Raw genomic sequence first — 144,179 nt, forward strand, 5'->3', positions numbered from 1 at the left:
TTTATTTTGGCTGTAAAACAAAACACTGGGAATACCTCAGCTTAAAAAATAAAGTGCGTTGACCAAGTCGATCATTGGAGACACTAGGATGGGTGACGGGTGGGTAGGCGGTAATTTTTATTTAAAGTAAAAGGGATCTGCTCGCCTTCAAAATGATTAGGAAATGGAATGGCCTCTGCACCATGTTGCTGTTATCATGTTAAATGTGCAGGAGTTACTATTTGTGCTTTCAAAACAATCCTATAGTCTTGCTCTATTTTAGTGACGGGAAGTGAAGCGTGGGTAGGGACTGCAGGCAAGCCAGGCAATAATGATCTTCTTTGCTCCAATGATAACAGTACAGATAGGCTAATATATCAAAAAAATGACGGGTTAAGTGTGGGCAGGTCACTGCATTTCCTGTGTAAACTTCACTATCTCCCAATTGCTCCATTGGTCTTACCCAAAAGTCAGAAATTTAGAGGAAGTGCATTCTAGTCCTGCTGAAAGTTTTGTTAGTTTAGGCTCTGATTAGGGGTGTGTGTTTCATGTATTGTCAACAGGGACTAGGATTGTGAATGTGTGCGTGTGGTCAGATTTCCCTTTGAGTGGGCCAAACCTCGAATATTCTATGGGTATTTTGAAGTAATGGATGACACGGGAGGCTGATTGGTGCTTGGGTTGATGCCTTTCCATGGGCTATTTTTCAGCACCTGCTAACTCTGCTCTTGGCCCCGAACCAAATCCAGATAATGTCACAGAGGATGTGTCCTTTTCGTAATATTTTGCTTGATGCTTGAAACTTAAATTCAAATAAAAATATTTTGCCTTAATTGATATGTTGGTGGATATGCTATTGGACCATAATACGTAAAAATGTTTTGCTCTGGAAGTGCTGCTTATGAGTGGGAAAGAAATGACTTCACAATGTAAGTTCATGGTTTTATAGTGCATTCAATAATGTGAGCCTTGGTAGCACTCCTGCCTCTGAGTCAGAATTCCCACTGCAGAGACTTGAACACATAAGCAAGGCAGAAACTGAATTGGACCAGCCACATAAATGCTGTGACTACAAGAGCACGTCAGAGGCTTGGAATTCTGCAGCAAGTAACTCATCTCCTGTCTCCCCAAAGCCTGTTCACCATCTACAAGGCACAAGTCAGCAGTGCGATGGAATACTCTCCACTTGCCTGGATGAGTGCAACTCCAACAACACTCAAGAAGCTTGACACCATCCAGGACAAAGAAGCCTACTTGATTGGCACCCCATCCACCACCTTCAACATTCACTCCCTCCACCACCAATGCACAGCAGCAGCAGTGAGTACCTTATACAAGATGCACTGCAGCAACTCACCAAGGTTCCTTCAACAGCATCTTCCAAACCCGTGACCTCTACCACCTAGAAGGACATGGGCAGCAGATGCATGGGAACTCCACCACCTGCAAAGTACCCCTCCAAGCCACACACCATCCTGACTTGGAACTATATGTCTTGAAACTTCACTGTCGCTGGGTCAAAATCCTGGAACTCCCTTCCTAACAGCACTGCGGTTCAAGAAGGAGCTCACCACCACCTTCTCAAGGGCAATTACAGATGGGCAATAAATGCTGGCCAGCCAGCAATGCCCACATCCCATGAATGAATTAAAAAACTCAGTGAAGCACAGAAGGACTGCTGCACCGTTGGATGTTTCTTAGTTCGGATGACACATTAATCTGAGGTACCGTCTCATTCAAGATCCCTTGGCACTATTGAAAGAAGAGCAAGGGTGAATCTCTTGGTCTATATTTTTTTTTAATATTTCCAAAATATACTTTATTCATAAAAATCTGTAAAAATTACATTACCAAACAGTTTCAAACAGCAACAAAAAATACAAACAGTGCAAAGGAGGTCCGTTTGCTTCATTACAATCATGAGTTGCCTCACAACCCTTCCATTTCACATTCATCATGCCAATTACATTTTTACATTTTACAGCAAATGAAAATTTTCCGGATACAGTTCGAGGGGTTTCCCATGGATCCAGCCCCTTGGTTCAGCTTGGTGGGGGGACCTTACACTGTGGTATTTCCCCATTGAGCCTTTGCTGCGGCTGCCCCAAGCTTTAGTGCGTCCCTCAGCACGTAGTCCTGGACCTTGGAATGTGCCAGTCTGCAACATTCGGTCGTGGACAACTCTTTGCGCTGGAAGACCAGCAAGTTTCGGGCAGACCAAAGGGCGTCTTTCACTGAGTTGATAGTCCTCCAGCAGCAGTTGATGTTTGTCTCGGTGTGTGTCCCTGGGAACAGCCCGTAGAGCACAGTCTCCTGTGTTACAGAGCTGCTTGGGATGAACCTCGACAAAAACCACTGCATCTCTTTCCATACCTGCTTTGCAAAGACACATTCCAGGAGGAGGTGGGCAAACTTGGTCTATATTAATCCCTTAGCCAACAACACAAAAATTATTAAACTGGTCATTTATCTTCTTGTCCTTCGTGGGATCTTTTTAAATTGGCTGTCACATTTCCCTTACATTACGCAAGTGACTACACTTCAAAAAGTGTTTAGTTGGCTGTGGAGCACTTTGGGACAACCAATGGTTTAGAGATGCAAGTCCATCCATAATATTATCCCAAAGGAGTCCTGGAACCCTAATCTCCACTTAGATTTCAAGCTACTGATCCGGGCTGTTACGAATAAATTTGGCAGAGAATAATTTATCAATACTACTAAGTCAATTATCAATACCCATAATAATGTCCTTAAATGCTGAGCTAAAATGTTATGTATGTTTTCAGTACTGTCATCATATTGAAGAAACTTACCAACTATAGCAAGCTACAGTGTAATTTTGTACTTATCAAGTTTAGGCCTCCAAGCACCAGCATTCCTTCCTCATTTACCACCCAGTATCAGCAGTCAGCTGCTCTCCTCACTTCCTCACAAAAATAATTGACTTAGCAGTAATTCTAAATTGGAGTCAAATCTGTAATGGGTCCTTTTTTCACTGCGGCAGACCTGTAAATGCTAATTATGCGCTAGTTAGTGCTGAATCACATTCACTGGTGGTTTTCACCATGTATCTGTTAGACTACTAATTTTGGGATTCAGTCGATACAAGCTTATTGGAGGGAATAGGGTGGAAAATAATTCTGGCAAAACACATAATTGCATGTTTTGAGTCATTATTACCAAACATAAGCACAACATATTACCAAGCTATTATGTCCTCTTCAGAGAGGGTCAGTGCAGAGCAGGATAAATTCAGAGCAAAATGCAGAACAAAAATCACAGAAAAAGGCAATGCAATGAAAGTTACTAATTTGACCCTCAGAAGTGTAGAAATTTCTATTTCCCACTCTCCTATCACTTTACCCACCTGTAATGCCAAGTGCAAAGAGTTTGTAGTTAACCATTATATACCTGACCAGGGTGAGGGAAGTGAGGAGAGCAGCTGAATGCTGGTATTGGGTGGTAAATGAGGAAGGAATGCTGGAGCTTGGAGGCCTAAACTTGATAAGTACACAATTACACTGTAGCTTGCTATAGTTGGTAAGTTTGTTCAATATGATGACAGTACTGATAACATACACAACATTTAGCCCAGCATTTAAGGACATTATTATGGGTATTGATAGGATGAATATGACAACAACTTATAATTAGTTAGCACCTTTAACATAATAACATTTCCCACGGAGCGTCACAGAAACATTATGAAACAAAATATGGCAATGAGGCACATAAGGCGATAATAGGGCAGATGACAAAAAGCTTGGTCAAAGAGGTAGGTTTCAAGGAGTGTCTTAAAGGAGGAAAGTGTGGTAGAGAGGCGGAGAGGCAGAGGGAGGGAATTTCAGAGCTAATGGCCTAGGCAACTGAAGGCACAGCCACCAATGATTCAGCCATTAAAATCGGGGATGCTCAAGAGGCCAGGATTAAAGGCGCGCAAATATCTTGAAGGGTTGTGGGGCTGGAGGAGATTACAGAGATAGGGAGGGGCGAGGCCATGAAGGGATTTGAAAACAAGGATGAGAATCTTAAAATCAAGATGTTGCTTGACAGGGAGCCGATATAGGTCAGTGAGCACAGGGGTGATAGGGGAATGGGACTTGGCGCGAGTTAAGGCACGAACAGCAGAGTTTTGGATAATCTCAAGTTTACTGAGGGGAGAATGCGGGTGATCAGCTAGCAGTGCATTATAATAGTCAAGTCTAGAGGTAATGAAGGCATAAATGACGGTTTCAGCAGCTGATGAGATGAGACGGCGGCGAAGTTGGGCGATGTGACGGAGGTGGAAATAGGCTGTCTTACTGATGGCGCACATATGAGGTTGGAAGCTCATCTCGGGGTCAAATGTGACACCAAGATTGCAAACAGATTGGCTTAATCTCAGACCATTGCCAGGGAGGGGGATGCAGTCAGTAGCTAGGAAACAGTGTTTGGAGCAGGGACTGAAAACAATAGCTTCAGTCTTCCTGATTTTTAATTGAAGGGAATTTCTGCTCATCCAGTACTGGATATCAGATAAGCAGTCTGATAAATTAGCAACAGTGGAGGAGTTGAGAGAGGTGGTGAAGAGATAGAGCTGGGTGTCGTCAGCATGCATGTGGAAACTAGCGCTGTGCTTTTGTATAATGTCAGATGATGTGAAATAAGAGGGGGCCAATGACAGGTCCTTGGGGACACCAGAGGTAATGGTCCAGGAGCAGGAAGAGAAGCCATTGCAAGAGATACTTTGGCTCCGATTAGATAGCTAAGAATGGAACCAGGTGAGAGCAGCCCCACTCAGCTAGATGACAGTGGAGAGGTGTTGGAGGAGGATGGTGCTTTCAACCATGTCAAAGGCTGCAGAGAGGTTGAGAAGGATGAGGAGGGAAAGTTTACCTTCGTCACAGTCACATATTAGGATGTCATTTTTGACTTTGATAAGAGCTGTTTTGGCACTATGGCAGGGGCAAAAGCCTGATTGGAAGGATTTAACAAGGAGTTTGGGGAAAGATGGAAATGGATTTGAGAGGCGCCAACACTTTCAAGGAAATTGGAGAGGAAAGGGAGGTTGGCGATGAGACAGTATTTTCCAAGGATGGTGGGGTCAAGTGTTAAGATGAGGGGAGGTCATTAAGTTAACATAATCCCTAAGAGTGAAGAGAGACGTTAAGAGAAATGTTTTCACATTAAGCATTGTTAAAGCAAGGATTGCTTTGTCACAGGGAGTATTCAGGATAGAGAACGTTACGTGTTTTAAGGGAAGAATGGATAAACAGTTGAAGGAGGGAAGATGCAGGGCTATGGGGAGAGCAAGGCAGTGGGATCTGTTTTTGATTGCTCCTTCAAAATGCCGGCAGGGATACAATGGGCTAAATGACTTCTTTCTCCACTGTAAACTTGTATGGTTACATTTTAGATGGGAATAATCCTATAACTGTGGATCACATTGCAAAGGTATGACTTTATAATTGATCTCAACCATTAGACAACATTAAGGGGTAGAAATTCTGATGGGGTTATTGCATTGGAATGGAACTTCTGCACCCACCCACCCACCCCCCCAGCCCGCCCGACTTTGACTTCTCTGTGATTTCGTCCCAAAATCTGGAAATGGGGTCATGACTATATTGAGAGTGGTGCCTATGATGGTGGTAGACTTACTAGGGCGGCTGCATGCTTGGATATTGCTGTGGCTCTTTGCCATTCCAGCAGAACTCCAACAGGCTACTATGGCCACAGAATTCAGAGTGCCATACTTCCTCAGGAAGCTCCAAGGAGTAATAAAACATTACTGGAATGGCAATCAATCCCTCTGGGTTCAATTGCTGTTGGAGATCTTCTTTGTGGGATTATGGCCTCTATGCCAACTTTTTGCAGGTGTGTCAGAGGCGTATCTGGCTGAACTCTCAGGATAGCCTTGGAACAATCACAGTAATGCCCCAACAACAAAAACAAGAAATGCTGGATTCACTCAGCAGGTCTGGCAGCATCTGTGGAAAGAGAAGCAGAGTTAACGTTTCGGGTCAGTGACCCTTCTTCGGAACCCACAGTAATGCCCCAAACTGGTATTAGAAGGCACTGCAGAAAAACACTCCTTCCCTTCTCTGCATCTACCCCTCACCACACTGTGCCCCCATCCCAGCCTCATCATTTGTGAAAACAATGAGTGGCTTTTGATTTTCATCACAAATTCTGGTGCCTCCACTTCTATTTTAGTTGAATTCTGTCCACAAGAAAGAACAGAATTTCATTACTCAATTGCACCAAGTGGGCAAAATTTTTTTTTTTAGATTTCGAGATACAGCACTGAAACAGGCCCTTCGGCCCACCGAGTCTGTGCCGACCATCAACCACCCACCCATACTAATCCTACACCAATCCCATATTCCCACCACATCCCCACCTGTCCCTATATTTCCCTACCACCTACCTATACTAGGGGCAATTTATAATGGCCAATTTACCTACCAACCTGCAAGTCTTTTGGCTTGTGGGAGGAAACCGGAGCACCCGGAGAAAATCCACGCAGACACAGGGAGAACTTGCAAACTCCACACAGGCAGTACCCAGAATTGAACCCGGGTTGCTGGAGCTGTGAGGCTGTGGTGCTAACCTCATTTTATTGCAAGGAAAGCGACTTAACCAGGAAAGTGTCCGCTTTGATTGCTCTGGGTGTTGATGGTAATTACTGATCTTTGCTCCCAGAAATGTTTGATTTCAAGGTAAAGGAGAGAGAGAGAGAGAGAGAGAGAACGTGAACTGCCATGTGAACCACGTAATGTTATCACTGGTAAATCATAGTAAGTTGTGCTAAGAATTTTGCCTATCTGTAGCTATCACAATGTGATGTTACTGTGAATTTACATTGTGGATAACACAATGAAACTCTAAGCAGAGTGGAATCTAATTATGTTTCAATGATTTCTCAGCATTGCTGTTCTTTTGCATCTAAAACATTCAGCTGATTAAAAGTACCTACATGAAGGATTGTTCCTGCCTTTATAGTGCTGCCATGGCATTTATGTAATCTGTCTCCAAATCATTATTTTTTTAAGAAGGAGTCCATAATAGTAAAACAATTAAATGTTGCAGACTTGCCAGTGAAACAGTAGAATCCTGCTCTGAGTGGTAGCAATGGAGCATGACGATGGCACCCAGGTACAAAAGGGGAGGAATGAAGATTGCTTGTCACATTCCTAAAGGGCCACAAGCCCGGAATGACCTCCTTTGAAAACAGTGCTACTTGGCAGCATTGCTGAAACCCGCGCCAAAGAATCCTTCTACATTTTCAAATTTCTGCTTTGTGTTAACTCATTCTCCCCAAAAGTCTGTGAATTTACATCATTAGTGACATGCTGCTTTCTGCCCCTCTTGTTTTCATCCGCTTTGATTTTGCATACTTTAAACAGAGTCCGTTACCATTTGTGATAGCATTAAACTCAGATGGTATTGATCTAAATTAAATCGAACCTACCTTCTGTTTAGATTACATTATTTTTTCCTTTGTAGCAGGGCATGTGACAAGAGAGCATTAAAGGATGAATCCTTTGACCAGTGTATGTGCCATCATACAGTCCAAGCCTCTGGATTACTAGTCCAGTAACTTAACCCCCACACGACTGCACCTCATCCAAGTATAAAATTGACATCAGATGACATCAGGTCATCACTTGTGTTCTTGATGGGTAATAAAGATACCCATTTAGTTCTGGGACAATTTCATAAGCTGGGAAAAAATGCCTATCCTTTCCTTGCCAGCTTAGTCTTCCTATCTTGATCACTGCACAAAGGGATCAGCTGACGAACCATTTTGAAAAAAAAAGAGAAGCAAACTGTAAGAAATAGTGCATCTTTGAAAGAACAATGTGTGTGTAAATGCTCTTGTTAGATTTATATATGTGAAGAACTTTGTTAAAAAAATTCTCACTCGGGTTTCTATTATCACATCACTCTGGAGTAAAAATTAAATGCAATGATAAAGAGTCAGAGGTGCAGTTTACAGCTACAAAATGTATTTCTTTAGATCATAAATCTGAGAACAACTCAAACTGAGTGTTCAACCTGTAGCCTAACATTGTCTTCTTAAAACTAATCAGAGAATACTGTTGAAAGGTAGCCTGACAAAGTTTTATCTTAGTTAGTTATCCTGAACAGGTAAGACTTTACTAAAAGGAAAAGTGTCTTGTGACATAATTCATGAGACCAGAGTGCATGACTTACACGCAGCTGCCTTGTCTTTAAATGCAGAAAAACCCTTTGAGAGATTTTAATGGCCTTACCTTCATCAAAGGGATTAGTGACCTTTTATAGTGAGTCTTTGATGGTGGTTAAAAGAAATGGTTTGATATCAAAGTCATTTATATTATTTAGAGGTACACACAGGGCTTGGCCTCTTTAATATAATCCCAGAGCTTCTGGCAGCAGCTTTTTGTGTTCACAAGGACACTGAGGGACTTGTAATTGGTCTTCACATACATACACTGGCACAGTGTGTGGAGCACAGTCTTTTGTATATAAATAATCATTGGCATCTCTCCTGCCCTGCTTGGATCTGATTGAATTATTTTCAGCCCTGTTGGGGCACAAGATTAATTGGGAGAATGTCAGGACTTATGCCACTGTTCTTTTTTTACTGTGAGAAACCCTTGTACAACACTTTGTTAGGTATGCAATGGTTTTACATGTTTGACATTTGTATTGTACCTCAGTCTTTGAATAAACTGTTATAATACTGCAGGTGTGGGCGGGGTAGGGAATTCAAGCAAGCAGGGAGGTTATACAGGGACACTTGGGAAACTCAGGGAGCCTGGGAAGGATAGGATTCCATTTTCCAACTTTGATCTAAATAAGTATTCACGGAAGAAAACACGGAAATGCTGGCTTAAGGCGATCTGGCAGAGGGAAATATCAAAAAATACAAAAGCTTAGAGATGCAATGAGGCAGATTGGTCTGAACCTAAGAATGGAGAACCATTATTGCCATGAAAGGGATGGTAACTTTGCTGCTTTAGGGAAAAATATTAGTTCAATAGAATGAAAAGGGAAGCATTTTATCCATTTATAATGGGTTGATTTTTGTGATACCAGGCTCCATTTTCCGATTTGGCAGGATTTCTGCCAGAAGTGGCTTTGGACGGGACTGCTGTGGAATCAGCCTCTGAAGGGGGAGGTGGTGAAGGGGGCACATACTAACAGGAAATCCATTGTTGCTGGCATATTTTACTATCTGCAGTAGCTTAAAGGGACAGGCCGCAATCTAGGGGCAAGCACAAAGAATTGTTTCACCTGTGTTGGAACAGCAGTGCACATTACCTTTAAGTTTTCAGATTCTTGGATGAGGTGTTATTATCTAAAGTAAGAGAAAATAAAAACAATTATCTGGGAATGAGCAAATTAATTCATAAATGGTGCATCCAGTACCACCTCCATGAACCCCAGCATAACAATTCAATGCTGGGAGAGGATCAATGGTATCACCAGGGCACCAGGGTAAGGGAAGGCAGCCATTGTAACAATGTAATTTTGCAAGTATCTTCTACATTTCCAGCCACCTTGCTCTGACCACATTCAACACCACCTCTCACTGTCAATGTGGAAATGGTACCACAATACCTTTCACACCCACTCCCTTTTACTGCAAAGGGTCTCTGCACTCTTCGAATTCTAGCCTCTTGTGCACCTCCAATTTCCATCGCTTCACCTTCGGTGACAGTACGTTTAGCTGCCTGGTCCCTAAGTTTTGAAATTCCCTTCCTAAACCTCTCCACCACTCTACATTTATCTCCTCTTTTAAGTCGCTCTGTAAAACCTACCTCTTTGACTAAGCTTTTGGTGACCTGTCTTTGTATCTCTTTATGTGGCTCAATATCATATTTTATCTGATAATGCTCCTGTGAAGCAACTTAGAAAATGTTACTATGTTAAAGGTGCTATATAAATGCAAGTTCTTGTGTTGTTGCAAATGTTACTTCACTCACAATCCAATGTGAAAGAAAGCAGTGAAAGCCCCACATAATCTCTATGTTCTCTTTTCATGCCCCTGATATCTTCTCCTATAAGGTTTATGTACTGACACCTGGGTGGATTCCTGGCAAAAAGAGGGTCTCATACTGTCAACTTAAAGAAGAAAGTGGCTCATAACAAATAGTGTTAAGTAAATAGGTGGTGCACCTCCCCTGATTTCTGATCTTCTGCTCCATAGAAGGAGGAAACCCTGGAACTCTTGGCAAAGCATATAGGAGAAGGAGTGAATGATAAGGAAGTTGAGGAGGACATGTCACTTGCAGTTGGTCATGCAATTCATCTTCCCATACCTCTTCAACTCTAACAGCTCATAGAATTTGTCATCACAATATATAATGAGCTCATCCCTTGTACTGAAAGTGTAATGGTCACTTTGTTGTTCATCTACCATGCTTCACCTCTCTTCTTTTTGTGCTCTCCTAGGTGCGATGCAGTAACAAGCAGAGGAAGAGCAGCAAGTGGAAGGCAAGGGAAGCAGATGTTGTCTCAAGGGTCAGGAGATGCCTGCTCTTGGCTGAGAAGCTCCAGGGCCCAGATATTTAGGGTTCTGCTTTTAAAGGAAAGGTGCTTGCAGAGCATCAAACATATATAAAGGGCACTGAGAATAGTATCTGAGAATTTCTGCAGATTTTGGCTCATTTGAAGCAGTTCACTACCTGCATCCATGTTACCATGATGTGCATCACTGCAATAAACCCTGATGCATATGACACCTCCAGACTGTTGGGTGGGCAAAGGACCTCCCCCAACCAAGGAATCAAGGACAGTCACTGCTTTTGACACATAGACACCCTTGGGCACCAGAGTGGAGAAGCCTATCTGTTCTGGTTTTCAAATGATTGCGGTAGAAATCTCACAGGACAACATAAGAACATTAGAACTCGGAGCAGGAGTAGACCATATGGCCCCTCAAGCCTACTACGTTATTTAATAGGAACATAGCTGATCTTTTGCCTCAACTCCACTTTTCTCCCTACTCCTCGTATCCCTTGATTCCCTGAGTGGTCAAAAATCTATCCATCCCAGCCTTGAATATACTCAATGGCGGAGTATCCAGAACCTCTGGGGTAGAGAATTCCAAATATTCACAACACTCTGAGTGAAGAAATTTCTCCTCATCTCAGTCCTAAATGATTGACTCTCAGGGCATCAACAATCTGTTTGGTGATATCTGGGCACCTTTTCCACTGACCAGCAGTCAACCTGGGCCAATGCCCAATATTGGTGATGTGGCAGGTATGTGTTCACATAATGACACTGTTCCTCAGGACAGTGCCATGTGTTTGTTTGCCCTTCTACCAGCCTCCACAGATGCTTCTTTTATCCAGGAATTGGGTGGGACAAGATACAAACATAAGGAAATCCAATCTTTGATGTCAAAACATGCCTTGTGTATAATTATATTAAGCCTGCTGGTATTTGGGTGGATGTTTCCAGTCTCTGCCATCACATTTGGCTGAAAATCATTATCAGTGCTCTAATGGTCAGGGATGCAGTGTAAGGCGATCTTTACTCAATTTCTTGCATGTACTGGCCCCAGAGCTATCCATAATTATGGAATAAAATATTAGTAGATCTAGCCTTTAATTTGTTCAGCTAAGTTAATTTGCCAAAGATCTCTTTTCTTTATGTATAATGTCTGCTCCTTCAGCCTCAGCCCTCAGGAACTCCCTCCCTCAGAATCCCCACCTTGTCACTCTCTCCCTGCCTTCTAAAGCCACCTTCTCTTTGACTGTATTTTACATTTTCTTGATGTTCTTACCTCTCTCTTCATGTCCTCTCGTTACCTAGTGGCCTATAAAGCACACAGTGAAACACCACTCTAGAAGTAATTAGAGTTTTATATGATGTACAGTTCCAGGATGTATTTTTAACTTGGTCCTGGATGAATGAATGCCCCCACAAGGATATTCCTTCAAAGCTTTTCTAATGGAGGCTTAAGCATAATTGTCCAAAGTCCTTTGTAATGTAAAATTGCACCATAGATGAATGGAAATGCTTGCTATCCGCCTGACTTTGACTAAAAGAACAAATATGTACCATTCGGAATGAAACAGTTGAGGAGTGGCTGCCCTTGGTGATTGGTGTCTCCAATTGTGAATGTGTTTGATGCCAATCAAGATTTCGGCATCTGTTTGAGGTAATAAGAAAATCTTTCTTTCACTTCATACGAAGTGGATTGAAACAAGCAGATGACTTATTAAAATGTTTCCTGAACTAGTTGGAATGTTTGCCCTCTCAGACTTAATGTTTAATGAAAGGTGCCACCCACTGCCTCATTTGTATTTGATTTACACCTGCTTATTTCATATGATTATTTGATGTATCATGGACTGAATAGTACCTTATTAGAAACATTCGCTTGGAACACCCTAAGGAGGGGGAAATTGCTTCCCGTTGAGCCTGTTTTTTGGGCACATTGGTGGAGGGTGGGGGGGATCCAATTTCCGGGTGCAATGTGCTGTGCCTAATGCTCCACCCACTCACCCCACGCCCCACACACCCTCGGAGTGTGAAGCCTGACGGTTTCTGAGAGCTCAGAGCACTCATGCTGGAACTGAAATATTTGTTAGATATTTGAATTACACAACGATAACTACAACATTGGTTAGATAAGGGACGGGGGTTGGTGCAGGTGGGCGGATGTGGATAGGGATGAAGCAAAGATACAAATGAAGACTTTTTTTAAAAAGGTCAGCATCACACCAGCAGCAGAGTAATAATACAGCAACTGTAGGAAACTTAAGGGTAAAAATTCTGCTTCCGATTTGCCAGAGCATACTGAGAGCACATGTTTGCAAAATTGATGGATAGAAAAGCATGAGCTGAGAGTTGTGCAATCCCATACTAAGTGCTCCTGCTACATTCTCAGAGTGCAGAAGCTGCGATCAACCTATCCTCTTAAAGCAAAGTAATTGAAGAGGCCTCAAAATTTGACACCTGCCTAGCAACCCATACTATGCATTCCTGCATTGAAAAGAAATGGTAGACATTTTCAATAAGTTATCACATTGAAGGGAATATCTGCCATACCAAAAAATTAAAGGTCGCATTGAGTCACTCTCCGATGTGGCAACGGTTGACTCTGACTAGCAGAGCCACTCCATATGAAGTGTACAATCCAATTTCGAAAAGGTAGGATGGATGCAGAACATTTCAAAGAAATTGAGTAAATGGGAAAAATATTCATTTTAAACACTGATTCTATCCAAAAAGGGAAAGAGGAAAGGATCCCATCTATCATTGTCTTCAAGAATTATCCAAAGTATGGTGGAGACTTTGTTTGGTATCAGTGGTTCAGATTAGGACTAATGTGCACCATCAAATAGTGAAGCCCCGAGCCAAGCCGAGGAAATGAAAGAGAATCCTGAACCATCCTGAAACTTTACTTTGGGCAGTGACTTCTAGTTTGACATAATCGATCTTGTAGCTTGACACAAATCCATGATGTTGAATACGCTTTCACACAAGGAGAGGAGAGCTGAGGTTAAGAACATTGGCCCCAATGATGCAGTGATGTTTTATGCTTGCCCACAATTCAAATCTCTTGAAAGTCTATTGTGGCACAAATGCCACCAGCCATTGGTTTAACAGACAGGACAAAAGTTAAGGACAATAGAAAACCCATCTGCCAAGTGCCTTAGAACAATTCAGAAGGTATCATCCCAGTGGAGACCATTGATGGAGCAAGTGTATATATAAACATTGGATAAAGGTTTCCACTTATTCCAAATTCTCTAGAACCCTTCACAAGAAAGGCCAAATTATTCTCTTAAAGCATCTAAAAAGAGGCTTGGTCCATCACATGTTGTCTGAGAATCATAGAATAGTACAGCACAGAAGGAGGCCATTCGGCACATCAAGTCCTGCACTGGCTCTTTTGAAGAGCAATCCAGTTAGTCCCACTCCCCCACTTTTTGCCATTATCCCTGCAATTTTTCTCCTTCAATTATGTATCCAATTCCCCTTTGAAAGCTACTATTGAATCTGTTTCCACTACCCTATAAGACAGTGCATTCCAAATCCAAACTGCTCGCCGTTTAAAAAGGTTTCTCCTGTCGCCTCTGACTCTTTTGCAGTGGAACATAGAATGTTGAAAAGCCAGTGGACATTAACATAACAATCCATCCCTTAATTAGAGCTTTTTAAAAAATACTTACCTAAATTTGTCTTATTCAGCTACCTTAGAAAGACAGTTGTGTATCTATATTTTTAAAGTCCAGGAATATTGCTGATTATATTCTGCTAAATAAGTTTAAATAACACTAGCTGCACTCTCACGCGCCATAGACTTCTGAAGAAGGCACTAATGATTTTGCAAAGTTGACTAGTTAAGATTTCATTTCTTCCTCCAGTATCAGGTAGAACACTGCAAGTTGATACTTATTGAAATTCAGTTGTATTTGGGACCTCTACAATATGAGTGAACCCTTCATTAAGTGCCATTAAACGTCATGTGCACTGTGAATAGAAAAGGATTGATGTGCTAGCTATGACAATGAAGATTTTGAATGCTAGTGTTTTTCCCCTTTGTTAGTTGCGAAACGTTATTGCCTCAACGTGCTTTAATCGGTATCTTGGAGGGTCATCGGCTGCTGAAATATTCATGCACCAAGATAGGGAGGACTTTGTTTATATCTCTCTGATTGTGTAACTACATTGCTGAAGTACAGTGTGAATAAATCCTTTGATGGCGGAAAGTGCTAATCTATCTGCTGCTGGTTTATCTTTGTCATAAAAATGCATTTGATTTATGTTCATAACCTGGTTGTAATCTCTTCACTGTTTCACTTTTCCTTTGGTAGTTAATTCTTTTGTTGTAGATATACTTTAATTCATATTTTTTGTCTAGAAATATGAAAAAAAAGGATTTCAATTGCAAAATAGCTAACTACTGTAAGAAAGTACATCAATGGAAATATTGGGGATGACATGAACTAATGTTAGTGTTCTTATTTAGAACTACCAGATCTTGATGGAACAGCAGACACAGTAGCAAGGCATCTAGTAGTAACCCCTGGCACCGAAACAGCTTGCATTTTTATCGTGCTTTCCACAATCTCAGGATACCCCAAAGCACTTCACAGCCTATAAAGTACAGTCACTGCTGTAATGTAGGGAAATATGGTAGGCAGTTGGTGCACAGCAAAATCCCATAAACAGCAATGAGAAACATGACTAGATAATCTGTTTTAGTGATGTTGGTTGAGGAATAAATGTTGGCTAGGGCACCAAAAGAACTCAACTGCTCTTCAAATCACATCATGGGATCTTTTACATCAATCCAAGAGGGCAGGTAAAACCTCAGTTTAACATCTCATCTGGAAGTCAGTGCCTCCAACAGAGCAGCACTCCCCTGCTACTGCACTGGAGTGCTAGCCTAGATTATGTGCAAATATCTCTGGAGTAGGGTTTGAACCAATACCCTTCTGATTCAGATATAAGAGTGCTACCAATGAGTCAAGACTGACACTGGTCTATTAATTCTGTATACAATACAACACCTGACATAACAATAATTGGAAGTACAGCATATTCTCAATTTGGAGTCTATGATTTTGCATTCCCTAAAGGGTTTTACTTAGATTAGTTTGGCTCTTTTGGGGCAGTTTATGTAATTCTTGACTCTTAGTGAACACAGTATGAATCAGAAGATGTTTCATTTGCTCTGGTGATTACCAGTTGGGTGCTGCTTGGTCAGAGAAATCACCTCAAATGCATTATTATCCAAATGTGAACAACTGGACCTGCTTTGGATTTTACCCCATTTTCTCGCTGTAAGTCATTTTATCTCACAGCATATTGGAGCAACATATGTATACCACAGCATTTTAGGCAGTATTCTGGCCATGTAAACTATGCCATATGCTAAGGTATAAAAAAACAGATTAGTGTTGCCCTCTTGTTTGTGATCTGGATCCAAGTCCAGGCTAGACTGATGTGTTGAAGTTTCTGTTCTCTGTAATTTTCCATTTTAAATGACTTTGGGGCAGTTTTAATCTGTTCATAAGCAGTGCAAATGGAGAAGGCAACAAAACTGCCCACAGATTGTCTCTAAATTAGGTTAGAAATTGGTTAGTGTGGAAAATGGCAAAAATTACACTGGTGTAACATGGGGTGCACTCCTGTGGTTGTGCTTAAGATGCATTAATAGAAGGTGCTTTAACATGCTTTTGGTTTATGATGCACTTGATCTGGGAATACTTGAATGGCACTTGGATGCATAAAATGGAAAAGTGCTCCTTATCTGGTACTCACAGCCATTGCTTTGATGAGCACAAAGATTGATATTCAAATTTAACGAAAGGAACTATCCTGACTGTATTCAGTACACAGCATAGTTACATTTTCTTGGCACTACCACATTGTCCCCTTATCAAGTTATCATGGGATGAACAATTTCATCCTTTCTCTGCATCTTCTGGGATACTCATTACTGTTCTCTGACTCATGGATTAACATCAAAGAGTTCAGTGAGCTGTCTGGTACAGGGTGAACTTTGGGCTGTGTTTTAAAAGCCCGCTGCTGAAATAGGCAGCGCGCATACAAATTTGCAGACCACACGCACTGGGCCCATGTCGCGGAGCTGCCGTGATTCCAAACGTGGCGGCAAATTACCATGTCCGGGGTGGCTGCCCCACGCCGATGACATGGAGGGGGAGGGCGAGCCATCCCTGGCAACAGCATCCATTGCCAAAGCACAGGCACTGGTGCCATTTTTAAAGGATATACAGCCCTCAATGAGCATTTAAATTTTAAAGATACAGAGACTATTATGTTTTTAAAAATGAATATAAGCTTTCCATGCCCTCTCATTCCCCCCCCGCCCTTCCCCCACAATAGCATTGCACATCATTCCTGCTCTTTTCACCCCCGGATGTCCTACCCTGAAAAATTGACCTTTACCTCACCCTGCCAAAGTTTGGAACTTTTGTCCTTTACCCCTTCCCATCACCACCACCACCACCCACCCCCCCCGACCAATCTGAAGCGTTTTAACCCCGCTCTCAACCTCCCGCACAGAGAAAATCACCTCCTCCCTCCTCCCCACAGGTGTCGGCCTCGTTTCACCGAACAGGGATTTGAAGGCGTGGCATTGCTGGCTGCCCGAATGAAGATTGGTGTGGCGAATAAGGAGGTGACGGGACCTTCATTAAGTCAGTTAAGTAAATTAATTTAAATATGGAAATCGTGGTCCCGTTGCTGAGCGGCGGGGCGGCCACCACAAGGCCTTGCCGCTGAGATCGGTTCAGGGCCTGCCGGCGTCAGGGTTGGTGGCGGACCTCCTCCGTTGCTATCTTCCTTCCACACCCCCACACCACTCCCCCCACCCCCCGTCACCGTTCCTGGCGTCGGAGAGCCTTTAAAATCCAGTCCAGTCAGGTATATATATATATGTATTATATATACCATATATAGAGAAGTCCTCGAGGCGGCCAACATCCCCAGCTTATACACACCACTGAGTCAGCGGCGCCTGAGATGGCTTGGCCATGTGAGCCGCATGGAAGATGGCAAGATCCCCAAAGACACATTGTACAGCGAGCTCGCCACTGGTATCAGACCCACCGGCCATCCATGTCTCCGCTTTAAAGACGTCTGCAAACGCGACATGAAATCGTGTGACATTGATCACAAGTCGTGGGAGTCAGTTGCCAGCGTTCGCCAGAGCTGGCGGGCAGCCATAAAGGCGGGGCTAAAGTGTGGCGAGTCGAAGAGACTTAGTAGTTGGCAGGAAAAACGACAGAGGCGCAAGGGGAGAGCCAACTGTGTAACAGCCCCAACAAACAAATTTTTCTGCAGCACCTGTGGAAGAGCCTGTCACTCTAGAATTGGCCTATATAGCCACTCCAGGCGCTGCTCCACACACCACTGACCACCTCCAGGCGCTTACCCATTGTCTCTCGAGATAAGGAGGCAAAAGAACAAAGAAGATATATACTATATATTATATATACTTGTCCAAAAATGCAAGATGCCAGTTCATTAAGATTGTCCTTTTTTACACTAAGCAGTAATGGTCTGGCTGTGGATTTGCAAGAAAAGAGCGTGCATTTGAGTTAAAAAATAACACAACACATCCCAAAACGATCCTCTTTGGAACACTGATAGATTTTTTAAAAGAAATGATCTTGTGCATTTAGAACTTCCTTAAAAATAATAGAGATACAGAAAACATATATAACAATGGCCACATTTCAGAATGAGAAAGAGATAAAGTACAGGAGGGAACCGACAAAAACTGGTGAGTTTAAGTGTCTGAGAGAATGACGTTACGGACTACTTGTTACCAGTTTTATCGTTTACAATATAGCATCATTCATCTTTTTACCCAGTAGCAGTTTTTTTCTGTTCTGTCCTGTTTATTTGTCACATTAGCAGAAGCTGGCTGGAGAAAATGGCAAGATTTATCATAAAAATCCAACTGGTTCACTAATGCCCTTCATGGAAGAGAACCTGCCAGCCCTAAACATGACTCCAGTCCTACATTACTTTGTTGAACATTAATACACCTGAATACCCAGTGATAGCAAACCACACAGTTGTAAAATCAATCGCCATGAAGAAACATATTGGACTGCACTGCTGAACACCACAAGGACTGCAGTGGTTCGAGAAGAAGGCTCACCATCATCTTCTCAGGACAACTAGGGAAGAGCAAAAAATGTGGCTTAGCCAGAATCAGCACATGCCAAGAACAAATAAGAACTTGCTTTACGCCTGCGCTCTCGGTCTGATGTGAACATACACCTATAACATACCTCGTCACCTCATAAAGGTCCAATGGGGGTAATAGTGGATCAGCCGCCCTCTATACATCTCTTGCTGTTTTCATTCCCATTTGAAGTCAATCAAAATGAAAATGGAGAGAGATGTAAAACAGACTGCCAATTTTATATTGCCTGTTTTACACTATCGTCCAAAGCACCCCCAGTGTATGTAGCACGTAGCCAGAAAATGTCACATTTATCTTTATCCCATGGCGTAACTCCCCAAATTCGTTATGGTTCTTCTGTGAAGCTTCCAAGCTTTTGGTGGAGCTCATTACCAAGTAAGGGTGGAAAGAATGAATGAAAATGGTGAGCTTTTCTTTAAATTTAATTCTTAACATATCAGCAAGGCCCAGTACTTTAGATAAGCCAAACTGTCTTGAAAAGATAAATCAGTTGATGGAAAAAACTGTGGCATTTTCAGCGACAATTCATAGTGTGAGGACAAAGTGAAATTCCCAATGGGAATATGGAGTGCTCCATGAAATGCATTGTGCTTGAGGGGTATGACCTGCACCACAGAATATTTCATATGTACCAGAGCAGAGCTTGAAGCAGTAACACAAAGTCATTGGTCCAGTTTCAGTTCATGATCACAGTAATGACATAATAGAACCTGTAGCCATTCTGTCTCCATCTTCCTGCTCATGTTAATCAGTACCAATACCCCTTGCCAGTTGTGAAGATGCTAGCACATCCAGATCACGACAGCCCATACTGCTGTATTAACTTCATTTAGGGAAATGCAGCAGCCAATTTGCACACATCAAGAACACAACAGCTATGGGGAATAATAAATCTTATAATCATAGAATTACATGGCACAGAAAGAGGCCATTCAGCCCATCGTCCCTCTCTGAAAGAGCAATCCAGTTAATCGCAGTCCACTGCTCTTTCTTCTTAGCCCTACAAATTTCCCCATTCAAATACTTAGCCAATTGCCTTTAAAAAGCTATTATTGAATCTGCTTCCATCACATTTTCAGGCAGTGCATTCCAGCTCACAATAAGAAGCTGCATAAAACTGATGTTTCCCCATGTCACCTCGGGTTCTTTTGCCAATTACCATAAATTTGTATCCTCTCGTTACTGGTCCTTCCGCCACTGGAAACAGTGGTCTGGATTTTACCTTAGACGTAAAAGTTGGTGGCGAACCCACTTCTGCCTAGGCCGGGGATCCGTCCCGCATTTTACGCGTCCCTGGGCTTTAATTGTCCTGAGTCGGGACTTCCACCTGCTTGAGGGAGGAAGTCCCGCTTCAGTGAGCTGCCAGCCAATCAGCGGGCCGGCAGCTCTTGGTCCCAGCAGCGCCACTGGGAGCGGTGGCCACTGCTGGGACTGTAGCCCAGCCGACGACATAGAACCAGGAGTGAAGGTAAGTTGGGCGTGCTTCACCAGGGGGATTGGTCATGCCCTGGTGAGGCTCGGGTGGTTGTTTGGGGGGTGGGGGGGGCGTCTTTGGTTCCGGGGGTGGGTTGGGAGGTGGGGGCGGCCCTCAATTGTGCCCGACTGCCATGGCACCCCCCCCCCCCCCCCCGGCACACGGAAAGGCCAGCAGCTATCGCTGGGCAACCTTTCACGTCCCCAGCACGCCCGCTTGCCACGGGTAAAATACATAGCCGTTAAATTGCTACTTAAAGGCCTTGATTGGCCTCGGGTGGCGGGCTGTTTTCCCCCCACCCGACCGCCGTAAAGTGGCCGCAGGTGGGGGCAGGGTGGTAAGGCCTCCCAGAACCTCCCGCTCAATTTTACGCTGCCCCCATTTACCCCCGTCGCCACCATCTGACCCGCTGGAACGGCGTAAAATTCAGCCTAGTTTCTTTTTATTTATTCTATCAAACTCCTTCATGATTTTGAACACCTCTATCTGTTTTAGTGATGTTGGTTAAAGGAGTCAATCGTATTGGAGTACTCCAGGAGCTTCTATGCATCTAAATTTCAAACTCCAGTTGTTGAGTAAATGCATCATCCAAGTGGTGTAAATGATGGTACAACTGTAAACTGTACATAACATGCAACAACCACAGAATGATACAAACAAAAAAATAACTGGAAATAGCTGGCACACACAAATACTAAAAGGCAAAAATACCGCTTATCATGTGGCAGCCAAAATCATTTGACAAGATACTTTCCTTTCCGTCAACCTGAAAGATTAGCTGGTTACAAATGGAACTCAGTATAAGACACTGAGCAATCACACCATGTCAGCAAGGCACAACCAGGGAATAGTGATCGACCCAAGCCTCGCATATCTCAATTAATCCAGTACAGAGTACATATTATCATTCATAATGTCATCTACCTTAGACAACCAGTGGCTCATTGATGCCACACTCAGTCAAATGTGGTCTTGATGTCAAAGGCAGTCACTCTCGCCTCACCTCTGGAATTCAGCTCTTTTATCTATGTTTGGATCAAGGCTATAATGAAGTCTGGAGCTGAGGGGTCCTGGCAGAATCAAACTGAGCATTGGTAAAAGCTGCTTCACTTTGCTGATGATTGAAAGTAGAATGATTGACAGGTAATTAGTTGGATTGGATTTATCCTGCTTTTTGTGAACAGGCCCAACCTAGGCAATTTTTCACATTGTCGGGTAGATGCCAATGTTTCAGTTGTACTGGAACAGCTTGGCTGGGGTGCGGTTAGTTCTGGAAAGCAAGTCTTCAGCACTGCAGCTGGGATGTTGTTGGGTCCCACAGCTTTTGCTGCGTTCAGTGTTCTGAGCCATTTCTTGATATCACGTGGTGTGAATCAAATTGGCTAAGGACTGGTTCCTCTGATGGTGGGGACTTCAGGAGGAGGTCGAGATGGATCATCTATTCGGCACTTCTGGTTGAAGTTGGTTGCAAATGCTTCAGCCTTGTCTGACCACGAATGGAGTTTAATTACTTTACTTGTAATGATAGAACTTTAAATGATCCACAAGAGTTTGATATGTCACTGAAGTAACATTAGGTTACAGCATGCTCTGAATACTATGAGAAAGGCTTTGCAAGTTGTCAGTGATTTATATATTTCAGGGACTGAATTATTTGTTCTTGGTTTAAAAAAAAAGTGCTGAATCTTACTTCTGTCTGTCTAGCTGCATTGAGGAATGCTGATAACATTTTTCATCATGAACCAGGACATCATGAATTCTGTGCTGAACCACAGCTTGGTGCCTGACTATGCAGCAATCTTAGAACTTATATTAAAGTACGAATATTTCATTGACTGTGCAACACTCTGGTATGTCCTGAGGTGGTGAAAGCATTCTATAAATGCAAATTTCCTTCTTTTTCTTTCATTTTTCTTTTTTTTTTGCATTTCTTTTCTTTCCTTCCTATAATTCTGTGCGCTATTTTTGCATTACACATCAGGATATTTACTTTCTAGTCTGCATAACATTGGTACATATTTTATAAAGGAGATACAGGTAGACAGGTACGTTATGATGGGCCTTTGTTTGTTTGGATTGTCTTTTAACAGTCATTTGAAAGGTATAAGTTGGCTACTGTTTACATTATACTCAACTATAAGGTGTTATGCCTGGGGCTTATTCTAGTCCCACTTTTCCACAAGTCAAAACATATATTTAAATTTTCCCACTGACTGATACGATCAGTCATATACTCTATTTTTCCCAGAATAAAACACACGATCCAGGTATCATTAACAAACAACAAAATTATTGGTTTATTATAAAACAAGTCTTAACCAGTAATGAAGTAAAGCATAAACACACAGATTGAAATATCAAAGTTCCCTTTTTACCTGATTCCCTCACACTCACACACACACACTCATATACACCAGTTAACTGGAAAAATAAAGGGTTTCGTGTTTTAGAACTCTTTTTTAAAAAAAAGACAAAAAAAAAAACACTTGGGCTGAATACTTGCTCATTCTTGAAGAAACAGCAGATGTTGTGTTCCAAAACTAACATACAGGCTGGCCTCCGAGTATATGTAGATGGGTCACTGGAATCTTTCAGAACAGTTCTTTTCAGACTGCATTGAGAATTAATTTAGCAGGCTTTTCTTCAAAGACAGGAGATGAGATGAGTTGACATGGTGGACATCTCAAGGTTTTTATAAAGGTGTTGGAAAGCTGAGCTGGGTTGTGGTCTTCTCTCATTCCTTGGGAATTCTCTCCTTGGAAGTTCTTTTCTTTTTTTTCTTTCTTCTCTTCTTCTCCTTGAAAGTTCTCTTCCCCAACTCCAAAACAATTCAAAAGTGAAACTGGAAACAGAAAATCCACCTTCTGACCTGTCACTTCTCTGCACACATCTTCCCCAGTTACCAGGGTTGCTGTTCTGTTTTTAAATTGAGTCATGTGACAACCAATAAATGTGGTTGTTAAACAAATCCTTTCAGTGCTCTCTTGATGACCCTCTTGAAAAAACTGGTTCAACATTTCTTCAGTTTGACTATGAATTCCTCAAAAAATATATTTAACAAAAACAGAAGCACTTTCATAACAAAGGACAAGTGCTTTTCAAATTAAATGCACCTATGGATAACAGATGACTGGAAAGAATATATGCATTTAATATCCACTGAGATAGTGGCACTCTTTGAATTCTGACCTCCTGAGCATCCCTGATTTCAATCGCTCCACCATTGGCGGATGTGCCTTCAGCTGTCAAGGCCCTAAGCTCTGTAATTCCCTCCCTAAACCTCTGCACCTCTCTACTTCTTTCTCCTCCTTTAAGAGGCTCCTTAAAACTTACCTCTTTGATCAAACTTTGGGTCATCTGTTCTTATGTGGTTTAGTGTTAAATATTGTCTGACAATGAAGCACCTTGGGATGTTTTACTGTGTTGAAGATGCTGTTATAAATACAAGATGGTGGTGTTGTTATATATCTTGCCTGTTTAAAAAGAAAAGAAAATCTTATTCAGCAGTGTAATTTTACTCAGAACATATTAACAGTATATGATATCCAACAATGTAACATCATTACCAAACATGATATGAATATTCAGATCAAATTCTTATTTTTCTCTGTTCCGTTTAACTCACTAAACATATATTGATTTTTCCATTCAGTTCTAAATTTGAATTGTTTTAACTCCAGTGCTGCTCAGAGATCTTGGGGGTGAAATTAGTCATGAAAGGCAGTGCTGAATGGATGATAGAAAATTGAAGCCAATCGGAAAAGTAAATTGGGCTAGGTGTGAAATGGGTTGCTGATGTGCCATCATCCATTTTGATCTCCTATCTAACGATTTCACCCCCATGTTTTCCTCATGTCTATTCATGCCATGAAATATCTTGGAAGATTCTTCATGTTAAAAGTGCTATTAAATGCAAGCTGTTAATAATCAATAAAACCACTCTCACACATTTGGAAACTATCTGCTTTTGGCTAAGAGTCAGGCAGTAGAGAGTAGTGGTGAATGGACATATGTAGTGGGGTCTCCCATGGGTGGTCATTGCAACCATTGAACTTTTTGATATATATCAATGACCTGGACTTGGTAAACAGGGCATAATTTCAAAGTTTGCGATGACACAAAGCTTGAAAATGTAGTAAATAGCGAGGAGGATAGTAAGAGACCTTAGGAGCTCGGACTGGTGAAATGAGCAGATGAAACTGGAAGGGAAATGAGAAGAAGTAATATAAATTAAATTGTACAATTTTAAAGGGGTTGCAGGAACAGAGAAACCTGGGGTTTACATATACAAATCTTTGAAAGTGACAGGACAAGTTGATAAGGCTGTTAAAATGCACATGGGACCCTTGGCTTTATAAATTGAGGCATACAGTACAAAAACCAGAGAGTTATGATACACCTATATAAGTCACTGGCTAGCCTCAGCTAGAAGACTGTGTCCTCTTTCTGTGCTATATGATTCTATGATGACAGCTTTATGTGGGTAAGTGATAATGTGGAATTGTCTTTGAACGATTACATTGAATGGGGAACTACAGGAAGCAGCTTAATATTATTTGACATTTGACAGCTGACACATAGTGAAGCTATTTCAATAGCACACTTGCAGGCAGTAGGAGCATAGATCAAATTGTAAAGAATCTTAGATATCACCAGGACACCTGGAAGGTGGATCTATTGGATGTGGCCAAATATAGATAAAGTGGCCTTGACTTCACCCAGACCTGTTTCTTTTTCTTCCAGCTTTTCAGGTGGTTCATGTGTCTATGTCTCTAAAGGTTGGAGGTGAGATGCACTCATACTAGTTTGAGAATTTACCATCAGAAAATAAAAGTTGTTTATACAACACGATTGCTTTGCAATTCGAGTCTCCAGGCAATTATCTGAAGAGAAGCGATCAGGAATTCCTTTTCATACAGTGCAATGCGATGCAATGCCAGCAGCAGTGGTGGGAGTCATTTAACAAACAATTCCCTTGCACATAGTTGACATATTTTATAAGTAACCTTTTTGTACACAGGTAATTGAAAGACAGGCAAATAATGTAATAGGAAAAGGGCTGGGACTCAGGAATCCAATGGAAAGGCTGAGTACGTACCCCTACCACCCCAGATGTTATTATACATAAACAGCAGACTAAGCCCCGTGACTTATAACACACAGTCATTGGTAAATGAGCAAGGTAAAGACAAAGGCACTGCAATAATGCCTTGAACCTTCACTCCATCAAAAATCATTATGCTACATAAAGTTTATAGTCTTATAATCAAATAATTTCCTGTCATTAAGTGTGTAGTTTACTTTGAACAAACAGCGTCATATACAGATAGTTGATTATTTTCAATAAAGATAACACTTGTATTGTATGGGGACATTCCTGCTGACTCAAGGGTGCAAACAACAGTCCCAGACCCAGTGTTATTCTGTGTCATCAGCCATTGAAGCTCACTTTAAAGCTGAAACTTCGTCACTGGGACAGGTGCTCTTTGTATTGTGGCATCAACTGCGATTGAAGCATTTTAGCTAAAAGGTTTTACATATTGCACAAATTTTAATTACTTTTTAAATCTGCCAAATGGAAAGTGTGATTAAAAAGACTGCATTGTTCTCTGTTTCAGAATCACTCTGACTCAATTCGGCATCACCTCTGTTTCTGGCTTAGCTGTATCATGATTTTGTACATTGGTGTATGGATCCAAAGGATTTTAAAAAAGAAATCCAATTTATTATGTATGTTTTAAACTGCCAATTATACCATGATCAAACTAGCTGCCATATTAAATAGTTACAATGCTATTTACTCCAATGGCATTTTAAAATTATTCCCTCTTTTGATCCAAGAGCTATCCTAAACCAGAAGAGGAGCTGCTGTAAATGAGTGATGTGAGCCCCCCTTCCCTTTAAAAAATAAAACTCAGTTTTAATCATTGGGCGGGTAATTTAATTACTCTTGGCTATTGACCTGAGTTTGGGCCGTCACAACTAATAAACCCTGGGGAATCACATTCAGTTTTGGATTATTCTGACCCAAACTGAATGTGATCTCCATGGGACTGGAAGCATAAATATAGTTCTAGTAACTGGAAATGACCCACTTCTATCAGCATTTACCTTTGTATGAAGCACACTACATTCTCTGAAAGGGTGAAACTATGTGGCAATAAAATCCGAAGAGGCCGAGTTAATCCTGTCCAGTAGTCAGGTTTGTACTGAGTGCTACTATGGCTCAGTTGGCTGCATTCTTATGTCTGAATCAAACAGTTGTGGGTTCAGGTCCTACTCCATGACTTGGGTACACAAATCAAAGCTGATCCTCTGGGGGAGTGCTGCAATGTTGGAGGTGCTGTTTTTCAGAGGAGGTGTTAAATTGAGGCCTGTCTGCCCTCTCAGGTGGAGGCAAAGGATCTCCTGGCACTGTTTTGAAGAATAGGCAAATTATCCCTGGTGTCCTGGCTAATATTTACCCCTCAATCAACGTCACAAAAACAGATTATCTGGTTAGTATCACATTGCTGTTTGTAATGGGAGCTTGCTGTGTGCAAATTGTCTGCCATGTTTCCACATTACAACAGTGACTACTTCATTGGCTATAAAGGCTTTTAGATGTCTATTGGTCATGAAAGGAACCATTTCTGTGCATGTCTTTCTTTTTAACCCTTAAAGGAATTCTAATCCATCAGAGTAACATTTCAGTATTTGTGAACAGTGTGGGTGTGCTTCAGTTAGTTAATTCCTATCTAGTTAGTGTTTTCATTAGTAAAAATTTGGGTTCAAGGAGGTTAGTAAGCCACCCTGCACATCCCACTTAAATTTTCCCATGTTTAGTCGTCCTAAAATGAACCACACTGGCATCTCTATGAACATAATACTGATATGACTCACAGAAGAATTTATGACCTTGACCTAACCAGCTGAAAGCTTCCTTTGCTTTCCAAAGTAGGCCTGCCTCATATACTCAGCTATTTCCAGTGCCAATGAGAGAGATCTCTTATTTTTAAGGCAAGCTCATTGTGAAACAAAATAGACAGATCCTGCTACTTCTGTGCAAAATGGAAGCACAGGTAAAGGTAATCAGATAAAAACTATAAATAAAGTTACAGGAATTACATCTAAAATTGCAGACATTAAAATAAATTAAGTTAAATTATCACTGGACTAGTAACCCAGAGACCCAGGGTATTTCTCTGGGGACATGGGTTTGAATCCCACCACAGCAGAAGGTGGAAGTTGAATTTAATTAATAAATCTGGAATTAAAAGCGAGTCTAATGATGGCCATGAAACCATTGTCGATTGTTGTAAAAACCCATCTGGTTCATTAATGTCCTATAGGGAAGGAAATTTGCTGTCCTTACCTGGTCTGGCCAAAATGTGACACCAGACACGCAGCAATGTGGTTAACTCTTACATGACCTCTGAAAAGGCCTAGCAAGCCACTCAGTTGTACCAAACTGCTACGAAGTCAATAAAAAGGAATGAAACTGGACGGACCACTCGGCATCGACCTAGGCACCGGAAACGACAACATCAAACCCAGCCCTGTCGACCCTGCAAAGTCCTCCTTACTAACATCTGGGGGCTTGTGCCAAAGTTGGGAGAGCTGTCCCACAGACTAGTCAAGCAACAGCCTGACATAGTCATACTCACGGAATCATACCTAACAGACTATGTGCCAGACACTGCCATCACCATCCCCGGGTATGTCCTGTCCCACCGGCAGGACAGACCCACCAGAGGTGGTGGCACAGTGGTATAGAGTAGGGAGGGCGTTGCCCTGGGAGTTCTCAACATCGACTCCGGACCCCATGAAGTCTCATGGCATCAGGTCAAACATGGGCAAGGTAACCTCCTACTGATTACCACCTACCGCCCTCCCTCAGCTGATGACTCAGTACTCGTCCATGTTGAACACAACTTGGAGGAAGCACTGAGGGTGGCAAGGGCAAAAAATGTACTCTGGGTGGGGGACTTCAATGTCCATCACCAAGAGTGGCTCAGTAGCACCACTACTGACCGAGCTGGCCGACTCCTAAAGGAAACATGCTGCTAGACTGGGTCTGCGGCAGGTGATGGGGGAACCAACACGAGGGAAAAACATACTTGACCTCATCCTCACCAATCTGCCTGCCGCAGATGCTTCTTGTCCATGACAGTATTGGTAGGAGTGACCACCGCACAGTCCTTGTGGAGACGAAGTCCCGCCTTCACATTGAGGATACCATCCATCGTGTTGTGTGGCACTATCACTGTGCTAAATGGGATAGATTTCGAATAGATCTAGCAATGCAAAACTGGGCATCCATGAGGCGCTGTGGGCCATCAGCAGCAGCAGAATTGTACTCAATCACAATCTGTAACCTCATGGCCTGGCATATCCCCCACTCTACCATTACCATTAAGCCAGGAGACCAAACCTGGTGCAATGAAGAGTGCAGGAGGGCATACCAGGAGCAGCACCAGGCATACCTCAAAAATGAGGTGTCAACCTGCTGAAGCTACAACACAGGACTACTTGCATGCCAAACTGCATAATCAGCATGCGATAGAGCTAAGCGATCCCATAACCAACGGATCAGATCTAAGCTCTGCAGTCCTGCCACATCCAGCCATGAATGGTGGTGGGCAATTAAACAACTAACTGGAGAAGGTGGCTCCACAAATATCCCCATCCTCAATGATGGGGGGAGCCCAGCACATCAGTGCGAAAGATAAGGCTGAAGCATTTGCAACAATCTTCAGCTAGAAGTGCCGAGTTGATGATCCATCTCGGCCTCCTCCTGAAGTCCCCAGCATCACAGATGCCAGACTTCAGCCAACTGGATTCAGTCCGTGTGATATCAAGAAACGACTGAAGGCACTGGATACTGTAAATGCTGTGGGCCCTAACAATATTCCGGCAATAGTACTGAAGACCTGTGCTCCAGAACTTGTGTGCACCGAGCCAAGCTGTACTAGTACAGCTACAACACTGGCATCTACCCTGCAATGTGGAAGATTGCCCAGGTATGTCCTGTACACAAAAAGAAGGACAAGTCCAACCCGGCCAATTACCGCCCCATCAGCCTACTCTCAAACGTCAGTAAAGTGATGGAAGGTGTCATCAACAGTACCATCAAGCAGCACTTGCTTAGCAATAACCTGCTCAGTGACGCTCAGTTTGGGTTCCGCCAGGGCCACTCAGCTCCTGACCTCATTACAGCCTTGGTTCAAACATGGACAAAAGAGCTGAACTCAAGAGGTGAGGTGAGAGTGACTGTCCTTGACATAAAGGCAGCATTTGACCGAGTATGGCATCAAGGATCCCTAACAAAACTGAGGTTAATGGGAATCAAGGGGAAAAACCTCTGCTGGCTGGAGTCATACCGAGCACAAAGGAAGATGGTTCTGGTTGTTGGAGGTTAATCATCTGAGCTCCAGGACATCACTGCAGGAGTTCCTCAGGGTAGTGTCCTAGGCCCAACCATCTTCAGCTGCTTCATCAATGACCTTCCTTCAATTATAAGGTCAGAAGTGGGGATGTTCGCTGATGATTGCACAATGTTCAGCACCATTCATGACTCCTCAAATACTGAAGCAGTCCGTGTAGAAATGCAGCAAGATCTGGACAATATCCAGGCTTGGGCTGATAAGTGGCAAATAACATTCGCGCCACACAAGTGCCCAGCAATGACGATCTCCAACAAGACAGAATCTAACCATCTCCCCTTGACATTCAATGGCATTACCATCACTGAATCCCCCACTATCAACATCCTAGGGGCTACCATTGACCAGAAACTGAACTGGAGTAGCCATATAAATACCGTGGCAACAAGGGCAGGTCAGAGGCTAGGAATCCTGTGGCGGGTAACTCACCTCCTGACTCCCCAAAGCCTGCCGACCATCTACAAGGCACAAGTCAGGAGTGTGATGGAATACCCTCCACTTGTCTGGATGGGTGCAGCTCCAACAACACTCAAGAAGCTCGTCACCATCCAGGACAAAGCAGCCTGCTTGATTGGCACCCCATCGACAAACATTCACTCCCTCCACCACTGATGCACAGTGGCAGCAGTGTGTACCATCTACAAGATGCACTGCAGCAATGCACCAAGGCTCCTTAGACAGCACCTTCCAAACCCGCGGCCTCTACCAACTAGAAGGACAAGGGCAGCAAATACATGGGAACACCACCACCTGCAAGTTCCCCTCCAAGTCACACACCATCCTGACTTGGAACTATATCGCCGTTCCTTCACTGTCGCTGGGTCAAAATCCTGGAACTCCCTTCCTAACAGCACTGTGGGTATACCTACCCCACATGGACTGCAACAGTTCAAGAAGGCAGCTCACCACGACCTTCTCAAGGGCAATTAGGGATGGGCAATAAATGCTGGCCTGGCCAGTGACGCCCACATCCCATGAATGAATTAAAAAAAAGTGACCTTGGACCATTATTGAAGAATAAGTAGCTTTTTGAAGTGTAGCATATTGGATTTTGAATAGCATTGACAGGAATTAATGAATTCCTTTCATACTGCATGTGAAATACATGCATGTGTAAAAATGTTAAGTGTGGAGTGAACAGATCCCTCATTTCTAAAAGCCCATTTTTCCACTTATATGTTTCTACCATCTTTCTGGCTGTTGCTATGATCCTTAGGTCCAAAGTTTTGTGCTTTGTAATACAATTGCTGACCAATGGAAATGTTCCTGACAAAGCTTCCTGCAGCACGTAATGGAAAAACATTCCTATCAATCAGTCTACAAGCTTGACCATTGGAAATCTTTCCTGCTCACCCTGATTCTCCTTTCAATAAGTTCGGTGCCTGGCAAAATGACTTCAAATTCACCAGAAAACTAATTCCATTGCTTTTGTGATTTCAGCAATATTGTGTGCGTCTGGAGAGGATCAATGAGTATTACCAGTGCAGGTGTCAAGGTCATTCTAGATGCCAACAAAGTACATTTAGGACTTAAACTGCTTCTGAACAGATAATTGTCATAACTGAATGATCAAAGTGTATGTAAAAACCTGAAACAGCATTAGAGGAGTAGAATAAGTTTGATGTGTCATGGATAGAAGGAAGTGCACAGGATCACAACAGGCAAGGCTAACTTAGCTTCTGCCTTAGATATTCTCTTTTGTTCTGTGGTACTGGTCACTCTCATAACTGGTCCTCACATGTTACATTCAGGAATATGTCACGACTGTCAAATATCTAATCATACAATGGTTTAACCCGGGGGCATATCAATAGGACCTACTAAAGATCTGAACTAGTTATCATGGGTAGATCTTGACTTTGCATCATAATTGGTGAAATAGGTAGTTAGTTTTTTTTATTCATTCATGGGATGTGGGCGTCACTGGCCAGGCCAGCATTTATTGCCCATCGCTAATTGCCCTTGAGAAGGTGGTGGTGAGCTGTTTTCTTGAACCATGTGAGGTAGGTATACCCACAGTGCTGTTAGGAAGGGAGTTCCAGGATTTTGACCCAGAGACAGTGAAGGAACGGCGATATAGCTCCAAGTCAGGATGGTGTGTGACTTGGAGGGGAACTTGCAGGTGGTGGTGTTCCCATGTATTTGCTGCCCTTGTCCTTCTAGTTGTAGAAGTCGCGGGTTTGGAAGGTGCTGTCTAAGGAGCCTTGGTGCATTGCTGCAGTGCATCTTGTAGACGGTACACACTGCTGCCACTGTGCGACAGTGGTGGAGGGAGTGAATGTGCCAATCAAGCGGGCCGCTTTGTCCTGGATGGTGTTGAGCTTCTTGAGTGTTGTTGGAGCTGTACGCATCCAGACAAGTGGAGAGTATTCCATCACACTTCTTACTTGTGCTGTGTAGATGGTGGACAGGCTTTGGGGAGTCAGGAGATGAGTTACTCACCGCAGGATTCCTCGCCTCTGACCTGCTCTTGTAGCCACAGTATTTATATGGCTACTCCAGTTCAGTTTCTGGTCAATGGTAGCCCCAAGGATGTTGATAGTGGGGGATTCAGTAATGGTAATGCCATTGAATGTCAAGGGGAGATGGTTAGATTCTCTATTGTTGGAGATGGTCATTGCCTGACACTTGTGTGGCGCGAATGTTATTTGCCACTTATCAGCCCAAGCCTGGATATTGTCCAGATCTTGCTGCATTTCTACACGGACTGCTTCAGTATTTGAGGAGTCATGAATGGTGCTGAACATTGTGCAATCATCAGCGAACATCCCCACTTCTGACCTTATAATTGAAGGAAGGTCATTGATGAAGCAGCTGAAGATGGTTGGGCCTAGGACACTATCCTGAGGAACTCCTGCAGTGATGTCCTGGAGCTCGGATGATTGACCTCCAACAACCAGAACCATCTTCCTTTGTGCTAGGTATGACTCCAGCCAGCGGAGGTTTTTCCCCTTGATTCCAATTGACTTCAGTTTTGCTTGGGCCCCTTGATGCCATACTTGGTCAAATGCTGCCTTGATGTCAAGGGCAGTCACTCTCACTTCACCGCTGGAGTTCAGCTCTTTTGTCCATGTTTGAACCAAGGCTGTAATGAGGTCAGGAGCTGAGTGGCCCTGGCGGAACCCAAACTGAGCATCACGGAGCAGGTTATTGCTAATCAAGTGCTGCTTGATGGCACTGTTGATGACACCTTCAATCACTTTACTAATGATTGAGAGTAGACTGATGGGGCAGTAATTGGCTGGGTTGGATTTGTCCTGCTTTTTGTGTACAGGACATACCTGGGCAATTTTCCATATTGCAAGGTTGATGCCAGTGTCATAGCTGTACTGGAACAGCTTGGCTAGGGGCACGGCAAGTTCTGGAGCACAGGTCTTCAGTACTAGTGCCAGAATACTGTCAGGGCCATAGCCTTTGCAGTATCCAGTGCCTTCAGTCGTTTCTTGATATCACACAGAGTGAATTAAATTGGCTGAAATCTGGCATCTGTAATGCTGGGGACTTCAGGAGGGGTCTGAGATGGATCATCAACTCGGCACTTCTAGCTGAAGATTGTTGCAAATGCTTCTGCCTTATCTTTTGCACTGATGTGCTGGGCTTCCCCATCATTGAGGATGGGGATATTTGTGGAGCCACCTCCTCCAGTTAGTTGTTTAATTGTCTGCCACCATTCATGGCTGGATGTGGCAGGACTGCAGAGCTTAGATCTTATCTGTTGGTTATGGGATTGCTAAGCTCTATCTATCGCATGCTACTTACGCAGTTTGGCACGAAAGTAGTCCTCTGTTGTAGCTTCAGCAGGTTGACACCTCATTTTGAGGTATGCCTGGTACTGCTCTTGGCATGCCCTCCTGCACTCTTCATTGAACTAGGGTTGGTCTCCTGGCTTGATGGTAATGGTAGAGTGGGGGACATGCTGGGCCATGAGGTCCCAGATTGTGGTTGAATACAGTTCTGCTGCTGCTTATGGCCCACAGCGTCTCATGGATGCCCAGTTTTGCATTGCTAGATCTGTTTGAAATCTATCTCATTTAGCACGGTGATAGTGCCACACAACACGATGGACAGTATCCTCAATGTGAAGGCAGGATTTTGTCTCCACAAAGACTGTGCGGTGGTCACTCCTACCAATACTGTCATGGACAGATGCATCTGCGTCAGGCAAATTGGTGAGGACGAGGTCAAGTATATTTTTCCCTCTTGTTGGTTCCCTCACCACCTGCCACAGACCCAGTCTAGCAGCTATGTCCTTTAGGACCCAGCCAGCTGTGGTGCTGCCGAGCCATTCTTGGTGATGGACATTGAAGTCACACCCAGAGTACATTCTGCACCCTTGCCACCCTCAGTGCTTCCTCCAAGTGGTGTTCAACATGGAGGAGTACTGACTCATCAGCTGAGGGAGGGTGGTAGATGGTAATCAGCAGGAGGTTTCCTTACCCATGTTTGACCTGATGGCATGAGACTTCTTGGGGTCCGGAGTTGATGTTGAGGACTCCCAGGGCAACTCCCTCCTTACTGTATACCACTGGGCTGGATCTGTCCTGCGAATGGAACAGGACATACCCGGGGATAGCGATGGCAGTGTCTGTAAGGTATGATTCCATGAGTATAACTATGTCAGGCTGTTGCTTGACTAGTCTGTGGGACAGCTCTCCCAACTTTGACACAAGCCCCTAGATGTTAGTAAGGAGGACTTTGCAGGTTTTGCTGTTTTTGTTTCCAGTGCCTAGGTCAATGCCAAGTGGTCTGTCCAGTTTCATTCCTTTTTATTGACTTCGTAGTGGTTAGATACAACTGTGTGGCTTGCTAGGCCATTTCAGAGGGCAGGTAAGAGTTAGCCACATTGCTGTGGGTCTGGAGTCACATGTAGGTACAGACAGCAGATTTCCTTCCCTGAAGGGCATTAGCGAACCAGATGGGTTTTTGCAATAATCGACAATGGTTTCACGAACATCATTAGACTAGCTTTTTGAATTCAAATTCCACTTTCTGCTGCGGTGGGATTCGAACCCATTGTCCCCAGAGCAATACTCTGGATCTCTGGGTTACTAGTCCAGTGACAATACCACTATGCCACCGCCTCCCGTGAGTTGATAGCTGGCTTTGTGCCTATAACTGATGAAGCAAGTGCTTATATTGGAATTACAGGATGAATGCTCCAGGGTTTGAGCAACTGGTTGACATTGACAGCACAACAGAGTGCATAGACCTGTGACTGATCCTGACATTTATCAATCTGCAGTTGGCAAGAATGCAAGTGGAAAAGGAGGGTGAGGATGAAGATTGTCAATTCTGTCACTGTCATCAACAACACTTGTAAGGGAATACAGCTGCCTTGAAGAAATGTGCCAATTTGTTGGAAAAAAAGATAGTGAAGAACTTTCAATGTTTCATCAAATGAACAATTACATCCACTAGGCTGCAATGAAACACAGATCAGGATACCAGATACTATCGATACAATTACCTCTGGCCAGGTGCCAGCACAGGTGTATGAAGAAGGTTTCATGCTTTTGCAGTATTGGACCTAGTTTAAAATGATGAAACATTTTCCAGTGTTAAAATGTGGAAACTGTATTAAAATGTTTTCTTTAAGAGTTGCATCGAAGTTGATTTTATTTAAGTGCTTGGCTATATTTCTTTGACTTTACTTTCAATTCCAAATCTTATCAAAATGATCTTCTGTTTTTAATGAAACCTCACGTACAGCATTTTTCATGTGGGCCACTTTATATTCCCCTGTTAATGCGACATACTCTATATATAAAACTAAGAGAACAATGTGAGAATGTATTGAATGGCCTGAATAAAGTCACATGCGTGGTTGGTACAATGCAAAGCCAGATTTGTTACTGGTTACAATAAACCTATGGACCTGTGATGCTGAAGTGTAAATAATATATTTGATTTAGATCTAAGAAAAATGTCGCAATAATTGTTTATACATGATTCCATTTTTTAACTCTTTCAGGGACAGGATAAAATCAGTATCTTTTAAACTACTTTTTCAGGTGCGAGGATTCATTGAGCATTAATATTAACGTATTGGTGTTTTGCTAGGACTGCAGTCACTATTTTTGGGAATTATAGCATTTATTTTCTTTGTTCTCTTGAACTGTAAGTAACCTAAAATTTGTCCTTCCATATTTAGGAACATAGGAACATTTGGAACAGGAGTATGCTGTTCAGCTCCTTGAGCCTGCTCCACCGTTCAATTAGATCCTGGCTGATCTGTATCTCAACACCATTTTATCACCTTTTGTCCATATCCCCTGATATCCTTACCTAACAAAAATCGACCTATCTCAGTCTTGAAAGCTCCAATTTTTCTAACATGCACAGCTGTTCAGGGGAGTTTTCGATCACCCTGTGAAAAATTTCTTCCTGATTTCATTCCTGAGTGACCTAGCTCTAGTGTTAAGGTGATGTCCCCTTGTTCTTCAATTCCCGCAACAAAGGCAATAGTTTATCTGTTTCTACCCTATCAAATCCTTTCAAGCTCAATTGACTCACTCTTCAATCTTCTATACTCAAGCGAATACAAACCAAGTTTAAGCAATCTGTCCGCATAATTTAACTCTCTTAGCTCCGGTACCATTCTGAAATTATCCTTTGTTTGTGATGCCTGGAACATTTCTGAACTATGTCACACTAGACTGGTTATTACATTTGCTGCTAGTGGTGGGATCAATCTTTGTTGACAGGTATGGGAATCATATAATATTAAAGCGTATAAGCTCAGTGGATTTTTTATAGAACGTACTATTACCAATATGCTAAATAAGCCCAGTGACAACATTACAAATATTTCAGTTGGCCTCCATTTTCGAGATTTTCTGTGAGGGTAGAGGGTTAATTTCCTCCATTTGATAACTTTTAACACAAAAGATAATTGAATACAAAACAGGACTTTAGAGAAAAATAAGGGAAGGAATTCAATTTCCCCTAAAAGGACACAGGAACATAAAAAATAGGAGCTGGGGTAGGCCATACAGCCCCTTGAGCCTGCTCACCATTCAATAAGTTCATGGCTGATCTGATCTTGGCCTCAACTCCACTTTCCTTCTTGTTCTCCACAACTCTTGACTCCCCTATGGTTCAAAAATGTGTGTATATGTTCAATGACTCAACCTCCACAGCTTTCCGGGGTAAAGAATTCCAAAGATTCACAATCCTCTGAGCGAAGAAATTCCACCTCATCTCCATCTTAAATTGGCAAACCCTTATTCTGAAAATATGCCCTCTAGTTCTAGATACCCCCACAAGGGGAAACATCCTCTCAGGATCTACCCAGTCAAGCACTTTCATAATTTTAAAGACCTCTATTAGGTCACCCCTCAGTCTTCCCTTTCCTAGTGATAGACTTAATCTTTCTCTCTACTTATTTTAGATTCCATTACCAGAATGAGCTGACAGGCATTATGCTTGCTTTGTACCACAGATGAAAGAGATGAAATTATTGAATGGGTTAACTTGTAACAGGTTGAACGGTGGACAGACTTTGTAGTGGTACTTATCTAGACCACAGTCGCCATGAGGCTTTATGGCATCCAGCTTCACAAGCCAAGGATTTATTTGCTTTTGTAACATATAAGTTGCCACATCATCATTGTTCCATGGTCACCTTCATTGCATTCCATTCTGTCCAAACAAAGGTGAACCCGTTTCACTTTTATTCCAAGGGTATGGAAAAACTTAACAGTGCAGGAGAACGAATAACAACCTTTTGTATTTTGCTGCACTTAGAGTTAAATCATAATGTCAGAGCTGTACTTAGAACTTTGAATCACATATAACCCATTCAATGACTTGGCACTGCTTGATGTTTCACTTCTGAGCCTGCCATTGCTCTTCTTAACCTTTACCAGGCCAGTACATTGCCCTCTCTTCACGTAACGTGCCAAAAATAATGTTTAACTCTTTCGAATATTTCAGGTGGGAGGTATTGGCTAAATATTTGGTTAGTAGAAATGCTGTGCCCCTTAAACTGATAAAATGAGCAGTATTACTTATCTAACACCATTTTGTTCATATTTAAGCACAATTAAAAAAAAATCCTCTTCAGGATTAATCAATCTGTTCAATCTGTACTTGTACTTAAAAAAACGGGAGAATCTAGAACTAGGGGTCACTGTTTAAAAATAAGGGGTCGCCCATTTAAGACAGAGATGAGGAAAAATATTTTCTCTCAGAGGGTCGTGAGTCTTTTGAATTCTGTTCCTCAAAAGGCGGTGGAAGCAAAGTCTTTGAATATTTTTAAGGCAGAGGTAGATAGATTCTTGATAAGCAAGGGGGTGGAGGATTATCGGGGGTAGGTGGAAATGAGGAGTAATCAGTTCAGCCATGAACTTATTAAATGGTGGAGCAGGCTCGAAGGGCTGAGTGGCCTACTCCTGCTCCTAATTCATATGTTTGTATGTACGTATGTTCGCAAAAGTAGCAAAAGACCATCATGAGAGTACCAACACTACAGACACTGCAGTGGTTCAAGAAGACAGTCCACTATCACCATCTCGGGGCAGCTATGGAAATGGCTTAGATCTAATGTTAAGATGACATCGTCTTGTTCCATGAGAGGAAATATTTTTCTGCATTTACCATACCAGATTTTTAACATTTTAAGCACCTCGATTAGGTCACAACTCAAGCTCCTATACTCAAGTGAATACAAGCCAAATTTATGTAACCATTCCTCATAATTTAACCCTCTGAGTTCGAGTATCATTCTACTGATTTGCATGCATTGAGAATTGCCTTGGTGATTGTTTACTCAAAAATCTTTCAGGTGAGACATTAAGCCGAGGCCCTGTCTACCCTCTCAGATGGATGTAAAAGATCCCGTGGCATGATTTTGTAGAAGAGCAGGTGAGTTGTCCCCAGATGATAGGCCAATATTTATCACTCAACCAAAATTACTAAAAAAAAAAGCAGATAAACTGGTCATTATCTCATTGCTGTTTGTGGGGCCTTGCTGAGCACAAATTGTTTCGCATGCTTCCTACAGTGCAACTGTGTCTACATATCAAAGAAGTTTATCAGCTGTAAAATGCTTTGAGACATCCTGAGGAGTGCAAGGTTTATAAATGCAAGTTCTTTCTTTCTTTCTAATATAAGATAGCTGAAGTAAGGCACTCAGGTACTAACCCCATTTCTAATAGATTGTAATGCCTCAATACCACTTGTGCATAAAGATTTGTGTGCTTCCAATTCTGCTACCTTCTGTTCCACTGGTATAATTCCCCTGACCCAGAGCTTACAGCACACACTTGCAAAGTTTAAAAAAGAAATATAAGGGTCATCTAAGGCTTTAAAGTATTCATTACATCTGTTTAGCATCACTGCACTATTTGCCCTGATGAACTTACCGTAAATCCTTTTTAAAAACTCTAGTAGTACTGATGGATTAAGTCCAACTATAATAAAAGATTCAACTATTTCACTACACACAACCTATATGATTCTATTTGCCACATGATTCTAACAATATTCTTGTAAACTGTACTGCAGGATATGATTCCCTTCCCCTCCCCTCTTTCCTCGCTGAAAATGATGCATTGCTGGTGCTTGACGCATATCTCAAGAGTGAGAAAATCAGTCTGTGAACCAAAGACTTAACATACTGCTTCAGCACGAATGCAATTATTTATTTCTCTTTTAGACAGTGCCTAGTACTAGATGCCTGAGCTAGCCAATGCTTCTCACATTCTGCGATTACTTGTACCAGGTACCATTAAATAGTCACCTAAAGATGAGGCAGTGCCATCAAATGTTTTGTGCTTTTTGTCACAGATGCATGTGATCAATGTTCAAGCAAATTGACTTGATCTTCCTATTTGCATTATTTCTGCCAATTTCACTCAGAAACACATCCCACCACACTTTCCCTCATTATTGCAATCCATTTGGTCCTTAAGGGTCAATATCCAATGCACAATGTTGCCACAAGATGTAGAGTACAACAACAATTTTCACTTAGATATCACCTTTAATGCAATAAAAAGTCCCGAGGTGCTTCACCGGAGTGTTATCAAACAAAAGTGGACACTGAGCCACATAAGGAGATATTAGGACAGATCACCAATAGCTTGGTCAGAGGCAAGTTTTAAGAAGCATCTTAAAGGAGGAGAGGTATAGAGGTTGTGAATTTAGGGAGGGAATTCCAGAGCTTAGGGCCCAGGCAGATGAAGGCGTAATATAACGTTGTAAAGGGTTAATACTGAAGACAGTGAAGATGCAACAGTCACATGCGATAGGCTTGAGGAAAAGAAGGTACAGCAGCATGAAGGATGCTAACTTAGGTGGCTTGCTGGGAGTGTATATAGTAAGTGTTGTTACAACCAAGGTGGGATGAGTGCACTGTTTTTTCTAGTTCTACTTCTCCACAGGTCACAACATATATTTAAATGTCTACCAAGTTACCAATATGGTCAATCATAGACTCTATTCTTCATCCCGGTGTTACGGCCAGGTGAGAAAGGGGTCTAGGGGTCCCTGTTCGCCTTCACCTTGTCTTACTGTAACAGGGTTTGAATTTAAACACACCATGTTTTTTACTGCCCCTTTGGTGAATCCTGTTCACCGCTTTCCAATTATAAGTCAAAGAAACCAGCACAAATAGGTTTAAAGAAGAAAAGTTGAAACTTATTAAACTTAAACTCTAATTCGGTTAACGCCTATGGATACCCGACGCGCCCATGCTAGCATGCATACGCGATACACACATGCAAATAGAGACAGAAAAGAACAAAAGAAAAATAAAGTGAAAAAGTTTGAGGCAATATCTGAAGAGTTTATATTACGGTTCTTCGAGCTCACTGTAGAGGTAGAGTCCTTGATTGTAGGTAGATCTTGCTTTCCGTTGGGGCCCAGTATTCTTCTTAAACCTCGTTCGCTGTAGGAGACTTTTCTCTCTTGGGGTTCATGTGTCTTCAGTGGATTTGGAGTTCCATGAGAAAGAGATGGGAGCAGGTAGACAGGAGAGGCTGTGGTGAGCCAGCCAGGAGAGATCTTCTTAGTCCAGTCGCATTCTGGTTTCTTACCAAACTGTTTGTACAAATTCAAAAAACTCAGGTGCGCAGCAGGTTAGTCATGTGACTAGCTGGTTTGACCATGTCTTTTTGTGTATTCGGCCATTTTAGCAGTCAACTTGGAATGTGAGCTCCTCCACCTTCAATGTCTGGTGATCAAAAGTCCATTGTGGGTTGAATGTGTCAGGGAATGGCTGCTTTCTCCTTCCAAACACTGTCTGTTAATATGCAAATATGTTTCCAGCCTCGATCTGGCAACTTTTTGTTTAAAGCAAGTCCTTTCTTCACTCCAGTGACAGTTTAAAATCAATATTCATGAAAAAATTAATGTGCCTCATTTTTGGCAGGTGGCGGCCTAACATGACACTGAAATGAAATACACCAGCAAGATTTGTAAAAAAACAACATTATCGGTTTATTATCAAACAAGACTTAACCAGTAACGAAGCAAAGCATTAACAAATGGATTGAAAAATGAAAGCTCCCTTTTTACCTTAGCCCCTCACATGCACACAGACCAGTTAACCAAAAAATAGAGATTTTTTCTTTAGAGCTCTGTTACAAAAAAAAGACAAAAAAGAATACTTTGGCCAAATACTTGCTAATTCTTGAAGAAAAAAGAGAAGATATGGAAAGATGTCAGTTGTCCCTTTTTGGTTTGGCACTCCAAATATGCATAGATGGCTATCATTGGGATCTTTCTGGAATCGTTCTTTTCAGGCAACGTTGAAGATTAGTTTGGCAAGCTTTCCAAGAGAAATTGGCTGCAGGGGTTTCTGACAGGCCTTTCAAGATGAATGCAGCATCAATTTTTCTATTGCTTGCACTTGATTCACAGGAAGTTCTCAAAGAGATGGAAGAGGGTGCTGACAGTGACTGCTCTTTAGGCTGGTTTTCTCCAACTGCCTTCAAAACAGTTCACACCCCAACAGACAGTCCAAAGCTAAATCAAAAACAATATCTCAAGAGTCAAGCCCCAATAAATCTTGACCTGTCACTTCTCCGTAGACATCTCCCCCAAGTCAAAATGCCCCTGCTGGGTATTTATCTGAAGACAGGTGACTTCCAGTAAATGTTGTTTTCACACAAGACCTCTCAGTGTCCCTTCAATGACCCTAGTGAAGAAACATCCACGGAATCCTTTTCATTTTTCCCAAATAAACAATGTCCATAATTCTTAAATACATAAATCCTCAAAAATATAGAAGCACTGTCATAACACTGTAAATAATAGAGTTGTTAGTTAACCTTTACTGGAGTCTAAGACTTTCTCTGGAACACCCTACAATGCTAATAATACAAATACAACTAAGCCCGAGCAGTGGTGAAAGCGACAGGAGAATTTGAAAATCTCCTTACCTTTGAAAGAAACACCAGATAGACAAATATACAGATAAATACTGGCCTGGTACAGTAAGAAAATGACTTTCCTGCAGAAGATGCAGCACAGTGGCGCAGTGGTAAGCACCGCAGCCTCACAGCTCCAGGGACCCGGGTTCAATTCTGGGTACTGCCTGTGCGGAGTTTGCAAGTTCTCCCTGTGACTGTGTGGGTTTTTGCCGGGTGCTCCGGTTTCCTCCCACAGCTAAAGACTTGCAGGTTGATAGGTAAATTGGCCATTATAAATTGCCCCTACTATAGGTAGGTGGTAGGGGAATGGTGGGGATGTGGTAGGAATATGGGATTAATGTAGGATTAGTATAAATGGGTGGTTGATGGTTGGCATAGACTCGGTGGGCCAAAGGGCCTGTTTCAGTGCTGTATCTCTAAGTAAAAAAATAAATAAATAAAAGAGCTCTGCGGTTGTGGTGAGTCCGAGTACAGATATATAGGCTGCACAACAGAACAGAAACATAGTGGCCTGCAAGTAGAATCCAGTGATCGGGGGAGTTATGATACTGATGGTTGGGGATTGCATTAAAAGCCTTTGAAAAGCTTGCAATAATTTTCTTACGGCATCGTGCTCAGGAAAAAAAATACAGGTAAAAATCAATCCTTCATTAGGGCTGTATGTGAGGGCCAAGAGTGGGAAACCACCAAACAGCATGGGAACTCCTGAAAATCATGGGAAACCCCTGAAAACAGCAGGGACACCTTCATTTAGGCAACCAAGGCTGAAAAAACAAAGTGACTTTCTCAAACAAAGGGCAAAACACTAAAAGAATCTATCAAAACAGTGGGGAACTCTCAGAAATAGCTGGGACACCTCCATTAAAGCAACCAAGCCTGAAAAAAACTAACAAGCAGAATATCTTAAAGAAAGGGGCACACCCTAAAAAGTCTATTAAAGAAAACAATATGGATTCAAAATTGGGAATGCCTGAGAGTTTCCAGAATCAAGAGGTGTCCAAACAGATTCAAAATTGGCTATCATGGAGAAAAAAGTTCCTAAGGTTTGGAATCGCTTCACAACTCCATACAAAATCTAAAGTGGAACAAATGTACACCCTCCTATATTCAGTAGGGGCGATTGCGGATGACGTAATTGTCCAACAAGGGATCAACGAGGCTACTGATAAATTTGAAGAGGTACTCCAAGCCTTTGATAAATATTTTAATCTCTGTACCAATAAAATCTTGGAAAGAGCCAAATTTGATAAGTGGGTGCAAATAATTGGTGAATCTGTAGACTCCTAAATTAATGACAGAAGGTGGTGAATGCGGTGAATTAAAGGCAGAACTAATCAAAGACAGGATAGTCATTGGTATAGTGGATAAATCCTTGTCACACCTGTTGCAACCCAAGGAAGACCTTACCCTGGAAAAGGCCATTCAAATTATATGACAGGCTGAAATTCGCAAACAGACTAGGGACATTCTACAAGCTGAAGACAAGCCATGGATGAGAAGACATCCGATGCCCCAATGCCCATCCAAGAAGCCAAAGCCAAGGAAACACTTTGAGAAACAGAAAAAACATACAGGTGAGAAGGGGCATGACATAGGAAAACCTTACCAACGTTGTGAAGCGAAGAAGATGAAAGCAGTGCCCAGCAAGTAAAACTGAGTATTTGAATTTTGGAAAAACTGGACACTATGGGAAGATGTGCCACAGCAAAATTTCTTTGCTTAAGGGTACAAAGCAGAAGACCTTCACGCAGTGAATCAAGTACAGAAATATACACAAGAGTAAGAACCAAGAGATTTCTTGGGAGAAATCAGTATCTCAGATCAAGATTTCTGGACAGCAGACGTCTACGAGAATGGACACCTCATGAATTGTAAGTTTGACGTAAAGGCTCGCGTCCCGGTATTGTCTGACCAAGAGCCATGGGTTAAGAGACATTACCTGCAACCAACAGATATACAGGTGCATGGTCCAGGTGAGACACAACTGTAAGTAAAAGGCAAACTCCATGCAACTTTTGCGCTTCTCTAACATAGATTGGCAGCTAGGAAATGTCACTCCGCTATTTAAGAAGAGAGGGAGAGAGAAAGGAGGGAACGACAGACCTGTTAGCCTTACTTCAGTAGTAGGGAAAATGCTAGAATCTATTCTAAAGGATGTGATGTATGGACGCTTGGATAATAATGATCTCATTGAGCACAGCCAACGTTGATTTACCAAAGGAAAATCATGTTTGATGAACCTGTTGGAGTTTTTTGAAGATGTTACGAACAGAATTGATAAAGCAGAGTTGGTGGACATAGTATACTTGCATTTTCAGAAGTCTTTTGATAAAATCCCCCACAGGAGGTCGGTTAGTAATGAACCCGGCCAGGTGTTAGATTTAGATGTTGATAAACACTTTGGTGATAGTGATCACAATTCGGTTAGGTTTACCTTAGCGATGGGCAGGGACAGGTATATACCGCAGGGCAAGAATTATAGCTGGGGGAAAGGAAATTATGATGCGGTTAGGCAAGATTTAGGATGCGTAGGATGTGGAAGGAAACTGCAGGGGATGGGCACAATCGAAATGTGGAGCTTATTCAAGGAGCAGCGACTGCGTGTCCTTGATAAGTATGTACCTGTCAGGCAGGGAGGAAGTTGTCGAGCGAGGGAGCCGTGGTTTACTAAAGAAGTTGAAGCGCTTGTCAAGAGGAAGAAGAAGGCTTATGTTAGGATGAGACGTGAAGGCTCAGTTAGGGCGCTTGAGAGTTACAAGCTAGCCAGGAAGGATCTAAAGGGAGAGCTAAGAAGAGCGAGGAGAGGACACGAGAAGTCATTGGCGGATAGGGTCAAGGAAAACCTAAGGCTTTCCATAGGTATATCAGGAATAAAAGAATGACTCGAGTTTGATTAGGGCCAATCAAGGATAGTAGTGGGAAGTTGTGTGTGGAATCAGAGGAGATAGGGGAAGCGTTAAATGAATATTTTTCGTCAGTATTTACAGTAGAGAAAGAAAATGTTGTCGAGGAGAATACTGAGAATCAGACTACTAGGCTAGATGGGATTGAGGTTCACAAGGAGGAGGTGTTAGCATTTTTGGAAAGTGTGAAAATAGATAAGTCCCCTGGGCCAGATGCGATTTATCCTAGGATTCTCTGGGAAGCAAGGGAGGAGATTGCAGAGCCTTTGTCCTTGATCTTTATGTCGTCATTGTCGACAGGAATAGTGCCGGAAGACTGGAGGAAAGCAAATGTTGTCCCCTTGTTCAAGAAGGGGAGTAGAGACAGCCCTGGTGATTATAGACCTGTGAGCCTTACTTCGGTTGTGGGTAAAATGTTGGAAAAGGTTATAAGAGACAGGATTTATAATCATCTTGAAAAGAATAAGTTCATTAGCGATAGTCAGCATGGTTTTGTGAAGGGTAGGTCGTGCCTCACAAACCTTATTGAGTTTTTTGAGAAGGTGACCAAACAGGTGGATGAGGGTAAAGTCGTGGATGTGGTGTATATGGATTTCAGTAAGGCGTTTGATAAGGTTCCCCACGGTAGGCTATTGCAGAAAATACGGAAGTATGGGATTGAAGGTGATTTAGTGCTTTGGATCAGAAATTGGCTAGCTGAAAGAAGACAGAGGGTGGTGGTTGATGGCAAATGTTCATCCTGGAGTTTAGTTACTAGTGGTGTACCACAGGATCTGTTTTGGGGCCACTGCTGTTTGTAATTTTTATAAATGACCTGGATGAGGGTGTAGAAGGGTGGGTTAGTAAATTTGCGGATGACACGAAGGTCGGTGGAGTTGTGGATAGTGCCGAAGGATGTTGTAGGTTACAAAGGGACATAGATAGGCTGCAGAGCTGGGCTGAGAGATGGCAAATGGAGTTTAATGCGGAAAAATGTGAGGTGATTCACTTTGGAAGGAGTAACAGGAATGCAGAGTACTGGGCTAATGGGAAGATTCTTGGTAGTGTAGATGAGCAGAGAGATCTTGGTGTCCAGGTACATAAATCCCTGAAAGTTGCCACTCAGGTTAATAGGGTTGTTAAGAAGGCATATGGTGTGTTAGCTTTTATTAGTAGGGGGATCGAGTTTCGGAGCCACGAGGTCATGCTGCAGCTGTACAAAACTCTGGTGTGGCCGCACCTGGAGTATTGCGTGCAGTTCTGGTCACCGCATTATAGGAAGGATGTGGAAGCTTTGGAAAGGATGCAGAGGAGATTTACTAGGATGTTGCCTGGTATGGAGGGAAGGTCTTACGAGGAAAGGCTGAGGGACTTGAGGTTGTTTTTCGTTAGAGAGAAGGAGGAGGAGAGGTGACTTAATAGAGACATACAAGATAATCAGAGGGTTAGATAGGGTGGATAGTGAGAGTCTTTTTCCTCGGATGGTGATGGCAAACACGAGGGGACATAGCTTTAAGTTGAGGGGTGATATATATAGGACAGATGTCAGAGGTAGTTTCTTTACTCAGAGAGTAGTAGGGGCGTGGAACGCCCTGCCTGCAACAATAGTAGACTCGTCAACTTTAAGGGCATTTAAGTGGTCATTGGATAGATATATGGATGAAAATGGAATAGTGTAAGTCAGATGGTTTCACAGGTCGGCGCAACATCGAGGGCCGAAGGGCCTGTACTGCGCTGTAATGTTCTATGTTCTATGTTCTAAAGCACATGGGATAGGAGGTAATATACTGGCTTGGATTATGGATTGGTTAACAGGCAGAAAACAGAGAGTAGAAATAAACAGGTCATTCGCACTTTGACAGGTCATGACTCGTGGGTTACTGCAAGGATCAATACTTGAGCTGTTTACAATATATATCAATGATTTGGATGTGGGGACCAAATGTAATATTTTCAAATTCGCGGATGACACAAAACTAGGTGGAAATGTGTGTTGTGAGGAAGATGCAAAGTGGCTTCAAGGGCATTTTGACAGACTCCGTGAGCAGAATTTTATCAGCTCCCCGATGTCAGGAGTCGTGGTGGGGGTGCATGGAAAATACCTCCGGGAGAGGCATACCAGAGACCTCAACACCAGGAAGGCCCCGCCCCATTTTACCGGTCGTCCCCTGCCTTTCGGCAAAAAAAACTTAATTTAAATATGTTAATAAATGGTATTGAATGAATAATTACTGACCTTTGCATGATGGCCATCCCACACCGACATTCCGGCCAGTTGCTGGAAGTCCTGAGCCTTCAGATCTCCGTTCAGAGATCCGAGGTGGCACACTGGTGGGGAGCAGGAGGAGTGAACATTTCATGGCAGGGGTAGGAGGAGCAGCAAAAACGAATAAATTGGTTGAAGGGATGGTGGGAAGGGGTTGAAGGTTAAAGTAAAGGAAGTTAGAGGAGGAAAGGTCGGGATTGAAAATTTACTTTTTCTGGGTGGAGAGGACAAATACTAAACAGATTATTCATTGCGGGGGTGGTGGTGTTGGGTAAGGGGATTGTAAGTGTGAATAAAATTTTATTTTAATTTATTGGAAAACCTGTCACTTCAACCATTAAAATGAAACGGAAGGGCTTGAAGCCCTTTAAAAATGGGGCTGGCGCCTGTGCAGTGGCACTGGACGCCGTTGATGGGGACAGAGTGCCCATCCCCTCGATGTCATCGGGAACGGGTGGTCCGTCCTCTTCATGTTAATGAGCCACCGTGTGTAATATCGTGTCGGCTCCACAGTGCCTATCTCATGCCTGTGCCGTGCACATTTTGAAGCTCACAGCCGAAAATGGCAGTGAGTGGGCAAGAACACAGCAGATGGAATATAATGTGGAAAAATGTGAGGTTATCCACTTTGGTAGGAGGAATAGATGTGCAGAGTATTTCTTAAATGGGAAGAGATTAGAAAGTGTAGATGTACAAAGGGACCTGGGTGTCCTCATCAATAAGTCACTGAAAGCTAACAGGCACGTGCAGCAAGCAATTAAGAAGGCTGATGGTATTGTTACGACCAGGTGAGAAAGGTATCTAGAGGTCCCTCTCAGCCTTCACCAGGTCTTACAGTAACAGGGTTTAATTTTAAACACACTGTGTTTTTAGCTCCCCTTTGGTGAATCCTTGTTCACCTCTTTCCAATTATAAGGCAAATAAACCAGCACAAACAGGTTTTCTTAGGTTTAAAGAAGAAAGGTTAACATTTATTCAACTTAAGCTCTAATTCGGTTCACGCCTAGGGATACACGATGCTCCCACGCTAGCATGCATACGTGATACACACATGCAGATAGAGACAGAACAGAGCAGAAGAAACAAAGTGAAAAAGTTTGAGGCAATCTCTGAAGAGGTTTTTTTCTTATGAATCTTCGAGCTCACTGTAGAGTCCTTGATTGTAGGTAGATCTTTCTTTTCGTTGGGACCCAGTATTCTTCTTAAACCTTGTTCGCTGTAGGAGACTTTTCTCTCTTGGGGGTTCATGTGTCTTCAGTGGATTCTGAGGCTTGTGAAAAAGAGATGGGAGCAGACAGGAGAGAGATCTTCTCAGTCCAGGAGCAAACAATCTTTTTGAGTTCAAACTCTCTGTGGCCAATTCAAAAGAAAATCCTGGAACAGCCAGTTAGTCATGTGACCAGCTGGTCCAACCAGTCCTGACCCTTGTGGATTGTATCCTCCTTAGCAGGCCCTGGAATGCGCTTCCTCACCTTCGATGTCTGTTGGTATGTAAATGTTTTTTTCCAGCCACGGCTGCTCTGTTTAACAAGTCATTTCCTCGCTCCAACAACAGGTAAAAATCAATGTTCATGACATAACTGATGTGTTTCATTCTTGGCAGGTGGGGGCCTAGCATGACAGTATGTTAGCCTTTATCGCAAGAGGATTTGAGTACAGGAGTAGCGAAGCCTTGCTTCAATTGTATAGAACTTTGGTTAGACCGCACCTGGAGTTCTGTGTGCAGTTTTGGACCCCTTACCTTAGGAAGGATATTATTGTCATGGAGGGAGTGCAACGAAGGCTCACTAGACATGTTCCTGGCATGGCGGTACTGTCTTATGAAGAGAGACTGGGGAAACTGGGCCTGTATTCTCTAGAGTTTTGAAGAATGAGAGGTTATCTCATTGAAATCAATGATCCTATCTCTTCAGCATGAAGGAAGACAACCGGTAGTGACCATATACGTCTTATACAATCAAGAATTTTCTTTACTGAGCAGGAATGCATACTTACAACTGCAGTTGATTAATAAGGTAGCCAAAGTCAAGCAAACAAAGACAAACAATTCCTTTCAAACAGAATTCCCAAAGCTGCTCACAGGGCTCGGAAAACTAAAGACAGAGTACAGGATCACTCTGAAGGAAGGGACCAGACCCGTGTGTATCTTCACACCCAAGAAGAATATCTCATCCCTCATTCACCAAAGTCAAAGAACAATTGGAGGAGATGACAAGAATGGGTGTTATCTCTCTGGTAACACAACCAATGGACTGGTGTTCAGCCATGGTTCCTGTCCCAAAGCCAAAAGGAACTGTACGAACATGTGCGGACTTAATGTAGCTCAACCAAGCAGTAGCGCGTGAGATTCACCCAATGTCTATGGTAGATGACAGTTTCTCGAAACTCTCTCAGAGCACCATGTTTACAAAATTCAATGCCAATAGGTTATTGATTACATTCATAATACCTTTTGGGCGGTTTTGTTTCAAATAGGTTACCGTTCAGAATAACCTCTGCACCAGAGATTTTTCAACGATCAATGTCCACTATCCTAGAAGGGCTCACAGGAGTGATATGCCACATGGATGATATTCTGATACACAGAAAGCCAGTGGAGGAACATGACCACAAAGTCAGACGTTTCAAAGAGACTTCAAGGAGCGGGGCTGACTTAAGATGAGAAGTATGAATTTTCCAAGACTTCGATTTATTTCGTGGGCCACATTGTGAACAAAGAAGGAATAATGGCAGATCCTCAGAAAACAGGGGTCATTAAGGAAATCCTTTCGCTACAACAGTTCAACAGTTCAGCAACTCCAGAGATTTCTCGGAATGGTAAATCAACTAGCAAAGTTTTTATCTCACTTTGCACAAATAACTGATCCATTAAGACAACTTCTAAGAAAATATCAAGTGTGGTGTTGGGATGCCCAGCAGGAAGAAGCATTCCAGAAAATTAAATAGATGCTTATTTCTCCAGATGTGTTGGCACACTACAGTCCTACACTGCCTAGCAGCAGATGCCTCTTCAGATGGTTTGGGCGCAGTTCTTTTTCAGGAGCAACCTGTTGGTTCCTGTAGACCCATATTCTATGCGTCAAGAGCTCTGTCTGATACAGAGATGTGCAACGCAGTTATCAAAAAACTTGCAGCTGTCACATGGGCATGTGAAAAACTTTCAGGCTACATCATTGGAATACGTGTGGTAATCGAGACAAACTACAAGCCATTTGCTTCTTTATTAGAGGAAAAAGAAATAGCAAAAATGCCTCCACCTATACAAAGGTTTTGTCTCAGATTTATGAGGTACACTTATGAAATTGTATGTGTCTAAGGGAAGTTCCAGTCGTCAGCTGATGCATTATTAAGGTCAACCTTAGATCATCCATCACATGAAGATGTGAAGTTCGTATGTGACATAGAGTCATACTTGCAACATACAGCACAAAGTTGGCCAATAAACACACATAAGTTGCAAGAAATACGACAAGCACAGAATACTGACATGGATGGCCACGATAAAGTCCCGGAGGGAGAACAGACCATAATTGATGACTTATTAGCTTACAATGACAGAATTGTTATTCTTACTTTAATGAGATCCAATATCTTGGATCGATTACACCAAGGCGATTAGGCATAACCAAGTGCAGAGCGAGGGCACAAACTTTGGTATGGTGGCCTGGGATATCTAAAGACATTGAGACCATGATAAACAACTGTCAGACATGTGTGATACAGAGGCCAGAACAGTGCATACTGCTGTTGACTATCCAATTTCCAACTAGACCTTGGCAAAGGCTAGGCATGGATTTATTCATCTTTGGTGGAAAGTCATATATCATCATTAGTGACTACTTTTCCAGGTGGCTAGAAGTCCAATGATTACATTCTACCACAACTGAGGTAGTTATCAGAATCCTAATGAACATCTTTGCGACACATGGAATTCCAGATGAAATATTATCAGACAACGGGACCCCAGTTCGTTAACGAATGTTTTACCCAATTTCCAATGAAGATGGGCTTTCAGCATCTTATGAGCTCACTGAGGTATGCACAGTCCAAAGGTGACGCAGAATGAAGTGTGAAAACCATAAAATCTTTACTCAAGAAAAATGAAGATCTTCCTATCTCACTCCTAGTTTATCATTCAATGCCACTGCTGTTCCGATTATCACCAGCAGAATTACTAATGGGAAGGAAATTAAGAACACAACTTCCAGTACTGCCTCAACAAATATTGCCTTGATTGAAGACTTTAGACTACGTGAAAATTCGAGAAAGAGAAAACTCCTACAGGAGGAAACAAATCCGGAATTACAATAGGAGATATTAAACAATGGTCATAAAGTTTGGATAAGTGACCTGGAATGAGATGGTACAGTAATCCATAAACATATCAGCGATCATATGTTATATGAACAAATGAAGGGAACATATGAAGGATTTGGAGGAATATCATTCCTATTCTGCAAAAGCAACAGCCAGTAATCCATCTGCAAGATCCAGATGAAGATGAGCAAACCCAAACTGAATGGAATACTACAACCTGTAGAAAAGAAAACCAAGTCAACAACATAGACTTCCTATGAAGACTACTGATTCTCCCAGACAGATTACAATCAGATTGGGAAGAGTTGTCATACCTCTGATGTAACTGAATCTGTAAATTCAGAGACTTGGGGGGAGAGAGAGTAGTAGAGAAGTCATAAGTGTATATATGTTTGGAAAAATGTTGGATAAAGACTTGTGGAGAGATGTAGTATAAGGTTGTAAAGGGTTAATACCGAAGCCAGTGAGAGACTCCTCTCACTATATGATCGATGATGTCACAGTCACATGAGATAGGCTTGAGAAGAAGAAGGTATAGCAGCATGAATGAGGTGGCTTGTGGAGAGTGTATATAGTAACTGTAATAGGTTATTTATGTTGTCTGATGCAACATAAATGAGATGCATGGCGACGAGTTGGTTGAAGATCTCAAACAGGTTTATTACAGATGAATGATTATATACAATACAGAGCAAACTATTTACAGAACCTTACTCAGAGTGTTACAGTTACAGAGTGACTTTGGCTTGTAGTCACATGACTGCATCCTGGTACTTAGCTCATTAGCATACTAAGATCTTAAAGGGACATCACTGTTAAAGGCAATCATACAACATCCCCTTTCTTTCCAAAGATAAGTCTCATAAGCTACAAGTAAAAACATATAAGGCTGAATTTTACTAGCCCTCTGGCGTCGGGGGTCATGGCGGGGTGCCTGGAAAATTCTTCATGGAGAGACCCGCCTCGACCCCCGACGCCGAGAAGGCCCCTCTACATTTTACCGGCGGTGGCAAGGTCTCGGTGCGGCCCCTCTGCCGCACGGTGGTGGAGCCTTCATTTGCATAATAAAATGCAATCAAATGCATGTTAATTAACTTACCTGGCAGCCGTCCCATGCTGATATTCCGGCCAATGGCCGGAAGTCCCCTGCCTTGGATTCCTGTTTGGGGAACCGAGACGAGACACTGGTGGAGAGTGGGGGAGGAGTGTAATTTTCAGGTCGGGGGGAAACGGAGAAAACTGATTCCATTGGCTGAGGGGATGGTGAGAAGGGGTTGAAAGCAAAGATTATACAGTTTGTGGGTGAAAGGTTGGGACTGGCAAAAATGTTTTTTGGGCGGGGAGGGGAGAGGAAAATAAATTTATTGTTTGATGAGTTGGGGGGGGGGGTTGTGGGTGGTGGTGGAAGAGTGTCTTTGATGTGAACTTTACTGTTTTTATTTAAATTATAGGTAATGCTCCCTTTAAACATTCAAATGATCTGTCAGGGCTTAAAGTCCTTTAAAAATGGCGCCTGCGCAGTGGTGCCGGGCGCCGTTGCCAGAGATGGAGCGGCGCCCCCTTTACGTCATTGGGGGCGGCCACTCCGACCCCTCTGTTTAAATGAGTCCCCGTGCGAAATATCGCGGGGGCTCAGCGGTGGCCGTTCTGCGTGGGCGGACCCTCAATTTCAAATCGCACCACCACGATTTGCGGCCGCTAGTAAACTTCAGACCATACCATTGAATAACATCAAAATTATTGACACACGAACAGAGATTATGAAATTTACACGTGCAGAAGGTTAAGAGTCCACATATCATATCAATGGTTTGATAACTCTTGCTCGGAGAATTTGCGTCTCAGCTGTTGCTGTTTTTTCTGAGGTTTCTCCCTTTCTGCATTCAATTTCTGTTGCTCTGTCTTCAGCTTCCTAATATCCTCTGTTGCTTTTATCAAGATGACCACTTTTGAGGTCTTGTCATTCTTGGAAAGTTCCAGCACCTCACCTCAAAAAGTCAACAGATAATGCTTCAACTCATTCCTCCTTTGCCTCTTCAGGACATTGCGCGTCCTTCGCCTCTCCTCACCTCTGCATCTGAAGGCCTGGGGCTCAAGGTCAAGGACTTGTTGGGGGAAGAGTACTTGGCCTCGTGGAGGTATCTGTCTGTTCTGGCTCGTTGTGGTGCTGGCAGTTCTCTCGAGAGCAGAAGTGAAGGCAGGCATAGTTGTGCTCTTGCTGGATTTCCAGTCTACACCGTTTGATGCTGGCCAGAGTCTGCAAGCGGGTTCCAGTCCTTGGAGATTTCCCCTTGGCAATGCTCCCCTGCTGCCAGCTTTTACTTCTCAGTAGTGACAATGTCAATCTCTTCTGAGTCGCTGGAGCACGAGGAAACACTACCCGTTGACAAAGGACTTTCACCATCTGATTTTGGATCTTCATCCTCTGAGAAAGGGCTGATACTTTCCAAATCAGAACTACTGAGAGCCTGGAGGAACTGTAACTCAATGTGGGTACCCTTGGTCTCTTCTGCTGTAATGAGTGCCTTGGTGATCTTGTGGATAGTTATGATGTTGAGGTCCTTACACGCTGGTAGTCTTGCCACTGCTGGTCCGCTCGTGGCTACCAGATAGAATATTTGTGGTTTCCGTGCTGACTTGCTATATCTGCATTGCATTGTTAGTGTGCCACTGCAAGGAATGGGTGACCTGTTGTATGCAGATAACTTTGCAGTTATTGGTTGTATCGTTGATTTCCAATGATTCTGGTACATATCGTTCAGGATTCGGACTGATAGGATATTTCAGCTAGCTTTGGTGTCAGTCTTAACCCTGAATGTGTGGTTGCCAGCTTTCTTTGGGTACATGATGTTAATAGTGGTGAAAGCTTCCAGTTGTTGGACTTTATCAACAGGTTCAAAATATGAAACTCCTTCTCGTCTTCTGGCTGAGAATTGATTCACGATAAGTCTTACCTCAGGTCTATTTCGCTGTGGACTTCATGTATCGGCTTGCATTTACGCAGGTCTCTGGCACTTTCCTTGCTGCTGTTGTTCCATTGCTGCGCCTGTCTTCTGTTTGTTTGTGTCCTACAGTGACTTCTGGCTGCATCTTTGGAGCCAGATTTCTTGCATAGGCGGGCCTATTGTTCTTTTCATCACACGCCTTGCACAGATCTTGAAATGCAAGACAACTTTGCGGTGAGTGGGATAAACCACACTTACCATACAGCTTGCTTGGTCTTTTCGACCTGGTTATGGTGCCGATGCTAATACTGTCAGCTGCATTAGTGCTTGCAGGTGCTGTTGTCCAGCTACAATGACATTGTATTTACTGCCAACTTCCAGCATCGCATCAATACTGTGACTGTTCTCCTTCCCCAAGAGGTCTTTCTGAAACACCCCCATGAGTGTTGATACAATCACCAGCTCCATTAATCACTCTGACAGCTCAGTTTCTGAAAAATCACATTCATTGCCTTTATTACAGCATCTACTGATGAACAGGTCTATTGATTCCTATGGCTGTTGCCTGTAGGCCATCAATTCCAGGTGAATTCTAAAATTCACTTATAATCAGAGCTGGTCTTCTAGCACTTTCCATATCTTTGCAGGATCTTTCTGGTCCTCTTCAGACAAGCCAGAGGTATTGATTCTGTGTAACCCATCATTTCCAACTGCTATTAGTATTTTTACAGCCATTTTTTTCTGGTTCTACTATTGCATTCTTTGTTTATCCATGGATATCTATGGCCTTCCAGTTCATGCTGGGAAATTTAGTATCCATCTTCCTGCTGTTCTTTTGCTTAAAACTTGCTTTAAGACTTGTGCAATGACTCTGTACTGTTTCTCCTTTAAGAAACTCTCTGCTATTTAGACTAGCTGCTTGGATTACAAGGTGCAGATGTTTGATAGTGTTCTATGTTTATCTTCCTTGCAGCACTTAAGCTTGTCTGTTTACACAGCTGTTCAGTAGGCAGTTCAATTGCTTTTTATGTTAGAGGACTTTTTGCAGCACTTAAACTGATCTGTTTACACGGTTGTTCTCGAGGCAGTTTAATTGCTTTTTTTTTGCTAGAGTTTATTTATGTTCTTCACACTTGAATGGTTTAATGATATTTTTATAGCTGTGGCTGCATGAATGCAAGTTCTTCTTCACACTTGAGTGATTTAATGAGTTTTTTAAACCATGGCTGTGTGAAGGAAGACTCTGCAGTGATCGAGTTTTCCCATGCTTTTTGCAATCGGAAGCCTCCGGGAACCGGAGCTACGGATCAGGCTGTTGAGCAGGCAGATACAGAGTGGAGAGAGTCTGCGAGGAAGGTTAGACAGTTGACAGGGCAAAGTTGCAGCCAGTATGATGGGTTGAAGTGTGTCTATTTTAACGCCAGAAGTGTCAGGAATAAGGGTGATGAACTTAGAGCATGGATCAATACTTGGAGCTACGATGTTGTGGCCATTACGGAGACTTGGATATCACAGGGGCAGGAATGGATGTTGGATGTTCCGGGGTTTAGATGTTTCAAAAGGAATAGGGAGGGAGGTAAAAGAGGTGGGGGAGTGGCATTGCTAATCAGGGATAGTATCACAGCTGCAGAAAGGGAGGTCGTCGAGGAGGGTTTGTCAACTGAGTCATTATGGGTGGAAGTTAGAAACAGGAAAGGAGCAGTCACTTTATTGGGAGTTTTCTATAGACCCCCCAATAGCAACAGAGACACGGAGGAACAGATTGGGAGGCAGATTTTGGAAAGGTGCAGAAGTAACAGGGTTGTTGTCATGGGTGACCTCAACTTCCCTAATATTGATTGGAACCTTCCTAGTGCAAATAGTTTGGATGGAGCAGTTTTTGTCAGGTGTGTCCAGGAAGGTTAAGGACTCAATATCTAGATAGGCCGACTGGAGGGGAGGCTATATTGGATTTGGTGCTTGGCAATGAACCAGGCCAGGTGGCAGATCTCTCGGTGGGAGAGCATTTCGGTGATAGTGATCACAACTCCCTAACCTTTACTATAGTCATGGAGAGGGACAGGAGCAGACGGGATGGGAAAATATTTAATTGGGGGAGGGGGAATTACAATGCTATTAGGCAGGAACTGGGGAGCTTAAATTGGGAACAGATGTTCTCAGGGAAATGCACGACAGAAATGTGGAGGTTGTTTAGGGAGCACTTGCTGCGACTGCTGGATAGGTTTGTCCTGATGAGGCAAGGAAGGGATGCTAGGGTGAAGGAACCTTGGATGACAAGAGATGTGGAACAGCTAGTCAAGAGGAAGAAGGAAGCTTACTTAAGGTTGAGGAAGCAAGGATCAGACAGGGCTCTAGAGGGTTACAAGGTAGCCAGGAAGGAACTGAAGAATGGACTTAGGAGAGCTAGAAGGGGACATGAAAAAGTCTTGGTGGGTAGGATTAAGGAAAATCCCAAGGCGTTCTACACTTACGTGAGGAACAAGAGGATGGCCAGAGTGAGGGTAGGGCCGATCAGGGATAGTGGAGGGAACTTGTGCCTGGAGTCGGAGGAGGTAGGGGAGGTCCTTAATGAATACTTTGCTTCAGCATTCACTAGTGAGAGGGACCTGGTCGTTTGTGAGGACAGCGTGAAACAGGCTGATATGCTCGAACAGGATGATGTTAAGAAGGAGGATGTGCTGGAAATTTTGAAAGACATGAGGATAGATAAGTCCCCGGGGCCAGACGGGATATACCCAAGGTTATTACGGGAAGCAAGGGAAGAGATTGCCGCGCCTTTGGCGATGATCTTTGCGTCCTCACTGTCCACTGGAGTAGTACCAGGTGATTGGAGGGTGGCAAATGTTATTCCCTTGTTCAAGAAAGGGAATAGGGATAACCCTGGGAATTACAGACCAGTCAGTCTTACGTCGGTGGTGGGCAAATTATTGGAGAGGATTCTGAGAGACAGGATTTATGATTATTTGGAAAAGCATAGTTTGATTAGAGATAGTCAGCATGGCTTTGTGAGGGGCAGGTCATGCCTCACAAGCCTTATTGAATTCTTTGAGGATGTGACAAAACACATTGATGAAGGAAGAGCAGTGGATGTGGTGTATATGGATTTTAGCAAGGCGTTTGATAAGGTTCCTCATGGTAGGCTCATTCAGAAAGTAAGGAGGCATGGAATACAGGGAAATTTGGCTGTCTGGATACAGAATTTGCTGGCCCATAGAAGACAGAGGGTGGTAGTAGATGGAAAGTATTCAGCATGGAGCTCGGTGACCAGTGGTGTTCCGCAGGGATCTGTTCTGGGACCTCTGCTCTTTGTGATTTTTATAAATGACTTGGATGAGGAAGTGGAAGGCTGGGTTGGTAAGTTTGCCAATGACACAAAGGTTGCTGGAGTTGTGGATAGTGTGGAGGGCTGTTGTAGGTTGCAACGGGACATTGACAGAATGCAGAGCTGGGCTGAGAAGTGGCAGATGGAGTTCAACCTGGAAAAGTGTGAAGTGATTCATTTTGGAAGGTCGAATTTGAATGCAGAATACAGGCTTAAAGACAGGATTCTTGGCAGTGTGGAGGAACAGAGGGATCTTGGGGTCCACGTCCATAGATCCCTCAAAGTTGCCACCAAAGTTGATAGGGTTGTTAAGAAGGCGTATGGGGTGTTGGCTTTCATTAACAGGGGGATTGAGTTTAAGAGCCGCGAGGTTATGCTGCAGCTCTATAAAGCCCTGGTTCGACCACACTTGGAATATTGTGTTCAGTTCTGGTCGCCTCATTATAGGAAGGATGTAGAAGCTTTAGCGAGGGTGCAGAGGAGATTTACCAGGATGCTGCCTGGACTGGAGGGCATGTCTTATGAAGAAAGGTTGAGGGAGCTAGGGCTTTTCTCATTGGAACGAAGAAGGATGAGAGGTGACTTGATAGAGGTGTACAAGATGATGAGAGGCATAGATAGAGTGGATAGCCAGAGAATATTTCCCAGGGCGGAAAGGGCTATCACCAGGGGGCATAATTTTAAAGTGATTGGAGGAAGGTTTCGGGGAGATGTCAGAAGTACGTTCTTTACACAGAGAGTGGTGGGTGCGTGGAATGCACTGCCAGCGGTGGTAGTAGAAGCAGATACATTAGGAACATTTAAGCGACTCTTGGATAGGTACATGGATGATAGTAGAATGAAGGGTATGTAGGTAGTTTGATCTTAGAGTAGGCTAAAGGGTTGGCACAACATCGTGGGCTGAAGGGCCTGTACTGTGCTGTACTGTTCTATGTTCTATATTCTTACTCTGGGTGTTACAGTTGCAGAGTCACTCTGGCTTGTGGCCATATGACTTAGGACATTAGCATACTAAGATCCTAAATAAACATCACTCTTAAAGGCAATCATACAACTGTAACTGTAAATAATAAAGAGTTGTTATTTAGCCTTTTCTGAAATCTAAGACTTTCTCTAGAACATCCTACAACACTACTAATACAAATACAACTAAACCCAACAGATGGATGGTCGTTGAGTACCAGAACTCAATAATTTACATTGATTAAGTCATTGTAATAATTGTTCAGTAACTTTCCCTACTGATGACAGTTGAATTATCAATATAAACTGCAGTGGCTCAGTTCCAGATTGGTTCAGATCAGATTATGCTGAAGCAAATTTTCAGTCTGACAGTAGTTTATTCATCCGAATGTTTACATGTACAGGCTACATCAACTCTATCTTAACGGCACAGTAAAAGCCTTTTATACGGCTGTACTTTTTCATCTTTACATCAAGTGTCAGAAAGTATTGTTGGAAGAAGACCTCTTAAACGTGTAAATGTATGCATGAGTATATCTCTGTCCTCTGTAGTGCATCAAAGTGTTTACATATGCTGCAGAATTTGGTGTAAATGTTTTAGTACATGTAAACCAGCCATGGTAAAATATAGCTGGACAAAGTAGATGTGGGATATCTGTGTGTACTTTACGTGCAGTTAGATGAAGCTGACACTGAAATATGGTGAACATGTAAACACATTAATAGATGCACCCAGTTGCACTTAAGTGAAAGGCAACCATTTGTCCAGCCTGACTTGTCACGTTCAGGAGCAGAAATCGTACTGCAGCCACGGGTTGGCAAGTGTTAACATGTATGGAAGGAACCTCTGACTCAGTTAGCAGCTGCTTTTTTCATCTAAAGGACAGAAGAATTGATCACACTCCCTTGCTGTATTGCCCCACAGTGCAAACAGTTCAAAATGGTGAATGTACCATTACTCAGAGGTTGTTCTGCTATCCTGAGAACTGCTGACTCTATTTTAGTTTCTCAGAATGCTAGAGTCAGCAATGATAGTGTATTCAGTAATAATTTATTTACACAGAGTCCTTTGCTGTGATCGTGTAAAGTGCAATACAATTTCAACGTGCAAATTACATAGTGGTATGTTCCATCTAAAACACTTATTTGTCAAGAGTATGCTGCTAAAATAATGCAGTGTTATAAATTAAGTGGCACAACTATATTTGTACTCTTGGACCTGAAAGCATCTTCCAAACCGTGACCTCTACCGCCTAGAAGGACAAAAGCACCAGATACGTGGGAACACCACCACCTGCAAGCTCCCCTCCAAGCCACACACAATCCTGACTTGGAATTATATCACCGTTCCTTCGCTGTCACTGGATCAAAATCCTGGAACTCCTTCCCAACAGCACTGTGGGTGTACCTACACCATGTGGACTAAAGCTCTTCAAGAAGGAGGCTCACCATCACCTTATCAAGGGCCGTTAGGGATGGGCAACAAATGCTAGCCTTGCCAGCAATGTTCACATCCATGAATGGATAAAAAAACATGAGTAACTGATGATTACTGCTAGTCATAGAGAGATACAGCACTGAAACAGGCCCTTTGGCCCACTGAGTCTGTGCTGACCATCAACCACCCATTTATACTAATCCTACATTAATCCCATTTCCCTCTCACATCCCCACCTTCTCTCAATTCTCCTACCACCTACCTACACTAGGGGCAATTTACAATAGCCAATTTACCTATCAACCTGTAAGTCTTTGGCTTTGGGAGGAACCCAGAGCAGCCAGTGGAAACCTGCATGGTTACAGGGAGAACTTGCAAACTCCGCACAGGCAGTACCCAGAGCTGAACCTGGGTTGCTGGAGCTGCGAGGCTGCGGTGCTAACCACTGCACCACTGTGCTGCCCCACAGAAAGCTAGTAACTCTTGATATTCATATGTAATGCTTCATAATTTAGCTCCTGTAAGTTAAGTCATCCAATTTATAGCTGTAACAAATATATATGAGTCATTTGCTTGTTAATTTTAATGTGGCTTATAACATCCTGACAGAAAAAGGAGATAATATAGTAACTGAGGGAACCTGATCAAACCAACCTGGTTTAATTGAGACTGAATGATCTGTTTCTTTGGGGCAAAGTAGGAAGCTGAAAGATACATGGCTTGGGGTAGGGAAGCAAAATAACAAGGTCTGTAACAGAGAAGCAGCTAAAGACTTGGGTGACCAGTGACTTTGGGAAGGCAGAGGTAAGGCTGGCTAGTTCGGGTTGAGTTAGCTCCAGGATAATGTGTACAGTTGTGTAAGATTGGAACCAAGTTTATTCTGTGTGCCAAATTCAATATCTGAGCTATGCAAGGGTATGGGAGCTCAGGACACTGTTGATATGTCAGTCAGCCTGATGGACCTGAGACCAGAGATTTGATCCCAGAGAAGTCTGCAAACCAATGCTCAAATGGATAAGGTGCACCCAGCAGAAAAGGTAGTGGGAAGCCTACCAATACTCTGCACTGGAAAGCTACATATTATTAGCTGGTTAAACTACAGCAGTATCCTTGGACATACTTGGGAGTACCTAAGCCACAGCCTTTTGCAAACCTGCACTATTAAGTGTTTTGGACTTGCCTAAGTGTGGTTATTACTATAAACAGAAATTTAAATTCTTTTTTTTTTGCGATAGTTTACTTTGGAGACTCCTGGAAAGTTTGTCTGGGACTGATACATCCTCCTGGATGGGTCTCCTCCTCTCCTCTGATTAGTCTGACTTCCCTTACTGCCTCCTGCTGCTCATCTTTCTCCAATGTGTACATCGTGGAAAGTAAGATTCCCAGAGGGGGAAGCACATTTAGGCAGCCTTCAGATACGATAATTCTCCTTCAGTAGAAGGCGTCAACATGGGTGAATAAAGTGGTGGAAATATTTTTGCAGGTTCCTGCAGGCAATCCCAAGAAGCTGCAAAAGCCTGGAGAAGCAATCTTACCTTCCCTTTAAACAATCACTTCCACCTTGATGGGCAAGTCCTAGCTTCTGAGGCTTAAACCATGACTAAAATAAAAGGACATTGCAGGAAGACTTCTGATGATGGAATCTGTCTTGTAATAATGGTCTGAAATAGTATTTTTAGAATACTGTCAGTAGGTACTATCTGCTGTATTAAACCCACCTTGTAAACCGTCAAGTGATGGCAAAAGCATTGAAACTATGGGCTGAATTTTACTAGCCCCTCGACGCTGCGGGTTATGGCGGGGAGGCCCATAAAATGCTACCGGGAGCGGCCCACCGTGACCCATGATGCCGAGAAAGCCCCGCCAGATATTAGCGCCGACGGCGAGGCCTCGCTGCGGCAGTGGGTCTTCACTAAAATATCGAAATTAGCCACATTAACGTGCAAATGACCTTACCTGCCGCCGCTGGCTATCCCACGCCGATTTTACATTCAGAATTTCAAAAAGTGTATTTTTGTGGGGGGGATAGGTCAATTTACAGGTTTATGACTCAGTGGGGGGGGGGGGGGGGGATAGGGATTCAATGTTACATTAAACGTTTATTAATTTTTTAAGCTCACCGGAACCTATAAATATTTAAATATAACCTGAAGGGCTTGAAGCCCTTTAAAAATGGCACCAATGCCTGCACGGTGGCACCAGATGACCTTGCCGGTTATTTGGTGGCCATCCCCTCTATGTCATCGGAGGCAGCCGCTCCACCCCCTCCATTTAAATCAGCCCCCGCACGTAACATCGCGGGGGTTGTGAGGCGGCACTTCCATGTCAGAAGGCCGCCACCTTCACTGATAAAATTCAGCTCTATGTTTATTGCCAGTGCAATTGTCCCTTAATCGGCCATTGCTTGATCTTATCTCTTGCGTTCACCAAGCTTGGCCCACTCATATTTAGGATTCAAGTCATAGAATAATAAATTGAATGTGATTGGGGCTTCACAGATAACACTTGCAGTTCCAATGACCTTTAACTTTCAGCCTTCTCTATACAAACTTAACTGAATTCTGATTTTAAACAACTGTGGATTGGAAAAAATGTTGTTTTACCCTTTTCTCAAGAGTTATTAGTTTTCTTTTTTCCTCCTTTCTCCTTTTTTGCTCCTCTCTTTCCTCAACATCCCAATTTTTTGCTGCAGTGCGATTTCAAGGGTGTTGACAGTCCTCACAGTGTCATGTCCAAGTGACCATTCTTCATGTATGAACCAGAAGCTGTGAATGTCTGCAGGCTGTTCAACTGTGAACATCATCGCTCCCAATCCTGGCCCTGTCCTCAAGCACTATCCAGCAGGGTTTGTTGTGCAGTCATTAGGTTGATGGGACCCTGGCTGATTATTCCCTTTCCTAACTGTCAGATCAATTATAACACTCTACTGCTGTTCCACCTGAGATTAACTGACTCAACACAGACCAGTAAGTGAGCCATAATTAAAAAGAAAAAACCTGTATAAAGACTGAAACATTAACATGTCCTTTTCTCTTCTGATGATGTTGGCTTGATGTTTATGTTCAGTGCATTCTGCTTTAATTTCAGTCTGCTGCATTGGGTGGTGCCTTTGTTCAATATACCGTTAAGGGAATTATCTCTTAGACTTGACTGACAACCATATATTTATAAATTTATAATCCAAATTAACCTTAAGTCTGGATAAACTCTCACCTTGGCCAATTTATCCATGACATGGCTTCTGAAGAGTTCATGCTTTTGGCACACGGACTGCCACCGTATTGCAGGGTTCTGCAGGGTATTACCAAAGCTAGAGCCCCCTGGTTATCTAGAAGCTTGCAGGGTAAGTTAAAGTAGAAAAAGAAAGCTTATGACAATCACAAAGCACAGTGGCGCAGTGGTTAGCACCGCAGCCTCACAGCTCCAGGGACCCGGGTTCGGTTCCGGGTACTGCCTGTGTGGAGTTTGCAAGTTCTCCCTGTGTCTGCGTGGGTTTTCTCCGGGTGCTCCGGTTTCCTCCCACAAGCCAAAAGACTTGCAGGTTGATAGGTAAATTGGCCATTATAAATTGTCACTAGTATAGGTAGGTGGTAGGGAAATATAGGGACAGGTGGGGATGTTTGGTAGGAATATGGGATTAGTGTAGGATTAGTATAAATGGGTGGTTGATGTTCGGCACAGACTCGGTGGGCCGAAGGGCCTGTTTCAGTGCTGTATCTCTAAACTAAAAAAAAAAAAATCTAAAAATACTATAGAAAGCCTAGACGAGTATAGAAAATGCAGGAGTAAAGTAAAAAAGGAAATTAGAAAAGCCAAGAGAGGACATGAAAAGTTATTGGCAGGTAAAATCAAGGAAAACCCAAGGATATTTTATCAGTACATTAAGAGCAAGAGGAAAGAGTACGGCCTATCAGAGATGTACAAGGGAACGTATGTGTGGATGCAGAAGATGTGGGCAGGGTTCTTAATTAGTTTTTTGTCTCTGTCCTCACAAAGGAGAGGGTTTATGCAGACATTGTAGTTAAAGAGGACGAGTGTGAAATATTAGATACAATAAGCATAATGAGAGAGGAAGTACTAGAGGGTCTGAATCCTTGAAAGTGAATGAATTGCCAGGTTGTTAAAGGAAACCAGGGAGGAAATAACGGATGCTCTGAGGATCATCTTCAAATCCTCACTAGATACAGGCGAGGTACCAGACGTTTAGAGGTCTGCAAACATTGTACCATTGTTAAAAAAGGGTGCCAGGGATAGGCCAAATAATTATAGGCCGGTCAGTCTGACCTTGGTGGTGGGTAAATTATTAGAATCAATTCTGTGGGACAGGATAAACTGCCACTTGGAAAGGCACAGATTAATCAGGAATAGTCAGCATGGATTTATTATGGGAAGTTCATGTCTTACTAACTTGATTGAGTTTTTTCACGAAGTAACAAGGAGGATTGATGAGGGTAGTGCAGTGGATGTGATCTACATGGATTTTAGTAAGGCATTTGACAAGGTCCTACATGGCAGACTGGTCAGTAAAATGAAAGCCCATGGGATACAGGGGAAGGTGTCAGGTTGGATCCAAAATTGGCTCAGTGACAGGAAACAAAGGGTAATGGTCGACAGATGTTTTTGCGAATGGAAAGCGGTTTCCAGTGGCGTTCCACAGGGTCAGTGTTGGATCCCTTGATGTTTGTGGTATATATTAATGATTTGGACTTGAATGTGGGAAGCATGATTGGGAAATTTTCTGATGACACAAAAATTGGCCGTGCAGTTGATAGTGAAGGGGATAGCTGTAGACTCCAGAATGATATCAATGGTTTGGTTGAGCGGGCGGAAAAATAGCAAATGGAATTCAATCCGGAAAAGTGTGAGGTAATACATTTGGGGAGGGCGAAAAAGCGAAGGAATACACAATAAATGAGAGGATATTGAGAGGGGTAGAAGAGGTGAGAGACCTTGGAGTGCATGTCCACAGGTCCTTGAAGGTGACAGGACAGGTAAATAGAGTGGTGAGGAAGGCATATGGAATGCAAGTATTATTGGAATGCTTTCCTTTATTGGTCGAGGTATAGAATACCAAAGCAGGGATGTAATGCTGGAATTGTATTAAATGCTGGTTGGGCCACAGCTGGAATATTGCGTACAGTTCTGGTCACCGCATTACAGGAAGGACATAATTGCTCTGGAAAGAGTACAGAGCAAATTTACAAGAATGTTGCCAGGGCTTAAAAATTGCAGCAATGAAGAAAGATTGGATAGGCTAGGGTTGTTTTCCTTAGAACAGAGGAGGCTGAGGGGTGACTTAATTGAGGTGTACAAAGTTATGAGGGGCCTAGATAGAGTAGACAGGAAGGACCTGTTTCCCCTAGTGGAGAGGTCAATTACCAGAGGGCACAAATTTAAGGTGATTGGTAGAAGGATTAGAGGGGACATGAGGAAAACTTTTTCACCCAGAGGGCGGTGGGTGTCTGGAATTCACTGCTAGGAACAGTGGTGGAGGCAGAAACCCTCAATTCTTCTAAAAGATACCTGGACATGCACCTGAAGTGCTGTAATCTGCAAGGCTATGGACCAAGTGCTGGAAGGTGGGATTAGATTGTGTGGCTAGTTTTTTTCAGCTGGCACGGACACAATGGACTGAATGACCTCCTTCTGTGCTGTACTTTTTCTATGGTTTCATGGCTTTCTATGGTTCTAAAAGGTAAAAGAAAGACTTGCATTTACATAACGCCTTTTGTGACTACAGGAAGTTCTAAAGTACTTTGTGGCCAATGAAGTACTTTTGCAGTGTTGTCACTGTTGTAATGTAGGAAATGGAGCAGCCAATTTGCACACAGCAAGTTCCCATGAACAACAATGTAATAATGACCCGATAATCGGTTTTTGTGATGTTGCTTGAGGGGTAAACATTGCCCAGGACATCAGGAATAATTCTCATGCTCTCTTCAAAATAGTGCCATGGGATCTTTTATGTCCACCTGAGAGGATAGATGATGCAATGTAGTGTACTGGTGACTTCACCTTTAAGAAACTTCAACTTTAAGAGATCAGACCACTGATACAACTAATGACATCATCATACATATATAAGGAGACACCATTTTCAGAGACACACTCAGCACATGGCTTACAATGAGCACACCCAGACCAGCGAGGAAAAGACCTGGGCCTGAGATCATGCAATGTAAGATAATAAACAGTGTTTGTGTTGAATCTGCGGTTACCATTTCATGAAGACTTAAGAAAACACAGCACAACACAACAGATGACACCTCAGGTTAGCCTCTCATCCAAAAAATGGCAACCCTAACAGTGTAGCATCGGAATGTCAGCCTTGATTTTTTGTGCTCAGGTCCTGGCGTGGCACTCGAGCTCACAAGCTTCTAACTCACTGGTAAGTGACCTACCGACTGAGCCACAGCTGACAGGTAGGAAAGAGCTATGAAAATTGGGGTTTACCACTCCAAAACTGAACCCAGAGCCTGAGGCTCGTAATCCACTAAAGCATATGAATGGATACTTCCACTATCACCCCAACTTCCCACTCCACCGTCAGGTCACCTCTCACTCCTCCAGTAGATTGCAGGGATCTGATACCCTCATTACTGATCACTAAAAGAATAAAACAGTCTATCCACACTCAGCTGCCAGGGACTAAACACACACCAGGGACTGTTCTGACTTTGTGTGATAGTTAGAACATGTGATAGTTAGAACAGGTGATAGTGAAACTGCAGGCCGTTATACAGCTTTCCTGAATTTTTATTTCTATTTAAGTCAACATTATCCCCATATTGTTCAGCTTGAGCAAGCCATCACCAGCAATAAGGGATTCTGTTGCGTTAAGAATACCAGGTTAATTGAAGAACTTTTCATGCTAACCTTTCTTAATTGACCTTTCTGTCCTCAGGTCCCTGTACAGTTCAGCCAATTGTTCCTTATTAATTAACTACAGCAAAAGCTTTGTTATCCGGCACTTTACCAGATGGAAAGCTCTATTATTTGGAATTTCCAAAATCTCCCAAAGCTCTCTCGGGCTGAGCTTTCCTGAGTGCATTCGATTGTTCTTGGCATTGGTTAGTGATGCTCGTTGAGAAGGGCTGACTCTCATGCGTACTATAGGTGTACTGCTGCACAGACCCCAAAGGATTAAGGGAAAATTAAAAATTGTCTTTCCCAGTGCCAGGCCCTGTGTATCCTTTGGTCTTCTGGCAATAACTTCGGAACAGAACGTCGGATCTCAATCCATCTTGATAAGTCCAACTCTTGATTAACCAGAAATTTTGATTACCCAGCACTTCTCAGGTCCGGCACATGCCGGATAACAAAGCTTTCGCTGCATCTCTCATTTTTAAACCACTCAATCAATGAATTCCTAGTCCCTACTTCTTGCTGATTGGCATTGTTAAGATTTGCCTGTGACAATGGTAAGGTTTCTATGAAGTAATAAGCAATAAAAAATGCATCCTTAATTTATTTTACCTTTGTAAAATAAAATCTACCAAGCAAATAACTGCACATGGAACGATGAGCACACTATGGGAAGTCAAAGGCATAAAACAGAAGTAAGGGTGATAAATGCCTTGCATTGGACACATTGTTGGAACTGATGCCATATACTGTATATGGCATAAAGTATAGCTTGGTTCTAGCTTTTGGATTGCCAAGTTTACCCTGCTTTTAATAACACTGAAGATCACATAGCAAAACATTGGCTGGTATGCAAATCCTTTTTTTAGGTCTTGTTCTTAACACTTCGAGGGCTGCAGTCCAGGCAAAACTTGAGCTCATCCAAAACTCTGATGCCCATATACTAACTCCTATTCATCTATCGCCCACTGTGCTGGCTGACCTACATTGCCTCCCGATCCACTAATGCCTCAAATTTACAAATCTCATCCTGGTGTTCAATTCCCTCCACGACCTTTACCCTTCACTATTTCTGTGACAATCTCCCATCCTACAATCCTCCTAGAACTTCACGTTCCTCCAATCATGGCCTCTTGTGCATCTCTGACCTCCTTCCCCCATCATTGGCAGCATGCCTTCAGCCAACTAGACCTTAAGCTCTGAAACCCACATCCATAAAACTCTTAAACAAAAACAAGAAATGCTTTCTTGTTTTTGTTTCAGATTTCCAGCATCCGCAGTATTTTGCTTTTATCCATAAAACTCTTGGCTTCTCTACCTCTTTCTCCTTCTTTAAAACCCACCTCACCTGTCCTAATGCCTTCTTCTTTGGCTTGGTGTCAATTTTTTGGCTGCTAATGCTTGTATGAAGTGCCTTGTAATGTTTTACTATGTTAAAGGTGCTATATGAATGCAAGTTTTTGTTGCTATATAATTTCCTTCTAAGTTAATTGTAGTATGAGATGTTAAAGGGATGTGGATAATGCTGATAATATTTGACATGAGGTTGTGTAAGGCATTTCTCCTGCTATTTCATTTTTTTATTCTTACATAGGATGTGGGCATCACTGGCAAGGCCAGCATTTGTTGCCCACCCTTAATTGCCCTTGAATTGAGTGGCCATTTCAGAGAGCAGTTAAGAGTTAAACACATTGCTGTGGGTCTGGAGTCACATGTAGGCAATACTGGGTAAGGATGGCAGATTTCCTTTTTACAACAATTGATAGTTTCATGGCACTATTACTGAGATTAGCTTTTAATTCCAGATTTTTTATTACTTACTTGAATTTAAATTTTCCATTTGCCATGGTGGGATTCAAACCCACATCCCCAGGGCATTAGCCTGACCTCTGGACTACTAGTCCAGTGACATTACCACTACACCACCATCTCCCCTGAAATTTTGCTGAAGTGAAGAATGGGCTCACACAGTGCAGAATGTTTAAAAGGACATTTCCTCCAAGGAATGCGTGTTCCAGCTCATGGACATTGTGATCCAAGGCGGGAGTGCTGAGCAACCTGCTCCCAAGTCGTCATCAATGCTATCCATGACACATTTGGGGACAGCCTGGAGAAAACCTCCCACTTGTTTCACTCTCTTGTCCTACGCCTTGCAGCTACGTCCAACAGTAGGAACTCAATTGTACCACCTGTAAGCTTGCATGTTTGTACTTCAGTTATTTTTCTGCTGCTTTGCTGACTTTGAGTTAACGATATTAAGAAAGAACTTGCATGTATATAACACATTTCATGACCTCAGGACATCCCAAAGTGCTCTACAGCCAATGACATACTTTAGAAAAGTAGTTACTGTTGTAATGTAGGAAATGCAGCAGCCAATTTATGCACAGCAATGTCCCTCAAACAGCGATGAGATAATGACCAGCGATTAGCAGCATAAAGCTGAGGGAAGGCTGGTGCTTCAGTGTTAAAACGCTCAATTCTTGATAATGCATCAGTCCCCAACTCCTCCAAGCAGCCCAACACACAATTTCCAAGGTATTGCTCATGGGGAAAGTTCGTTGAAGGAGATTTAAATATGGTCCACAGTCTGAGCACCTGATGTTGCACAAATATTTAGGGTATAGACCAATTGGACTCAAATTTAACCTTGGAACACCATTTCCAATCAGTAAGACATTCCAAGAATAGAAACATTGAATGGTGACAGCACAGAAGGTGACCATTTGTCTCTCTGCAAGACCAACTCAGTTAGCCCACTCCCCCACCCTTTCCCCGTAGCACTGCAATCCTTTTCTCTTCAGGTGCTTATCCATTTCCCTTTGAAAGCCCCATTGTAACTGCCTCTACCACACTCAGTCAGTGCATTCCAAGTCCTAACAGTTGCTGACTAAAAAGATTTTTCCACATGTCACCATTGGTTCTTTTGCCAATTACCTTAAATCGGTGTCCTCTGGTTCTCGACCCTTCCGCCAATGGGAACAATTTCTCTTTATCCACTCTGTCCTTCCTCATGATTTTGAACACCTCTATCAAGTCCCCTCTCAACCTTCTTTAAGGAAAACAACCCACCTTCTCCAATCTATCCACATAACTAAAGTTTCTCATCCCTGGGACAATTCTTATAAATCTTTTCTGCACCCTCTCTAAAACTTTTACATTTTTCCTGAAGTGTGGTGCCCAGAACTGGACACAATACTCCACTGGAGACTGAACCAATGTTTTATAAAGGTTCCTCATAACTTCCTTGCTTTTGTACTCTATGCCTCTATTTATAAAGCCCAGAAACCCGTATGCCTTTTTAACCACTTTCTCAATCTGCTTGGCCACCTTCAACAATTTGTGCATATATATACACCCCTCGGTCTCTGTTCCTGCACTCCCTTTTGAATTATATCCTTCATTTTATATTGCATCTCCTCATTCTTCAGATTAAACTGCATTATTTCACGTTTTGCAGCATTAAATTTGTCTGCCAGGTGTCTGCCCATTCCATCAGCATAATTATGTCTTCTTGCAGTCTATCACTACCCTCCTCACAGTTCACAGTACTTCCAAGTTTTGTGTCATCTGCGAATTTTGAATTGGGCCCTGTATACCCAAGCCTGGGTCATTATATATATCAAGAAAATCAGTGGTCCTCGTACCGAGCCCTGGGGAACCCCACTGTATACCTCCCTCCAGAAAGCAACCACTCACCACTACTCTGTTTCCTGTCACTCAGCCGATTTCGTATCTGTGCTGATCTTGTCTATTTTGTTCCATTGGCTCTAACTTTGCTGACAAACCTATTATGTGGCACTTTATCAAATACTTTTTGTAAGTTCGTATACACCACATCAACCGCATTCCTCATTATCCCTCACTGTTACCTCGTCAAAAATTTCAATCAAGTTAAACACCATTTGCCCTTAACAAATCTGTGCTGGCATTCATTAATTAATCCATGCTTATCCAAATGACCGTTAATTTAGTCCTGGATTGTTGTTTCTAGATGCTTTCCCACCCCTGAGATTAAACTGACTGGCCTGTAGTTTTATTTTTTAAATTCATTCTTAGGATGTGAGGGGGTCACATCTCTAATTGTCCTTCAGAAGGTGGTGGTTTTCTGCCTTCTTGAACTGCTGTAGGCCATGAGGTGTAGGTACACCCACAGTGCTCTTAGGGAGGAAGTTCCAAGATTTTGACCCAGCGACAGTTGCTGAATTTATCCTTACACCCTTTTTTGAAGGAGGGTGCAACATTTGCAATTCTCCAGTCCTCTGGCACCACCCCCATATCTAAGGTGGATCAGAAGATTATGGCCGCAATTTCCATCCTTACTACCCTCAGCAACATCGGATGCATCCCATCTGTTCCTGTTGACTTATCAACCTTAAGTACTCCTTCAACCTTTGTAATCCTTCCCCTTTATTAATTTTTAGCCCATCCAGCACCTCAGCTGCATCTTTTTTCACGAGGACTTTAGCAGCATCTTTTTCCTTGATAAAGACAGATGCAGAATACTCATTTACTGCCTCAACTACACCCTCTGCCTCCATCCCTTTTTTGTCCATAGTTGGCCCTACCCCTCCTCTTACTACACTTTTATATGCCGATAGAAGACTTTTGGGTTCCCTTTTATGTTAACTGCCAGTCTCTTCTCATACTCTCTTTGGCTGTCTTATTTCCTTTTTAACTTCCCCTTTGAATTTTCTATATTCTAAATGGTTCTCACTTGTATTAACCTGACATCTGTCATATGCACTCTTTTTCTGCTTCATCTTATTCTATATCTCTTTCATCATCCAGGGAGCTCTGGCTTTAGTTGCTCTACCTTTCCACCTTGTAGGAATGTACCTCAACTGTACCAGAATCATCTCCTCTTTCAAGGCAGCCCATTGATCTGTTACAGTTTTGCTGCCAATCTTCGTTTCCAACTTATCTGGGACAGATCCGTTCTCAACCCACTGAAATTGGCCCTCCCCAATTTTTACTCTAGATTTCGCCTTGTCCTTTTCCAAAGTTAATCGAAACCTTATGATACCATGACCATTAAAAATGTTTACATATTTCTTTAATTCTATACAGTAATATTAAGAAGCAGGAATTTACCGAACAGGTTCTCTTGCAAATGTCAAATGACCATGGTGTGAATGTTCATAAACTGATAGACACTTTCAGTACTCAAGAGGGTTAAAGAACTTAGATTAAAAAGGCCTTCTAAACTGTGACATTTCATGGTTGCATGACAGAATTTATGCCCAAATGATGTGTGCCCAAATAATATTGATGATTAGTGAATATGTAAATCTGCCTTTGTAATTCAGCGAAGGTTTATTTTCATTTTCACTAATGTAAACCTAGTTTATTTAAAACAAGACTAAAATGAATTGCCAAGTGGCTGCAGCTGTGACATACTCCAGAGGTAAACTATGTCAAGAAGAGTATGCTGTCTTGAATACTTGGTGGTTTGAAGATACAGGAAAGTAATTTTGCCTACATACGGTTTATTTATTTTGGACTAGTGCAAAGACTAGTGACCACTCAGATTTCTCTATGGGCTGAATTTTATTAGCCTGCTGCACATCATGGCGGAGTGCTTTGAAGTCAGTGGCCTCTCCGCACTGATCAGCTGCCGCACAGCCCCCCGCGATATTATGGCATCTGGCACCACTGCACAGGCGCCGGCGCCATTTTTAAAGAGCCCTTCAAGAGAGATTTAAATATTTAAAAGGTGCCAGTCCATAAAAAGTTCAAAAAAGATTTGCCCACACCTGCAATCCTCTCTCCCACATCGCGCCCCCCCCCAACGCAAAATACTTAGATTTATGCCCTATTCCCCCCAAAAAGTGAGTTCTCACTCACGACCTTTCCCACCAAACTTTATTCCTTTTGACTCTAAACCCCTTCCCACCATCCCCACAGCCAATAAGGATTGTTTTTCCCGCTCCCCCCACCACCCTCCCGCCCTGTGAATTTTATTCCTCCCCCCCTCCCCACCAGTGTCTCGCCTTGAAACTCCATACAGAGTTCCAAAGGCGCATGGGTTGCGGCTGGCGACTGTAAAATCGGGGTGGGATGGCCTCCGGGAGCAGGTAAGTTGATTTACATTTTTATTAACCTTATTTCAATATTTTAATGAAGGCTTCGCCGCCAAGCGTTGTGGGGGGGTGGGGGAGGGCCACATTGAGGCCTTGTCACTGCCGCTAAGATCCGGCTGGGCCTTCTCAGCATCGTGAGTCATAGTGGGCCACTCCCGCAAGCAGTTTACAGGCCTCCCTGTCGTGACCCATGACGTCGAGAGGCTGGCAAAATCCAGCCCTATGAGTAGGAAATACTTGCACCCAGGGCTAATTTTTGGCAAGCTAACATGCTCTTGAATGAAATAGGATTATTATATAAGAGGAATTCAGTTAAGTCAAAGTTCTAAATCAGTCTTCTCCTTGTACAGATTACCGTAGAGTGTTCTATCTCCCCAGTCCAACATTCCAGGTAGCTCATTGTATTGGTTTACATCAATAGGTCAATAGGCCAAGCAACACCTCAATTTTAAAGTTCTTATCCTTGTTTTCCAGTTCCTCCATGGCCTTGCCCCTCCCTATCTCTGTAATCTCCTCCAGCCCCACAATCCTCTGCGCTCATCTAATTCTGGCCTCTTGAGCATCCCCAATTTTAATTTCCCCACCAGCCTTCAGCTGCCGAGATCCTAAGCTCTGGAATTCCTTCCCTATACCTCTTTGCTTCTCTACCTCTCTTTGCTCCTTTAAGACACTCCATAAAACCTCTGTCTTTGACCAAGCATTTGGTCATCTAACCTAATATTGTCTAATGTGGCTTGCCATCAAATGTTGCTTTGTAATGCTCCTGTGAAATGCCCTCGGACATTTTGCGACATTAAAGGCACTCTTCATAGACAGGTTGCAAGCAAGGTTTTGCTGCTTTCTTGGCTCTATCTCAGTTTCTTCTGGGTTCGATGTAACGTTTCTGATTGTCTCCAACTCAGGTTTTTCCAGTGGGCTTCCGGACCCTGACATCAGGACCAAATGCAGATCCCAATCCGGCACTTACCAACAGTAAGATTGGTGGTGCAATCTTCTGGGAAGTGGCCTCCTAATTGGCTGCATCCGGCATCACCATCCTATTAAGGGCAGTGGGCAGACTCCCAACTCTGCTGGCAGAATCAGAGGGCTGGTAGCCCTACCAGGAGAGGTGGGCACTGCTGAGGCAGGTTGGAGACTAGGAGGGCATCTCAAAATGGAGATGCCATTGGAGGAGTAAAATTAAATATATTTCCCTCAGAGGAGGGAAGCTGGTTCCCCTTGGATCAGAGGGAAACCTCCTTCAGATGGCTCTTTGGGGCCATGGGTGCAGCCTTTTCTGCTCGTGGCTCCATCATTAGGGGATGGAACCTCCGGCTCCGAAGACCCCATACTGCTGCAGTGAGGCTACTTCCACTAAGTTGGCAGCCTCCATGCGTGTCGGTGGGCTGCTCTACTTCCGGTGAAATGCTGGTGTGCAGGCAAAATTGCTCCTAATTGGGGCCTTAATTATGTAAATTGGCTGCTCACCTCTGTGGTGCGGGCAGCCAATCCTTTTTCCTGCCCACCCCTGGGAATGTTCCCCAGCATCAGGGAGCTGTCCCATTGTGGGTCCCAGTTATTTTCCTCCACCACCAACACCCACCCCCCACCACAACGCATCTCTAAATGCTGCTTATATTTTAATGGGAAGCTAAATAAGAACATGAGCCTAGACCAGTTGGGCCAAATGGCTTGTTTCTGTTCTATGTAATTCTATGTAATTCTTGGAAAATAATGTAAGATGACTCACTGGAATAAGTCTGGAAGGATGAGCCGAATGGATCCTCACAACTATCTTCACCAACCTGGACCAGCTCTGTAAGCTTCTTTGAATCAAATTCAGGATCCCCTCTTCAAATTACTCCATATCCTTGCTGCAGCCTATCTGAGTGACCTTCTCCCATCAGACATTCCTGTCTACACCCTCTGCTCCTGGGACAGGACTGGAAATCACTGCCACCAGTTTAGTGTAATATTTGGATATGCTAAATAACTAACCCCCTCTCCACCCCCACTGTCAATTTCTTGCCACATTTCCTGTAAGGGAAACTTGCAGGGTTTTCTGACCCTGCATAGACTTAGTCCCCTGTAGAAGCCACACAATCCTGGATGTTTAGTGCCCACTGCACTTATTTCTCTCCCAGCCATTCCAGAAGATGGTATTATTATCCCCCATACTCAAGCTGTGCCCTGATTCTGAATTAATTAAATAGATTTATTTATAGAAATTAAACAATAACCGCAGTGAAAGGCCTGATCTTATCAAGCTGCACTCTGCCTTTGACAGCAATGTATGTGAAGAATCTCTTTACCAACAGTCTGCACATACTCTGGTACTCACTTTTACTTCTCGTCCTCTTGGGACCTACCTAGGTTCCATGCTTTCAAGATTCCTTCCATTTAACTCTCTGCATCTAAGGCCAGAGGCTTAATTGTCCCATTAGCCCTTGGAATACTTGGAATTCACTTCTGGATAGACATAACAAAGGTGCATATTAATAGGTTAATGTTTCATCTGACAAACTCATTGCCAGGTTGCATGGTCCACAGGTCAATGTTGTGCACAGTATCCAAACCAGAGGGTAGATTTTCATATATACTGTTCAGGCGTAAAGCATCGCCTGAGCTGTGTGCAGAGAAGAAAATCTGGTGTGGAACATTACATGACCCAACAAAACCCGTCTAATTTTCCTTCTCTTTAAATGAATGCAACACACGTGTCATCCTTTCCACCCAATTTTCCTCTTCAGGCAAAAGCAAAATACTGTGGATGCTGCAAATCTGAAATAAAATCAGAAAATGCTGTAAATACTCAGCAGGCTGGTAGCATCTGTGGACAGAGAGAAACAGAGTTAACTTTTCAGTTCGATGATCTTTGTTTGAAGTAGACATGCACTAGGATAATTACTGAAAACTGTTCAACAGGAGACCCAGATCATAATGCATAGGCTGTAAGTGAGGAACACATCTGCAATTTTAAATCTTTAAAGGATTTGTTTCAAGTACTTAAAACAATCTGGAAATTTTGTGCTATTATATATGTGCGGGAGATTTTAAACATATTTCTCAGTGTATAGTGTGCTAGCTGTTTTAATTAGATCCAAATTAGCCCAGTTTAATACATTTGGCTGGATAACGATCCTTGCTTCTTGTTCTTTGTTGCAGCTAGTAAAATTAGGCATAGTAACGAGAGCAGGAGATTAAAAGTGATATACTATATTCATATGCTTTCACTTTTACTCAAGTTGTATCTTGTTTCCCATAATATGGCAGCTGTCCCCAGTTCTTTGTGGACTGAGCTGCATTAACTCCAGTTCATGGTCTTTTCAGATTAGTGTTTACAGCTGAGATACTGCAATCTTCAATTTGTTCTGAAGATGTTGCATTTTCAAAGACTTTTCAGTACACTTATTAACCACACATGTGCCACTGGGCTGTAAATCATCATTCATTAACCAGGATTCCAGGAGATACAAACTGCTTGGGTTTCACAACACCTTGTTTGTCAGTTTTACATCTGAAATTAATTATAAACATGAAGCAACACTATCAAGGCAACCTCTGGACTATAAAAATATTAATGGCAACTGCCCAGTTCCAAACAGGATGGTGAAAGTGCCAAAGCACTTCAGTTACTTTGCCACGTCATGAGTGGCTGAAGAGTTCAATTCACCAGCAACAGTCCTTGTCACAAATGGTGTCGGCATAAAACACAAGGCTAGATGAGGAAGCCCGCACAGTATTAACTTCTGAAGCCTCACGCACTTTCCTCTCTGCTTTCAAGCGCCTGGGAACATCATCACCTCCAAGTTCCCCTTCAAGTCACACACCATACTGACTTGAACAGATATCACCATTGTTCCTTCATCATTGCTGGGTCAGAATCCTGGAACTCCTTACCCAACAGCACTGTGGGAGCACCTTCAGCACACGGACTGTCGAAGGTCAATGAAGACGACACTTTTCCAAGGCCTCCTAGAACAAGCATTAAATGCTGGCCCCACTAGCGATGCTCATATCCAAAATAATGACCTAATTGGTCATTTATTTTAATGTTATTGGTTGAGGAAGGAAAGTTGGGCCAGGACACAAAAATATACAAACTGCTTAGGTTTCACAATCTCTCATTTCTCATTGTTTCCTCAAAAAGTTCCCACGGAGACTATTATGTCCAGCAGAACCATCAGAACAGGCAAATAAAACCTTGGTTCAAAGTCTCATCCAGAAGAGAGCAGATGCAATGCAACCACATTGTTGAACCGAAGTGTTAATCTGGATTAATCTTGCTCACATCTCTGTCCTGGGATTGCTGCAGTGTTCCAGTGAACATCAACGCAAGCTCGAGGAACAGCATCTCATCTATCGATTAGGCACACTACAGCCTGCCGGACTGAACATTGAGTTCAATAATTTCAGAGCATGACAGCCCCCCATTTTACTTTCATTTTTAGTTATTTTTTCTTCCTTTTTTCTACATTCTTTTTTTACATTTTTTACAATTTTTTTTGCATTTATTTCATTTCATCTTAGTTTGTTCAGTTTGCTTACCCACTGTTTTTTTCAGGTTTGCACTTGCTGCTGTTCAATATTCAGTGTATTTACACCTAATCTGTACTAATGCTTTGTCTTTCAACACCCCATTAACATATTGTCTGCCTTTGCTCCGTGACCTTTTGGTCAGCTATGTGGCCTGGTCCAATCTACACCTTCTCCTTTGTTATCTCTCGCCCCACCCCCACCTCACTTGCTTATAATCTGTGACTTTTCTTATATTTGTCAGTTCCGAAGAAGGGTCACTGACCCGAAACGTTAACTCTGCTTCTCTTTCCACAGATGCTGCCAGACCTGCTGAGTGATTCCAGCATTTCTTGTTTTTATATGTTAATCTGGATTATGTGTTCAAGTGTTGGGGTGAGCCTTTAATTCACAATTACTAACTGGATTGGCAAGAATGCTACCATACTGAGATAAATGCAAAAGGAAAGTCATTTTTGAAATCAATGGAAAAGTCAGTCTCCAATTCACTATTGTTCATTTTGCGTTTTCACCACAGACCAGTTTTCCTCCCCTTAATGTTGTAATCTATGTTTTTCATATGACGTGCTCTCTCTACCACTTTGAAGTGTCTTTCCACTCCACTAGTTTTCCAGTTTATTACATCTGTGAAACCTCTATACAGCTTTGTTTTCCTGAGATACAGGATGAGTGCATTATAAAGGAATATTTGCACTTCTGTAGTGCCTTTCAGAACCTCAGGATGTCCCAAAACATTTTACAACCAATTATGTTTTTGCTCAATTGCAGTCACTTCGATGATGTAGGTAACTAGGCAGCCAATTTGCACATAACAAGATCACAAAAATAGCAATGAAATAAATTGCCAGATCATCTGTTTCAGGTGTTGATTCAAGGATAAATGTTGGAAAGGAGACAAGGAGAACTTCATTTCTCTGTTTCAAATAGTACCTTGGGATCTTTTATGTCTACCTGAGAGAGTAGACAGAGTTTTACTTTAAGATTGCATCAGGGAGAACACATCGCTAACAGTGGGATACGAATTGTCAGCCTTGATTATACTCTAAGGTCTGCTGGAGTGGGGTTTGAACCCACAACCTTCGGACTCAGAGGCAATGGTACTATCATCTGAGCCAATAAAACAGCCAATCAATCAGTCAAATTTTATACTTCTATATTTGATCATCTCTCAGTTGAATTTTATTATCAATAAATTTACTATGAGCTGATTTAAACTGGGATGTGTGTGGGGTGGGAACGATAATGTACAATGTTTTAGTAATTAACAACATGTATCATTCCATCTACATGGAATATTCTCATACATCACAATTAGAGACACCAGGAGATCAAATGACAAAGACCATCCACTGTGTGCTTCCCGTGAATGGTTCAATAGTGCTGCATTATCAGCAGCCCCTTTTTCTGTGAGAATTGAGAAGAATCCCACACTTTTTTGCAGCAGACAGGTGACCCATGACTATCTGATAGTATTTTGCATGTAATGTGTGTTTAATTTTAACTATGCCCTCCAGGCAGAAATCTGAGAGGGCAGGCAGTTAAAATCGCCCATGGGAGTTCCTGCAGCTTCCAATTCTAACCATGCCAGTCTTAGCAACTGGTGGGGTTCTTCTTTAAACATGCAGATTTAGCTCTAACGATGTCACTGTGGTTCGACTGATATTTTAAAATTCATTCCATGGGGTGTGCGTGTCACTGGCAAGGCCAGCTTTTGTTGTCCATTCCTAATTGTCCTTACGAAGGTGGTGGGGAGCCGTCTTCTTGAACCACTGTAGTCATCTGATGCGGGTGCACTCACAGAGCAGTTAGGAGGGAGGGTTTTGACCCAGCGACAGTGAAGGAACGGCTATATATTTCCAAGTTAGGATGGCGTGTGGCTTGGAGGGGCACTTGCAGGTGGTGATGTTCCCATGCATCTGCTGCCCTTATCCTTCTAGGTGGAAGAGGTCGCAGGTTTGGAAAGTGCTTCGAAGGAGATTTGGCGTGTTGCTGCAGTGCATCTTGTAGATAGTATACACTGCTGCCACTGTGCGTTGGTGGTGGAAGGAGTGAATGTTGAAAGTGGTGGATGGGGTGCCAATCAAGTGGACTGCTTTGGCCTGGATGGCGCAAGCTTCTTAAGTGTTGAAGCTACACTCATCCAGGCAAGTAGAGAGTATTCCATCACGCTACCCTTGACATCAAGGCAGCATTTGACCGAGTATGGCATCAAGGAGCCCTAGCAAAACTGAGGTCAATGGGAATCAGGGGGAAAACACTCCGCTGGCTGGAATCATATCTAGCTCAAAGGAAGATGGTTGTGGTTGTTGGAGGTCAATCATCTGAGCTCTAGGACATCACTGCAGGAGTTCCTCAGGGTAGTGTCCTAGACCCAACCATCTTCAGCTGCTTCATCAATGACCTTCCTTCAATCATAAGGTCAGAAGTGGGGATGTTCGCTGATGATTGCACAATGTTCAGCCCCATTCGTGACTCTTCAGATACTGAAGCAGTCTGTGTAGAAATGCAGCAAGACCTGGTCAATATCCAGGCTTGGGCTGATAATGGCAAGTAACATTTTTTTGTTTTTAGAGATACAGCACTGAAACAGGCCCTTCGGCCCACCGAGTCTGTGCCAACCATCAACCACCCATTTATACTAATCCTACACTAATCCCATATTCCTACCACATCCCCACCTGCCCCTATATTTCCCTACCACCTACCTATACTAGTGGCAATTTATAATGGCCAATTTACCTACCAACCTGCAAGTCTTTGGCATGTGGGAGGAAAACGGAGCACCCGGAGAAAACCCATGCAAACACAGGGAGAACTTGCAAACTCCACACAAGCAGTACCCAGAATTGAACCCGGGTCGCTGGAGCTGTGAGGCTGCGGTGCTAACCACTGCGCCACACAAGTGACAGGCAATGACCATCTCCAACAAGAGAGAATCTAACCACCTCCTCTTGACATTCAACGGCATTACCATCGCTGAATCCCCCACTATCAACATCCTAGGGGCTATCATTGACCAGAAACTGAACTGTAGTAGCCATATAAATACCGAGGCTACAAGAGCAGGTCAGAGGCTAGGATTCCTGAGGCGAGTAACTCATCTCCTGACTCCTCAAAGCCTGTCCACCATCTACAAGTCACAAGTCAGGAGTGTGATGGAATACTCTCCACTTGCCTGGATGGGTGCAGTTCCAACAACATTCAAGAAGCTTGACACCATTCAGGACAAAGCAGCCCGCTTGATTGGCACTCCGTCAACAAACATTCCCTCCCTCCACCGCCAACGCACAGTGGCAGCAGTGTGTACCATCTACAAGATGCACTGCAGCAATGCACCAAGGCTCCTTAGACAGCACCTTCCAAACCCGCGACCTCTACCAACTAGAAGGACAAGGGCAGCAAATACATGGGAACACCACCACCTGCAAGTTCCCCTCCAAGTCATACACCATCCTGACTTGGAACTATATTGCCGTTCCTTCACTGTCGCTGGGTCAAAATCCTGGAACTCCCTTCCTAACAGCACTGTGGGTGTACCTATCCCAAATGGACTGCAGTGGTTCAAGAAGGTAGCTCACCACGACCTTCTCAAGGGCAATTAGGGATGGGCAATAAATGCTGGCCTGGCCAGTGACGCTCACATCCCATGAATGAATGAAAAAAACACTCCTGACTTGTGCCTTGCAAATGGTGAATTGGCTTTGGGGAGCCAGGAAGTGGGTTACTCGCCACAGAATTCCCAGCCTCTGACGAGAGGGGGTGGGGGGTGGCGGGAGCCATTGTGACTTTCTCACCAGGTCAAACCAGCAGGAAGAGGCCCAAAATGGCAATCTGTATTACCCTTTTTGACTTCCTTCCGTAACCTACAAGGAAATTTGAGGGTTCCCTTCCCCTTCCCCACCCCACCCCACCCCACTGATCGTAAGGCCCTCCCTTGTGACGCAAACTAGCTGAATGCCAGGAAATATTCTTTCAGCCCTTCAGTGATGGATTTGTCCTGCCTGACATTGCACTCCTGCCCGCCAACCATCCCCCACTCCTCACCAGTTTCTGATAGGAGATTGGCTATTTGTAGACAGACAAGTGGGAATTGAGGCATGAGTTAGCCATCATCAGGAGACTTAAGGGAATGGACCCGGCTGTGAGGAAGGAGGGATCCCAAGCAGATGCCAGTGTAGGGAGGGAGAGATGGAGGGCCTGAGCAAGAGAACCCTGGGGATTTCTGCCTTCTTCACCAAAGAACAATAAAACAGACTTATCTTGGCTTCCTTTACTCTCTCCTTTGCATCCCACACGGTTTCTCTGAGTATGGCACTAGCCTGGCCTGCTCCCTCAAATCATCATGAAAATCGCGTCCCAACAGCAGCGACATCCTCAGGCCATGACCTGTAGTTTCATTAAGGTCCTTGGTGAAGTTGTGAGGTTGTTGAGCAGAGATGGTGCAACCTCAGGACAATAAGTGGAGTCAGCTTGATCTTCACCTCTCCCACTTAGGTTGCCAACCATCTAAGATTGTTCTGGGGTCTTCAGGGCATGGTTGGGTGCAACCGAGGAAGGAAAATCATAGCGGCTTTAAACGAAATTGTGTTTCTTAATTTTCTTTGCGCACTTTCAATTATTAGTGATAAAAATATTGGAGATGCGGTAAACAAGACTGTTTCAGTCAAGATTAATCCAATTGCATAATCAAGAGTCAGTTTCCTTTCCAATTTGCGGGGGAAGGCAGTGTGCTTGGAGGATGGACCAATGATAGGAGTGTGCTGGTGGGGCAGATTAAGGTGGGAGGTTCTGTGATGAAACCTCCAGAAATACACCCTGGACTCCAAGGACTAAATTATGAGGAGAGATTACACAAAATAAGGTTATATTCTCTGGAACTTAGAAGGTTAAGGGATGGTTTGATTGAAGTTTACAAGATATTAAGGGGAACTGATAGGGGAGATGGAGAGAAACTTTTTCTGCCGGTTGGGGTGTCTAGGACTATGGAGCAGAGTCTAAAAATTAGAGCCAGTACTTTCAGGAGTGAAATTAGGAAAGACCTCTATGCACAAAGTGTGGTAGAAGTTGGGAATTCCCTTCTGCAAATGGCAATTGATACTAGATCAAATGTAAATTTTAAATCTGAGATTGATGGATTTTTGTTACCCAAATGTATTAAGAGATATGGGGCAAAGGCAGGTATATGGTGTTAGGTTGCAGGTCAGTCATGATCTCAATGAATGACGGAACAGGCTCAAAAGGCTAAATGGCCTCCTCCTATTCTTATGTTCCAGAGTTGGCAACCCAACTCCCACGCACCCTTCTTACTGAGCAAGGTGGGGAAGAGAGGTGAGGGTTAAAATCCACCCTGCATTTCTGCTTTATATCAACCAAACAATAGTTCTACCAGCGACCCCATAGAAAATTAAACTGGGCCAACGATCCTGACTTTCAAGCTTGCAATGCAGCCCCTTCTTGCACATGGTTGTGTTGGAGAATGGCTAATTAATATTGAAATGAGGGAATGATTAATATTCAAATCAGGCTATGATGACATGAATGCTGCATGAGCCTTCCTTTTGTATCAATCCCATCAGGGGGTTTCGAAAATTGCGGGCAAACTTCTGCAACCGCTGCCTCTGGGCAGAGGTCACATTTATTTTATCTGTACACAAAAAAGAAGAAAATCTTTGTAATCTGGCAACCGCCACTGGGGGGGAAACATCCATTAAGTTTCTGGGATAATTATCCAGTCTTGTTCAGAAGAAAGAGAGGTTGGGGCCCAGTGACAATTTCATGTCAGGTTTGGTCTGTGTATGGGAAATTGGCACTCAGCAGACCAACACCAGGGTTCTGGGGTTTGAAAATCAGCCAATTCCTGGCACGTCTTTCAGTAGAAACCAGAAGTGACAGGCAGCACATATATCGGTGACATATATGACACAGAGATCTTTGGAATGAGAAAAGCTCAGTTCAAAATGCACTTGCCAAAAACAAATCTGTTTAATGTTGGCTTGTTATGTTTTGTGCAATGAAATACAGAAAATATTAGACATTATCTTTAAAAATTAAGTTGGAAATTTAGTTATATAATAGATTAGATTTTTAGATTAGATTAGAGATACAGCACTGAAACAGGCCCTTCGGCCCACCGAGTCTGTGCCGAACTTCAACCACCCATTTATACTAATCCTACACTAATCCCATATTCCTACCAAACATCCCCACCTGTCCCTATATTTCCCTACCACCTACCTATACTAGTGACAATTTATAATGGCCAATTTACCTATCAACCTGCAAGTCTTTTGGCTTGTGGGAGGAAACCGGAGCACCCGGAGAAAACCCACGCAGACACAGGGAGAACTTGCAAACTCCACACAGACAGTACCCGGAATCGAACCTGGGTCCCTGAAGCTGTGAGGCTGCGGTGCTAACCACTGCGCCACTGTGCAATGTTCAAGTAAAGAGTTACAGTAATTTTACAGTGCAGAAACAGGACATTCAGCCCAACTGATCTATGCTGGTGTTTATGCTCCACCTGAGTCTCCTCCCACCCCTTTTCATCTAACCCTATCAGCATAACCTTTCATTCCTTTCTCCCATATACTTACCCAGATTCCCCTTATTTGCCTCAGCTATTCCATGTGATTGGGTTTCACATTCTCACCATTCTCTGATCAAATAAATTTCTCCTGAATTCACTATTGAATTTATAAATCTTATATTTATGGTCCCTGGTTTTGGATTCGCCCCCACAAGTGAAACATCTTTTCTACATCTACCCTATCAAACTCATTCATAATTTTAAAGACCTCTATTAGGAAACTCCTCAGCCTCCTCTTTTCTGGAGAAAAGGGCTTCAGCCTCTTTAGTTATTCTTGATAGCTATGGGAGTTCAGCAGGGATTCTGCTCCATGATCCCATATGCTTTCAAGCAAGATTGTTACGAAAAATGAAAAAAAAGTGCAGACAGCGAGACCTCCTACCACCTCACCATCCAACCCGTATTTCCCTCACCTCATCCCTGCCGGGAACTGCTACAATTTTTTATTCATTCAAGGGATGTGGGCATCGTTTGCTAAGCCAGCATTTATTTCCCATCCCTAATTGCCCTTGAGAAACAGAGTGGCTTGCTAGGCCATTTCAGAGGGCATTTAAAAGTCTACCACGTTGCGGTGGGTCTGGAGTCACATGTAGGCCAGACCAGGTAAGGATGGCAGATTTTCTTTACCTAAAGGACATTAGTTAACGAGATGGGTTTTTACAACAATTGACAATGGTTTCATGGTCACCATTTGACTAGCCTTTTCATTCCAGATTTATTAATTGAATTCAAATTTCATCATCTGCCTTGGTGGGATTCAAACCCATGTCCCCAGAGCATTAGCATAGGCCTCTGGATTACTAGTCCAGTGACATTACCACTATGTCACTGCCTCCCCAATGGGCCTCTCCTTCCCTGGCTGATACACATAAATCCAACACTGGGGGAACCAGGCCCCTGGAATATTTTCCTACAGTTGGTTCCAATTAACACAACTCCCTAGGACTGACCTGGGGAAGGTGGCTCATAGGTTCTGGAAGGTTTCAGTAAAGGTCCTGAAGTGTCCCGGGTGGAGAGAGAGTGTCTTGTAGTGGCCTCCTCTGTCTCCAGTCTGACTCTCAAAACCTACCTGCTGAATGAAGGCCCAGGTTTTGAATCCTTTAAGGCTGCTTCCAGTACTACAGCAGCGGGAATCCTCCTGGGATCAGCAATAAGCACCAAACCAGAGAAATGAGTCAGGGATGGGTTTGGAGAGGTGGGTGGAAGTTGCAGTTTGCCTCCTTGAACTTCACCCTGAAGAAGATAATACTGGCTTTAGTGCCAATGGCTGAGTGGCACAATAGAGCAGAGCACCCATGATGTTCACAATGGGCACAACTGCTTGTTCACAATTGCCTAAACAGGGAATTTCTGATCTTGGTTGACTTCTTAACAGGAGGAACCAGATGGAAAACCAGAGCTTTCTAAACAGAGAGGGGTGAAAATGAACAGGCCAGTGAAATTTTAGACCAACAGCTATCTTCAATTGTTTAATGTTACTGATAAAGGCCCAGGAGCAGGTTGACTGTCGACTTTATCAGCTGGAGAATAATTTCTAGCAACGGCAGCTTGAAGGAACATAAACTATACTTTAAAACATAAAATAGTAATAAAAGATTCAGTTTTAAAAAATAAATACTACTTTGTTCATATCCGTAAGTTAGACAGCTAGTGGAAACAAAGTACAAAATAGACATAAGATGCGGTAAGTGCGAGCGGCAATTCATCTTCCTTTAAACTATTGGTATTTATCACCTTTTCTGCATTTTCTACTTTGTTCTTGCTCTAAATGTGCACCCTGCATCTACATGAACAGTGGTTTGGAGGGTGTGGGATAATCCAGCTGAAATAGCCACTCAATGCCAGTCCAACATTGAACATCCAACATTGGGGTGGCACAGTGGCACAGTGGTTAGCACCGCAGCGTCACAGCTCCAGTGACCCAAGTTTGGTTCTGGGTACTGCCTGTGCAGAGTTTGTAAGTTCTCCCTGTAACCATGTGGGTTTCTGCTGAGTGCTCCAGTTTTCTCCCACAGCCAAAGACTTGCAGGTTGATAGGGTAAATTGGCCATTGTAAATTGCCCCTAGTGTAGGTAGGTGGTAGGAAAATTGAGGGAAAGTGGGGATGAGGTAGGGAATATGGGGTTAATGTAGGATTAGTATAAATGGGTGGTTGTTGGTTAGCACAGACTTGGTGGGCCAAAGGGCCTATTTCAGTGCTATATCTTTCATGGCTTCAAGATGCAAGTGCAGGTTGTTGACACAACCTCACTGCTGAAGGTAACTCTAGCGCAAGTACCAAATTAACTTAGGACTTAGTCTCAAGTCTCTTTGCTGGGAGGTCACATGTTCTACTGTGATATCTACCAACTCATTCAGTTTTCACCCCTTTCAAGATGGGACATCATCCTCTTCCTCTACATTAAGACTTTTTTTTGAAGCGGTATTATTTTAAATAAGTGAGCCGTGTGCTGCATAGTAGAGTTTTAAAGCAACAAAGACTCAAGTTCAGTGATCTACACAATTGTAACCTGATAATTTATTCAATTATCATTTAACTTAAAAGCACTACTTTACTTTGCAGTAAAAGCAACTCTTGGCAGTCTGTACCATTCACACATTCCTTTTAATTTGGAACAGCTGCAAGCTAACTGCATACCCAAATTAGCAGCCACTTTATGCAAATACTTATTCTCCCCTTCCCTTGGCTAGCAACAGTGGAATGACTAATTTTAAGGACCCACCCTGCTGGGCAGCACAAGGCCATTGCACACAGAGGAAATCTCTATTGTTAATATTTAAAATATGTGTTTATTGTTATGGGACTGGGCTGTACAATGTGCAGTGCCTTTAACTCTAGCTCATCTGAATTAGTTGCTTTTCTGGCCCAGGCTGGGTGCTACAAGAACCATAAGGTCCCGGAACTCACGGAAGTGTTGATTGAAATACTTAATTTTTTTCTAGTTGTTTGTTGTTTGCATAACCTCTTCTGTAGCTGGATCCTTCATGAGGATGAGAGCGGCACCATTGTGCTGTTGGGTATGGTAGCCTGGTGGATTTGCTGCTGGAGTAGTAATATTAGACGTTGTCCATTCAAATTCCCACCACAGCAAAGTGTGAAACTGAATTGAATAAAATCTAGTAATTTGTGGGCTGGCACCAGAACAATTAACCATGAAATCATGCATAGGTCATTGTTAAAGCCCTTCTCATGTTCTGCAGGGAAGGAAAGCAGCTACCCCTACCAGTCTATCTGCGAATCCAGTCCTGTACTATGTTCTAGTCCTAAGAAATGGACAATTGACACTGCCTTGCCAATGTTGCCCACATCCCAAGAAAGAATAAACAAAACAGATGCTCAAGACTACGTGCTTTCACCAAGTTGTACCAGCGCTTAATAAATAATACAATGTGGGTCAATTCCTTTCTGTTTTGTTGCGCACTTTTTACATTCTAACAAACCTGCTTCTTGTGCAAGGACGCTATCCAACCCAAACTGACCCTACTGCTCGGGGCAGGCTGCTTTACTCAGCAAACAAATCAATTCTGTGGTACTCTCAACACATATAGGCTTCCCTGAAGAACATGAGAAGGGTTTTTACGGCAATTCAGCAGATCACACAGTTTTTTTCTGGTGCCAGTCACCAAATTACACAGTTCGCAAACCATATCAGGCTGGTCTTCTATTGAAATGTTGCAGAGAGAGAGAACAGGCTATATTACCCTTTGTTGTAAAGTTGAAGAGAAATTCTGTTAGAGTTTTTCTTTAACTCTGTGCATAGGGGAATCTATGCCCTGTTCACCACCTCGGTCTGTGCAGTAAAGGAATTTGCCCTATCCTGGTAGTAGCCAATGTTGGCAGGTTAATAGTTACATACTTGCACTCGTAATTCTTTAAACTTTCCTTTATTGTTAATTAATAGATATACCAACTCCTGCACATTTATTGTGAGAGACGTGATTTTCAGTAAAATTAAGCCTGACACAAGATCTAGAGATGGAACTCTCAAATCGAGGATACTTTTTCTACATGAAGCATCCAGCCTGGTGTGCCTCTCCCTCTTTCTGCAACCAGTAATGAATGGGAGTGGGTAACTCTTTTCACCGCAACTACCCCACCACCTCTCACCTCACCGGGGAATTTAAACAAATAAATAAAATTAAGTCTAGGGAGGGAGGCCAAGCGAAGAGTTGATTACACTGCATAATCAAACATGCTGTCTGTTTCGCTGCCAACCTCGCTCCCTCGCTGGAAACTGAGCTCACACATCACTGATCTCTTGCTACCATAATGTCTTGACTGACATCTGTGCTGGCCAATCAGTGACTGGCTGCCCAAAAGAAGACAGGACCAGCTCTGCCGGGCTTTGTTTCAATTCCACCCACTAACTTTGCAATTCTCAAAGGGGCAATGCACTGCATTCAATGCTCATAATGCAATGTGCATTCCTATAGCTGCAGGTTGCATAACATCTTTTTTGTTGCTTTTTCTAATAAACCAATAAGGAGAGTTTGGGGTCTTCCTATTAAACAGAGTTTTTTTTAGAGGGGCACAACTAATAATGAACTAAACCATAAAACGAAAGGAAACGTAAACAATTAAATATTATCACCCTTATCCAGCTGTCATGCCTGTCACTGTCATTGTAAAGTTAAAATGAAAAACACAGCAATGTGGTGATAACGGGATTTTTTGAGTATTCTGTGACGTTTTTGTCAAGTGCTCTGCACTGTTAGAAAGTAAATAAGGCAAATAAGTGAGGTTTATAAACCAACAGTCCATCTATATTGCTTGATGTTTCAAAAAAAAGCAACTCATGATTTACAAACCAAATCTCTTTTTTTAAAAGTTTGTCTCTTGATTTATGCGATGGTGGAGTTGACATTACTGCCAATAGTTCAGTGGAAGCCCTTCTAACTAGGAACATCTAGTCTTTCTTTGATATGGTCAATTTTAAGTCTCATATATGTATATAAAGTTTGAGGTTAATTCAGTCATTAGATGTTCAAATTTGATTGTAGCCTGAACTCTCATCCAATGGTGATTGTGTTTAAAAAAAAAGAATATTTTGGGTGGAATTTTCAAGAATTAGCCCATGCCAACACAACGGGACCTGAACGGTGAAGAACTTTGCTGTGGCTCTTTAACCATGGTGTTAGCATCTTGCTTCCAGGTTCCCTGACCAGAGAGGGCAGGTGCGATCGCACACCGGATCTGTCAAAGGATTGATTTCTAATTAAAAGGCATGTGTCAGAAAGGCTCAACCAGACATGGATTTTTGAGGCTGCAGCAACCACAGGAACGGAGAGGAGACCTGGAAGGCTGACCCAACTTGACGGCCACTGGCAATGCATTCCCACTTGGTCCAGTGAGATGGAGATCTTCTTCAGGAGGCTGTCGATGTCAACAATGAGCTGCCATGAAAACCTGACCCTCCTGGGGCACTGGTGCTCAGACGTGTCTGCTTGTAGACCCTGTGTTGGGGGCCTCGACTTCTTCGAGCTGGATGTCTGTGTCTATCTCCTCTGTACTGTGGAGGGGTTTATGGCTGAGAAGAAGGCAGCTGGTGCTACTGCTGATGTTGCTCCTGCTGGTGCTGTTGGTGATGCTGCTGCTGCTCCTCTTGTTCCTCATCAGAGGTGTAAGTTAGAGCTGCATAAGATGCTCCCATGCCACGGTGAAGGCTGGCAGCAGGGAAGTGCAGCTGAAGGTGAGGGAAGTGCTAGACAGATGAACTGACTTCCAAGAAGTTGTCAAGCAGTGAAATCACTCATTGAGAATGAGTGCTGTGAACAGCAGCCTCTCACCTGGCCATGGCTGCAGCTCTTTAGTTTCACTGATCAAAGCTTTCCCAGCTTGTCAGTTTCACTGAAGAAGCACAGCCAGCTGTGCACTTGCCTGGTTGACCCTGGGGAGTTGCTGATAGCTTGGGAAATAGGTGCGCTTGTTGTTTAAAGCCAGCATACTTGTTTAAAACAGCAGTTAATTGACAATTTGCATATGACAATTACTTACCTGACAACTTCAAGAGGGTTCCCCTCTAGCCTTCAAACCTGTCTGATTGAAACCCGGAAGAGGGTGGGATGATGTTGGGATCCTGATCTGACATCGCTTTTGGGAGATTTAGCTCCCTGCACACACCCAAACCCACCTCCCCTTGCTTGTAATAATTCCCCCCTTTGAATTTTCAGAGATGACTAATAAAGAAAAATTTGCATTTATATCACAACTTTCACAACCTCCAGATGTCCCAAAGAATTTTACAGCCAATGACGTATTAAAAGTGTATTCGCCGTTGTAACGTAGAAAATGTAGCAGACTGTTTGCATACAGCAAACTCCCACCAACAGCAATGTTATAATGACCAGATAATCTATTTTTGTTATGTTGATTGAGGGATAAATATTGGCCATGACACTGGGGATAACTTCCCTGCTCTTCTTTGAAATAGTGACTATGGGATCATTTACGTCCACCTCAGAGGGCAGACGGGGCCTCAGTTTAACACCTCATCTGAAAGACAGCACCTACAATGTTGGAACGTCAGCCCGATCATTGTGCTCAAGTCCTGGACTGGGACCTGAACCCACAAGGTTCTGACTCAGAGTCTGGAGTGTTACCAACTGAGTCATGACCAGCATCAAAATGAAAGAATAGAAGCTTCCTCTTTGCTAGGCAAAGATCAGTAGAACAAATTCACAATTGTATTGGTTACATGCAAGCCAGTGCAAATACTGCACCTCCCACACAAAGCAATGCTGACTTTCCAAGTGAGAGATTTTATCATTTGTTTGCATATGCGCAGGTGGGTCAAGAGTGCTTCCTTTTACAGTACCGCTTTCAATCAAGTGCAGTCATTAAAAGGAAAGACAGCGAGGTAAGCCTGAGAATTGCCAGTTGTTCCTGGCTGTTGCACAAATCTCTGAGAACTTACATGTATAGCAGCAGAGAATCACATACATTTACTGACAGCGCAAAGTAAATGTGGGGGTCAATGTTGAGCACTACCCTACTTAGACACAGTAAACCTTTTAAAGAGCCACCATTTTGGGTGACCACACTCAGCGAGGGAGCCTATGGCTGGCATCAGGTACGTGCTCCATCAATGAATGGGACTGTTAGAGGTAACATCAATTAGCATTCCTTCGCAGCTGAGATTTGACTGGGAGGTGCCCTAAGCGGGAAACTTCACTTCTAGCCAAGTACTGTTGTGTACACTCACCTTCTCTTTAAACATCAAATTGATAATGGGAACCTTTTTTTAACTGTTTTCTTTAAAAAAAAACTTGGCAGAATTAGAGCTCATAAATACCATCTGCAATAACACTCAAGGCTTTCCAAAGTGTGGTGGTTGTCATGGTGAAAAAAATTACATGATACCATGGAATAAAAACAGTTGCAAAGTAAATACTTTTAAAAATATTACCATGCATCAGAGCTCACAGAGTGAATGCACTTGCCTTTTATGCTGAATAAAGCTCATCTTTCCTTATAGATTAGGGCCTCAGAGAATCCTGTCTCCAGTTGTAACTGCATGTTACCTCATAACCTTTAGCAATTCAAAAACACTTAATTTGTTGCATCTTTTTCTTTGCTCTCATAATTTCATAGCATCAGAGGATGGTCACAACACACAAGGAGGCCACTCGGCCCATCGTGTCCATGCCAGCTCTCTACAAGAGCAACTCAGCTAGTTCCACTACCCCAGCCCTTTTCTCATAGCCCTGCAAATTTTTCTCTCAGGCAATTATTCAATTCAATTTTGAAAGCCCTGACTGTTTCTGCTTGAGGCAGTGCATTCCAGATCCTAACCACTCGCTGCGTAAAAGAGTTTTTTCTCATGTCGCTGTTGGTTCTTTCGCCAATCACCCTAAATCGGTGTCCTCTGGTTCTCATCTCTTCTGCCAATGGGAATAATTTCTCTCTATCTATTCTGTCTAGACCTCTCATGATTTTGAACCAAACCTCCTCTCAACCTTCTCTTCTCTTTAGGCGAACAACCCAGCTTCTCCAATCTATTCATGAAACTGAAGTCCCTCGGCCCAGGAACCATTCTCATAGATCTTTTCTGCAGCCTCCCTAGTCTTCACGTCCTTTCTAAAGTGTGGTGCCCAGAACTGGACACAATACTGCAGTTGAGGTCAAACCAGAGTTTACAAAGGTTCATCATAATTTCCATGCTTTTGTGCTCTATGCCTCTACTTGGAAAGTCCACAATCCCCATATGCCTTTTTAATCACTTTCTCAACTTGCCCTTCAATGATTTGTGCACATGTACTCCCAGGTCTCTCTGCTCCTGCACCCCCTTTAGAATTGTATCCTTTATTTTATATTGTCTCTTCCTCGTTCTTCCTATCAAACTACACAACTTCACACGCTGTGCACCATCTTTCAAATTATTGAGTAAATAGTAGTAAAAGTCTAGTGTTTTTGGAATTATTACATTGCAGCTGAACTGTTTTTAGGGTTTGGCACTCTTCTGACTGGAATCTTCCTGCGTTGAAATGTTGAAAGTGATCTTCCAACATAAGCCCCAGGATTTCCTATCTCCTGACCATCGCTTCCTTTTCAGAACCGCTGACATCATTCAAATGAAACTAATGTCCCTGCTTGCTTCCTATTAAATTTGAGCTCCATATTTTACCTCGTGAATTAGAAGTATTTCCTCTTGTACTAAATGGCAGATTTGCAACAACCCTGAATCTGGACATAGGAACAGGAGTTGGTCATTCAGCCCCTCAAGCCTGCTCTGCCATTCAATTGGATTATAGTTGATTTATTTCTTAACTCCCTCTACCTACCTTGGTCCATAATCCTGAATCCCTTTAAGATTTTCAATTGACCTAGAATCAACAGCTTTTGCAGGGAGAGAATTCCGGATTTCCACTACCTTTTGTGGAATTAAGTGCTTCCTGGCATCACCCTTGAATGACTTAGCCCTAATTTTTTGTCCTCTTTTTCTGGACTCCCCACTAGAGAAAATAAGTAGATCAGAAACTATCAAAAATGAAATGATAGCTTTAAAAAAAGTCAATTTAGAACTTATTTTTTGATGTTAATAGAGATATCATTAACTGGCATTTGTAGATATAGTCTTCTCTATGAGCCTTGTTCTTGCCTGCCTTTGACTTTATGGAATATGTGTTTGGATTTACTTAGAAGCAGAGATGAACATATCCTCTCACTAGTATGTACTGATTGAGTGTGGGTGTCTCGCCCAGACTGGAATCAAAATAACTGTGCTGGTGAAGCATTGACTCTGTTCAAGGACTGCTGTTGAAATGTATAGTCAACATCAGGTGTGAGGAAGCACTGTGCTTTGCTTGTTCTGGTCCATACCTGACGTAAGATTGTCACTGGCTGGAAAAAAAGGAAAATAGTTATTTGGTGTCAGCCGTAGCTCAGTGGGTAGCAGTCTTGCCGCTACGGCAGAACATTATGGGTTTAGGTCCCACTCCAGAGAATTACCCACAAAATCTAGGCTGGTACTTCAGTGAAGTGCTGGGGAGTGCTACACTGCCGGAGGAGCCATCTTTTGGATGTGACGTTAAATTGAGGCCCCGTTTCCTCTCTCAGATGGTTGTAAGAGATCCCCTTGGCACAATTTGCAGAAGAACAGGGCTAACAGTTATCCGTCAACCAACATCACTAAAAACAGATGATCTGATCATGGTCACGATGTTGTTTGTGGGACCTCGCTGTGTGCAATTTGACTACATTTCCTACGCTACAACAGTGACTACACTTCAAAAGTAGCTCCTTGCTTGTAAAGCACTTTAGGACGTCCTGACATTGTGAAAGACACTATATAAATGCAATATAAATTCTTTCTTAACATTTTGTGCAGTTATGAACCCCTGGAATTAGAGAAAAGAAATATCAACATCCATTTTGATGAGCTAACTAAAAGGTTCTTCAGTGATCTTCAAGATGAACTACATAACCTTTTCTCCTGTATCAAGTTTCCCTATCTTCACCACTTTAAGGATCTAAAGAGAAGAATTTTTGTATTTTAATATTTTTTGTATTTCAATAATATGATGTCAAATTGAAATGAAATTAATATAATTGCCATATAATAAAAGTTTTGCCCTATTTACTCCTATTTTCTAAGCAACCTCTTTAAATCTAACTTTAACACCTCACTCATTACTGTGTGTTTTTTTGTCTCAGCCTTCACTTTAATTTGCAACCAGATATCTTTCTTTTAAACAGGCTGTAATACTATCTATCAGAAGCCAAACACATTTCTGCCTATACTTGTTGCTAGAATAACATTATAACTACAACGCAGGAACACATTGCTGCATTCAGATAATCCAGCAAAGCATTCAAGATTTGATCTTATGGTTTGGTATCATTGGAATTCCTCAATGTGGTATGCATCCATACACCCCAACCTATGTACTGACCTACATTGGCTCCCGGTCCAGCACCATCTCAATTGTATAATTCACATCCTTGTTTTCAAATACCTCTGTGGCCTCACCCCTCTCTATCTCTGTAACCTCCTCCAGACCTACAATCCTCTGAGTCCTCTGCATTCTTCCAATTCTGGCTTCTTGCGCATCCCCAATTTTCATCACTTCACCATTGGTGGCCATGCCTTCAGCTCCTGGACCCGAAGCTCTGGAATTCCCTCCCTAAACCTCTCTTTCTCTCTCTCTCCTCCTTTAAGACCTACTGTTTGACCAAGCTTTTGGCCACCTCTTTGTGGTTCAGTGTCAGACTTTATCTTACTATCCTCCTTTGAAGCACCTTGGGACATTTTACTATGATAAAAGGCACTATGTAAATATAAGTTGTTGTTCTATAAATGTACTCACTATCTAAGATATAAGGATTACTGAAGAACACCTGGATGGTTTGCCGACACAATGATCCCTTTTTGCCAATTAATATATTATATAGAATATATAGCACAGAAACAGGCTATTCTGCCCAACCAGTCCATACCAGCATTTACGCTTCACTCAAGCCTCATCCAGTCTTTCCTCAGCTATCTCTATCAGCATAATTCTCTATTCCCTTCTCGCATATAATTGTCTAGCCTCCCCTCAAATGTAACACTTTTTGAGTTCAGAGGATCTTGAACAAAAGTTCCTTGTTACAATTTTGAGATGTTGACTACCGTTTTCTCTGTCAACAGAATAACAACAATCCCTGCATGCCGACCTTGACTAATTTATGCTTTGGTCCTTACAAGCTGGTCCATTCCTGGACTTCTCAACAACAACAGAATCAATAGTGCTTAAAACCAAATCTGACACCAACCAGGGGCTGAATTCCATTCCGACGCCCGCTTCTGGTAAAATTGGCCAGCAGCAGGGACATGTTGGGAAGCCATGCCATTTTATTGGCCACCCCTCCTCCTTTCCCACCGCCATAGGGCTGGTAAAATTCTGCCCATAGATTCGGTGGCAGGAGAACAGAGTTTATGACAGGAACTGAAACAATGGGTTCTGTCTTCTCAGTATTTAGAGAAAATCTCTGCTTACCTGGTGTTGGATGCTGGACAAGCAAAATCTGACAGTTTAGAGACAGTGGAGGGGTCGAAAGGGGTAGTGATGTGGTAGAGCTGGGAGCTGTCAGCATACATGTGGAAACTGATGCTGTGTTTTCAGATGATGTCGCAGTATGTAAATGAGAATTAGGGTGTCAATGATTGATATGTGTATATAGTATAATAAATCTATATTTCCCTGATAGAAATATGTTCCAGGGACAAACCAGGACTACAGTCGCAGTAATCTGCTTGCTATATTAAACAGTTCCATATCATGCTGCAAATTCACTTCAATATAGCAATTATAACCACACAAAGTTGAAGTTTTTAATAGATGGAAGTAACTGATAATTTTATTTACAAATAGAAAAATAAAGCACAAAAACGGTATATTTTAAATGTACAATCTACCTTTATGATAAACTGAGGAATAATGTCTCTGTTTGGCTAAGTATCCTTAATAATAACTTATGCTTTAGTTGAATTGACAGATTTTTAGTAGCACTGACTTCAGCTTTTTTTCTTTCTCCAGCACATACATCTATCCAGAACATTAGCTTGACAGCATTATTCCTTCTGTTTTCCAAGTTGCTGCTTTTCACTAAGCATTCTTGCCATTATACCTCTTTCCCAGCTTCAATTTTCTTCTCCTGAAGATTGTAAATGCAAGGTTACATATGTAGAGACACTGCCAGCCCTCTATTACCATCCCTAAGTAGTCATTCTTCATGTGTAAGCCTGTTGCAGGTTAGTTGACTAAGAGGGCTATCATAACCATGCTTGATCCTGGAACTCAATGTTCTGATGCACCCCATCTTTCAAAAAAAAAAGGTGATTGGATAATTATCAGGAGAAGGTACTTTGAGTAATTGCTTTCATCCCCCTTTCCAATTTTAATAACAGCAGTGTTGCATGCCACCATCTACTCAAACTAAGATCGTGGTTTGCTGGACAGCAGTGATGCCGGCTGTCCTATATGCTTCGGAGACTTGGACAGCCAACAGCAGGCACTTCAAAGCACTGGAGAAGTATCACCAGAGGTGCCTCCGCAAGATCCTCCAAATCCAGTGACAAGAAAGGCAGTTCAACAGCAGCATCCTCTCTCTAGCCAACCTGCCCAGCATTGGGGTGCTAATCACCCAAAACTACTCCGCTGGCCAGGACATGACATTCGCATACCTGACACCAGACTCCCAAAGCAGCTGTTCTACTCAGAACTTGGTCACAGCAGGAGACTCCCAGGAGGACAACAGAAATGCTTTAGAGCTGTCCTCAAAGCATCCCTGACGAGAGCAAGCATCTCCGTTGACTTGTAGGAGTCCCTGGCTCGTGACCATCCAAGATGGAGAAAGCTCATTTGGCAGGGCATCGTATACTTCGAGGGACTTCGTTGGGAACATGGGAGGCGAAGTTGAGGAGTTGGAGGGAGCGCACAAACCTCCTAGCTACTCATCTACCTGACCCTTCAAGCACCACCTGCCCCTCATGTGGCAGAGTCTGCAGGTCACACATTGGACTGATCAGACATCTCAGAACCCATCAAACCAGAGAGGAAGCAAGTCATCCTCGATCCCAAGGGACTGCCTAAGAGAAAGAAAACACAGCAAGATCTGGAAGCAAAACCATGTCTTCATGGTTTGCATGAGCTCAGCACCACATTAAGAAGTACATTGGGGAAGTAAAATCAGTTCTTTTCTCACATTTCATACATCACCCCCAATCCCCCCACACTCCTCTAAATGCGAAATGAAGCTGCTAAATCTTTTCAGTGCTTTCTAAATTATGGATATCTTAGCTTTCCCCAAACAGACTGCAGGCTGCTCGATTCACATGGCCATTTTTTTTTTTGTGTACTGCAGGGAAATTCCATACTTGTTGAGAAACAGTCAATTATTTGATTAAATTACTTGGCAAGAAGAGACTCTCTGACATAGTTTGGATGCTAATTGGAACCTGTTCAAGGACATGAAGATGAAAGTCTGCAGACAATCGCGGCAAGAGACACCTGCTTTCCTTCAGTGGGTTTATTTCTCTAAAGCCCACTTAAAAACTTTTCAATAGTTGTGCTCAATGCTGTATTGTTTGAAAGGCATTTTATTTTACTATCCTGTATATTCATTAAACAGGTCACATGCTTGCTACCTCTCTCACCAAAGATTGCAGTACAACTATTACAATTGGTCTTGGGAAAGCACAAGTCAGTTTGTCGCAGTTGGCCTTTGAAAATCTTGGGTGGAGGCAATATAAAAGCAGTATTAGGTTTACCACACTGTAAGTACTAATGTTGGGTAAAGAGTTGCATTGTACATATCAGTTCACACCCACTCTGAGATACAATCACTGAGTGTATGATTCATTCTGCAAATCAAAACTGTCAGAACTGACACATTTGGTATTTAACAGGTCATTCATGAGCACAAGTTGCTGGATGTAATGTCACTGCAGGATTAAAGGATGCAGTTGCTAATTATGTTGGTAGCATTGCCTTCCAGATTAAATCTGCTTGCTGTAAAGCTTACCAAACCTTACAACAGTCCATACCCATGTGGCATCAAGGAACCCTGGCAAAATGGAAGTCAATGAGAATCAGGAGGGAGCCTCTCCACTAGTTGGAGTTATACCTAGTACAAAGGAAGATGGTCGTGGTTATTGGTGGTCAATCATCTCAACTCCAGGATATCGCTGCAGGCGTTCCTCAGCATAGTGTCCTGGGCCCAACAATTTTCAGCTGCTTTATCAAAGACCTTCCAATATCATCAGGTCAAAAGTGGAGTTGTTCACTCATGATTGCACAGTGTTCGGTACCATTAGCAACTCCTCAGATAATGAAGCAGTCTGTGCCCACATGCAGCAAGACCTGGACAACATTCAAGTGGGCTGATAAGTAGCAAGTAGCATTTGTGCCACGTAAGTGCCAGGCAATGACCATCTTATGCAAAGGAGAATCTATCCATCTCCCCATGGCATTCAACAGCATTACCATCACTGAATCCCCCATCATCAACATTCTGGGGGTTACCATTGAATAGAAACTTCACTGGACCAGCCATATAAATACTGTGGCTTCAAGGGCAGGTCAGAAGCTGGGAATTCTGTGGCCAATAACTCATCTACTGACCCCCCAAATCTGGTCCATCATCTACAAAGTACAAGTCAGCAGTAGGAGGGATACTCTCCACTTGTCTGGATGAGTGCAGCTCCAACAAGGCTCAAGAAGCCTGACACCATCCAGGACAAAGCAGCCTGATTGATCGACACCCCATCCACCACCTTGATCATTAACTTCCTCTACCACTGGTCCTCAGTTGCAGCAGTGTGTACCATCTACAAGATGCACTGCAACAACTCACCAAAGATCCTTCGGCAGAGTCTTCCAAACTGGCGACCTCTACCAACTAGAAGAACAAGGACAGCAGACGCATGGGAATACCACCACCTGCAAGTTCCCCTCCAAATCACACAACATCTTGACTTGGAACTATATCTCTGTTTCTTCACTGTCACTGGGTCAAAATAGCACTGTGGGTGCACCTTCATCACATGGATTGCAGTGGTTCAAGAAAGTGGCTCACCACCACCTTCTCAAGGGCAATCAGGTTTGGGCAATAAATGCTGCCTTAGCCAGTGATGCTCGCATCCCATGAACGATTAAAAAAACTACTGAGCATTAGAGCAAGGTGTTGGTCTAAATCAAATGGGCCGTTATTTCTGGCTTTTGGCTTGTCAGGAAATTTGTGGCTTTTTAACTTAAAAAGTGTGGTAAAATTAGATTTCCCCCTTTTTTCTTAGGCTTCTAGTGGGTTGTTTTACTGAAAAGGAATACTTGAGTAATGAAACTTCTGCTTTACTTGACCACCACAGGAAGGCAGTTCAAATGCTTATGGGTTAACTACGTGTTAAGCGAGACCTTTGTTCGATTTTTCAAAAGGTTTTGAATTTTTTTAAAAATACAACCGGCATTCTCGATTGAATCATCTCCCATATGACACAAAACATTTCTGCTGGGGAAAATAAATCAGCCATTCAGAATTCAGTTATCATCATTATTTTAACTTAATTACTGAATATAAACCTGTGATATGACATTGACTTTTCAAGTGCTTGTAAAACAATTTGCAAAAGATGTTTTGGGGAAAATCTTTCAAAGCACAGATAGATATTTTTGCTCTATTAATTATTTCTAATGTTGAGAATCTTTACAAAGTCCTTCTCAGATACATTCCTTCAGTTTCTATATTGCCCATCCGGAATTATGCAATTTTTTTTATCCTGCTATCTCCACAGGTGTTTCTTTCACACTAATGGATCAGAATGTCTTTTCAGACACATTTTAAAATCACAAAAAGACCCTAATCCATTGACTTCACAGATTCAAGAAAGGAAAATGCTAGAAGTGGTATATTTTGAACAAAATGGAAGGACCCTTAGGATCATAGGAAATAGGAGAAGGAGTAGGCCATTCGGCCTGTCGAGCCTGCTCTGCCATTCAAATAGATCATGGCCTTATCATTAACCTTGTCCTAATTCAACTACAGCCCTAGCTTGCTAGCCCATAACTGAGTCCAGTTCTAGCCTTTTGCACATCCCGATTTACATCGCACCACCATTGGCGGCCACGCCTTCAGCTACCTAAATCCGAAGCTCTGAAATTCCATCCCTAAATCTATCTGCCTCTCTGCCTGTCCACCTTTAAGAAGCTCCTTAAAACCTATCATTTTGACCAAGCTTTTTTGGTCACCTGTCCTAATATCTCCTAATGTGGCTTGGTGTCAATTTCTTTTTTGGCAACACTCCTATGAAGTGCCTTGAGATGTTTTATCCCAATAAAGGTGCTATATAAATGCAAGTTGTCTTTTGTGTTTGTATTTCCAAACTATCAGTTTGTATTCTTTGAATTTTGTGGATCTGGAGGTTTGGGAAAGGTTGTTTTTAGAAATTTTGCCTTGTTTGTGGGTAATTCTTAAATCAGAACACCAATATATTAAAACACCATATGTTTAAAACAGTGACTGAGATATATACAAATTAATGCAAACATAGATTTCATGGTACATGTCCCAAAGTCTCCATAATGCACACCTATAGAGACCATGAAGATGAAGAGCTCAAATATTTCTGTCCTAATTGATACCTTACTATCACACAAATCATCATGACAAGGTGTGTACATTTAGCTTATGTAAATATATTATACTCTGCATTTTTTTTATTCGTTCATGGGATGTGGGCATCGCTGGTAAGGCAAGCATTTATTGCCTATCCCAAATTGCCCTTGAGAAGGTGGTGGTGAGCTGCCTTCTTGAACTGCTGCAGTCCATGTGGGGTAGGTACACCTAGTGTGCTGTTAGGAAAGGAGTTCCAGGATTTTTCTCAGCGACAGTGAAGGAACAGTGATATAGTTCCAAGTCAGGATGGTGTGTGGCTTGGAGGGGAACTTGCAGATGGTGGTGTTCCCATGTATTTGCTGCTGTTGTCCTTCTAGTTGGTAGAGGTTGTGGGTTTGAAAGGTGCTGTCTAAGGAGCCTTTTATCTATATCTATACTACATCATATTGATCCTATATGAAGATGTTATTCTTCTTTGGCCTCCTTATCTCGAGAGACAATGGATACGCGCCTGGAGGTGGTCAGTGGTTTGTGAAGCAGCACCTGGAATGGCTATGAAGGCCAATTCTAGAGTGACAGGCTCTTCCACAGGTGCTGCAGAGAAATTTGTTTGTCGGGGCTGTTGCACAGTTGGCTCTCCCCTTGCGCCTCTGTCTTTTTTCCTGCCAACTACTAAGTCTCTTCGACTCGCCACATTTTAGCCCTGTCTTTATGGCTGCCTGCCAGCTCTGGCGAATGCTGGCAACTGACTCCCATGACTTGTGATCAATGTCACAGGATTTCATGTCGCGTTTGCAGACGTCTTTAAAGCGGAGACATGGACGGCTGGTGGGTCTGATACCAGTGGCAAGCTCGCTGTACAATGTAGATGTACAATGAAGATGTTATATTGTGTAGAATTGAGTGCAGTACACAAGTCAAGCAGGTTTATCCCTGATAGGTGGAATCAAGCAGCAAAGCGGAGTCATGCAAATGGGTGGAGATGGAGGGATGGGGAGAGAGTAAGGAAGAATGAAGAGAAGCAGAAGAAAGAGAGGAAACAGAAAGGGTAGAGGAGGTGACAGGGAGAGTAAGAGATGAGAAGAGGGAGGGGAAAGGGAATGAGAGAATGGGGAGGAATGAAAGGGGAGACGGTGAGTATGAAAGAACAACAGAATGGGGAAGTGGCAGAGTGGAGGAAACACCGAATGGGGGAGTAGGAGAGCTGAGGTTGGGGAGGTAATTCGGAAAACCACCTCAACAGGGTGAGAAGATAGGTTTACAAAATCTCTCAGCAGGTGTTTACTCCTTTTCTCTGCAGCAGGCCTGAAAATTTACCTCATCGGCATGGGATTGTGGTGAATCAGTTTCGCCTCCCGGGATATAGAGTCCAGATGCAACATTGCTGCTTGTGGGAGTGGGGGTTGGGGAGAAGGGTCTCTCCCGATGATGATCACTGATGAGGGGTGGGGCACAGGAGGGTTAGGCACTGGGTCAGTATTAATGCCCAATGGAATTGGGGGGTGGTGGGTGGTGGGGGAGAGGGTGGGGGTGGGGGGAATGCTGGCAAGATTTAAGAAGTTAGAAATTGTTAGACTAAAAAAGACCCAGTCCATCTAATTCACCTTCTATCATCCTGGTAGTAGCATGATACAACAGCAATAAAGTTGTTGGCTAAACATAACAATCAATCTCAAACAATTAGTCTGCAACAGACCCAGGCATGATGCAAGGAAAACATCAGTGGTGGACAGTTTGGGAATCATAGGACCAAGTCACCTGTTCTTCAAAAGTATGCTACACGTCATGTCTCAAATTACTTACTCTATTCTAAAGTGTTATTTTCTGAAAGAAATCTATTTAATTTACCTTTGTGTGAATCAATACTTTCCCTGAAGGTTTAGTGCATTGCTAGTTATGGCCTTTCCCTTCATTCCATGGTTGCCACAGTTCTGATCAGTAGCTTTTTGCTGTAGGACCACATGCGAATTCTATAATGCTTTGATGGATAAGATGCAGTAATCATTTTGCAAATCACTTTCATGTTCATCGGTCTGCCTGTTGTGCAATCAGTGGTGTACCTTGGGCCGCCTGGCGCATGAATATAACTGTTATTGCTGGGTCGATCCAGTCCATTTCTCCAGCTCTCGCCCTTCCCCTCCAAAAGAAAAAGTCACTTGTGGACTTTCAGCGTGATAACCATTTGTGCTTAAAATTAGTATATTGTGGTGCGGAAGGAAAGCCAAGAAATTATTGCTCCTATCTTTTTTTTATTTCTATGAACTCCTGGTACACCAAGTTCAATGCACTGTTCCAAGTCTGGTAGGTATGCACAGCAAAAATTGTACATTGCATATAGGGGGGAGTTCAAGCTACTTACAGCAGGGTCATCAGAACAATGTTAGGTCACACACCCTGACCCTGGCATTGTCACCAATAGGTACTACACCCACAGAATGCTGTGACTACTTTACCATTTTTACTTGTCTATTATTATTTATGAATATACTATGTTACATTCAGCCAATATAAGTAAGGAGACAAAAGCTCAATTTACTTAAAGTTATCCATCTTGTTAGATTGTGTTACTTATATTTTTTTGCCATATTTAGATTTACTTTTACAGGAGATTTCCAAGGATTTTCTGTTGCTCAATTTTTTTTTTAATTTCCCAAAATGTATGATTAGTACTTTCTTAAAGATCAAGGCCTCAGCTTTGGCTCCTTAGTGCCACTGGTTTTGGTACTATGGGAGCTGGGCAAGGAAAAAGTGGTGAGGTAGGACGTGGGGGTTCATTCCAGATAACTTCTGACATGGCCCGTGCCGATCGCTATGCTGTGGAGGATGATAGTGGGGATGTCCCATGTGTGTGCTGAAAACATGCAGAGTGGGTGGATCAAGACCTCAATCTGATGCTGATTTGACACTCGACCTGCCAATTTGAATCTTGCTACTCCTGTTAATACCCTATCTTAAACATGTACAGCTTAACATGCTATCAGCTGGGTGAGGGGGGGTCCCTCCCACCCAGGCCTGTTTAAAGGCATGGCCATCCAACTTTCAGGTGAGGTGCTTTTGATTCTCTACTTGCTGTTTCAGACTTAGTGGAAGTACTGTGTTGTTGGAGGAATTGTCAGATGTTCTTTCGATCAGAAGGGACCTTTGGAAGGAATGATGTGGTTTTAAAAGGCCTCTGAGTTCACCACTTCCTCCGAGTCATGGGGACTATAGTTGCAGTTCCTCTTGGGCTGCAGCATCACAGGGAAATGGAGCAGAGGCAGCAGAGAGGAGGAGGACTCTTAGTAGGCGGTCTTACCCACCTAGGATCGTTAGAGAGCACTTCTCCTACCTGCACCTCACCTCCACCACCCAGCCACATGTTGACAGTGCTGGTATAATGAAAACCGTGCTGCAACTAGGAGCATTGTGGGGCAGACCATTGGTGTTCTGAAGCAACAGTTCGGCCGCCTGGACTGCTCGGGGGTGAGGGGGGGGATCCCTCCAGTACTTGCTGAAGAGTGCCTCCTGATTTATGGTGCCCTGCTGTGTCCTCCACTACTGGCCATCAGGAGCACTGTCTGAGGCGGCTATGATTCACCAAGGATGTGGTCATAGAACTGTACCACCTTCTCCAACCAGAACTGCGCCACACAGCAGGGTGAGGATGGCACTGCCAGTGGCTGTCAAGGGCACCATTGCCTTCAATTTCTATGTCAGTGGATCCTTCCAGGATAGAGCCGGTGACATCACCAACATATCTCAGTTTGCATTCATCGCTGCATTGGGATGGTCACCAATGCCCCATGTGTCAGGAGAGGGACTTCATTGTCTTCTCTCTAAGCAGAGCGAAGCAGGAGGAGCAGGCACATGGCTTTGCGAGGATAGCGGGCCTCCCCATGGTGCAGGGTCACATCGACTGCACATATGTGGCTCCATGGCTGCCACATCTCAACCGGAAGGGGTACCATTCCCTGATTGTGCTGTTGGTGTGTAACCATGCACAGAGCATCATGTTGGTGAATTCCCATTATCAGCAGCCATGATGCTTTCATTCTGCTACAGCTGTCTTTGAGCCACCACATCAAACTAGGGGGTGGCTGTTTGGCACCTGCTGTACCTGTGGCTGATAATTCACCTCCACTACCCAACCACATGTTGACAGTGCTGGTATAATGAAAACCATGCTGCAACTAGGAACATTGTGGGGCAGACCATTGGTGTTCTGAAGCAACAGTTCGGCTGCCTGGACTGCTCGGGGTGGGTGGTGGGGTGGAGGGGGGGGGGGGGCGGGTGGAAATCCCTCCAGTACTTGCTGAAGAGTGCCTCCTGATTTATGGTGCCCTGCTGTGTCCTCCATTACTGGCCATCATGAAGGCACTCTCCACCAGGGCTTTGGCAACCACCTCAGGCGGAAGAAGAGGAGGAGGAGGAGGAGGAGGGAAAGGGGAAGGAGGAAGAAGAGAGGAGGCATTGGGGATATCATGAATCCATAATAAGAGTGCCTCTTCAGATTCTGGTTCCCCTGGATGAAACCCCAGATCCCCATTGCTCCATACTTTCCGACCTTGCCATCCCTCTATTGTGTACCATCACAGTGTCCTTTTGGCCACAATCCTGAAATAAAAGACAGCATATAACAACCATTCCATAACAAATTTATCCAACAACACTTCCAATAATACATACAATACTCAAGTATTCACCCTTGTGCTTTCCTTTCGTACCTGCCTTGTGGCTGTCTTTGCCTGTCCTGGTGCTCCTATGCAGTGCTACTCCAGTGGCTGCAGCATGGCTGGCGGAAGGTTGCAGTGGAGGAGACTTCAGATGGTCTTGCAGGATGCCTTGAGCCACACTGGGCCATAAGGGCCTGGCTGTGATGACTCAACCTCGTCATAGGTGGCAGCAGTCTGGGCTGTCTGGCTGACAGGCAATAGCAGGGGCACTTGGTAGAGTGCCAATCCTAGTAATCTGTTGGAAGACAGATTGCTAGACTGCTGGGAAACCCTGCAAGCCACTTTGAGCACTGGTATCTGCATTTATGATGGCAGCAGAGCAGCAAGCTGGGCTTGTTTGGCAACAAGCAGATAACTTATCACCTCAGTCTGAGCTTCCACTGCAGCATTCAAACATTGCTGGCATCTGCTTGTGCTACTATGGAAGGTGAGACATCAACCATCAAATGCTGCATCACAGCTGGGTCTGCAAGAGTTCTCATGGAGTTGGGCACTACTTCTACACTGGAAAGGATGGCTGTAAATTCTCTACAAAGCCTTGTGCCAAGTTGGAGCCGAACTCCTCCATGCTCCTTGACAGTGATAACAGGCTGTCTAGCAGGCCTGCCAATGCATCTAGCATCTCAATGTGCAAGCTGATCAGTCTTTTCATGTACGCCTCCCCAACAAAGTCTTCTGCAGCAGAACTTGTCTGTGACCTTGCCCTCTGGGGAGCTAGTATCCTTTCCCTCTGGCCTAGTTGCAGCCCCCTCATGCCCAGTGACTCACAGCATCAGATCAGATGCTAGTTCTTCTTCCTCAGAGATCTGCTCTTCCTCTGGGGTCTTCATCCTCATTCACCACTGGCTGATCAGGTGGCAAGTCTTGGGTATCTGAAAGCAAAAATGCACAAAGGGAGGGTTGGGGTGAGGGAAGGCATGGTAGATGGAAAGCAAGAACATGGTTACACCAGCTGCAGCTTGTACTTCATACCAGATCGCAGGATGAGCCTGAAGTGGGATTTTAGAAGGTACGGGAGGCAGGAACATGCCTTCATCCTGAATGACACCAGCAACGTCAGTTACCCATGGCCTCAGTGATGGCCGTGCCAATAATGCCAAGCACAATCTCCTCTAAGATTGTGAGGATATGGAGCCACGTCTGTCCCCTGCCGGTTCTTTGCTGCTGCCTCCTTGTGCTGTAATAAAGGGAAGAGTTTCAGTGAGCGTGTTGCAATGTGTTTGGGTGATCTGCCTGTTATAGAAGAAGAGCTAGAGGTATGGTGAAGCTGTGAGATGTGAGTTTGAGGCTTGCAGCAGTGGTACGTGAGGGTGGGTGGAGCATATGAACATTAGACATGTGTCCTAATTGCTGATGGGTAAGTGATTGGGGCGTGGTGCATTGAATAGTGTATATGTTTGCTGGTGGAGATGGTAGGAGATGACATTTGAAGATGCATTCACTGACGTGGACCAGTCATGTGAGGTCATTGACCTTTTTCCGGCTCTGTATCCAGGTCCTTGGGGCCAGACTTGTGGCATTGACCTCCGTGGCTATTTGCTCCCACTGCCTTCGCAGTGTAGTCTGGAGGGCCTCCTATCCATCTGCTGCAATACATCTCAGAACCTAGGAGCCCTCTCTCTGCTCTGCTGCACCAGTGCACCAGTTTCTTCTGACTTAGAATATCTTTCTCAGCCACTTTCAACACTTGCTGCAGCCAGAATGCACCTCTCTTTCAAGAAGTGCAGTCTAAATTTAATTGGTACTCACCTCACATGCAGCTGGGCCCCTACTGAGTTGTGCAGCCACTCAGCACGCTTACTGCTGGGCTGCATGTCACATTAATACAGATGAGCAGGCAGAACAAAGTTTGCATTCTGTCTGTATCACTTCCCATCAGGCACCGGGTAACCGTGCATCGCAATCCCTGTGCCCGCTAACGGACCTTATCAAATTACCCCACCCCCCGCAACAATTTTCTGTGATTATTGAGAGCGTTCTTTTCTGTATTGGACATATCTAGTTGCAGAAATAACTTCATGACAATAACTGGAAGGGTGATAGATTGCCAGGAAACTAAGTAGTGGACAGAAGCCAAATTGTTATGAAGTTTAATTTGCTCAGCTCTTGCACACTGATAAACATTTGTTCGGTTTTCCATAGAACCATAGAAAAATTACATCACAGAAAGAGGCCATTCAGCCTGTCGTGTCCGTGCCGGCCAAAAACTAGCTGCCCAATCTAATTCCACCTTCCAGCACCTGGTCCATAGCCTTGCAGGTTACAACACTTCAGGTGCATGTCCAGGTACCTTTTAAAAGAATTGAGGGTTTCTGCCTCCACCACTATTCCTGGCAGTGAATTACAGATACCCACCACCCTCTGGGGGAAAAAGTTTTCCTCATGTCCCCTCTAATCCCTCTACCAATCACCTTAAATCTGTGCCCCCTGGTAATTGACCTCTCTGCTAGGGGAAACGGGTCCTTCCTCTCTACTCTATCTAGACCCCTCATAATTTTGTACACCTCAATTAAGTCACCCCTCAACCTCCTCTGTTCTAAGGAAAATAACCCTAGCCTAGCCAATCTTTCCTCATAGCTGCAACCTTCAAGCCCTGGCAACATTCTTGTAAGTCTCCTCTGTACTCTCTCTCCAGAGCATCTATGTCCTTCCTGTAATGTGGCGACCAGAACTGTATGCAATACTCCAACTGTGGCCAAACCAGCATTTTATACAGTTCCAGCATTACAGCCCTGCTTTTGAATTCTATACCTCGGTCAATAAAGGAAAGCATTCTATATGCCTTCTTCACCACTTTATCTACCTGTCCTGCCACCTTTAGGGACCTGTGGACATGCACTCCAAGGTCTCTCACTCCTTCTACCCCTCTCAATATCCTCTCGTTTATTGTGTATTCCTTTGCTTTATTTGCCCTCCTTAAGTGCATTACCTCACACTTCTCTGGATTGAATTTCATTTGCCGCTTTTCTGCCCACTCAACCAAACCATTGATATCATTCTGGTGTCTACAGCTATCCTCTTCACTATCAACGACATAACCAATTTTTGTGTCATCAGCAAATTTCCCAATTATGCCTCTCACATTTAAGTCCAAATCATTAACATATACCACAAAAAGCAAGGGACCCAACACTGAGCCCTGTGGAATGCCACTGGAAACAGCTTTCCATTCACAAAAACATCCGTCGACTACTATCCTTTGCTTCCTGTCACTGAGCCAAATTTGGATCCAACCTGCCACCTTCCCCTGCATCCTATGGGCTTTCATTTTACTGACCAGTCTGCCATGCGGGACCTTGTCAATTGCCTTACTAAAATCCATGTACATTGCACTACCCTCATCAATCCTCCTTGTTACTTCCTCAAAGAATTAAATTAAGTTAGTAAGACATGACCTATAATGTTCACAGACCTCCAATCCTCTGGCTCCTCGCCCATATCCAGTGAGGATTTGAAGAGGATCCTCTGCGCATCCGCTATTTCCTCCCTGGCTTCCTTTAACAACCTGGGATGCAATCTAATGGCCCTGGTGATTTATCCACTTTCAAGGATGTCAGACCCTCTAGTACTTTCTCTTTCATTATGCTAATTGTACCTAATATTTCACACTCCTCCTCTCTTACTACAATGTCTGCATCATCCCTCTCCTTTGTGAAGACAGAGGCAAAAAACTCATTAAGAATCCTGCCCAAATCATCTGCATCCATGTGTAAGTTCCCTTGTGCATCTCTGATAGGCCCTACTCTTTCCTTAGTTATCCTCTTGCTCTTAATGTACTGAGAAAACATCTCTGGGTTTTCCTTCAAATCCCTCTATGGCCTCACCCCTTCCCATCTCTGTAACCTCCTCCAGCCCTACAACCCTCTGAGAACTCTGCATTCCTCCAATTCTGGCCTTTTGTGCATCCCCGATTCCCTTCACCAGTGGTGGCCGTGCCTTAAGCTGTCCAGGCCCTAAATTCTGGAAATCTCTCCCCAAACCTCTTTGGCTCTCTACCTGTCTCTCCTCCTTTAGCAATCTGCTTAAAACCTACCTCTTTGACCAACCATTTGGTCAACTGTCCTAACATCTCCTTCTTTAGCTCGGTGATAATTTTTATGCGATTGCTTTCCTGTTTAGTGCCTTGGGACATTTTTATATGTGAAAGGACATATTTAAATGCAAGTTGTCATGTTTATTAGAGCAGAGAGAGCTGCTAAATGTGGATTCATATTGTGGTGGGATGATTCCCAGTGTTCAACCCTTTGTTAGGCTTTTGGGAAAGATGAACCCTCACAAGGTGGAGGGGGAATTGGAGACCAAGTCAATCTGCATCAGCAATCAGATACAGGGACTCACTGAAGAGTACAAGAAGAGGTGTGCACTCACTTTTGTTATGATCAGGTGAGGAGGGGGTCACAAGGCTCTCCCCTTGTCCTTTTCCTTGTTTAACCACAACCGGGTTTATTCCTTTTAAAACAGTGGATGTGCTTACCACTTCAGTGAGTGTTTAACCTTTTACCTTTGATATGATTATAAAAGAATGAATTGGACAGATTTTCTTGAGTTTAAACAAGAAAGAGGTGAGTTTATTGTACTTCACCAAAAACCCGATCAAAATAAAATAATAAGCTACACTACACTTTCACTTACACACACACATGAGAATCACACACACAAATAGGTTACAGAGTGATGAAGGATAGTTTTTGTTTGGATTAGAGTCCAGAACAAGTAAAAATAATATGCAGTCTTTGGGGTCTGGTAATTCAGTTGTCTTCCGGCTGAAGTTGCAGTTCTGAAGTCTCTGGCTTGTAGAAGTGCTTTGCAGTTGGCCCACCTGTTTCGGGTTTTTCTTGGAGACAGTTATGCAGGTTTCGTCCCCGGGATCTCTGTCTGTAGTAATGGTGCACTTGGATGTTCCACAATCGCCGACAGGTTTCAAACTTGCGATGCTATCTGGAGACGGATAGACAGTCCCACTGGGGTCTTGTCTGGTTAGCACTCAAAGCATGACTCCTTCAAAGTCTCAGGAGGTTTTTCTTTTGCAAAAGACTTCTAGTTTTTCACAGATGGGGAGGCGGTCACATGATTGTCCAGTGTCCTTGTTCAATTTAATTAGATTCAAGTCTAGGAATTCTCAATCTCTCTCAGGTCTCATTGTTTCAATGTTCACCACTCCCCAGAGGTACGTCTCCACTGTTATTGTTCCAAGATGGCTTTGAATATTTTGCCATTGAAAGTGAAGCTGTCAGCTTATTCCAAATACATGAGGCATTGTCCTGGATGGGACCTCTTTAGACATATATCTCCAATTCGATGTCCTGGAATGTGAGGTATTTCAATGCAAATTGTGGCGGCCATCTTGGCTGCCAGCTTTTTAAAAATTAAATGTAGGATCCCAGTTTTCCTTTTTAAAAGTTTAATAAAGATTTCCAACTGATGAATGAAAAATCCTCATTTGGCATAGCATGTTTTCTTGACACTCTCTTGAATAAATGTTTGGGTTGTGGGAGGGAAGAGACATTAATGTTAAATTAAGAGAAAATTACATAATATTGTAATGTTTTGTGATTTTTCTTCCCTTAACAGAGTCACTTGCAGATGACAAATATTACTGACTGGACAAGTAGGCATATGCAACATATGTTCCTGTTCTGTTCAAGAGGTGCCGAGATTTGCAAGTTATGCAAATCAAGTCTTAAATTTCAGCTGAGCCACACACTGTATTTATTATCTTTCAACACATGGCAACAGATTGGATAACATATGCAAAGTAAAGAAGATTAAAACTTATTGTGGTGACTATACATACTACTGATGCGATTCAAGCATGAAGTTGAATTAAAATCTCACCTTACTCAATGTCTTGACAGACCAAACTCTTCACAAGCTGGGAAAAACATTTCAGATCACCATTGCTGACCTGATGAAAGCTTGGTAAACTTCAACAATGGAAGTTACAGGTCCTGTGATTTAAAGAGAATTTGTCTCTTGTGTTGATTTGTAGCAGTTAAGATGTATTAATTTTAAGGGGCACGCCATTTAAGACTGAGGTGAGGAATAATTTCTTTACTCAGAGGGTGGTCAGTCTGTGGAATTCTCTACCCCAGAGGGCTGTGGAAGCTCAATTATCGAGCATGTTCAAGACAGAAATCGATAGATTTCTGGGTACTAATGACATCAAGAGATATGGGGATAGTGGGGAAAAATGGCATGGAGGTAGATGATCAGCCATGATCTGTTTGAATGGTGGAGCAGGCTCAATGGGCCGAATGGCCTACTCCTGCTCCTATTTCCTATGATCTTATATGTTCACTACGTAGAAAGAAAGCAAAATTAGCATTTATATAGCGCTTTGACATCCCAAAGTGATTTACAAGCCAATGAAGTATTTTTGAAGTGATATAATGTAGGAAATGTGGAGGCCAATTTGCACATGGCAAGGTCCCACAAACAACAATGTGATAATGATCAGATCGTCTGTTTTACCAATGTCGGTTGAGAGATAAATATCGGCCAGGACACCAGGGGAAACACCAAAATAATGCCTTGTGATCTTTGTCCACCTGAGAGGACAGATGCGGCCTTTGTTTAACATCTCATCCAAAAGACGGCTCCTCTGGCAGTGCAGCATGCTGTCAGTACTGGGAGTGCCAGCTTAAATTCTGTGCTCAAGTCTCTGGATTGGGACTGGAACCCACAACCTTCTGATTCAGACTGAGAGCCACAAATGTCGCCATATGTTAAAAAAAAAATCAACTGCATGAGCAGCGAATTGCCCTATACTTACTGTGTAAAGTACAGAAACCTCCATTCTGTCTCCTGGCTGTCTCACATCACAAAATGTTTCTGTGCGAATGCTAGTTTCAGTAGCACAACAGAGCTAAAGACAGACTTTGTCAGAAATAAATACTGAGACTACGAATATATGTATTTCTCTGTCAGCGAAGAACTGCCTGTGGAGGACCAGCAGGTGTCTGTAGCTCACTTGCCTCATGTCTATGAAGCCTGAGACCCAATATCGGGCCTACCTATTCTGGCACAGGGAATGATTTTCAGTTTGTATCGGCAGGACAAACCACTTTCTAAGCCCTTTATCCTAATTTTGTTCCCTAAGATTGGTATTAAATACAAATACAACATGTGAGGCTTTACTATTGTTAACAAACACGTTAGTGCAGGTTAAGCTTGAAGTATTCATAAATGTCAGTTAACCTGAATAACTGGAAGGATACAAAAATCACACTTAGTATTTCCATTGCTACATATCCAGCTTCTGACAACTTTCTGACTATTCATAGATTGTTAAATCATTATAAAACATAAACAGGGAATGATACATTGCCATGAAATAAACACTCCAAAAGCAATAAAATATTTTTATTCTGGTTGTTAAGGTAATGTGAGGATGGGAGCAAACTTGTGGAATCGTAAGCAGCTGCCCAGTGATCTCCTTACAACAGCAACTTATATTTATATCGCGCCTTTATCACAATAAAATGTCCCAAGGCACTTTACAGGAGCAGTATAAAGCAAAATTAGACACTGAGCCACGTTTGGCAATATTAGATCAGATGGCCAAAAGCTTGGTCAAAAAGGTAGGTTTTAATGAGCATCTTAAAGGAAGAGAGAGAGATAGAGAGACAGAGAGATGTAGGGAGGGAATTCCAGGGCTTTTGGGACCTCGGCAGCTGAAGCCATAGCCACCAGTGGTGGGGTAATTAAAATAATGGATACTCAAGAAGCCACAATTAGACGAGTGCAGATATCCTGGAGGGTTGTGGTGCTGGAGAAGATTACACAAATAGGGAGGGATTTGAAAACAAGGCTTAGAATTTTAAAATCAAGGCATTGCTTGACTGGAGTCAATGTAGGTCAGTGAACACAGGGGTGTTAGGTGAGCTGGACTTTGTGCGAGCATGGAAAACAGAGTTTTAAATGATGGGAGACCAGCCAGGAAGAATCAAGGCTGGAGGCATGAATGAGGGTTTTAACAGCAGTTGAGCTGAAGCAAGGGCAAAGTCAGACAATGTAGCGAGGTGGAAACAGGCGATCTTAGTGATGGTACCGATATGTGGTTGGAAGCTTATCTCAGGGTCAAATATGACTCTGAGGTTGTGAACAGTCCATTTTGGCCTCAGACAGTTGCCAGGGAGTAGTTAGGGAATGGAGTTTGGAGTGGGAACTGAAGACAATGGCTTCCGTCTTCCCAATATTTAATTGGGGGAAATCTATGCTCATTCAGTACCTGACGTGGGATCAGCTGTCTGATAATTTAGCAACAGTGGAGGAGTTGAGAGAAGTAGTGGTGACGTCGAGCTAAGTATCATCAGCTAAGTATCAACGGGGCGACACAGTGGCGCAGTGGTTAGCACCGCAGCCTCACATTTCCAGCGACCTGGGTTCAATTCTGGGTACTGCCTGTGTGGAGTTTGCAAGTTCTCCCTGTGTCTGCGTGGGTTTTCTCCGGGTGCTCCGGTTTCCTCCCACAGCAAAAAGACTTGCAGGTTGATAGGTAAGTCGGCCATTATAAAATTGCCCCTAGTATAGGTAGGTTGTAGGGGAATATAGGGACAGGTGAGGATGTGATAGGAATATGGGATTAGTGTAGGATTAGTATAAATGGATGGTTAATGGTCGGCACAGACTCGGTGGGCCGAAGGGCCTGTTTCAGTGCTGTATCTCCAAATCTAAAAATCTAAACATGTGAAAACAGACACTGCTTTCGGATGATGTCGCTGAGGGGCAGCATGTAGATAAGAAATAAAAGGGGGACAATGATAGATCCTTAAGGGACACCAGCATTACTGTTGCGGGAGCAGGAAGAGAAGCCATTGCAAATGATACTCTGGATACAATTAGATAGATAAGACTGGAACCAGATGAGAGCAGTCCCACCCAGCTGGACGACGATGGAGAGGCATTGGAGGAGGATGGTGTGGTCAACCGTGTCAAAGGCCACAGACAGGCCGAGAATGAAGAGGGAGAGTTTACCTTTGTCACAGTCACAAAGGATGTCATTTGTGACTTTCATTAGAGCCGTTTTGGTACTGTGGCCTGAGAGGAAACCTGATTGGAGGGATTCAAACGTGGAGTTCTGGGAAAGATGGGCAGAGATTTGGGAGATGACAACACATTCAAGGATTTTGGAGAGGAAAAGAAAATTGGAGATCGAGCAGTAGTTTGCAAGGATGGTGGCGTCAAGAGTTGTTTTTTCGAGGAGGGGGGTGATGACGGCAGATTTAAAGGACAGTGGGACAGCACCTGAAGAGAGAGAACTATTAACAATATCAGCTAACATCGGGACCAAAAGGAGAAGTTGGGTAGTCAGTAGTTTATTGGGAATAGGGTCGAGGGAGCAGGAGGTGGATCTCATGAATAAGATGTTCTTGGATAGGGCACAAGGGGAGATAGAAAAACTTGAGAAAGATACGAGTTCAGGGCTAGAGCGGGGGGAGCTTTTGAGGAAGTTTGGCCTGGTGGGTTAGTGGAAAGGAGAAGGCAGCAGAGACAGCTGATCAGATGGTCCTGATTCTAGTGGCAAAGTAGTCCATGAGGTCCTCGCACTTATTGTTGGAGGTGACAGGGGAGAGGGATTTAAGATGGTTTGCAGTAGCAAAAAGAAGTCGGGGGTTATCTTTGCATTCTAGGATGATCCTGGAATAGTGAGCATTTTTAGCAGACGAGAGCAGGACCTAATAGTATTTTAAGTGGTCCAGCCAGATCTGGTGGTGAGTTTTAGGGAGGATAGGAATGCAGTGAACTTAGAAGAGAGAGAGCATAATGAGTTGAGATGGAAGTTGAAATCACTAAGGATGCGAAATCGGTTGGCGCAGAGGCTGAGGGAGGAAAGCAGTGAAGATATCTCGGTGAGAATTTTTTAATCATACTGGGGTGGATGGTAGAAAATGAGGATTTTGAATGAGAGATGAGAGGGGTGGAAGAAGGTGAGATTCTCAAAGGAGGAGAACGTGCCAGAGGAGTAAGGGGTGAGGTTAAGGTGTGATATGGTGATAACCATCACACTGCCACCGCGACTGTCTTGACAGGGCAATTGGTGGAAGGTAGAGCCGGGAGGGGAGGCTTTACTAAGAGGAAAGGTATCATCACGCCTCAGCCAGGTTTCTGTTAAGTCCATGATGATGCAATCATCCAGAATAATTTATGGATGCCAAGGGCCTTGTTCACAAGTGAACGGACATTCTAGAGGGAGATGCTTTGAGGGGCAGTGAGAACTGATTCCTGGCAGAGTTCACATGGTCAGCAGTAGAGTTGGATGGGAAGGAGATTGGCATAATTAGCTCCCAACGGACACGTTGGGTGAGAAATCTTGCATTTGGCATAAACTGCATCGCCGCATCGAATATTTGACGAATCAATGAAGGCCAGTTCATCATGAAAAGTCACTGACCCGAAACGTTAACTCTGTGTCTCCACAGATGCTGCCAGACGTGCTGAGTATTTCCAGCATTTCCTGTTTTTATTTCAGTTCACCGTACATTTTCTGATAAAGAACTATTTTTTAATGCCTGTCAAACCAGCCTATTGTACTGACTGTTGAATTAGTCATTTTAATCATGAGGCTGTCTTCCAGTTGAATCTGACCTAACTTTTCCTACTCTCCTTTAACATACAAATTTGTAGAAGGTACAATTTGCTTAATGTGAGCACATAATGGAACTGACCTAGTTTAATCCAGATTGATTGTTGCTGAAGATGCCTCTTCCTCTGCTGTCATGGTGACATACATGGGCAGGTTTGTGTTTGGACCAAACTCTCAGTCAAATTGGATTAATGCTGCAGTGAAAGTTGATTAGCCATGAAGTTGAGCTAGGGCTGTATTTTGAAAATGTCTACAGTTGTGCTTTCTGTAACTAGGGTGCTGTGCACACACGCTCAGATTTTCCACATACTAAGCCTTATTAGGACTTAAATCATGATATGAGCTCTGGTTATCACATTCCACACCACACCTCTCTTCAGAAGAAAGAAGAGGTGGAAGAGCCGCCCCAGGATATGCTATTATTCTTAACATGTCCTTTGGCTTGCAGTCTTGACAGCTTCTGCTTTTAGCTTGCTTCTTAAAGAAAGAATAGACCAAGGATTCAATAATTTCTAAGCATCTTCTTAGCCTCCAGCAAGCGGCCCCCAGCGGGCAATGTCTGATCTGCTCATAGATTTCGGGCTTTGAACCATACTAATTTCTGTTTCTCATTCCAGGGTTGTCACCATACTCCTATATGGGCAGCGATCCTAGTTTTGAAAACAAGTAGATGGTTACTTGAGTGCAAAAAATGAAGTATATCATCAGTTCCCATCAAAAATCATAGGAGCGCAGGAACACGAGTAGGATATTCAGCCCCTCGAGCCTATTCCACCTATTCCAGCATTCAATTAGATGATGGCTGATCTTAACTCCACCTATTCACCTTGGTTCCATAATCCTTAATGCCCCTGCCTAACAAATACCTAATCAAACTCAGTTTTGAAATTTTCAATTGAGCCCCAGCCTCGACAGTTTGTAGGATGAGGCAGTTCCAGATTTCCACTATCCTTTGTGTGATGAAACGCTTCCTGACGTCATCCCTAAACGGCCTAGTTCTAAATTTAATATAATGCCCCATTGTAGCCAATGGAATTAAAATTCCCAGTTGTGAAGTGATACAAAATGTCTCTGTGCTGTTTCATATGAATGCAATTATAGCAATAAGATCCTGATGCATATGATTGGCAACACAGCGTATTTCAGGATTCATCATTTAAAGTTCTAGTATATCTTTTTTGGAGGGGTGAAACAGGCATTGTTTTCTCTTGTGATGGATCCCCTTTACAAAGCCTTTGAAAACCATAAGAAGACGTGTTTTATAAGTGGAATACGTACATGAATATTCTATTAGTGAGTGAACCATAGAAGGGATACCTTATCATGAAGATTTTCGATATGTTGTAAAAAAATGTCTGTGAACATAATAGCTTCCCAGTAAAGTGATTGAAGTGTTCATTAATTTAGAAGCCATTAAGTGTAGTGTATTGACGGGCTGTTACTGTTTAATCTGCTATTGATATGCCAGTATCAATACATATAACATCCCTCATTACACATGTACCTTGCTCCACCTGTACAATTAACTTTATGGAGAGAAAACTGTGTTTTTTAAAAGCTAGCTTTTTACCGTCATCAACCTAGAACAACAATTACCATTGGAAACCAGGTCCTTGTTTTACGGCATACTGTCCTGGAGTTTGCTGAATTAATTTTCCAGATTGAATGCTAAATCCACTAGCAATGTATTTTTGACCTGATATTGTTCAGAAACTCTTTTCACTGTTGCAACAAGCAATATTTTGCGTGATGGTGACATCAGTCTTTAAAGTGAATGCCAGCCTAACTAATTTTATTGCTAAGGTGAGTTAAAACCCTATTCACTTTATAGTCATTTTAATCTGATTCTCATTCTGCTACATTATTGCTGTCAAAATTCAGCTTCCATGTTTGAACTAAAGAAAGCAGGAACTTGCATTTATATAGTGCCTTTTATGACCTCAGTTTGCTTTACCACCAATGAAGTACCTTTGAAATTTAGTCACTGTTGTAATGTAAGAACTGCGACAGCCAATGTGTACACAGCAAGATCCCAAAAACAGCAATGTGATAATGACCAGATAATTTGCTTTAGTAAGGTTGCCATCGTGTTATTTTCTTCCTTCAATGCAATAGTGGACAACGCCAGTGTTTTCTGGTTGACGATATCATATGATTAAAAAAATTAGATTTACCCTTTTTTTCAACAACATATCTGAGCTATAAATAACAAATCTTAGAAAAGAGAGTCCTTATGTAATTTCTAGTGTCTTTGCATAGGAACAACAAAGTGGTCTTTCTGAATTAGAATCCGGGAGCCATAGTTACAATGAGAGTTGTGTTTGCTTTAAGTCTAATACAGATGGGAAGAAATGCAACATATCTGTTGGGCTATTTTGCAGTGTGATATTGCACCCAGCTAGGCTTAAGAATTTTAATATTTTGCACCCTTAGCCTAGAAGTTCCTGCACAGGCTGCAAACAAGTCGACCCCTTTAAATTACTGTGCATGCATGGCCGCACAAAAAGAAATCAAAGGGCTACACACTTATACAAATCGCCTGTGCACTCCAAAAAACAATTACAGGGTACATTGCCCTTAACACTGAAAATACAAAAATGTCAGCAGATATTGGAAAATTTTGGTCCAGTCTTGTCAATTGAGTCCAATTTTCCTTTTCAATACCTGAACTTAATTACTTCCTTATAGCCCGGGAAGACACCCGCTCGGTGCTTAACTTTCAGCACCTAACAAAAATCAAACAGACCTCTCATCTTCAAATCTAAGCAGAATTCCTTCTTGCTAATGTTTACTTGGAGCTCAGTGATGAGTTCAGCTCAGAGGAAGCGGCTATTGTTTCTTTTTATTCCCATGGGAAAACTTTACAGCTTTTGAAAGCATTCAGCAAATCCATGGTATTTGGACAGTGGTGTCATAAGTGACATTGTTATAGCTGGCATCAAATCAATCTTGCTGGTGAATGCCAGTCTCCTGAAATTTGGAAGTCATGCTTAAATTTAGTGGAAACAACAATATAATAAGTTGTCAGTAAAAGATGTGGGGTCAGATCGAGAAATATGCACACACGTGATACAAGTGGCTTTGTTGAAAACTTAACAGTGTAGCTTAGTAGGATTTCTATTATTTTTAAGACCTTAAAAATGACATTTGTTGCATGGGTTTTGGTTAAAGCTCTTGACAAACAGAAACTTTTCATATTTCAAATCAACATTTTATAAGAACTCTTAAACATATGACAAGAAAACTCAAATCTGTTTCAAACATAAGCAGTTAACTATTTGACTTGGACTCAGAATAGTTCGCCATCATCTATTTTAGAGTAACATTAACCTATTTAAGACAATAGTGGACAAATGAATGTGATTGTGTTAAACGTTCATCTGCCTGTCATTTCTAGGCAGTAATTACTGTTATTTATAAATGGGATACATACAGCAGCTTGCTGTCTCCCATTGTGATACATTTGCTTAAAGCATATGTTTAAAGAAAACTGAGCAAACAGATCGTTAAACAAAGCAAGAGTCAACTACAATGTCTAAGAAGGCACAAGATGAACCTATAAAATGACCTTCTGCAATATTAATTAATGTTGCTCCCCTCATAGGAACAGAAAGGAAGGGTGGAATTCAATATTTTGGTCATTTTCAAAGAAATCCCTGTAATCCATAATAGGATCATCAGCCATCCGCCAACGTTAGGTAATATAAAAGAAAATATCTGATCTTTTTGTTAAGAAAGTAGCATTAAAATAATGTAGATTGAGAAGTTCTGAACCTTTTGAAAATATGCTTCATACTTGCTTACCATTTTTCTTGAAGTTTGATTTTATTAAATTATTTTCTTCACTGTGGTACATTGAAATAACTGAACTATCTGGTAAAAGCATGGCTACAGTTAAATATCCTTGCAAAGCTCTTATAAATGGCTGATGAGCTACTGCAATAGCATTGTAGTCAGACATATTTCGGTTGAATTTAAAGTGCTTGGGTAGTTTGAAATGGAGAGTGGCCAGCACCAGTATGGGTAGGGCCACTGATACATTGTATGCAGTACATATTACAGCAGAGATTTCAAACTTGTGGCCCTTGAACTGCTGGCCGATCTGTGAGACCACCGGATTTCTACACTTGTTCAGTAGCTGTTGCTGTATATACTGATGTCAAATATCAAGCCCCACTCCAGAGACTTGAGCACACAATCTGGACTGACACTCCAGTGCAGTAATGCACTGTTGGGCGTGCCATCTTCAGATGAGATGTTAAACCGAGGCCATGTCTGCCCTCTCAGACGGACATAAAAGATCCAATGGCACTATTCAAAGAAAAGCAGTGGAGTTCTCCCTGGTGTCCTGGTCAATAATTATCCCTCAAACAGCACCGACAACAAATTAACTGGTCATTTATCTCATTGCTGTTTGTGGATCCCTGCTGTGCACAAAATGTGCAGCATTTCCTAAATTACATCAGTGACTACACTTCAAAAAATCCTTCATTAGTTGTAAAGTATACTGGGATATCCTAAGGTTGTGAAAGGCAGTATATAAATGCAAATCTTTATTTGGGAGATTTACAGGGGATCTTACACACAGGCTCATATGATAATGTCTTCACTGCAACTTTCTAATGCAATCATTATTAATTATATAATTTTGATTCCACTGTTGATCAATATCTTAACAGCATTTTGTTACTTTGGCCATAAAATGTTAAAGGATGGTGTAATGTTGCAATGTGTGCTGCTTCCTATTTTAAATTCTTAGACCTTGCTCCTTTGGAATGCTGATCACCAGGAACCTTCCCTTGATTGACAGGCACTCCGTTTCTATGCCTTTCCAATCCTACTTTTGAATCATCAACAACGTGCATCTTTGTGGGAAAGGGTTGGGTTTTCAGCAGAGATTGTATCATGGCGTGAACTCTCACCCTGGTCTCATCACACTGAAGCACAATTCCATTTCCCCACATAACTAATTGTACCTCTAATTTGGTCGGCTCATATGTAGAATGTGCCTTGTCAATAAATTCTCTTTAGGGCAGCATGGAATGTCTGTGTTTGTGTTTCACACAAGAGCTTAACCATGTTAGATGTGTTTGGAGCTGGCACTGGAAGAATTGGTAGTAAAGCAGAAAAAGAGAAGCCAAATAACTTCATTCTGTGGCCTGGGTGGTATGTGTGTCTCATTTAGTCAGCAGTGTGTGGGCATTTTGTTGGCCCCTTTGCTAAGGATTACCTCTGGAGAAAATAGCTGAACTGCAAGAAGAATAACAAATTTTGATCATATAAGGCCCAATTGTAACTCCTGCACACAGCTCATGTCCCTGGTTTCCTACAGGAAGTAGTCTGTTATATGCTGGTAAATGTTCACTTAAGTTACAAATTGGCTGCTACATTTTTTAATTGTGGAAAGCGTCAACAGGGATTGAGACAGATGCGCAAATCTACTTCTTTTTCCCATTTATTGTAAAACTACAATAATCCTTTAGATTGTACAGTAACATTCCTACACAATGAGACCAATGTTAATTAATGTGCAAAAATGAAAGCATCGCCATATAATTGACTTTCACAGACACGTCCCAATTGATCTATTAAAGAGACACTTCTTACAAATGTCATAAATAAGAACTCTTGGCATAAAACAGAGCTAGTCAACAGAATTGAACAGTGCTAAGAGAATCTATCAACTTTGTAGTTATGATTTTGAACTTATTGGGAATGTGGATTGTTTTGATAGAATAAATAAGGAGAAACTGTAGCAGAAGTGTCAGTTACCAGAGGATATAGATGTAAAGTGATTGGCAATAGTATCAGAGGCCACATGACTTTTTAAAGGTGAGTTACTGTAATCTGGAATGAAAAGGTGGTGGAAGCAGATTTAGTTGTAAAATTCAAAAGGAAATTGGATAAATATGTGAAGGGGAGAAAATTACAGGGCTATGGGGAAGAACAGAGGAGTGGGACGAATTGGAGAGCTCTACTCAAGAAATGGTACAGGTATGATTGGCCAAGTGTGCTGTATCATTCTATAATTCTATGATTACAGCAATTGGACATAATCAATTTTCTCCCCCTTCCCATCTTAAACAACCTGTGGAATTTTTGTCTTGTAGGATTCCTTTATGAAACATTCTATCCCATTCCCATTTAGTAACATTTATTAACTCTATGTGAGACTCAATTATTGAATTTTTATTTTGTATTTGTGAGATGGTGATTACATTTTCAATTATATATTTATAAAAATAAATTCACTTTAATTCATTTCTGTAGGACTTCTCCCTGTTTAAATCATCAAAGGGCCTATTCAATGCAAGTATTTACTTGATTAAATATTCTCCACCCATCCCCTTGGTTAAAGCACCCCATCCCTAACATGAGCATGACTAACCTAAAACTAATTCTTTAACTGGGATGAATCCTTAAAACTCAGTTCTGAAACCAAATGTGTCTCGAAATAGGCAAGATTAGATTGTTGAGAACGACAAAAAAATGAACTTTGACCTTTTGTACAAAGTTTGTGCAATTATTTTTTAATGCCATGTCAAAAATGCCCCTTCTCTTTTTCTGGCTGATTTTGGGCTAACGTTGGAAGATACTAATTTGCAGGCTCCTGTTTTTGATTTTCTTCCCACCTTTGCCCCACACCACTAACCCTCCCCCCACCCCTCCCCCCACCCAACTAGGAATGTTGGGAGGAATAGAGCAGATGCAGCCTGAGAGAGGGAACAGCGATGGACTCGGCAATTCCATGCTCATCCAATGGAAGGGAATGTAATTAACTTGCTTGGTGCGTTGGGCGAGAGGGAGAAGTTGTATTTCAACTTCTTAAGGAGGTTTAAGGAGGTTCTCTGAGCTTACATACAGGTACATTTTCCTCTGTTAAACACTCCTCAGACCTTAGAGTTGGTCCAACCTGATTTCTGATCCCCCAATAATACTTTAAGATCCTGCTTAACTTTTTGCTATCTTTTCCAGACACTCCTTCAATTTTATATCATAGCTCTACAAAATATATCTGGCCGGTTACTCCTTTCTGTTTAATATCATCAATTAGCTAGCAACACAAATTCAGTAGGCATATTGAGAATGCCAATAACAGAACAAGCTAGTGATCATGAATGGCCAATTAAATACATCTCCCTTCAATGCAATCAATTATTTCTAAATTAAACATGGAGCAAACTGTACTGTTTTGAAGTAACTTTCTGGACAGTGTTGATCACAAGATAATCAGGGTTGAGGAAGGCCCTTTATCCATCCATGCAGAACAACCCTAGACTCAATCTCATTGCTCATCTAGTGATAAGAAGAGATAGGAGCTGAAGTAGGCCATTTAGCCCTTCGAGCCTGCTCCGCCATTCAACAAGATCATGGCTAGTCTTCTACCTCAACTCCACTTTCCCGGACTATCCTCATATCTCTTAATTCCCTTAGCACCCAAAAATCTATTGACCTCTGTCTTGAATATACTCAATGGCAGAGTATCCACAACTCTCTGGGGTAGAGAATTCCAAAGATTCACAACCCTTTTGAGTGAAGAAATTTCTCCTCATCTCAGTCCTAAATGGCCGACCCCCTTGTTCTGAGACTATGATCCCGTGTTCTTAAAATTTAATTTAAGTTGTTTCTTAAATGATCTCTGGATTTTTCACCTCCATCACTCTGTTCAGCAGTCAATTTCCAAGTGTTTCCCTGGTTCTTCCCCCACTGTTTAATTTTAAATAAAAGTCAGGAGAGCATTTTTCACTTCTTGGATCTAATGTCCACACCGGACTTAAAGAAAACTGAGCAAATGAGACTTTAGACAAAGCAAGAGTGAACTAAACTGTGTATGAAGGCAGGGAATAGCATTAATACTGCTCCCCTCATAGAAACAGAAAGGAAGGCTGGAATTCAATACTTTAGTTACTTTCAAAGAAATCCCTGTAAACCATTACAGCATCAGGCATGACAATGAGCTGGATTTTGTGCTGGAGGCGGGGCTTCCAGCTCTGGCTGAAAAGGCTGGGGGACCCTGCCTCTGTCTCCACCACACCACCCCACTCCGTCCCCCCTCCCCACACCCCACTCATCCAGGGCAATCTTCCAGTCTTTTTGTGTTAAGGTTATAGGAGGCGGGATCCCCGTCCCTTTAAAGACTTAAAAGGAAGGGGGATCCTGCCTCCAAGAGCTGCTGGCCAATTACAGGGCCAGAAGCTCAGCAGTATCAACAGTGCCACTGGGAGTGGTGGCCACTGCCGGTACTGCAGAGGCTTCGCACCCAGGCCCAGTGCTGGAACCCCAGACAAAAGGTGGGCGAGGCTGGGTCGTTGGGGCAATCCGGAATGCCCTGGCAAGGTGGGGGTGGGCGGAGTGGTCGTTCAGTGCAGGGATGGGGGGGGGTTCTCTGGGGAGTAAGGTTTTTCCTGGTGGGGGTCCTCCGTGGGCCACAAATTGCCCATGAAGGCGGGACCCCACTCCAGGCCCGCAGGGAGGGTTCCTCATTTTACAAGGTGTCCTCCCCGCACAGCAGAGGTGCCTCCCCACCGCTGGTAAGATCCCAGTGGCGGTGGGAAGAGGCCCTTAATTGTCCCTCAATACGCCACTTAAGGGCCTCAATTTGCCTCTGAGCAGGAAGGCCGTTGTCAGCCTGTCTGCCCCCCAGGAAAATTGATGGGTGATGGGGAGGCGACAGACCCTCTGCCCTGCCGCCCCCCCCCCCCCCGCCACCCATCATGATTCTCCATGCACCCTCCCCACCTCCAATCCCGCCTCGAGGGGGGGGGGGAGCGCGGGGGTGGGGGGGGGTGGAGTAAAATCCTGGTCAATGACTCGATGGCTCTCGCCACCCTACCCTAACATTGTGTCATAACTGTAACTTCGAAAGAGCACTCCCTACCTCACCAGTTTGATATTCCCATTTCCCACATGGGCCTCCCTGATGAGACTATGCATTTTGTGCAAATTAACCACAAATTACAAGTGCGCTGGAAGCTTGTGCTTCTAGGAACTGGTCTGACTTTGCCTCAAACACTTATGCTGCAAAATTGGGCTCTGTAGCATGACTGGTGTCAGCACTTTGGGAGCCTGGAGTCCTGAAAATGGCAGCTGATTCAGTGCAGCCTGCATGGTTAGCATGTTTGAAGGGCGCTAGTGCGAGCATGTAGTGCATACACTGGAAGCAAGCAGAATGAGCAGATTGTGATGCCACTCAGTGTCTAGTGCTGATTTGGAATCCACCCTGTCATTTTGGACCTCGCAGGTCCTGGTAACGCTCTGTCTTAAACACTTCCAACTGCACGTGCGTGAGGGACCCCACCCACTAGCGCTATTTTAAAGCATCAGATTGGTACTTTCAGGTAACGTGCTTTTGACTTTCTTTTGCTGCTGCAGCATGAGTGGAGGTACTATGTACTGGGTTGTTGTAAGAGCTCTCAAAAGTTGTTGGAGTCAGAAGGGAGTGGTGCTGGACTTTTCGAAAGTGTTCAGTGGAGTTTGAAGGCTTGCGAGCAGAAAGGCTGCTATCACTCCCGGGGACTGTAGTTGCAGTCCCTCATGGACTGCAGCATGACATGGAGACGGAGCGCAGGCAGCAGAGAGGGGAAGTTGTCTGCACAGGGTGGGAAGAGGAGGAGGGCTCTCAATAGAAGACCATACCTACCTAGAATATTCAGAGAACATTTCTTCTACCTTCACTTCACCCAGGAACAGTGTCTGAGGCGGCTATGATTTACCAAGGAGGTTGTCACAGAACTGTGCCACCTCCTCCTCCAACTGGATCCGCAGCTACAAAGCAGGGTGACGACGGCATTGCCAGTGGCCGTGAAGATCACCATGGGCCTCGATTTCTACACCTCAGTATTCTTCCAGGTGACATTAGCAATATTCCACAATTTCCAGTGCATCACTGCATCAGGGAGGTGACAGAGGCTCTAAACAGAAGGAAAGGGAACTTCTGTAATGTGAGAGAGGCCAGATGAGCTGGCATGTGCCTTTGCCAGGGTAGTGGGATTCCAAGTGGTGCAGGGTGCCATTGATGGCATGCACATGGCTCTGTGGGTGCCGCCTCTCAATGGGGAGATGTGCCGGAACCTCAAAGGGTTCCACTCCCAAAACATGCAGTTGGTATATGACCATGCAGAGAACATCATGTCGGTGAATGCCCACTATCCTGGCAGCAGCCACATGTGGACAGCGCTTACAACAAGAGCCATGCTGCCACCCGGAATGTGGTGGAGGAAACCATTGGCATTCTAAAACAATGATTCTGCACCTAGACTGGTTGGGAGGAACCCTACGATACTTGCAGGATTGTGTCTCCAAATTCATGGTTGTCTGTTGCATTTCACATGGATCGCATGAGGCCAAAGGCCTTGTCACTGCAACTTTGGTCAGCACCTCGGGAGGAGGAGGAAAACAGGAGGTACTTGGGACACTATCACTCCGAACATCTGTCTGTGAGAGCCTCATCAGACTCCAGTTCCACTAAAAATTCCCCCCACGTCAATGCTGCTCCACAATTCCCCACCTTTCCATTCCTCTGTTACAGATCATCACAGCATCCAGTTGGCCAAAATCCTGAAATAAAAGCCATCACCAAAAAGCCATTGCATCGCAACTTTGTTCAATAATATTTCCAATAATGTACACAAAACTGAACGGTTCACAATTGTACATTCCCTTAGTGCATGTCTTGCAAGTGCCTTTGCCTGTCCCAGCACTCCTACCCCAGTGTCTGCATCATGGCTGGTGGAAGGCTGCTGGCTTTCACTGGGGGAGACTGCAGTTGGCCAGGCAGGATGCCCTCAAGCAGCTCTAGACCTTGCGGGCCCGGCTTCAGACTGCACAGGTGGCAGCACTCAGGGCTGGCTGGTTGAGGGGCATCAGCAAGGATACTGGTAGGGTGGCAGTGGTGAGAGCTCAAACGCTGTCCTCCTGAGAAAGGATGGCAGGTTCATGCACTGTGGAGCCATTGCCACTCCCCCACGTTAGTGCCTCAGCAATTCTAGTAATTTGCTGGAAAGCCTTCATGTCCCTTTGAGCACTGATATCTGCAGCCATGTTGGCTGAACTGAGCCTGCATGGCACCAAGCAGGATTTACATGACAACAGCATGGAGCTTATGATCTCCGTCTAAGCTTCTAACATAGCACTCAGATGTTAGATAGCTTCTGCCTGTGCTGCAATGGAAGCTGCGACATCTGTCACCAGATGCCGCACCACTGTCGGGTCTGCAAAATGCTGTCATGGAGTTGGCCACCACTTCCACACTGGAAAGGATGGGCTACAAGTTCTGTGGCAAGTGGGAGCTAGACTCCTCCATGCTCCTTGACAGTGACAAGCGGTTCTGTGGTGGGCCTGAATGCTGTTACGAAAGTGCTTCTATTTTTTGTTAAGTTTTTTTTTTGAGGACTCATATTTAAATTGTGCAGATGGATTCATTAGAAGGCTAAAAATTTCATAAATGCTGGACTTTGTTTCATTGTTGACAGGTCACTGAAAGGACACTGTGCTGGAAATCATGTACTTTAATCTCAGTAAACAACAGAAATCTTGATGACCTGGGAAAATGTTTACAGAGAAGCAATATGTCAAGGTTTATGGAGGTCAGGAGGTTGACTTTCTGTTTGGGGTTTGCATATTTTTTTCAGTTTAGTTGGGATGTGAACTGTTTTGAAGACAGTTGGAGATCAACTTGCCAAGGAAAAACCACCCAGCTCACCTCTTTCTCTACCTCTTTGAAGAAACCCTGCAAAGATCCAGTGTGGGAGAGCTAAAATCTGTGGTGCTGCATCTCTCCTGAGAAGCTGGAAAAACCTGCCAGATTAATTCTCAACGCTGCCTGAAAAGAACTGCTTTAGAAAAAATCCCAGTGACCCGCCTCCATATACCCGGACGCTAGACCAAAAGGGGCAACTGACTTCCTTCCATATCTACTCTTTTTTCTTCAAGAATTAGCAAGTATTTGGCCAAAGTATTCTTATTATTTGTCTTTTCTTTGTAACAGACCTCTGCAGAGCGAATTTCTAAATATTTTCAGTGCATGTGGGGAATTTTAAAATGGAACTTGCATATTTCAATCTGTGTGTTGATGCTTTACTTCACTACTGGATAAGTCTTGTTTGATAATAAACTGATAATTTTGTTGTTTATTAAAGAAACCTGCTTGGCGCATTTTAGTCTGGGATAAAGAGTAGAATATATGATTGCCCGCATCGGTAACTGGGTAAACATTTAAATATATGTTGTGACCTGTGGAGAAGTAGAATTAGAAAAGACAGTGCATTCCTCCCACTTGGTCACAACAATGCACCAAGCATCTCAGTGTGCATGCCCAACAAAGTTCTCCTCTGGAACCCCACATTAGAGACCTCACCTGAGTCCCCTGGAACAGAACACATCAGCGACTTCTCCCTCCGGGGAGCTGGCATAAGCATTAACCTTTCCCCCTGGTCTGGTTGCAGGCTTCTCATGACTGGTAACTCACACATACAGATCCTGCCTCGATGCTACCCTCTAAATGATGCGCAGTGCCAGTATCTGAGTGGGTGGCTGCAAGTGTCAAATCAAAAAACGGTGCTTTTTAATTAGATGCCTACTCCTGTTTACGCCCTTCATGGTGAGGCTACAGTGGCTGGCCAGGTGACAGTTTTGTGTATCTGAGAGCCAGAATGTATAAGCGGTGGTGGTGGGAGGGTGAGGATTGGTTTGAGGGAACAAGGGTTGGGTGGAAAACAAAATATCCATGGTCACACCATCTTGCACTTCATATCTGATAGCAGGATGAGAGTGAAGTAAGATTTGAGAAGGTGCATAAAGCATGAACATACCATCATCCTGGATTTTCTTAGCAATGCCAGTTGTCACAGCTTCAATCACTGCTGGCCCAATAACTTTCAGCACCATCTCCTTTGAGGTGCCCAGGATAAGTGAGGTATCCCTGACCCTCACCTGTTCTGCTCTGCTACCTTCTGTTATGTGTGACCTTGTACTGCAAGAGAGAGGGAAGAGCTATGCTGAGTGTGTTGCAATGTTTTTAGGTGATGTGCCTGTCATAGCTGAATAGCTGGCTGTATATGAAAGCTGCAAGATGTGCACATGAAGCTTGCAGCATTGGCAGGTGGGTGAAAATGAGGTGGAGCATCCAAATGTTAGGTGTGAGTCCTGTTTGCTTGAGATTGCTGGTGGGTGAGTGATGGAGGTGTGGTGCATTGAGTAGCATGAGAGGTTGGTGGTGCAGTAGGTAAGAAATGGCATTTGAAGATGCATTCACTGATCTAGACCACCCTTGTGAGGTCATTGAACTTTTTTGCGTCACTGCAGCTAGGTTTCCTGGGCCAGACTACTTGAATCAAAGATTCACGAGAATGGTTCCAGGGATGAGGAACTTCAATTATGAAGATAGATTGGAGAAGTTAGGACGGTTTTCCTTGGAGAAGAGAAGGCTGAGAGGTGTTTTGATCGAGGTATTCAAAATCATGAGGGGTCTGGACAGAGTAGATAAGGAGACACTGTTCCCACTCGTGAAAGGATCGAGAATGAGAGGGCACAGATTTAAAGTATTTGGTAAGAGAAGCAAAAGTGGCATGAGGAATAACCTTTTCACGCAGAGAGTGGTTAAGGTCTGGAATGCACTGCCTGAGAGTTTTGTGGAGGCAGGTTCAATTGAAGCAATCAAAAGGGAATTAGACAGTTTTCTGAAAGGGAAGAATGTGCAGGGTTATGGGGAAAAGACGGGGAAATGCAACTGAGTGAATTGCTCTTTTGGACAGCCGGTGCAGGCACAATAGGCTGAATGGCTTTTTTCTGCACTGCAACTTTTGTGATTCTGCATGGATCTCCATGGTTACCTGTGCCCATTCCCTTTGCAGGGTGTGCCTTGAGGGCCTCCTGCTCTGCTGTAGAAAATGACCTCCCTCCTCCTTTCCACCTCCTTGACTAATGCCTCTAGTACCCATCAGAGAGCCTGGGAGTCTTCTCACTGGTCTGCTGCTCCACTGGAACGCTTAGTCCTTCTCTGAAACACTTTTTTTTACAGAGTTTCAACAGGTGCCCTTTAAGAGGTGCAGGCTTCCTTTAAGAAGTACAGGCTAGCTGAAACTTGTGCTAGCCAAGCACGCACATGGACCCCCTGCTGTGCATGCAGCAGCACTGGGCTGTGCGCTGCAATCATGGTGATGAGCAGGCAGCATGAAGTTTGAAACAAAATCAGAAAATGTTGGAAATACTCAGCAGGTCAGGTATCATCCGTGGAGAGAAAAACAGAGTTAACATATCAGGACTGTGTGATCTTTCATCAGAACTGGCAAAAGTTAGAAATGCAATAGGTTTTGAGCAAGTGAAAGGGGGGAGAGGGGAGGAAGGTCAAAAGGAAAGGTCAGCTTGATCAGATGTGGGTAAACGAGCATCGTGATCCCTGTGCCTGAAAAGTAGCACTATTGAATTTTTAGCTCATAGGCTTCACATAGAATCTTACAGCACAGGGAGAGGCCATTCGTCCCATCATACTTGTGCTGACTCTTTGAAAGTCCCATTCTCCAGCTGTTTCCTCAAAGCCCTGCAACTTTTTCCTTTTCAAATATTTGTCCATCTTCCTTTTGAAAGTTACTATTAAATCCACTTCCATCACCCTTTCAGGCAGTGCATTCCAGATCCTAACAACCTGCTGTTTAAAAAAAATGATCCTTCTGCTTCTTTTGCCAATTACCTTAAGTCTGCTTCCTCTGGTTTTGCACCCACCTGCCACGTAGCTAGAAGCATCTTATCCCCAGTTACTCTACCAAAACCCCTCATAATTTTGCATACCTTCAACGACAAGGTACTTTATCCTACAAGCATGGTTTGGGTTCAAGCCCATGCCTAGGGAAAGAAAAGAAAGAACTTACATTTACAACAGTGTGTTCTATGTACTCAGGATGTTCTAAGGTGTCCTCATAGCCAATGAATTATTTTTGAAGTGCAGACTCTGCTATTTGTTAGAGGTTAAACCCCAGTGTTCTAACTCATTGCACTACCACCAAGCATTCTTATTATTTGAAATAAGAAACAGCATTGCTCTGAACAAGCTGGTGTTTGTACTATAGGATGACTTACATGGAGTATTCTTAAGTAGGCACCTCTGTATTTAACGAATTGTGGAAATCTGTTACATATTTAACATGAATGCACTGTACTTAGCAGGCACCCTACTGGACTGGAGTGATTAGATTGGTTTCTCTGGAAAAGAAAATCCACTAAAATATCACTTGGATATCCACAAAAAAAAAATGTGAAGGGTTCACAGAGCTGAATCCAATTATGATTAGCAGTGATTTAGCAGCCTTGCCAGCTTCGGTTGGTCCGAGATAATGGTTGCTTAATCTTCCATTAAGAATATTTCATATCAGCTTATTTTTAAAGGCAGAATATATTGAAGACATTTTGGAAATAATTACATGGTCTTTTTAGCACTGTAGTTTGCCTAAATAAAATTGACAAATTTACATGGTGCGCTGGCCATCTTAACTGATGATTTTCTGTTTTGAATAACTGCGTGAGTAACTAGCAGAATGGAACAAGCCATGTCAGTGGCAGAGCAATTATGTGTCAATTTTCTGGCCTCTTGTGCAACATTCACTTCCTTCACCCCACCATTGGTAGCTGTGCCTTCAGCTGTCTGGAATTCCTTCCCTAAACCTCTCTGCCTCTCCCTCCTCCTTTAAGAGCCCCCTCCCCCATGCACCCACCCCATCAAAATCAACCAAGCTCTTATCCTAATGTCTCCTTCTTTGGGTTGGTGTTATTTTTCCTGCCTGATCACGGTTCCGTGAAGTGCCTTGGGAAGTTTTGTGACAGTAAAGGTTGTTTCTTAATTAATCAAGAGAAATAGTGTGGGATAATGCCCTCAATCTTTGGCTCGATGAAGGGGCAGCCTCAGTCATTTTTGTAACCCTGAGGATAATATTTTAGCATTTGCAGCCCTAGGTTGAGTCAGTATTTGTTATCATTTTGCATATTCCCTATTCAGCCATGCCAGCTATGCAAATGTGTGTACTTCTTGGAAAGGTTAATATGTTGTTTTTGTAGTGGATGGGGATAAGGTCTGTTACTGTCATGCAAATACTTCCACCAATTACAGTCTTTGTTTTTAATTGCTGACACAACATCTGTGAAAATTCTAGCTCGTTGAAATTGATACATCTAAGCTAGTATCTCCCACCAGCTTTCAGTAAAATTAGATTTGCTGCTTCTTTTCAGTCTGTCGTCTAGCAGAATCGATGGCACATTCACAGAATAAACTGATCTTCAGTAAGAACCTGCACCTGCCTTCATTACAGAAATGTAGACAATATGACAAATACAGTCCTGTCACATGGCATTTTTTCCCCCAATGATAACAACCCATAATATTTGCAGTTCCCATGGCGCATGCTTTCAGATGCTGAGATAATTGCATTCTGCAGACTTACGGTAAATGACTTTATGCATTTGCCAGCATGTCAAGGTTACAATTAGCTCCTTTGCAGATAAAACACTGTCGCTGCGTAAATCATTGAATTTTTTTTACGTGCTTTATAGTTCTGACAAAAATTAATCCACAGTGCAAAGTAGTTTTCTGTTTCCAGAGATTGAACTTGAACTGTGCTACAGTAAAGACTGGAAACTCGATGGAGAACTCGTTGCTTTCGTTAGGTGGTGCAAGAGAGCTCTCCCTCTCTATCAAGGGAGCATTTTGACAGGCTGAGCTGCTGCTAGGGATGAGAATGCAACCATGTGCTCCAGTCTGTAGGAAACAGACACAGACACGGGCTAGAATACAGGATGTGATGGGGGAGTGCAGAGGCCCCAGTTTGATGTAGTGTCATGGATAACTATAGCAATGTGTGTTAGATTTTGGATAGGTTGAGAGGAGGCAGGTGGTGGTAAAGAGAGAAAGTTTCCATTCAAAAGAAATCAAGTACAAATGCATATGCCTTCAAACACCGCATTCCACAGTAGCTTGTGTCAAATGCACCAAGTCACACAAGGTATGCTTTATGAAGAAAACAGCCCGTAATAATATTTTCAATTTCCACGATGAGACATTGTTTAGATTCAAAGATAATTAGATGTTATTTCAGCGCTGTTAAAATATTCCTTTTATTTATTTGCCAAAGAAATCCAGGTTATAATTAGTGACTTGACAGATAAAGCGCTTTGCTGAGTGAATTGTTCATTTTTAAAAATATATATATATACCTGCTCCACAAGTCTGGAAGGGAAATAAATCTCCATGCAATCTGTGAATGTTTCACTGTGCTGTCAGGTTATGATTGAGGCAGATTGAGAAATAAATCCTGTCTGTAGGTGGTGCAAAAGAGCCTCCTTTTACCAATGGGATGTCGAAGGAGTTTCACTGGCGAGCGGACCATTAGTGAAAGAGAAGGTGATTCACAATGTTTCAGTGTCCACAAAGCAGACACAAGGCGTAGGCTGTGGTGCAGGACATAAGGGACTCTTATGCAGAACAGCAATAACACATTGTTTCTGATAAATATAGCAGTGCTGGGATGGGATGGTGCTGACGATAGAAGAGACCTACCTAGTTACATTTTAAGCTAATGATATTTGTATACTTCAGTGCAAGGATTACCCAGCTCATCTGCATGAGATTCGTAGTGCTCAGTGCGGCTGCTACAAGTAACATCCTTTGACATCAAAAAAGCCCTGGTCCTTACTTGCGTGCCATATATTTGCTTAAAGATCTCTTTAACCTCTCCCCCTCCAATCCTGTTGAGGAGTATTTGCATTTCCAGGAGTCTGTAATCCAGAGGAGTTGCTGAAACATGTCATCTGTGAATAATGAACAGTTTCTAGATCTCTGGAAGTTGCTGTCCATCTAACAACAACAACATTGTTGCATTTATATAGTGCCTTTCTTTTCTTCTTTTCTTCTTTTGGGCCTCCTTATCTCGAGAGACAATGGATACGCGCCTGGAGGTGGTCAGTGGTTTGTGAAGCAGCGCCTGGAGTGGCTATAAAGGCCAATTCTGGAGTGACAGGCTCTTCCACAGGTGCTGCAGAGAAATTTGTTTGTCGGGGCTGTTGCACAGTTGGCTCCCCCCCTGCGCCTCTGTCTTTTTTCCTGCCAACTACTAAGTCTCTTCGACTCGCCACAATTTAGCCCTGTCTTTATGGCTGCCCGCCAGCTCTGGCGAATGCTGGCAACTGACTCCCACGACTTGTGATCAATGTCACACGATTTCATGTCGTGTTTGCAGACGTCTTTATAGCGGAGACATGGACGGCCGGTGGGTCTGATACCAGTGGCGAGCTCGCTGTACAATGTGTCTTTGGGGATCCTGCCATCTTCCATGCGGCTCACATGGCCAAGCCATCTCAAGCGCCGCTGACTCAGTAGTGTGTATAAGCTGGGGGTGTTGGCCGCTTCAAGGACTTCTGTGTTGGAGATATAGTCCTGCCACCTGATGCCAAGTATTCTCCGAAGGCAGCGAAGATGGAATGAATTGAGACATCGCTCTTGGCTGGCATACGTTGTCCAGGCCTCGCTGCTGTAGAGCAAGGTACTGAGGACACAGGCCTGATACACTCGGACTTTTGTGTTCCGTGTCAGTGCGCCATTTTCCCACACTCTCTTGGCCAGTCTGGACATAGCAGTGGAAGCCTTACCCATGCGCTTGTTGATTTCTGCATAAAGGCCCTATGGTGCTTAAAGCCTATAAATGGATGGAAAACAAAATTCCAGCTAGGGCACTTTTCATGCACAAATTCAATCTCTTCCTGTTACAGCCCCCTTGTACCTGAATGTGCTTAAACTATTAGATTATATTCTTCAAGTGTTCCTGGTTTGAACAGAATAATGAAAACACAATGTCCACAGAGACTGTTTTACTGTTTTACCAGCCTTATGGGATTATTAATTTGATCAATTTCTTACAGCTTTAAGGCAAAAAAAAATTTTTTTTTAATTTTAAAAAGGCCTGCAATCTGGTTCAGCAGCTAATTGAGAAAATCCAGTAGACAAATTGCTGCATGTCTTCTTGTCTTGATTGTAATTTGTTTACTAATCAAATAAAGTGAGTCACCGATCTTTTTGTTGGGTAGGCTTGGCTTGAAAGCCTAGGAAAATTAAACCTACGCACTCTTCATTTGCACATACCATATAACTCCTTCCTAATCCCACAGGCAACACAAGTACATGCTTGGTCAAAGAATATTGCAACTGAACTGCTGCATTTAAACAGAGGTCTTGCAAACAGTCTGGAATTTCTGCTGAAACAGAATGCTTACATGCACATTTCAAGTCCTAAAACAATGTAAGTTTTAGGCTGGGATCAGTCTAGAGCTATAGCTTTGCTTTTATGTGTCAGCTGTGGCTCAATTGGTTGCACTCTCGCCACAGAGTCTGAAAGTGGTGGGTCCGTGTCCTACTCCAGTGACTTGAGCACAAAATCTAGACTACCACCCTGAGTGCAGTATAGAAGGAGTGCTGCACTGTTGAAGATACTGCCTTTTGGATGAGATGTTAAATTGGGGCCCCCATCTACCCACACAGGTGGACATAAAATATCCTATGGCACTATTTTGAAGATAGAGCAGGAGAGTTATCCCTGGGATTAAGCAACACCAACAACTAAGGCAGGTTATATGGTGTCAGCTGTCATTCAGTTGGTAGCACTCTTGCCTCTGAGTCAAAAGGTTGTGGGTTTAAGTCCCCCTCCAAAGACTTAAGCACTAAAATGTAGATCGACTGAGGGAGTGCTACACTGTCAGTAATGCTGTCTTTTGGATGAGATGTTAAACTGTCTGCTCTCTTAAGATGGATGTAAAAGACTCCATGGCACTATTGTGAAAGAAGAGCAGCAAGTTATCCCCAGTGTCCTGACCAATATTTATCCCTCAATCAACATTACTGAAAATATTATCTGGTCATCATCACATTGCTGTTTGTGGGAGCTTGTTGTGTGCAAATTGGCTGCCACATTTCCTACGTTACAACAGTGGCTACACTTCACAAGTACTTCATTGGCTGTAAAGCACTTTGAAACATCCGGTGGTCATGAAAGGTCCTATATAAATGCAAGTCTTTTTTTCCCCCATAGCCCTACAATTTTGCCCCGTTCAAGTATTTATCCAATTCACTTTTGAAAGCACTCTTGAATCTACTCCCACCATTTAAGATCACTCACTGTGGCAAAATAATTCTCCTCATCACAGCTCTGGTTCTTTTGCCAATTGCCTTAAATCTGTGTCCTCTGGTTACCGACTCTACTGCCACTGGAAACAGTTTTCTCCTTAATTACTATATTAAAACACTTCATAATTTTGACCATGTCCGTTAAGTTTCCCCTTACCCTTCTCTGCTCTAAAGAGAAAACAATCCCAGCTTCTCTAGCCTCTCCGCATAACTGACGTCTCATTACCATTCTAATCAAGCTCCTCTGCAGAATGTCAGTGAAAGGGTTAGTGCTGACATTTTACACTAAAGTAGACTGAGATGAGTACTGTTTCCTTAGTCTTTCAGACCATTGATTACAAGTGTAAGATAAAACTTAGTGGGGGAGGCTTTAATGATTCCATCTGAAAATCTTTGTGGGTACAGTGTTGTGGGTATGTGTTAATAATCAGGGTTCTTGAACTGTTTTCTTCCTCCATGAAGGACACATTCTCTTTGTCGTTCTATCCATTTCTGCTGTGTGGCTTCTCGGGTCCCATGACATGCTAACTAAATAGTTGTATTTTATTCTTCCTTTTCTGCTTCCTATGTGGTAGTAGCATGGCAGCCTTTGATGAGCTGAACACTGCTCCTTCTGCCTCATGATCTTTACTCTTATAATAACTGGCAGCAATGGCATCATCTTATGGAGAAAATAATATCCCTTGTGTTCCCTACCTGCAAAGTTAGGTTACAAGCAAAATAAAAAATTCTGGCAGATGTTAAACACAATCCAGCTCTACAGTTTGACATATCTGAAAGGAATCTATCTGCAAGCTGCCTGCTTATACAGAGCTTGCTGTATAATGTGCAACAGTCGGTTTTTGTGGTTTCATATCCTACATAGCTAGCTGACAGCATGCACAAAAAACTCAGGTCAGACACTGGCTTTCTTACCACAACTGTTTGGGATATACCATTTGCTGACCTATGTTTCGACATGACTCAAAGTCTCACAGTTTCATTCTTAGAATTATTTCTTGCACTCAGTCTCCCGTCTGGTTTAGAATGGCCAGCTGAACAGGAACACGCTTGTGAAATTTGGAAGTCTGACTGCAATTTCATTGACAAATTTTTTAGTGCTTGTATTTTTTTTTTCCTCTCTCTCTCTCCCAGGGGTTGCCTTTTCCAAGCAAACCTTTTTGAACTCCTCTCGTCTTGGTAATTGTTTAGGAGAGTCACGGCGCCAGGCAGCGAGGAAAGCATTTTGTTTATTTTTAACCGGTTGTGCATGGAGCCCATATGCTTTCCTCGCACATTTTATCACTTAGTCTTTTCACGCATTTTGCTAATGCAGGGGCTTCACTTACTGCGGTGGCTGCACATGAAACATGTGGAAACCTTCTACGCTGACTTCTCCCAATGGAAAAAGCAGTGTCCTATTGAAGGGAACTAAAAACCTTTGATAGTGCATACCAGCAGTGCAGGTAAACTTGTAATCCCTCGAGTTAGAAGTTAAAGCACAATCTAATTGATGTGTTTAAGATGATTAAAGGATTTGATAGGGTAGAGAGAGAGAAACTCTTTTCTCTGGTGGGGGGAGCCCAGAACAAGGGGATACAACCTTAAAATTAGAGCTGGGATGTTCAGAGGTGATGTCAGGAAGCACTTTCCACATGAAGAATAATGGAAGATCTGAATTGAAATTGAAAATTTCAAAATTGAGATTGATAGATTTTAGTTAGGTAAGGGATATGGAATCATAGTGGATGAATAGAACCAAGATACATGTCAGCTATGATCTAATTGAATGGAGGAACAGGTTTGAGGAGCTGAATGACCTATTCATGTTCCTAATATCCCTAAAGACTTCGGACCTTCCAATGTTTCAGAGATGTAGGATAAAATGGCAGATCAGTGCAAAATTGAACTACTTAGATTACTGAATATCTTAAAATATTTATCATTAAAACTACTGCATGTCATCGGCATCACATATTCACATGCAGTGGGAACACATTGGGGTCGATTTTCTACTTTTAATAAAACAGGAATTACAGATCAGTCACTGGTTATAGAACTCCACCTGATTTTCATTTTTGTTCATTCTGATAGGTCCAGATAACTGCTGTCTGTTAAGATAACCACGCTAACTCGCTCAAATATAGGCCAATACAAAAATCCACAAACCAACAACCCATACAGATGCCACTCAAATTCCTTTGAAAGCTGCCGTTCATTAATCTGCTACTGCCACGAAACAAGTCAAAACTACTTGCTGCAACAATTCTTATTTTTTTTGGAGCGGCCATGTTGTTTTGGCTACCAGTAGCCAGAAAGAATAAGACTGAACATAAAAATATCTTTCAACTTACCCATATAATAGCACTTCTCCTGCTGGAAATATGTTGTCTCAGGGGAGTGACCTGGAGTTTTTTTCCTTTCTTGGAGCTTTATTTCTTCTGATGGCCTTTTCCTCACAATATTTTGCAGACTTCTGCTGCCTATGTGATTGCAGTACCCAGTAAAATTACTGCTCACCCTCCCTGGCTCCGCTTGAGGCTTGTTTCCTGGCTGTACTTCCCGAACTGTTGTGCAGCCTTGACTACTGCAACTGCTTCCCTGTTGTCACTCAGTTGCTGAGGCACTGACTCTGGTACACACTCTGCCCACCAAGTACTGGCTACCATAGTACACCCTCTCCCAAAGAGTGCCAACTTCCACTCTCCTATTTTGTTCGATAGGTGCTGGTTTCCTCTGGGCTCAGGTGCAGGATTCTGCTCCCTCAACAGCGACATAAAAGCAACTGTCATGCAGGCCCCCCACCTGCCAAGAATGAGGCACATTAATTTTGCCACATGGATATTAAATTTCAAACTGTTGCTGGGAAGACGAGAAGGCCGGTGACAAGGGGTTATCACGCCCCTGGCTGGAAAGACATTTTTGCATATTAAAAGACAGTGCTTGGAACAAAGGAGCTTTCCCCTGCTCCAATACAATTCACAAACATGTGGTCGAACCAGTTAGTCACATGACTAACCTGCTTGGCAGTCTGTCTTTTTTTCTGAATTGTACAGTGTGAAATGAGAGTCTGCAGAAAGCTGTCTGCTCCCAGATCGAAAAGACCTCTCCTGGCTGGCTCGCCACAGCCTCTCCTGTCTGCTCCCATCTCTTTCTCACAGCCTCTAAATACATTGAAGACACATGAACCCCAAGAGAGAAAAGTCTCCTACAGCAAACAAGGTTTAAGAAGAATACTGGGCCCCAGCGAAAAGCAAGATCTACCTACAATCAAGAACTCTACAGTCAGCTCAAAGAACCGTAACAGCAACTCTTCAGATACTGCCTCAAACTTTTCCATGTAATTTTTCTTCTGCTCTTTTCTGTCTCTTGCATGTGTCTATCATGCATGCATGCGAGCGTGGGTGCGCCGTGTATCCATAGCATTAACCGAATTAGAGTTTAAGTTTAATAAATTTCATCTTTTCTTCTTTAAACCTAAGAAAACCTGTTTGTGCTGGTTTCTTTGCCTTATATTTGGAAAGAGGTGAACAAGGTGTCAGGCAAATCCCCCACTTACCAAGACTGAGGCACCGTTATTTCAGCACATGAACATTAAAACTTAAAATTGCAAGCCCCAGACTGGAAAGACATTTTTTTTTATAGTATCTTGCAGTGTTGGAACAAAAGGGACCCAGTTGTTGCTTCCCCAATATACAGAAGAAGTGGTCAAACCAGTATTAGTCACATGACTAGCTGGCTGGAGTTTTTAAAAAATTTGAACTTCCAACAAAGGATTGGAAGAGACCAAGCCATGTGCTCACAGAGTAAGGGTCTCTCCTGGAACTGAAGCAAGAATTACAGCCTTTCCTGTCTGTCTTATAATTGGAAAGCGGTGAAAAAGGATTCACCAAGGGGAGCTGAAAACACAGGGTGTTTAAAAATAAAACCCTGTTACAGTAAGACCAGGTGAAGGCTGAAAGGGGACTCTAGACCTCTTTCTCACCTGGTTGTAACAGCAGCATTTAGGGTCGGTGACAAACATGACCTCAGCACAATAGACAAGCCCCCCAAAAAGACATGCAGTGAAGAAAAGCTCAATTAAAAACTGAATAAAAGTAAAATAACCTACCATAAAATGCAAGCAACCTTAATCATTGAAAAAAAAGGAAACGAAAAAAGAAAGCAAAGGAGGTAGCAGGTAAGAAATGATATATGAAGGGACACAAATAGAAGTTGGTATTTACAATAAAGCCAATTCTCCTCGCTATGCAATGAGAAATCCACTGGTGAAAAAATGATAGGAAAACCACAAATTATCACAACAAAAAGCAAGTTACAATCTGTAAATATTTCTAAAGCATTGTACTGAGTTAAAGGGCTCTCATTATCCAAATTCACAGGATAAGCATTGCTGCTTTGATGTATAATTGGAGGACCCCATAGTGCTTGCCAAATAGTAATAATAGGCATTTATATGTTACCTGTAGAAAAATGTTGAATCTGCTTCATAGAGACGTGGTCAAAAAAATGGATGTCAAATCTAAGGAAAAATATTAGGAGGAGTGGCCAAAAGTATTGGTCTAAGAGGTGGGCTTTAAGGAGGGTCTATTAAGGAAGAGAGGGAGGTGAAGTGGTAAAGGGGAATAGGAAGGAAATTCCAGAGCATGGGGTCTAAATAGTCGAAGGCATGGCAGCCAACGGTGGGATGAATGGATGCTCATAGAACAGAGATGGAAGAACAGAGAGTTTGGTGGGGGGCTGTAGGGTAGGGTGGGGTGAGACCATAAAGCAATTGAAAAACAAGGATGAATATTTTATATTTGAGCATTGGAGAACTGGAACCAACATAGGCTAATGAAAATGTAGGAAAATGATAGGTGAGTGGGCCATAGTATGGGCTAGTTTATGGGCAGCAGAGTATTGGATGATTGAAGTATATAGAAGGTGAGGAAGGGCGGCTGGCAAGAAGAGCATTGAAGTAGTTAAGTCTTTAGATAATAAAGGCATAGATGAGGGTTTCAGCCGCAGATGAGCTGAGGGAAGAAAGTTGGGATGATACCTCAGGGAAAGAACAGTAGAAGGGGAAAAAATTGAGAGGGAGGATGAAGTGATCTGTAAGACTTTTTCTCAAGGTTATTTCAATGCATTATCAAGGACACAATGCAATTGCCCCATTGCAAGTTTGTGTCATGTATAAAGTTTCATTTCAAACTAAAAGGGAGAAAGAAAATACAGCACAAGAAGTTCACAGCGCAGAGAATGGAGTATCTATTGTGTCAGAGATATAGGATACAAATCGGCCACCATCTCATGAAATGACGGAAGAGGCTTGAGGGTTGAATATCCCACTCATTCCTATTTTCCTATATTCCTATAGCCTGGGGCATTGAGCATATGCTTGAGGTGAATTTTCGAATGGCCTATTCCAGGAATCTCGGTAATGAAATTCCTTCTGTCGGAAATTTTACTAAAAATGTCAGCCTGAGTACAAAGTGGCAATCCTCTTTTGTGCTCAAGCCAACCTCTTTGCTACTGTTATTGATAGGAGAAATTTCACCCATTCAAAAATAAAGTTCCAGTCAAGTGTGAATATTCACTTGCAAGTTGAGTTAAAAGCCAACAGAAGTCAATCAGATTTTACAGTATTCAGAGATGGGAGAGGACTCTTGAAAAAAGTGTGGGTTGAAATGTGAGACTTCGATCTACGGTTGATGACATGTACAAAAGAGGGTCCATTTATTACAGGCCTGGGAGATTTCAAAGGTTGGAGATCCTGAGATTACTTTTGCTTGGCAGCCAGCAAGAGTGGGATTGTGGTCAGGGGACACGTGATCAGAGCTGGAGTAAGACCAGGACTGAGAAATTCAATCGCGCTCGAAACTGATGTAAATTGGTGCTGTCAGCTCATTATCACGAGTCAGGTGTGCAACCAATGCTACCCGCACTACTCATTGGCTGCGCGTCTGTTTGAAAAGGGGCTTGACTGATGCCTCCGAAAGGCAGCCAGCAACTCTTTAAAGGGAAGGTGCACTCTGGCTGCAGATGGCAGGAAAATTTCACAAATGGAAAATTGGCTTCAAGAGGTCCAGAGAAGTTTTTCTGATGCAACTTTGGAAGCCCTGGACAAGGCGGTCTACAATAGGAGTGAGATCATGTTCCCACAACCATCCCTGCCTCTTTTAGGGGGACAGAAAGCTCTCCAGGCCACACATCCACGAGTGGCAAGAGGTTGCTCAGGATGTCATTTGCCAGGATCTTAGCTCCCAGGACCTCCTGCAATGTAGAATAATGGTTAATGACCTCACTAGAGTCATCAAGGTAAGAATCCTGCTCTCTTACTGTTTGCCTCTAACTGTAGTAACTGTAGCCTCAATGTGCATAACACTCCCCTCTGTCACTTCCCTTCACTCTCTTCCAATCACTGCACACTTCATTCCACATTCTTCCCCTCCTACTCACCTCTATCACACTTCCTACTCTCACCACTATTGCAACTTCACATCTTATACACAACATACACCTCACATTTTATACACCATAACTAGCAACAGGAAGCTGGAACTGAAGGAGACCAAGCCCACCTGCACACATTCTCCCCATGGAAGAAAACATGCTGGCCATCGTGGGTGAAAGGAAAGTCATGGCCGTGATGAGTGGCGATGTTGGATGAGATGCCATGCACCCTTATCCTCTTTCTCCCTTCTAAGTTCTATCTCACATTCAACACTCTGTATGACTGCTCTGGCTCTCACTGAGATGCTGCAGTCTGCAGCTGGACCCTCAAGGTCAGCCACCTTGGCCATCTTAATAGAAACTCAGTTGCCTTCCACCTCACCTGTAGCCACTGGAGAAACACTTCATAGGAGCACTGGGATAGGTAAACAAGCACAGAAGCCAGGCATTAGATTCATACAAGGTTGATTCCTGTTAATTGTTCCTGTTAAATATTAGACCTAGATGGAAATGACCCTTAAGGCTAGACTGAAGGAAAGCAGTCGGATGGTGGTAGTAAGTGATAAGTATTGTAAGACTGTCAGTAAATCAAGCTTTTGGTCATCCGACCTAATATCTCTTTATGTGACTTGGTGTCATATTTTGTTTTATATTGCTCTTGTGAAGTGCCTTGGGTTGTTTTATTATGTTAAAAATGCCATACAGATAAAAGTTGTTGTTTTGGTAATGAGAGGGATGGTTTATGATAAGCGCTCTTGGATGAGCTGCTCTGGCAGTTAAGTCGGTGTTGGTCCTGCTCTTTTCCTCCATACGTTGCTCTTCTTCCTTCTCCTGCACGTCTTGCTGGCAGGTGGTGGTAAGGGGAAACATAGGCTGAAAAACACCCAGAAGTTAATCAGCAGCCAAAAAGGACAAACCAAAAACTAACCTGTATGTAATGGATGAGCCCTTTAAATACCGCTGCCCGCTAGTACCATGAGTTGCTGATTGAGTTCATCACACCATGAGTCAGGTACTTGGGCAGAACATTTTCACAACAGGGTCCTACAATAAGCATTGCTCCCTTATTTAGATAAATTAATGAGGATTTTTAATACTGTTGGTGTGTGCTCTGGACGCCTACGCTGGAGCCCAATCCAATATGGCAGACGGTGATCATCCGGCATGGAATTTGCGCAGGGACATCCCCTGTCCTATTAGATCCTTAGGTTCCAGGGGGTCTTCTGTTAGCTAAATTTACCTGAAATAAGTGTTTCCTGTAAAGCTCTGCTCCTAACAGGGCCCTCGGAGGCTGAAAGCATGGATCAGAAAATCAGCCTAGAAGATGAATGGATTGTTGCCAGTAAATATGAAAATTCTGACCTCTGCCTCTGATTCTCTAATATGTCTTCCTATCAACCAAGGTTCCACACCAGGACTACAGTTTCACATAATATCGCCGAATATGCATTCAGTGCAACTAAATTGTCGCGCAAGTAAATGTGGTTACTGAATTGCTTAATACTTAATCCCTTAATGCTTAAGCACACAATATTTTTTTTTATTCACTCACAGGATAAGGGCGTTTCTGGCAAAGACAGCTTTTGTTGCCCATCCCTAATCGCCCT

General features: G+C 43.0%; 1 long non-coding RNA gene across 1 annotated transcript; it reads right to left on the bottom strand.

The window, feature by feature from the left end:
• Positions 1-18,173: 18,173 nt before the first annotated feature.
• Positions 18,174-75,425, bottom strand: LOC137377342 (uncharacterized). Its single transcript, XR_010976397.1, has 3 exons — positions 75,335-75,425; positions 23,466-23,605; positions 18,174-18,629 (listed from the first exon to the last, which is right to left on the bottom strand). It is a non-coding gene; the product is annotated as an uncharacterized lncRNA (long non-coding RNA).
• Positions 75,426-144,179: the final 68,754 nt, after the last annotated feature.

Source organism: Heterodontus francisci, chromosome 14 (genome assembly GCF_036365525.1).
Source record: "Heterodontus francisci isolate sHetFra1 chromosome 14, sHetFra1.hap1, whole genome shotgun sequence".
NCBI classification, from domain to species: Eukaryota; Metazoa; Chordata; class Chondrichthyes; order Heterodontiformes; family Heterodontidae; genus Heterodontus; species Heterodontus francisci.